The sequence below is a fragment of the Caretta caretta genome, chromosome 4 (genome assembly GCF_965140235.1).
Source record: "Caretta caretta isolate rCarCar2 chromosome 4, rCarCar1.hap1, whole genome shotgun sequence".
NCBI lineage: Eukaryota > Metazoa > Chordata > Testudines > Cheloniidae > Caretta > Caretta caretta.
The window spans coordinates 132569573-132697579 of NC_134209.1; the positions used below are offsets into that span (position 1 = coordinate 132569573).

The window sequence follows — 128007 nt, forward strand, 5'->3', positions numbered from 1 at the left end:
GTCCCAAACACGACATCTTATGGGCTTGCTTGGGTGGCTCTGAAAATCCTCTACTAGAATACTATAGTATTGTTTTTTTAAGAGGTACCTGATTTCTACTGCACTGCTCTTAGCCCTGGTCTCCGTCTTGACAAGGTTAAGTGCTGCTCTTGACCACTAGGGCTTTTCAGACCTTCACTGCCAGTCCACCTGCCTGCCTGTCAGACTCCCAATACTAATTCTTAATGTATTTCTAATTTGTGCCAAGAGCTTCTAGATACAACCTCTTCATAGTAAAAGTGTGACATGAAAGCCAAATGCAGCCCACAGGGTTCTACTGTCTCTGTTACAGAGAAACATGGGCCTGTGTACTACGCATCTATATGGTTCATTGCAAACTGGACCCTGTAGTCTCAGTGGGTTATGTCTCCCTACTAAAGATAAGAACAACCATAATCTACTACGTTTTGTACAAGTTACACTCCCTGCAGATTACCAACATAGTTCACAGATGGGTAAAACTGAATGGACCAGATGCTGGTCTTTTCTGAGGCTCTCACAATATAATATGGTACTGACCAAGAAAGAAATTACTCACACACTTACTAAATCTGCCTTCTGATCTCCCCTTCCCTGTTGCCTATCCCTCAAAGAATTTGTCACTTACTATTTTAATAAAATGCTTATATTGAATATATACACATATGCAGCAGAATAACAGACTAAAATTCTTCCTGGACTCTCTTTATGCAGCACCAGAGTAGAAGCAAATATTTTTTGAAGTTACAGTAAGAAACTAATTAGATCTCCCTTAAACTTTTATTAAAATGTAAGCTTGCTTAGCAGTTAGGCTCTTCTAAGATTTCACACAGCTTTAATAAAAAGTGTATTGTATTACAATTCGCAATATCCATTAGTTATGTTTCCCTTTGAGACATGTTCTGTCCATTCAAAGAAAGTCCAGATAAGGTTGTTTTAGTTATCTATGAAATCCTGAACATCAACAACCCAAGACTTAAAAGAATACAGTGCTGCCAAAGCTCCATCTTTCTAAAGAAATGCACTAGTGAGGTCATCAACATGTGATCATTACAGATTGCATGGCATTTTTTGTTAACCCCAGTTACTTGAGCTGACATTTGGCCAGGATGTCATATTCTGCCTACTTAACTACAACTTCAGCTCAGTATGGTATTCTTCCTTGTTCCTTACCCTAATCTGTTGCGTAGCATTGCGGGGTGAGGTTAAAGTGATGCTGTGTTGCAATCCACTCTGACTACATTTCAGCTGTGTATGCAATGACCTGTTTGTGGAACAGATTGTGTCGCAACTAGCAATCCTTCTGGATGAAAGGTGCTGTATAAATGCAAGACTATAGTATTATCTGGCAATTCACTTCCTGCTATGGCCATTTCAGCAAAGGGTAAAGAGGGTTTCCATGGACCAACGAACTGCTTATTTTACTGTACTGCATCCATTTCATGACCTGACAAAACAATGTAAATCAGGGATAAGTCAATAATAGTACAGCCCACCAAACTATATTAAGTCTTACAGAGAAAAGCATAAGCATTTGCCCAAGCTATTTGCTGAGGAGGATTCCCAGGGCCAGAGTGTCAAAGGTATTTAGGTGCCTAAAGATGTAGATAGATACTAGTGGGGATTTCAAACCTACCTAAGCAAGTTAGGTGCCTACATGCTTTAGAAAAGCCCACTAGATATCTATTTGCATTTTAAGGCAGCTAAATTCCTTTACAAATCTTGGCTCCAGTACCAAAGCTCTACAATTTAGTTGAGAGAAATTTCTTCTTTCACCTGAAGGGACACACATGACAATGAATGCCACATCACTGCTTTAAAACAATGCCATAAAAGCCACTGAAGTAGTTATGTTTGAAAGTATCCTACTTGTGTAAGACCAGCAAAATCGAAGAGGTATCACACAGAGTACACATAAATGTGTGTGAAACATATCTATACTAGAGATAGACCAAATATTGGTTAGACTTCCTGATCTGTCTGACTACCATTCTGCCCACAATACTTCACCTGATGACAGGTAGCCACAGCCAGTTTTCTCTGACTTCATCCCTAGAGGCACTGCTCCATAAATTACCACTTTCGGCTTGTGTTGTTACTGTGGTGGTGGCACTACCAAGAGTAACAACATCTTCCAGGGATCAGCAGACATCATGCTGTTTTACTCTTTGGAGAGTAGGTCACCTGTATGATGAGATCCTGCAAGCCCTACAGAAGTCACTGAGTGTGTGAAGAATGTAGGATCAAGGCCAAAACTTTTCACTTCTCCCAGGACAAATCAGAATGCCAAATTTGTCAGAAAAAGGGATTTACTGGTTTTTGGTATTTTGGCCACAGCTCTGAATTGAATCACAAACTGCAGTCTAGATCTCTCTCTTCTTCCCCCCTCTTTCTGTTAAGGGTATGTGTGTGTGTACCCCTATAAATGTGTGTGATAGAAGCACTGCTATATTTAACAATGGTCTGGTCATGGAATTATAGCGTGGCCTTTAAAATTTGTCTTGGTCTGGCACTGGGACCAAGATATTAGTCTGGAAACTAACTTTTTATTGTAATGCAACTTGTTGAAAGAGCTGTTTGGCCTTTACAGAAGTCTAAAAGATAAACACTTCCCATTTTTGTATGCTCCTGTGCTGTAGCTCAGGAAACCTTCTTAAAGTAAGCTTGTGTAGGTCCATAACATAGATGAGGCCTGTGTGATAGTTTAAAAATAAAACTAACAACCACCCATTTCTTTAACATAGCCAAGATATTGAGATTTGAACAGCTACTGCTCATCCCAGTACAAGATTTCTCAATATAGGAAAGTCCATATAAACATATTAAAGGGACACCAGCCAGCCCAAATTTAGCCCAGAATATATGTTTTGTTAAAAACCAGCGTTTATCAACTGAAAGGCCAACAGAAATGTTTTTGTGATTTATATATATTTCCAATTGAAACAGATTTTTCTTTTCAATAAGTTTACACTGCCATGTTGCATCTGCATCTAAATTGTACCCCGTCACACTTGTGCCTGAGATCCTGACACTGAAATCAGATAGAAAAGCAGACTGATCGCATACAAAAGTGAAAAATGGTAGTCTACTTTTCATTATCCAAGCTATCTGAAAGACAAAAAGGAAACAAAGATCACGACTACTGAAAAGTAAATAAGAGGTTTAAAAATTTAATTTTTCATGCAGCCCTATAGGGTGCTATTATAATCCGCAGTACGGAGATGTATCTTTCTGGATGGATGGACAATTTTCTTTAGTAATGTTACTATATATAATCTATAAAAACACAGAGAGACATAAATTTTAACCTGACTGTCTCTCTAACATTGTAACTCAACATTTAAAGGCAGCAGCAGCTGAAGAATTTGTGGGCTCCAAAGTTGTGTGCCCCTTCTGCCCCCAAATAACCATGTTGCAATGTCCAGTGTTCAAAGAGAGTAATTTGTGTGGAGGAGGAGCATGTAGGGTAATGCGGCCTTTACAAAGGCACATCTTTCCCTGGGTAGGTACATTCACTATGATGGACTGTGGTACCTCTGAAAGACCATGCATGTATTGGCTCATCAGAAATATCTGAATGAACTGGCGATAAGAGTCATTCATCCATGGCTAGGTCAGTGTAGTCAAAATGAGAGCGATGAACTCTATCCAAAGCAGGGAAATGCCACCATCCTTCCCCTTCAAATTGTCTGCAGCGGGTAGCCTCATGCTGTGTCATGATATTGCAATGATTACAATCCCAATCCTGCATCAGGATTCACTAATGCAAATTCTGTCTGTGTGCAGAGTTCTGCAGTAGCAGATCCCAGTGCAGACTCAGGGCTTTGGGGGGGTTGATGTTGAATCAGTACATGACAGCACTGCCCTGTGCTGTTGTGACACAGTATTGCCATTTATTAAGGTAATGTTGCAAGGTGTAAATACCAGCTTAGTATATCATGACAGAAGCTCCCCATTGGCATGACTGCTGCTATATACGTGACAGGGAAGATCAGGCTCCTCAAGTCCAAACATTGGCCTTCCGTGACACTAGTAATTATTACAAGTATTTTAATACCAGCCCTGTATCAAAAAGCCACCTTTTCAAAAAAACAGTGACTAACTACAAAGTGATGCAGTAAAACATAAAAAAAACTTTTCAGTAAATCAGGTAAATAATATGCATTTTAAACATTAAATACAAATATTTACATAACTAAGGGCTCGATCCTGCAAGCCCTCTCTATGGAAAACTCTGATCAACTCCACTGGCAGTCCCATGCATGGCGGGAGAGGAAAGCTTATAGGATTGGGTGCTAACTGAAACAGGTCCCAAGAAGCAGTAAGAGTCCAGGATATCATAGTTCTTTTCAATACAAATTTACAAAATACATTATAACTGTCCATTCAGCAAAAAATAAAACATTTTTAAAATTGGGTGAACACATATTTATAAAATAGACCATCACGGTCCCTAAAGAGGTAGCACATTGATATGTACTTATACTTCCCATCCTACGATTCTATAATTCTATGTGAAAGATGACAGTAGCTATTGTCAGCTCTCATATGCTTATTTATTTGCTTAAGAGGCCTGGAGCATTTTTAATGCTAATTGTTAAACGTAAAAAAAAAGAAATGTTGCCTTCAAATAGACACAAGGGATTGAAATCAGTGAGTAAAATTCATTTCAGTCCAAAAATTTCACTCATTGATGTTAGTTACTGCATGGATCTACAAGCAGAACTGGTTCCTAAGATTCTGATTTAAAATGATATTGTCAAAGTATTTTTCAGTAGAGTATTTTTTTAATTAACTTGCTTCTGCTAATCCTTGGAAATTCAAAACTGATATGTTACTCCTTGCCAACATTTTGTTTTCTCTAGAATACAAACACTCTGGTTTGTTAGTCTAGGTTCTCTGGCATAGACTTAAATACAAATAATAGCATTTTGTCTCTGGACAAAAACACAAACCACAAAATATTACGTAGACTTACAAATTGATGCAATAAAGAATAGGCCAAGTTTCTGAAGCATACAGTGTCAATTTAACTATGCTAAAGCAAGACATCTCAGAAATCTAGCTAAAACTGTATTTCTATAGTACATCCCATTGTGCCTATGCATTGTAGGGTGTCAAAAGACAGTGTGATCTTACATAGCATTGGTTCTGCAATATTTAGGCATAGCATGGAATGAGTAAGTGGCAGTTTTAGTTTTAACTCTAATGGACTGATTTTGATCCTGGCTTCCATTTTTGAGGCACAGTTTTGGAGATACAAATGCAGGCCCAGATTTTCAAAAGTGACTATTAATTTGGGGTACCTTGATTTTGGACAGCTCAGCTTGAAAAAACAGGAACCAGTTCAAGGTGTTGACCACCCAAAACTTTAGTCAAAGTCAGTGGGAGGTTCAGGTACTCAATACCTCTGAAAATAAAGCTCAAGCCTTCTGAAGTTGGGTACCCAAAAACCAAAGCACCTAAAAATAGTGGATTTTGGAAATGTTGGCCTCAATTCTCTGATTTGCAGGCACAACTAGACAGTCATGAATATGGCCCAACACTGCAAACACTTACACATATGCATAACTTGATGCACAGGAGTAGACCATTAACTTCAATAGGACTACACACCTATATAAAGTTAAGCATGTGCATAAGTGAGCCTGTATTTGGACAAAATTATGCCAGTAGAAAAAGGTTTTAAATTCTGAATTTTCTTTCTTTGGAATTTAAGTAAGATCCTTAACAATATCTGAATATGTTTTTTGTGTTTTTTATGTACTCACGTGTATGTATACAAATATGTCTATTTGCACAGATCAATACTGTATGCATACACACCCACCCACAAACATACATCCTTATTTGCACACATTCAAAGTTCTTTAAATACAATGCCTCTGATCAGTAATCATTAGGCTATGGCACCACATTCTTCCAGGATTATTGAGTTATAGAAAAAGAAAACAGTAACTTACATATACTGTATATGGAAAAAAAAGAGAACGTCTGGACATTACACTCAAAGCTTAAAACACACACCATGCTACCAGTTTTCCAATTAGGAATTAGAATATTGGAATGAGTCTGGTATAAATATGATAAACAAGGGCAGCTTTTGTAAGAGGATATTTTAAATAATAAATATGTGAATCATTTGAAATTTAAATTAGTACCAAGTTAGTGAGCAAAAAGTTCTTTCCCAAACAGATCACTCCTGGGATCCTTTCTTCTTGGGTCCAAGTTCCTGCAGGCGTTCCTCACGGCACTGAGCGTGCTGAGTTCCCACTTTGTGGGCTGTCTCTGTGGCTGCTATGTCAATCTGTGCATATTTGGTTGATCCGCCCCCTGAAAAAAAACACAAATACAACTATAATATCATGCATTTCTGGGAAAGGCTGATCGAGAGGTTAACTCACTAGCCTGGGCTGTGAAAGGCCTGGGTTCAATTCCTGTCTACCACAGACTTCCTCTGTGATGTTGGGTAAGTAAGTTAGAGACGGATTTTTAAAACGTTTTAGATGTCACTTGACTGAGGGGAGCAATGCCTCACCCCAGGCAGCCGGCCACCTAGTGGAATTTTCAATCCTGCGTTGGGTGACTCCACGTAACCTAAGCTCCATGTAGCTGTCCCCTGTGCATGGAGACAGCTAAGCCCCTAAGAAAGGGATTTTTCAGAGCCAACAAGCTGAGTAGGGAGCCGGCTCAGCTAACCAAAATTGAAATGGCAGCGAGAGGAGAGGAGCTGTGACGTTTTGGGGCTTCACCCAGACCAGAAAGGGGTCGTGTCACTGCCTGCCTTGTAACCATGTGCTGTGCAGCTATGATTCAGTTCCCTGACACCAGCATCCTGTTCACATCACAGTGGCCTCCCCCTGGCTTCCACCAGCCTAGTTGCAGGGCAACACCAACAGCCCTTCCAGTCCCACATCTCCCCAAAACCGTCTTCCCCCCAGTGTCCAGCCTCTATCCCAGGATACTCACAGAAGTTATTAGGTTTACTGCCTCCAAAGAGACACAGAGCACACACCAGCCTGTTAGTTTAGACTTCACCCTTCAGTTTAAACACACAGCACTGAGATGGTTTTATAATAAAACAAGAATAAGTTTATTATTAACTAACAGATATTTAAGTGATAATATATAAGAATCGAAAACAAACATGGTTACAAACAAAACATGTTTCTGGTGGCTAACACTTAATTTCAGCCAAGGTGGATTTGATTCAGACAGGTGGATAGAGCCCTCTTTAATGTTTTTAATGAAGTAAATACTAATGGAAACTGCGTGATCATGGGAGACTTTAACTTCCCAGATATAGACTGGAGGACGAGTGCTAGTAATAATAATAGGGCTCAGATTTTCCTCAATGCGATAGCTGATGGATTCCTTCATCAAGTAGTTGCTGAACCGACTAGAGGGAATGCCATTTTAGATTTGATTTTGGCGAGTAGTGAGGACCTCATAGAAGAAATGGTTGTAGGGGACAATCTTGGTTCAAGTGATCATGAGCTAATTCAGTTCAAACTGAATGGAAGGACAAACAAAAATAAATCTGTGACTAGGGTTTTTGATTTCAAATGGGCTGACTTTCAAAAATTAAGGAAATTAGTTAGGGAAGTGGATTGGACTGAAGAATTCATGGATCTAAAGGCAGAGGAGGCCTGGGATTACTTTAAGTCAAAGCTGCAGAAGCTATTGGAAGCCTGAATCCCAAGAAAGGGGAAAAAATTCATAGGCAGGAGTTGTAGACCAAGCTGGATGAGCAAGCATCTCAGAGAGGTGATTAAGAAAAAGCAGAAAGCATACAGGGAGTGGAAGACGGGAGGGATCACCAAGGAAAGCTACCTTATTGAGGTCAGAACACGTAGGGATAAAATGAGACAGGCTAAAAGTCAAGTAGAGTTGGACCTTGCAAAGGGAATTAAAACCAATAGTAAAAGGTTCTATAGCCATATAAATAAGAAGAAAACAAAGAAAGAAGAAGTGGGACCGCTAAACACTGAGGATGGAGTGGAGATTAAGGATAATCTAGGCATGGCCCAATATCTAAACAAATACTTTGCCTCAGTCTTTAATAAGGCTAATGAGGATCTTAGGGATAATGGTAGCATGACAAATGGGAATGAGGCTATGGAGGTAGATATTACCACATTTGAGGTAGAAGCGAAACTCGAACAGTTTAATGGGACTAAATCGGGGGGCCCAGATAATCTTCATCCAAGAATATTAAAGGAATTGGCACATGAAATTGCAAGCCCATTAGCAAGAATTTCTAATGAATCTGTAAACTCAGGGGTTGTACCGTATGATTGGAGAATTGCTAACACAGTTCCTATTTTTAAGAAAGGGAAAAAAAGTGATCCAGGTAACTACAGGCCTGTTAGTTTGACATCTGTAGTATGCAAGGTCTTGGAAAAAATTTTGAAGGAAAAAGTAGTTAAGTACATTGAGGTCAATGGTAAATGGGACAAAATAGAACATGGTTTTACAAAAGGTAGATCGTGTCAAACCAACCTGATCTCCTTTTTTGGGAAAGTAACAGATTTTTTAGACAAAGGAAACGCAGTGGATCTAATTTACCTAGATTTCAGTAAGGCGTTTGATATGGTGCCACATGGGGAATTGTTAGTTAAATTGGAAAAGATGGGGATCAATATGAACATTGAAAGGTGGATAAGGAATTGGTTAACAGGGAGACTACAGCGGGTCATACTGAAAGGTGAACTGTCAGGCTGGAGGGAGGTTACCAGTGGAGTTCCTCAGGGATCGGTTTTGGGACCAATCTTATTTAATCTTTTTATTACTGACCTTGGCACAAAAAGTGGGAGTGTGCTAATAAAGTTTGCGGATGATACAAAGCTGGGAGGTATTGCCAATTTAGAGAGAGACTGGGATCTCATACAGGAAGATCTGGATGACCTTGTAAACTGGAGTAATAGTAATAGGATGAAATTTAATAATGAGAAGTGTAAGGTCATGCATTTAGGGATTAATAACAAGAATTTTAGTTATAAGCTGGGGACGCATCAATTAGAAGTAACGGAGGAGGAGAAGGACCTTGGAGTATTGGTTGATCACAGGATGACTATGAGCCGCCAATGTGATATGGCCGTGAAAAAAGCTGATGCAGTCTTGGGATGCATTAGGCGAGGTATTTCCAGTAGAGATAAGGAGGTTTTAGTACCATTATACAAGGCACTGGTGAGACCTCATCTAGAATACTGTGTGCAGTTCTGGTCTCCCATGTTTAAGAAGGATGAATTCAAACTGGAACAGGTACAGAGAAGGGCTACTAGGATGATCCGAGGAATGGAAAACTTGTCTTGTGAAAGGAGACTCAAGGAGCTTGGCTTGTTTAGCCTACCCAAAAGAAGGTTGAGGGGAGATATGATTGCTCTCTATAAATATATCAGAGGGATAAATACCAGAGGGGGAGAGGAATTATTTAAGTTCAGTACCAATGTGGACACAAGAACAAATGGATATAAACTGGCCACCAGGAAGTTTAGACTTTAAATTAGACGAAGGTTTCTAACCATCAGAGGAGTGAAGTTTTGGAATAGCCTTCCAAGGGAAGCAGTGGGGGCAAAAGACCTATCTAGCTTTAAGATTAAACTCAATAAATTTATGGAGGAGATGGTATGATAGGATAATACGATTTTGGCAATTAATTGATCTTTAAATATTCATGGTAAATAGGCCCAATGGCCTGTGATGGGATGTTAGATGGGGTGGGATCTTAGTTACTACAGAGAATTCTTTCCTGGGTATCTGGTGGTGAATCTTGCCCATATGCTCAAGGTTTAGCTGATCACCATATTTGGGGTCAGGAAGGAATTTTCCTCCAGGGCAGATTGGAAGAGGCCCTGGAGGTTTTTCGCCTTCCTCTGTAGCTTGGGGCACAGGTCACTTGCTGGAGGATTCTCTGCTCCTTGAAGTTTTTAAACCATGATTTGAGGACTTCAATAGCTCAGACATAGGTGAGAGATTTATCAGAGGAGTGGGTGAGATTCTGTGGCCTGCATTGTGCAGGAGGTCAGACTAGATGATCATAATGGTCCCTTCTGACCTTAATATATATGAATCTATGATTTAAATTACTAGTCAGGAAGACTCGATTTAATCATGGATTTCTACATAAAAGTGCATTCTTATTGGTTGTTATAACCTTAATACATATTCTTCACAACTCAGAGATAGATGTAGGTTTCATTTTTAGAAGGTACACACTATACATTTTTAAAGTGATTTATTTTGAAAACTTCTCAGATTGGTTTTACAGCTATATCAAAAAATGAATGATTGTTTGGTTATTTCATTTACCAAAGGTAATTGAAGCACATATTTATGAAGTCATTGGGAGGTGAACTATCTCCAATTGAACAGATTTATCATTAATATTTGGAGAGTTTTCTTGCCATGCTGTATTAGGAGGAGATCACAACCAGACAGACATTTAAATTGTTTTATTTAACTAAAACAACAACATTATGTATTCTGGATTTTTTTCTTCAACAGCAAACATATAATATTTTAACAAAACAAGCATAAAAATTTTTGAATTTAGTTAAACATTCAAGTTTTTTAAAATCAGGTTTGTTTTAGTTAAAATTGTTTTTAACTAAAATAGTTAAATGAAATAATTTTTTAAAAACATTAAATCGACTATGTCAGCCAGGTCAATGTGAGAAACTTAAAATATTGGCTTCTGCAGCTAACTCAGTTGTCTTCACCTTCATTTTCCTGGTGGTTCATAATCTGGAAAAGAAAAACAAGCTTTCCTGCTTTTTCAGGTCCCAAACCATTTCTCAATTTGGAATGAATTAGTCCAAAGGAAGAAAATATTCTTCCTACACTGGCAGAAGAAGCTACTGCTGTTAAAAGTGAGATTATCACTTCAACAGTCTCTTAATCCAAGTGCTTCAGTGACTTCCACCAGTTCACTAGTATGACTTTCTTTAAAACATCATCAGCAAACATATTTCTTGAATGGTTCACCCTTAGCTCTGAAGTTTTTTATAGTTGGCATTATGGAGGGGTGATTGCTGGATGTCCATGTCACAGCCGACTCCTCCTCTTCAGCAGTTAAGGTTTGACCCTGGTATTGAGAATATTTGCAAAAAATGAACTGGAGATAGTGCTTGTCCCATTCATTTTTTTAAAGCTTTTAACTCTGTCATTGCATATTTCTCTTTTTAAGATCTCTCTCAGTTCCTTCCAAATTTCAACAGCATCAGCAATAAAACAGCGATTTCCCTGCATTTTGTTCAAGGCTACAGAAATATGCTTCAGGGTACTCAGCACTTGTTCAACATTTCTCTTAAGCCCAATGGTGAGAACTTTGGCTGTGACAGTGCCATCTATTTTTTCACGATTTTGTTCACAAACTGTCATCAGATTAGGCCAGTTCTTGATATAGAGCTCAAAACAGTCCGCTCCTGAGTTCCATCGCACGTCTTGTGGGAGAGTTATCTTGGTTCCTCCCACTTTTTTCAGAGCAGCTGCTGCGAAATGGTTGTTACGGAAGTATTTTACAATTTCAACAACATTAGCTTTTATTTCTTGAACACTGAAGTCTTTGGCTAGGAGGTGTAGCAAATGAGCACTGCAACCATATGTTATTAGCTTGGGACTGGTCTTAATGACTGAACCATGTTAATGAAGTGTGGGTTCTCAATCATATGGAAAGGACAGTTTGTTGCATAAACAAACCAGGCAATTTTTTCATCAATTACCTCTTTTTGTAATCTGCTGGTTCTTATCACAAACTTATTTATTGTTGTTTCTGGATAATGGAGGCTTTTTCTTCTTTTTGCTACAGGTGATATACTGTGGCTATGTGACATACATGATGTGACTGAAACACTATCATTGGCAGATAACTTTGAAACTATAGAAAATGATGGTGATCTTGAAGGTGGATAGTCTTCAGAATCCTGTATGTTGAGGATGGATTCTCCTAAACAAAATAAGTCAATGCAGTTATTTAATTATTATTACCATACTGCTCATTTAGTATTACTCATTGCATACATTGATACTCAGTACTGCTTTAAATGTGAAATTGTAAAAGGAGGAAGATCTGCCTTTTTCAGCTATTTATTTTTTATCACAACTGCGTCTAAAATGATAGTACCATAGAGTAACAACTATATTTTTTGCTCAAACATGAGAATTCAAGAATAGTCCAGAAGGAAGACAGGCAGTCCTTAAGAAAGAAATATTAAATAAAGAAGTTTACCAACCTGAAGATCCTACATGTTCAGACATGTTCCTTTCATCATCTTCAACACAGCTTCCTCCTGAGAAGGAACACTTCTCATGATGTTGTTTCATTCATGCAACCAGGCCTTGCATTTCTTTGTTGCACTTTTTGTATTTTGGATGCATGCCTGTCTTACCTACAGGTAGAGGAACTTCATTAAAATATTCCCAAACTGGGTTTCTTTTATGGACTGCTGCCATTATAGGTTTTCCCTTCTAGTGAGAGAATGGTATGGTAGATCTCAAATCAATGAAGGCTACACTCGGAAAGACCTCAAGACTTCTGGAATATGCTGCTCAAATAGTTTCACTTTTGTTTCTACTGCCTGTCCCTCCCTTCTCACATTTATCTCCAGACTTCTTCTCCTTGTCCAGATCTATTCTGCCCCAACAATCTTCTACTCACTGAACTTTTTGAAACTTTGCACTTTTAGAGAGAGGTAAGGTACACAAATTTGCAGAGGGACAATAGGGTTGAGGTCTGTTATTTCTCACCTCTATATATTTTATTTATTTATTTATTTATTTTAAAACATTTTTGCTGTTAACAAGCATGTTATCCGTGGGAACACAAATCCACAGTTTGAGAACTGCAAAACTAAGCATCTCTGATGGTATCTTCCAGACTGAGCATTGAGTCCCATTGGGTAGATAGAAAGATTAACCTAAATAATCTATACAGAAGCTCCTGGAACCCCATAAGATTGGGTCCCTAATCCATGAACTATTGGAACTCATTTACAAATCTTTTCTTAAACATTACATGAATATATGGTCTCATACTATAGAATTAGAATTTATAATCCCTATTCCATGATGAGATATTTTTAATTAAGATACATTATAGCTCAAAGCTATCTTTAGATAGGTTTTTTTCCTCAAAAAGCATTTTATAAAAAAAATCCTATTTAAATTTAAAAAATCTGATTTTTTTTTAAATCATTGATTTTTATCCACCCTGATTTCATCCAGTGACAATCTTTGTCTATGTAGGTTTCTCACCTATAGTCAGTTTCAGCTGGATCCAAGACGATCCATTTTTCATCAGCTCAAAGGGCACTGCTCCCCCTTTGGCCCCTAGGTGACGGATACCAAAATGGCATTGTGTTTCTGCTTATATTTTCTAAAATCTATTGTGTCTGTTTCAAGAGCAGAGTGTAGGCTCCATCCCATATCATGAACATTAAGTGGTCTTCCCCTCCCAGCACAAGTTTAGCTTGATGGCTTTGTTTACCTTATATGTAGATATACTTTTCATTGTCCCCTGAGGTATTACGTGGCTCAGTTTACATTGGAGACACAGGAAAAGAGGCAAAACAACATTCCTTTGTCTGGGACAGGCTGGGTTTATGCCCTGTTTGCAAAACACCTTTTAACACTGTATTTCCAGCACACATCTTTAATTCTTTATGCATCACCCATACATACATCACACAATAATCTTAACGACTAGAGTGTTACCGGTTTGCATACGATACCTTACCTGATACCTTTTAGATATAGATTATGACAACACTGTTGGGGCAATGAGTGTGTCAGGCCTGTTGTGAGTTATGGAATGGTGTGCCCTCTGCCAGTTGGCACAGAGGGGCTCCCTGACTCACGGAGGCTTAGATGGCTAAGTAAGTAGAGAGCAAGAACAGCTGTATAGTCTGGTGGTTAGGGCACTCATCTGGGAGGAACGACACCAGGGTCCAGTCCTTGCTTCAATGAATATTTTATTTATACGAAGCTGAACAGCATCAACAGGAGAGACTGAGAAAGAGCCACTTGTGAATACCCAATAGCCTCGTCGTTAGGTAGGAGACTGTCTTTAAGCCACTGCTCTAAATCAGACAGAGTGGGGATTTGGACCTGGGTCTCCCACATCCCAGGTGAGAGCTCTAGCATTGGGCACAAAGGGGAGTCACCTCACCTTTGTTTACTTCCAAGAATGGGTTGATCTGACTTTAGGTACCTAACTTCAGGGGAGGGCTCATAGTTGAGAGTCCCAAGTGGACAGAGACATCTCCCGGAGTTTGGTTCTTAACTAGCTTTCTGGGGTGGGGCTTTAGGTAATGCCCCTCTCCTCAGCATTTCTTACTGGCTACTTTAGGCTGCTCCCCACTCAGAGTGCTGGCTTCTGTGAATCTCATTCTTAGGCACTGAACTCTCACCATTCATTGTAAATGGAGCCTGGGCACATAACTCAGGGCTGAGATATCCACTGTGTGGCAGGGTAGTTAAATGATGCAAAGCCAGATTCTGAAAGGTATTTAGGTGCCTAGCACCCATTGATTTCAATGGGAGTTAAATACCTTTGAGGATTTGGGCCTAAGTCCTTTTGTAGATCTAGACCTCTGTGCCTCATTCCCCCCCCCCCCCAAATGGCAGTATTAGCACCTCACAGTTCTGTTGTGAAGACAACTACATTAATGATTGTGAGGTGCTCAGATACTATACAGTGATAGGGGCCAGATTAGTACCTTAGATAGGCATGGAGAAACAGTGGTAACACTTAAAAGTTATAAACCCGTTTAATCAAAACTAGATTTAAAAAACACATACAGAAAATTGCTTAAAATTTCAATACTTGAAGATCTTATAGGGAAAATTGTCGGTCCTGAGTAGAAGGAATTAAATGCAAAATTCTCACTGGAATTTATCTGAATGGGGAATTAATCTTCCATATCTCCATGTATGGTGTTTATGATTTATTCTCAGGTGCCAAAGGGTTAATCCTGTAAGGGGCTGAGTAGCCCAGAGCCATATTAAGGTATATGGTCCTCTGATCTAGCAAAGCACTTAAGCACATGTTTACTTTTAAGCATGTGAGTAATCCCACTGGTCAATGGGACTATACATGTGCTTAGAATTAAGCACATACTCAGGTGCTTTGCTGGATATTAGAATTCGTAAAAGTACAGAGAAAGGGAACAAAAATGATTAGGGGTATGGAAGAACTTCCATATGAGAAGCGATTAAAATGACTGGGTCTGTTAAGCTTAGAAAAGAGACAACTGAGGTTATAAAATCATGAATGGTGTGGAGAAAATAAATAGGGAAGTGTTATTTACCCCTTCACCTAATACAATAACCAGAGGTCGCATAATGAAATATATAGGCAGCAGGTTTAAAACAAATATAAGCAAGTACTTCTTCACACAACACACAATTAACCTGTGGAACTCATTGTCAGGGGATGCTATGAAGACAAAAAGTATAATTGGGTTCAAAAAAAGAATGAGGTAAGTTCATGGAGGATAGGTCCATCAACAGCTATTAGCAAAGATGGTCAGAGATGCAGCCCCATGCTCTGGGTGTCCCTAAACATCTGATTGCCAGAAGCTGCGACTGGATAACAGGGGATGGATCACTCAATAAATTGCCTTGTTCTCTTCATTCCCTCTGAAACATCTGGCACAGGCCACTGTCTGAAGACAGGATACTGTGCTAGATGGACCATTTGTCTGACCTACTGTGGGTATTCTTATGGATCATACCAGAGTATTCAGCATCTTGCAGAACTAAGTCCTATAGGTCCATGCCTCAGGCCCCAGTTCCTGGAGTCATGAAATTATATCAGGTTCTTAACTTTTGTTTATTTAAAAAGGCAAGTCTCTAAACCTCATAGACATGAAGAAAACCTTGAAACTATGAATCAAGTACAGGCAATTAAATGATATCTGCCTGAGTCTGCAGACAACCTGAAACATTTGCTCTGAAAGGGCTGAAGTCCCATTCATCTTAATGGCACCCTAATGCCAAGACCCACTACTCTGGGAGGCCCTACCAACATCGCTGCAGCAGAGGAATCTGTGCCTGGCAGGAGAGGAGTGCAGTGGACCTGAGCTACCTAAATTAGGCCAGGACAGTGCTAGATACCAGAGCAGCCCAGAATCAGGTAGGCACAAAAGCTCAGTAGGGCCTTTTTGGGGCTTGCATCTCTGAGAAGCACCAACACCAGTTTCTAGATGAAAGTCTGTGGAGGCCCTGTGTGGCCTGGTTTGGCACGTTGAGGAGGTATTCTGACAGGGTTAACTTTTTTCTGATTTATGAATTTCATGGGTGCGGCCTTTTTTGCCTGCCAGAGACATCTAAATCCATAGGTGATGAGCCCCTGCAGCCCTACAGAGCTGCGGGTGCTCAGTGCATCTCAAAATAAGGCTATTTTTATGTAGGTGCCTAAATATGGGCTTAGTTGTTTAACTTTATACACCTACATTTGAAAAATGTGGTTAGGCCCAGATCCACAAAGGTATTTAGCTGCTAATTTCCATTTAAATCAATGGTGGTTAATACCTTTGTGGATCTGGCCTATGTGACTCACTTTCCACATCTGTATAATGGAGAGGATAACCCTGACCTAACCCCCAAAGGGCTTTTGACAATTGCATGCTATATAAGTCCTAAAAAATTATATAAAAGGCAAGGACAACCCTGCAAGGGCTGGAGACATAGCAGCCTCCAGAGCCTGAGCTTAGCAGGACAGTCCCTAATAAAATGTTTCTAAATGTTGACAGTTGCGGGCAGACCCCAGCAGAAGCAGCTGGCGGCCAAGAGTACAGGACCTCCCTCTGGATGCACACACAGTTTACATTTGTTATCATTTAGTAGTAGTAATAGCCCACTTAAAGGCCCTTACCTCTTATGCCTGTGCTAGGTTCTTGAAGCTCCAGTTCCATGTAGTGGAGCTGTTTCTTCGATGTAGGAGTGACAGGAATATTAACATAGATTGTTGTCTCACTGTGCGGTCGATCAGACACAGGTAGATCTGTTGAATAACCTACTGCCCCTCCTAAAAAAATTAACATAGTACAATTATGACTGAAGTTCATAACTACTAATAATCCATTTAATAAAAGCAAACATTTCCTTCAAAAGTTCTATATGGAAATGCTCAGTAGAAAAAAGACACAAGGGATCTGCACCCTAAAGCATTCATGTACGTAACTGTGGACCTGATCAGGCTGGAGCTGAGGAGAATCTTGAACTGTTCATATATATGTTATGTTGGAAGGTTGGAGAAAACTCTTTGAAGCTGGTTAGTGTAGCTAACCACTGCACTTCATTTAGAATAAATGTAACAAACAAACAAGCTCCTTCATGGAACCAAACAGCTAAAACAGTAGAAGCCACATCCAAAGCACAGGTACATGACCCACCTGGAGTAGAAGCTGAACTAGGTGGCCCAAGGGGTTCTATAGAGAGTGATACTTTACCACCAATGCAACAGCAGAAAAGCACAGAGAAGGAGCACAGAAGCCCCAGACACAGCCAGAGAAACACTGGTAGCGTAACCCTGAGAAAAAAAGCTAAAGGGAGAGCTTTAGGGTAAACGACTGGCTAAAAGAGCCTTACAACTGTGAGCAAAGAAACTGTCTCCTGTTATGGATTTCTACTGTGTTCAGTAAACTGGACTTATTACATTATTTGTAAATAAACGCGAGTGCATCAAAGAAATACCTGACTCCATCACCATTTTCTCCTACTAACAAAACCAAACCACTTGATCCGGAAAATTGGCTAACCACTTGGGTCAAAAAGTGATAACAATATATATGAAGAGAAGAAAACAGCAAAGAAATTCTAGAAAGTGGGGTAGATGGTCAGAGCAACGTGAAAGGAAGATGATTTTGGTAGCAGCTTTCTGAATTAACTGGAGGTGGAAGATGAGGGGGCTAAGGAATAGGAGTTTCACGTAGCCAGGGTGGGAGATATATGTTGGACATGAACAGACCATGAGGAACATTTGAATTCTGAAGATACTGTGGGAGAAGAATTGGCAAGATTTGGCAATTGCCTGGATGTGAGAGGAGAAAGAAAGAAGAATTAGAGATTCTGCAACCAAGACTGCAAGCTATGGAGACAGGAAGAATGGTGTAGTCAACAATCACACAGAAAGGGGGAAGATGGGATGGTTTTCAGGGTGCGGAGGGGGAAAGGCATGAATGATATGATTTACTGAGACTTCTGGGCAGTATTTTGGCATAAACTTTTCTCTTGCTGTTACCATGTTTCTGATCCCTTTGCAGACATTGTGGTGTAATGAAAATTGTGTTAAAATTGTGATTTATCACATTACATTCTCAGACATTTTCCTGGTGCTGCTTGCAGGCAGGGGGTTCTGTAGTGGAGCATATGATCAGAGTCAGTCTTCCAACAGATAGCCTACAGTAAGGAAGGATGAACTGTGCTTCTCTGTTTTAGAGAGCAGCATGCTTTGCTGCTCTCTGTTTTGGGGTTCTTGTATGTTATCATTCTGAATGATAAGAAAGTATATGTTGCAACATTCCAGCAAGAGTACTTTATGTTTTTATCTAACTTCTCTGTTTGTATGCCATGAAATATAACAGACACCATCCTCAGCATGTGTCTATACTACAAACATTACAGTGGAACAGCCACAGCTATGCTGCTCTAGTGTAGACACTTACAAAAGTGATGGAAAGGGTTTTTCCATCACTATAGTAAAACCACCCTCCTCAAAGGTGATAGCTAGGTAGAAAGAAGGATTCTTCTTTAAAGTGTAGACATATTTAAGTGAATTTACTACCTTCTGATAGGTTTCAGAGTAGCAGCCGTGTTAGTCTGTATTCGCAAAAGAAAAGGAGTACTTGTGGCACCTTAGAGACTAACAAATTTATTTGAGCATAAGCTTTCGTGAGCTACAGCTCACTTCATCGGATGCATACAGTGGAAAATACAGTGGGGAGATTTATATACATAGAGAACATGAAACAATGGGTGTTACCATACGCACTGTAACGAGAGTGATCACTTAAGGTGAACTATTACCAGCAGGAGAGCAGGGGGGAAAAAACCTTTTGTAGTGATAATCAAAGTGGGCTATTTCCAGTAGTTGACAAGAATGCCTGAGGAACAGTGGGGAGGTGGAGGGAGGGGGAAATAAACAAGGGGAAATAGTTTTACTTTGTGTAATGACTGTGACAAAATTCCTGCTCTACCTTGGTGAGTCTTGCGCTTATTTGTGGATTTGCTCTCCTTGGAGCTTCACGGCAGCCCTCAGCTTGGCCGTTTTTCTGAACCCACAGTCCAGGTTGACTCCTCCTGTGTCTGACCAGGAGTTGGGAGGATTTGGGGGAACCTGGGCCCACCCTCTACTCCAGGTCCCAGCCCAGTATGCCAACATTTTGCCCAGTATGCCAACATTTTAAGTCAGCCATAAAAATGTTGGCATACTGTGGGGCCATGTGGGTACCCATAGCAGTGCCGCTGATTTGAAGGTATACATTGACCCCAAATGTGAAATAGTTATGGGTAAGGACAAAGTCACAAAGCTCAGCCACCAGGTTTACCGTGACATTATCGGGGATACTGTTCCTGACGGCTTGTAGTCCATCTTTGTGTGGAATGTTGGTGTAGAGGGCTTCTGCATCCATAGTGGCTAGGATGGTGTTTTCAGGAAGATCACTGATGGATTGTAGTTTCCTCAGGAAGTCAGTGGTGTCTCGAAGATAGCTGGGAGTGCTGATAGCGTAGGGCCTGAGGAGGGAGTCTACATAGCCAGACAATTCTGCTGTCAGGGTGCCAATGCCTGAGATGATGGGGCATCCAGGATTTCCAGTTTTATGGATTTTGGGTAGCAGATAGAATACCCCAGGTTGGGGTTCCATGGGTGTGTCTGTGTGGATTTGTTCTTGTGCCAGTCCTTGCTTACAGACAGCCCCCCAACCTGAAGCAAATACTCACCAGCAACCACAAACCACACAACAGAACCACTAACCCAGGAACCTATCCTTGCAACAAAGCCCGTTGCCAACTGTGTCTACATATCTATTCAGGGGACACCATCGCAGGGCCTAATCACATCAGCCACACTATCAGAGGCTCGTTCACCTGCACATCTACCAATGTGATATATGCCATCATGTGCCAGCAATGCCCCTCTGCCATGTACATTGGCCAAACTGGACAGTCTCTATGTAAAAGAATAAATGGACACAAATCAGATGTCAAGAATTATAACATTCAAAAACCAGTTGGAGAACACTTCAATCTCTTTGGTCATTCCATTACAAACCTAAAAGTTGCAATTCTTCAACTAAACAACTTCAAAAACAGACTCCAATGAGAGACTGCTGAATTGGAATTAATTTGCAAACTGGATACAATTAACTTCAGCTTGAACAGAGACTGGGAGTGGATGTGTCATTACACAAAGTAAAACTATTTCCCCTTGTTTATTTCCCCGCACCCCACCCCCCACTGTTCCTCAGACATTCTTGTCAACTGCTGGAAATGGCCCACCTTGATTATCACTACAAAAGGTCCCCACCCCCTCACTGCGCCGCTCTCCTGCTGGTAATAGCTCATCTTAAGTGATCACTCTCATTACAGTGTGTATGGTAACACCCATTGTTTTATGTTCTCTATGTATGTAAATCTCCCCACTGTATTTTCCACTGAATGCATCCGATGAAGTGAGCTGTAGCTCACGAAAGCTTATGCTCAAATAAATTTGTTAGTCTCTAAGGTGCCACAAGTCCTCCTTTTCTTCTACCTTCTGATGTAATTGGTTGCCGTTCTGTTTACTCACCAGGTTCTTCAGGGCCAGTAGAAGTTCCAAGTTCTGCAGGTGGTGCCATGAACCCAAAACCACCTTTAGGACCTAGAACATTGAAAAATTTCCAACATATTTGGTCACACTGTAGCTAGTAAATTGGATGGTGACGATAATGTATACAATTGCTTTCTTTTAGTTTTTAGACACAATCTAAATAACAATGCTAAAAACCAATTGAAGAGCTAAATACAGGCCAAGTAGAAGACATTCATATTTTCTAATGAGAACAACTGCAAGGAATAAACATTAACACAGTTTTAAAACTTCTCAACTGAGAGCTGTTGGCGTAAATGTGCATTTTACCATAAACTGCAGTAGGAGTAATATCGAGCCTTGAGTGTAGGTTTCAGTGAGGGGTGGGAGGTTGATCTTGGGACCTCCTGGAAGGCCCTGATTAAAGTTCCATCACCAGAATGGCGGGATGATTTTCCCGACTGGGATGGAGTTCGCCTCTTCCCTGGAAATTGCTTAAGCCATCCCTCCCAGAGATGATTCTGCTTGCTGACAGGAAATTTGTCATCTTTGGAATGGACCACGTTGCACCACATCACAAGTGTTTACAAAACATACCCCAGGGAGAATACCCCCAGCTCCCTCTACAGAATCACACACCATCCCAATCAAAATTATGTAAAAGGAAGGCAATACTATACTATCAATATACTTGCATTAGGTTTTCATCTACAAATATTCCAGCTTAATGTGCTTGTTTGCCCTTGTTTGTCTCCTCCCTCCTTTGTTTTTACGGTGACGTATATTTTAAAAGGCCCTCACCGCCAGTATATAGGATTTATCACAGGCTAAGGTGGAAAATGTTTGTGGGAGCCCCTTGTTAAAATATTGGCAGCATTTCACTGACATGAATAGGATTAGTGCCTGTGCTTTGGCACACATCCCACCTGTCACTCCCTTTTCTAAACTTATCCCATCTGTCAATGCCATTTCTAACAAAATATTAATTCATCTACAAATTGAATGGAAAAATAAGCCATAAGACAGAGGAAAATATCACTATTAAATATCACTTTTTAAAATATTTTATTTTATGGGAAAAGTTACACACTTATGTACACACCAACCCCTTTTAACTCACTATACTTACCAGCTTGCAGAGTGTGCCCTTTGGGTATTTTCAGAGATCCAGAAGCTGCCATGACAGAAGAAGCACCTGTTTTTAAAGAGAAATCTGCACATTAATACAAACTATCCTTCGTTAGGATTAGCTGTCTGTTGTGCCCACGCATTCACAGCCAATGTTTCCAAATAAATTACCCTGGAAAAAGAAATCATTGGTAAGAAACAAAAGATTGCTTTTGTCATTGGAAGTCTTTGTTCCAATAGCTCCCTTTTTCAGTTCATTGAAATCCTCATCTTGTAATTGTTGTTATATAAATTAATTCTTCTGTGTTGTTTCTTTGGAACAAAGAATCCCCCCAAAAAGTTTCCACTGGCCAGAAGCTGCCATCCCTACTCACCCAATCAATGGGCCTATTCACAGAGTAAGGTACTACTACCTAGTGTGGGTAAGAGGGACAGAATCACCCCCAAAGTTTCAGTTGTGAATTGCTGCTGCTGCAACCCTAACTGTGGTTTTGGAATAGTTTAGCCACAAAACTTGGTGCTGTAATTAATGTCTCATCAGACCTGATCCAAAACAATCGAATTGTAGGCATGATGCAATGAATAAGCAACAAATAGAGTGGGGAAGGGCCAGGCTTTGACTTCAGTGGGTTTGGATCCAGCCCTCGCTTGCGCCGATGAAACATTGTTCAGAGCTTTACTGTCTGATTTAATCACAGGAGTCTGAGATAACATGAAAAGTAGATTATCCAGACCATCTCTCCATCAATCCAGAATTGCTCAGTATGGTACAGATGTAGAAATATACATCAGATTTATACCATTTCCAAGTTATATAACCTGTTAAGACTGTTATTATGACATCTATTTAGGCAATTTAGAACAGAGTCACTTTTCATTGTGGGCACCATTACTCATGATGAGTTGCACTTACACAAATAATCCCAGTGGGGCTCGTTGTGTGTGTAAGTGCTACTCAATTTAAGTAAGGGTGGGGGACTATGCCCTTTATTGTCTTTTTTTAATACCACACTACTGGTGACAGAACAGCTGCGCTGTGTGCTGTTTGGCAGAAGGAGACTGCATTTGGTACCTGGTGTAGAATTACCATCACCTCCTAAAATTATGAAGATTCCTTGAAGAGGTGAGTGACTGAGTTTCAGAGACACAGTTTAAAAATAGCCAAGCATATCTTACCCTCACCTTGAAGAAATTATATAAAATAAACAGGCTCTCAATATTGAACTGTCAAACAAAGCTGAATAACCAAGGAATCATGCTAAATCGAAGCAACACAAAGATGATTTAAGTCAAATATGAATACAGATTAGAGGGTGGTAAACAAATACTTCACAAGTACACAGCTGGACAAAAATCTCAGCATTACAGTACTTGTGCACACAAAAGTATGTACTCTATAACCAGAGGACACAACACACATTTTAAAAAGTATCTAATACTGAGGAACTGGATTTAAAAACAAAAACAAAAACAAAAAAAACCCCTCAAATGGGGCCAGTTTATAGAGCTCTTATACACCCCGGTGAGCACTTATTCACTCAGGCACATTGGTTTCGTTGGAAATACTCACATGAGTAAATGTTCCTTAGAGTGAAAAAGTGTTTCACAATCTGGCCTCCTGGTAATGACCAGCTATGTTTTCATTGTGATTGGTTTTCTTTTTCCTCCTCTAGCTTCCCAGAGGCTATAATGTGCCCCTCTGTGCGTCTTTGAGACGTAATAAACTTTATGCAAATGACAGTTTCAACTTTTTAGGAGAGACAGACACAGATGTTTCTTAACTGCATTGTAATAAGTTTCATTTTCCTGTTCATCACAAAACTGAGCTGAGTGAGTTTAATCAGGAACTCAGTGCAATTCAATAGGATTCATCCAGCAGGGCAGGTGGACTTTTAAGCAACATTCTGAGTTGTGGAAGAAGAGAATCTGCCCTGACATTTGTAAAATAAAAAACCAAAGAGAGAAAATAAACAATTAAAATTAAATATTTGAATCCATTTATGGTCAGGTTGATGTTACCCACTGGACATAATCTGGTGACTGACGTACTTATGTTGTGGAATTTCATGTGAAGTCTTTTCATGTGGCTTTGAACTCCATATTACATCTACTTGTGCTAATGGAGAACATTAAAATAAATACATTGTCTGTTGAGACAGGATGTGATGTCCTCCTGCTTCTTTAGAACCACACATATGGTATGTCCTGTTCTTTGTTACGGACACAAGCATACATAATGCAGCAAATGAGAGGAGCTGGCTGATAAGGTAAATTTTCAAAAATTTGAAGCACCCATCTCCATGACAGGCATTCTCTTTCCCTCTCCAAGCTCTTCTGCCAAGCGACTTCATATGATGTGTTTTTGGGGGGTTTTTACAGTTCTTGGTGATGTCCATTTTTAGCATGGCTGACTCTGCCATGCCCTGTGTTCAAATGCATTAACTCATTTATAAAACTGTTTACATTTTACTTCTCATGCTAAGAGGAAAAAAATGTTCAATATGGAGCAAAGAATTGGTACCCTTCCAAGGCATTTTTCTTGTGAAAATCAAGTCCACATACATTCTATCCATAGAATTGCACTCACATAGCTCCTGCAGCTATGACAAAAAGAATCAACACTTGAAATGGCCAGCTGACCTGCTTGTAGCTTCATGTCAGTAGTCAGTCCTTTATGCCGACTCTTCAATGGTCAGAATGTTTTGCTATGTATGCAGTTAAGTAGATAATGCGTAAAAATCTCATAAAAACAAAATGAGAGATTATGGAGGTTCAAGTACAAACATTATAAACTGAGCCTTACGAGTTAAATTTTCAAACTTTGCCACCTATGTGATGGCCACTAATAGGAATGTGCACATGTTAAACAAGCGCTTACGTGCACAAGCTCCTTGTTTGCATTCACAACGTTGGCAACAAGGTCTGAATGTCTAGACTGCCTGATTGTCTGGAAAAGTCATTACCTACAGAAAAGGAAAATAGTTTAAGTTCTGCGATAAAGTTGTGTTACTTGCTTCATTAAAACTAGATGAGGCACCTAAATCTGCTCAGCACATCACTTAATTAGATGCAAATTCTTTCATCTCTTTCTTTGAAGAGAGATGTTATCTTACATAATAGAGTATCCAAAGCATTGTGCCATTGTGACTGTTTGACGATGGGGGAAACTTTGGGCGTGTTTGTTTTTATCGAAACATATCAGAAGACTTGCTGGTGCTGTAATTCATTTATAAGATCTCCCCTGCATGTATCTTTCTGCTATTTTAAAGTGATTTCACACCTTATTTATGTGACAAATAGTGTTTAACTATGGTGCACAAATCCGCGGACATCTACAAACATTTCTACTGTTTCTGAAGAGATCTTGCCATACTCTGAAATATTCCCCGTCTTTATAATGGGGAATTTCTACAGATAGGATAGAATCTTTCAAAACCGTACACATTTTTAAGGGCACCCCATAGTCATGATATTGTCTAAACTGTGTGACAGGGTCAGGCCAGATGGCTACAGAAGCGTGATAGAAGGCATATATATTAGTCCCAGATTAAGTAGATCCTTTTTCCCTGGGTTAGGTGACAGGGGCAGTTCCAGAACAAGCAGGAACTTGCTGGAACCAGTTTTGGCAGGCAGGCTAATTACGACACCTGGAGCCAATTAAGAAGAAGCTGCTAGAATCAATTAGGACAGGCTGGCTGGGCTGGAACGCGGAGTAGAGGGCGGCCCCGGGTTCCCCCCAAACCTCCCAACTCCTGATCAGACACAGGAGGAGCTGACCTGGATTGTGGGTTCCACCAAAGGGGAGGTCTCTGGGCTGTTCCCCAACCTACATGGTGGATCAGCAGAGACTGCGTGGGTGGTTATTCTCTTTTTCCCCATGCTGGCCAGTGATGAGGTTATCTGAGTGAACGTCAGATATGAGCCATGAGAGTGGCCTAACTGAGGGCTGCCGTGAATCTCTGAGGCAAGCAAATCCGCCAATAAGCGCAGGACCCACCAAGGTAGAGGACGAACTTTGTCACAACAGTTTATGATTCTTTGTGGCGCCAGGAAGAGCCAGGCAGGGGTCCCTATGACATATAAAGAATATAAAATTCCCCATGCTGATTAACCCTCTCAGGTCCAGTCCTTCTGTCCTTAAAGGTTGGAAGGTGCCAAGGCTGGCATTTTCAGTTTCCTATCTCGGGTGCCTCTCCTTATGGGCACTGTTTGACAGATGTATTTTCAAACGTGTATTAGATGTGTCTGCTGTAAACATGTTGATGCACCCCAAGTCCAGGATCTGTGTAGGCCAAAGATGAAGGTCATGAGAATGGATTTCCTTAAAGGAAAAACCCTGGCACCCACACCATGCTGGCACACAAGAGTCTGCATCTGTGTTCACCACAGAGTTGAGATCTGCAGGCTCCCTGCTTCTCAGCGCTAGGGGAGCTGGGGCAGGCGAGGAATAGAAGCAGGAGAATACTAGAGCATCTTATTTGTGTAGTCACAGCTCCATCACCCTTTGACTCCCATGGAGCAGGGACTAGGACCCATGGGCTCTACTTCCACTCTGAAGAGGAAATAGCAGCCACTGAGTGATTCTGCAAGTGCCCATAGTGTTATAGGAAGAATTCCTTCCCTTCTTGCCCCAGCACAGATCCCATTATTCAGATGTGCACTCAGGCCAAGATTTAGCCCTTAAATAAAATATATAAACTGATTAAAATTCTGTACCAGTTTATCTACACTTTTTCTGAGCTCATTTCCTTTTTTCTAAAGGAATTTTAATTGTGTGCTCATAAGATTCAGTACAGTCAAGCAAGAGTAAGTCATATGACAGAAGACTATTTATTATTAGTCAATTTCTCATCATAAAAACTCTGCTATATTAAAATCTCTATCACCGCCAAGGATGACATATTAACTGTGGACAATGTTCAAAATATAATCCTTTTTTGGTCCAATAAAATATTACAATCTACTTTATCTTTCCCCCACCTCAAGGACTGATGATAAATTTCCTGCCATGCTTTCATGAATTATAAATTACCTTCAGCCTTGTCAGTGGCCACCAAGTCACCATGGCGCGGATTCTTCTCTTGCAGTGATCTAAGTCAGGAATAACCCCCCTGAAATCAATGAAGGTACAACAGTAACTAGCTTCAGGAGAGGGGAACGAGGCTGAACAGTTCTGCAGTAAAAGAGATGTGCTCCTAAAAAGCCTCTTCTTCTTCTTCTTCTTCATAAGAGCTAAATTACCAGATAGTTTGGTTTAATTTCAGCACCCATTCCCTCTCTGTTATATATATCACTTTAAGCTGTCTTGGGTTTCTCTCTTCCGTTCTTTATCTACATAACAACAATTTAACCAAGATACCATGTTCATAATTAGCATCCTGACATTTCAGTGCATTCCATTCCATGGCACTGTTTTGCCTATATTCCTTTATTCATCCTCCAGAACATTTCCAAGTCAAGCTTTATGCAGCTTTTGTATAACAAGCAAAGAAGTTGTCACGTGGAGAAAGCTCTGTTGTGATGCAGATGATACCTAACATTTGAAAGATAAAAAAAAGGAACTGCATGCACAAGAAATGAAAAGTTTTAATGATGATGACGCCTAATTATATTCAGGTTCACTGCTTTAGGGGGGGATTATCTGCTACGATTCTAATTAAGGTCCTGATTTTGCACAGGCAATTAAAAAATGAAGGCAAAATTCTGTCTGACTCCTGTGAGTGCAAAAAGTGGTGGTAGAAACTGTGAGGCCACCACAACTTTGTCCCAATACATAGGTCCTGTGCAAGGCTAGAGTCACCAATGGTGCTAGTTGTTGCAAAGGATGGGGAGGTGGAGGGAATATTGGCCTATCCTTTTCAAGCACTTGCCAGCAGAGCTTCCCCTAATCAGAAGGGACTTCCTTCTTCAAAGCTGGTTCTGTGGTGGTACTACTGGCTCCTGAAGGCATCGTGCTTACTTGAGCACACATACCTACAGGGAACAGCTCCATTCCAGCTCCTCCCATAGATACTATCACAATGCCATAATGGAGCTCAGGATATCTTAGTCCTGCAAATCCAGCAGAACCAAGTTTTCCAGGGAGTCTACTTCCATCTCACTCTGTTCAGCCTTGCTGAAGTTTTTAAGACAGATACAACACATGATTTTAAAACAGAATTAAATTATTAATTTCACCAGGTTATTTTGCACTTAGTAGCAGTTCTTGAAAAACATTTAAACAAAAGTGTTATTCACTGACATATTTGTGAACACTTTTTCCACAGCATGTTTGAGTTGATATTAGAATTAAACACATTTCTTTTAAGCTGAGAAATATTTAACCTATTGTGTTCATGCCACTGGTAGCTGAACATGTAACTTCAGTTGTTCATTCAAAACTGAAGTGATTAGCAAGAGAAATGTTTTATAGAGCACATAGAATGTCATGGCACTGCAAAGATGTCTTTGCATTTGTGCAAGGTATTTATGTGCATAGTTCAGGCAATTGTTTATGTAAATTGAGGATTAAGATGCACAGAGAAATAGGCATGTGAGTAATTGGGTTGCTGCATGTTCAGGTAACAGAATTGTGCATGCAGTTACACGCACAAATTATACACGTGAATGTGTACAGCTTGCACCATGGCTTTTCGTGTGCATGGCCTATTTGGCCAATTCATTAGATCAGTTACCTCAAATTAAGTGATTTTTCTCAAAACTCCTGGTCAGAGACGGTCTTTAGTTTGGCACCAGCAAATGAAAGGCAGGGGATGAAAACGGAGATAAAAAAATATAAGTAATAAAGAAATGTGGGCAAGCTCTAATGGGGCTCCCTAAGCCTGATACAATTCTTTGAAATACGATTGGAGAACAACGTGACCTGGATTAAAGATGAAGGAAGCAAGATATCAGGATAGTATTACTTTCCGAAGCATTGCAACACAAATTAGGTTCAGTTACATTTGATGAGTCTGCAAATACAAAGACAATACTTTAAAAGGAAGCATCTGAGAATGATAAAGATGAGACACTGAGAAAGAAGTTGTGTGGGTTTCTTATACAGAATTTAAAAAGAAATTCCAAAGATGCAGTTATAAAAAAGTAGAAGAGATGAAGATATCACAAAGGAGGCTAAGAAAATAAAAGTTAGATGAAGGAATAATTAAAAAAAAAAAGATTGTTTTGGACTTTTATAGAAGTGTTCTTACCTTCCTTTGCCACTCTTGCATTTTCTGATCTTTATCACACATTCTATATCTTGCCCACTAGTTGCGTTCAAATCCCCACTTTTCTTTATCCTGCTGATTTCTTCTTCTTTCTGTCAGATGGTGAATTACATTGATCCATTTTCAATTAATATTCTTGCCATGTATTTTTGCTTGTGTCAATGACTTTCAAATCTTCTCACCCTTTAAAGAAAAGATCTATTTTCTCACTAAGTGGATATTTAATTGTAAATTTTAAGAGAGCTTTGCCTCTGTTTCCCATTTTCCTTGTGTTCAGATGGATAACAGGGAGAAGATTGTAAATTTTCAAAGAAATTTTTCTTAGTGGCACATTTATAATAATGTTGTGTGACTCTCTTTCTCTGCTGCAAAAAAATATTATAATCCCAACTAGGTTTTTCTTTATGCATACTTTTTTTTAAAATTATGGCAGAATTCTTCATCTCACGAACATCTTGATCTTCTGGACTACATCAGTGGGTTTATATAATGTACTGTTAGATTTGCTTTGCTTAGATGAGCAAACATTTCCTGTAGATATAGCCATTATACTCTCATTATGATTACATTTCCTTTGCTAAAAGATAACACGTTGAAATATACTCAGATGCAAAACCACAGCATGCTCTTCCTTTTGCCAGCTTCATTACATGCATTTATATTATTATGATCCCATTAATAATTCCACTATTGTTTTTGTTCTGTTGAAGTTGTCATTTGACTTTTAAATTACTTGGAGCTAGATTGTTACACCATTACTCATGTTAAGTAATACTCTTAGGGCTTGTCTCCACTTACCAGGGGATTGATGCATGACGATCGATCCACCAGGGTGTCGATTTAGCGGGTCTAGTGAAGACACGCTAAATCGACTGCTGATCACTCTCCCGTTGACTTTGCTACTCCACCGGCACGAGAAGGGTAAGGTAAGTCGACAGGAGGGTTTCCCCTGTCTACCTAGTGCAATGTAGACACCACTAAGGTATGTCGACTCCAGCTACGTTATTCACATAGCTGGAGTTTTGTAACTTAAGTCGACTTAGCCCTGTAGTGTAGACCTGCCCTTAGTATCCCTATTCATCTCAGTGTGACTACTCAAGGAGTAAGGCACTACTAACAAGAGTAACAATCCAGCCCTTTGTATTATATCCTCCTGCAATGCATTAGAATTATTCCATTACTTCTGAGTATCATCACTGTAAGAAAATGCTTATTTGCTTAAGTAAAATGTTCTAGTGCGTAATATATAAAAAAGCCAAAAAGTATGATGTATTTTTTCAAGAAGGGTGGCCTCCCTTTTTGCTGACCCAGCATACTCCCAGGAAATCTGCACATTAATTGTGAGCACAAATCTGTGTGCGTGTACCTCTACCTACTTGACAGCAGGCACAAATCAGGCAATTAGAGATACAAATACTCGCCAGATGAAGATATACCCCAGATAAAAAGTGCAAGTTGCCACAATCAAGTGATCCTTTTCAAAGCTGAAATTTACACCTACATCTTGTGCTCCTGCAAAGTATTGAAGGTGCAAATACTGGTAGTTAGACAACTACTTCCTCTGCACACAAAATCATGGAGTAAGTAGTCTATGTGCTATTATTTGAACCTATAGTTTTGCAAGTTGAAATAATGGCGACCCAAATATTGCAGCTAAAAATTGCAACTACAAATAAGAGGCCTTGCTGAATTTTAATCCTTAATTAGTTTAAACTTCATTTGTTCTATTTTATACACATTTCCATCATAAAGCAGACCTCTAATTTGTTTAGGATAACATTACTAAATATTAGAAGGAAAGAGGACAAAATTAGAAGCAGTCATCCAAATTCTGCTTTCTGTTACACCTGTATAAATCTGGAGTAACTCCACTGACTGTACTGCAGTAACAGAGGACAAGAGTTGCCATAAGGTTCTAAATGAAGTTTCTCCTCCTTACACAATGCAAATCATCCTAATAACAAATGATCTTCATTAGAAGACTTTCTGGTGTTTGATTTGTTCATTCCAGAATCAATCTATTCATGATATCATAAAATCCAGCTGTTAAAGAAGTAGGATAGATGGTTTAAAATGAAAAACAAATATGTAAACACAATTTTGTTTTGTTTTTTATGTATATCAGAAGCAGGAAACCTGGGACAAAATCAGTGGGTCCATGGGGCTACCAGGAAGTAAAGGGAGCAGTTAAGGAAGATAAGGATGTTGCAGAGTTGCTATACAACTTCTTTGCAACTGTCTTCACCAAAGACAATGTGGGGGTGCTACATACCCCAGATTGACTGTACTCTTTTCAGATAATAAAAATGAAATCTTATCAGAGACCAAGACGATTCATAGATTCCAAGGCCAAAAGAGAATATTATGATCATCTACTCTGACCTACATAACACAAGCCATAGAACGTCCCCAAAATTAATCCCTAAAACATGTATTTTAGAAAAACATCCAATCTTGATTTGAAAATACTTAGTGATGGAGAATCCACCACCACCCTTGGTAAATTGTTCCAATGGTTAATTATCTCACCTTTAAAAATTTACGCCTTATTTCCAGTCTGAATTTGTATAGCTTCATCTTCCAGCCATTAGATCGTGTTATACCTTTCTCTGAAAGAGAAGGTGCTGGAACAATATGGTAAATTAGACAGAGACCTTAGGGAGAGTAAGATATTTTACTGACAGACATAGTTTCCATGCAAAAGTATATAACACGTTGTCGTTACCTAAGTAACCTGAGGTCATAGTTAATCTTGTAAGCCAGATTTGTAGCTTCTTTTCCAGCTTTTGTGAATCAGTGTAGTTCCACAATGGAGCTGCACTGATTTAAACTAGCTGAGGTTCTGGCCCTATGCATCTGAATGTTATTTAGAGGACCTGGATGTGTACATTATGAATGGTTCTATGTGCGCAGCGAAAGGAAGCTTGTTGTGGAGGTGAAGAGTCTTCGACTGCCTGGAAATATGAATGGGCTTGAGTGGAAGTCATGTGAGCTGAGTTTACTCTGGATGCTACTTAGCCTTAACCATTCACCCCGACCTTATTGATTGTATTGGTAGGAAATGCACTTGAGCAACCTTACCTCTAAATTAAATACTTTTTTCAAGTTTGTGAACCCATGTCTTGTGTTGAACAGCAGTTGAAGACACTACAGATTTTTAATATATTTTACAAAAATGTAAATCATACAGACTGCACTAGAATAGCCAACCGCAGGGGGAATCCTTTTCCACAAAGAAACTCAGTCCCGAATGTAGTGTCCTTACATGGTCAACAATCCCGCAGACTGCAAGATTTGGCCTTCAATTTGCACCCCCACACACACACCCTTTTTGGCAAATTGGGATTACAAATAGTAATATTTAGCAAACCAAACAACTAAATGGGCTCCTACCTGGGAGAGCTGGTAAGACTCCAGACTGTAAAACTGCTGTTCCCTAAACAAAACAGAAAGGGTTAGAATGAAATCTCTCTTTACATGTAACAAAGGTTATACAAAAGTACAATCAACATTGTGAAGGAGTCTTTAGTTACGCAAAAAAGCCTTTTTAAGATCCGGAACAGCAACAAAAATACCCTGGAAAAAATGTATAAACAATACCTATATGAAATGTCTACAATATACTTTTAAGGGTCACTAACTTTACTTTGACTGCTTTGAAACATACAAAAACAGCTACTCTGAAACTCAGCACTGATTATGAATTAATTATTCATTAATGGCTATTAGCCAGGACGGGTAAGGAATGGTGTCCCTAGACTCTGTTTGTCAGAGGGTGGAGATGGATAGCGGGAGAGAGATCACTTGATCATTACCTGTTAGGTTCACTCCCTCTGGGGCACCTGGCACTGGCCACTGTCAGTAGACAGAATACTGGGCTGGATGGACCTTTGGCCTGACCCAGTATGGCCATTCTTATGTTATGTTCTTATGTAATTATGAATTAAGTGAGAAAAAAGCAGCTCAACTCTCTAATTCAAGATTAGATAAAATCAGAGTAACAGGTTTAATGTAAGGCTGTATGTGTGCTTGAGTCTCTCCATATGCAATATAATAGATCACATTCACCTCGCCACAAGCAGAGTTAGACTTCCAAAAAAATCTGAAATAATTTTTCTCAATCAGTAGAAAACAAAATAAAACTGTCCACATTAATTATTAGCTACATCGAAATTCAAGTCACATGGAATTCCTGCAGGAAACATGCACAAAGAAAATGTGTTATTTTAAAATCTAAAAACCATGATGCGATATGCCACTGGGTGACAGTGTAGTGTGGCACCAAACACTGATGACTCGGGAAAACTGTGTGGGATGATTCATTATCTGTGAGAAAAATCTAAGCACTGTGGCAGATGTACAGCTCAAGTTTTTACTAGTAATCAATCTGTTAGGCGATCTTCAAAAGGCTGTTATTTTTACTCTAGCATCCCTATATCTTTTCCAATGCCTATATAATGTCAGACTTTGCTTATGCTTTTTTAGGTTGATAACACATTAATTCAGGGACAAACTCATGCAATAAAAATCTTTCAATTTATTTACTTCCTTCAAGTTCTTATTCTCAACTGCCTACCTCTGTTCAGAAGTTATATACATAAATTCAGTAAAAAATAAATAAATACAGTATTAGGGACCTGGTCCAACTCCCATTAAAGTAAATGGAAAGACTCCCATCTATTTGGATGGGAGTGGGATTGGGCCCTAAAGATAAGAAGAAAGAATATTGGTTCAGGGAATGAAGAGAAGGTTCCTTATCTTGTGTGGTAATTGAGGTTCTTCGAGATGGGTTGTCCCTGTGGATGCTCCACTTTAGGGTTTCTAGACACCTATAGTGGAGCACCCACAAGGATGCTCCTCCAAGAAGAACTAGACAGTAGAAAGAATTCTGCTCAAGCTCTTTTAATGTTAAACAACAAGATACAAGTATTTAGATTTGCAATGTAAAACCACCTCTACCTGTGGGAAGAGCACACAGGAGACAATTTCAGGCGTTGACTGACTCCACTACAGTCATGAAATCTAAAGCTTCAATATTTACTTGTGTAATCCTGCTTGCTATATTTTTTAACATTTGGGAGATTGATGATGAGCAATTGTTTACACTGGAAGGAAAGAAAACACCCTATAAAAAGAAGCAGAGCCAAGATTTCATTTCTGAAGGATAAATCTAGCAGCATTTCAGAAAAAGAAAAGAGCATTTGATCAAATTAAACTCAAGTGTTCCTGTTCATTTCTATAGTTACTGAGTGCCAATCTACAAGTGGATGCATTTCAGTGGTGAGTAAAATGTTTTTTTGCATATGTAAAGTCTGAAAAGTGTTTTGAGTTCCTTTGGGAGGAAAGTTGCTATTATAAGGGGAGTTGATCTATTATATCAACAATTATAAGGGGCGTTGACATATTTCGGTTGCCTAACTTTTTCATTATAATAGATTCTTGCAACGATTTTTGAGAAGCTATATCATCTCCATTTTAATTCTGCAGAGGTGACTCCCTGAGGCTAGAGAAGTGTCTTTTTTTTTCTTTTGTCCCATGGCAACTCAGGGTTGCTAGGTTATAATACGTTCACAATCACCACAGCTCTCATTTGTGTTCCTCAGGAAAATTCTGGAAAACTGAACGTGAATATTCTAACGCTAGGCCCATGCTACCACAAGAACAGTAGCTGCCAGTTAATTTAATTAATCCAGTACCTCAAGTGACAGATTACAGTGCTGTAGATTTAGGGTTCACACCCTGCTAATGATGAAGGGTTGTGTACATATACTAATTTGTTTTTACCTTTTTCCTTTAAAAACCCCCTACATAATTACATACACAAAACCCGTGTTCAAAGAACATTTTATTTAGCTTGCAAAGTCAAGCACTCAAAAGTGAGAAAAAGCTAGATTTAAGTTTGTCAGTGCAACTTTAATTTTTCCCCATTGTGCATATGAATTATGATATCAAGAAGGGTGAAGTTTTTAACACCTATTTTGCTTCAGCCTTCATTAAAGTTTAATCATGATCAGATACTTAACACAGTTAATATTAACAATAAGAGAATGGAACACAAGCCGGAATAGAGAAAGATAAAGACTATTTAGATAAGTTAGATATATTCAGGTTGGCAGGGTCTGATGAAATTCACCCTAAAGTATTTAAGGAACTAGCTGAAGCAATCTCCAAACTATTAGTGATTATGTTTCATAACTCATGGAGGATGGGGGAAGTCCCAAAGGACTGGAGAAGGGCAAACATAGCACATATCTTTAAAAGGGCGAACAAAGGGGACCTAGGGAATTATAGACCAGTCAACCTAACTTCAATACCTGGAAAGATACTGGAACAAATTACTAAACAATTAATTGGTAAGCACTTAGAGGATAACAGGGTAATATGTAATAGCCAACATGGATTTGTCAAGAACTAAATCATGCTTAACCAACGAGATTTCCTTCTTTGACAGGGATACTGGCCTAGTGGATAAGGTGAAAGCTGAAGACATTATATGCCTTGATTTTAATGAGGCTTTTGTCACAGTCCTACAACATTCCCATAAGCAAACTGCAGAAATGTGGTCTAGATTAAATTACTATTAAGTGGGTTCATAACTGTAACAGGGTGCTGGCCAGGAGGTCCTGAGCCAGGCCTCTGTTAGCCCAGCTCCAATTAAGAAGTATTAATTGGGGCTGGCTGAGTATGCCATGCCTAATTGCTAGAAGAGAAGCACCTGCGGGCCTTATTAGCCAGGGGGCTATATAAAGCTGGCAGGCAGGAAGGAAGTGAAGGGGGGGGGGGAGAGAGAGAGAGAGAGAGAGAGAAAAAAAAAAAAAAAAAAAAAAAAAAGGGAAGAGCTTCCAAAGGCTGTGCATCCCTGCTGGCTGGAGAAGTTAGCTAGCTAGCTGTCCCGCAGGTTGCTGGTTTGGAGCAGACTGTAAATAGAAGGTGGTGGGAGCTGACAGTGAAAATAAAAAGCACGGGTGATTCCACTCAGAAGGGGTCTCTGGCTGATTTGTTGCGAGGGAAAGCAAACGCCTCGTTACAATAACTGACTGAAAGACTGTACTCAAAGAGTAGTTATCAATGGTTCTCTGCCACAAGACTGTACTCAAAGAGTAGTTATCAATGGTTCTCTGGGAGGGTGTATCGAGTGGGGTCCCGCAAGAGTATGTCCTGGGTCCAGTAGTATTCAATATTTTCATTAGCGAGAGATTATGCTTATAAAATTTGTGGATAATGCCAAAATGGGGTGGTTGCAAGCACTTTAGAGGACAGGATTAGAAGTCAAAACAACCTGGACAAATTGGAGAATTGATCTGAAATCAACAAGATGAAATCCAATAAAGATAAGTGTAAAGTACTACACTTAAGACAGAACAATCAAATTTACAAATACAAGATGGGGAATAACTGGCTAGGCAGTAGTTTTAGTTTTTCAGTTTTATATTGTCGGATGTATAAAAGAAGTGTCATTTATAAGATATGGGAGGTAACTGTCCCACTCTACTCAGCATTGGTGAGGGCTCAGCTGGAATACTGTGTCCTCGTTTTGGGTGCTACACTTTAAGAAAGATGTGGGCAAATTGGAGAGAAGCCAGAGTAAATCAACAAAAATGAGAAAAGCTTTAGAAAAACTGACGTATGAGGAAAGTAAAAAATTGGACATGTGTAGCCTTGAGAAAAGACGACTGGGGGGGGGGAGGCGGGGAGAGAGACCTAATAACAGTCTTAAAATATGTTAAGGGATATTTTAAAGAGGATGGTGATCAATTGCTCACCATGTCCACTGAAGGTAGGATAAAACGTAATCAGCTTATCAGCAGCAAGGGAGATTTAGGTTAGATATTAGAAAAAACTTTCTAACAATAAGGATAGTTAGTGCTGGAATAGGCTTCCAAGGAAGATTGTGGAATCCCCATCCTGAGAGGTTTTTAAGAACAGGTTAAGTCAAGGACCCTTCCTGCCCTGCGTTAAAATGAGACAGCCCCTTCCTCATTCAGCATACAGGATGGATGTGTAAAGGGCCAGAATTAAATAGCAACCTGTAGAGTGTTCTTTTAACTGTTTTGTCAAAGTACAGTCATATAAATAGATAGCAAGATATTACAGGTCCTGAGTGAGAGGTAGGACGCCGGTATGGTGGTAGTAAACTGAAAGTATTCTAATATTCTGAATAGTTTACTATTAATGTATTCAGTTTTTCTTACTTGAAGTTATCATCTGAAAAGTGGCTTTGGCACCTTCTAACTCAACAGCTCTGCTCCCTGTATGTATTTAAAGTCATAACTACTCACTTAACTGACAAAAATAAGATTTTGCTCCTTTTTAGTCCTGTCAGCACTGCAGAAGCTTAACACCTACAGGAGAATGAGTAGGATTCTTTGTTGGCTCATGCACCATCCATAGAATTGTTAATTAAATTTCATTTGCAGAATTGTTAGGGTTGCTGATGTGAGAGCTAGAAAGAATTCAGCTTGATTTTCAGATGTAAGGATGAGCTTGCATTCCTAGCAGTTCAGAAAACCACCTTTATACTTGTAAACTGAGCTAATTTGATATGGAAATAATTAAAAGCCTCAGATCATCCCTTTTTACCTTTTTGTACAGTGCCTAGCACAATGGGGCTGCGAGGTGCTATTACAATACAAATACTGAATAAAATAATAATAATAATAATAATAATGAAAACATTCAGTTACCATGAGGAGTGTGTTGCAAATGGGCAGACAGATTAGATAGACAGGAAAAATTATACAGAGAAAATCAAATAAATACGATTTTTAGATATATAATTAAAGTAGAATATTTAGATTACAATAGGTAGATATAAAGATAGAAATGGTTAATTAGAAAAGATTAGGTAAAATTAGATAAGATTTTAGATATACAGTTAAATTAGATTAGCTAGATTTGAATATCTGGACCAGATTAAGATAGATAAGATTAGATACTAGGTGGAATAAGATATAATGAGATACAACTAGACAGGTAAAAAAATTATAGAATTGGTAGACTGAATAACTAGATAATCACTGAAAAACAGCCAACATTGAACTCCATTATGACATTTTTACTGAGTAACTTTGCAGAAAAGTGCCATACTCAAACAGAATTGCATTGTCCATCCTTTTATGCAATATGCCATATTTTGCTGTTTCTACATCTTTTGGCCATAGCCTACAATCCTTATTTAGGGAAAAAATTCCACTCAGTCACTATGACTTTTGCCACAGTAATGACAACATTGTCAGACCCGTAAGTAGTATACAAAAGTTGGCGGGGCGGGGGTGTAAGGAAACAAAAAAAGGGTTCTGTCTGTCTGCACCATTTTCAGATTATTGCATAAATTTACAAATGTAACACAACATTCTCAAATACAAAATGAAAAATATAAAGAGGTGCATAGTATAGATCTGTAAATTATAATTGAGTCAAAGCAGCAAGAAGATAATTTACCTAACTTAAATTATGTGTATCTTTGTTATGTATGGTATGAAGCGTGGACAAAGTTTATGCATAAATCCAACCATTCTGCTATGACTCATGAAATAATTTAGGTGAAGCAGCTTTCTAATGCAGGCTTTTTTATCTATGACCCAGGAGCTGGGTATTGAAATAATGTAATGCATGGACTTAGTTCAAACAACCTCACCATTACAACACCCACAGTAAACGGATATGTACCATTTGCGTATTGCACATCATGAACTTCATGTCCAAGGCTATTTTAACCCTGGTAGGGATCTGGTTGCTGTCAGATGACATTCATTTTTGATGTTCTACTTTCAAATATCTTGGGTAGGGTTCAATGATAGATGTCAGAAGGACCTACTAGGTGGATACACTGGATCATTATTCGCAGATTAGCTCGGTTACCCCCGACTAAGCGTAACCTAACTGTGGCATGCATTTCCATGTTTGCAAATCAGGACCATGGCACAAGATTTTTTATGGCCCAAAAAAGGATGCTTTTAAATGTGCCTATTCCATAGCAGCGCGTTCATCCAGTTTATATTAAGATGGTATTTGTCCACTTTAAATCCTATTAAACTACTGATTTACTTAACCAGATTTCACTTAAAACTATAAGCCAGTCAGGAACACTGTCACATGTAGAATGTGCAGCTTTTCCTTTCTTAACAGGCCTACAACCTCATTTCCAAACTACTGAAATATTAATATACAACAATTGATCTCATCACATGTATCACTTCATACAGCCCCGATCCTGCACTGCTAAAGTTAATGGGAGCTTTGTCTTTCACTTCAGTAGATGCAGGATAAGGCTCAACAGCCCAGGTTCTCTACTCCACCAAATAAAATGGCACACAGCAAGCTTAAACCAACTGGATATTTGTACTGGAGAATTTCCCTGCATAGGGAAATTTCTGACAGCTTTAGACTGATGTAGGTGGCATCGCCACTTCCTAGGCCAGTTGTCCCCCACCTCCTCAGTATAATAAGGGGAGAAGGGAACCTGTTTGGGGCTGGGTGGGCGGTGGCTGTGCCAGGAATGTGGTGAAGCCAGGTTCCACTATGCCTGATCCCCGGTGATAAAAGCTCAGAAATTAGAATAGATTCCCTGTTGCTTTAACTTCCACCTGGGCCAAGCAGCCAGGGATAAGGGAGCCACAACAATCTCTCTGCAGCCACCACACCCCACTACATGTCCATGCTATTACTGGATGAATTGGAACCAGAGTTCCTAATTCAGGGCCATATGCACAGGAACACAGAACTGACACACTGGGTCACACGAATGTTCATATAATGTGGTATCCTAACTCTGACAGTGGCTAGCCCCACATGCTTCAGTGACGATGCAAAAATAACCTGTGTACAAGGAAAGTTTCTTTATAGCCCCTCCCCCACAATAGTTCTCTGTTGGCATAAGCCTTGCTACATGAGGATTTATATTCCAGATAGGCTCTCATATTATGTGCAAAATGAAGAAATTTATAGCAACTGACATGAAAAACTGATCTTGAAAGCTACCAGATAGAAGATTGTGATTGCTCAGTAGGATGGCACCCAGTCTTGTCTGGAAAACAAGAATTCCATTTTGTGAAAAATGTTGAGGTTTTTGGCATTAGGTTCCACATTGGGACAAAGTTGAAACCTTTCTATATTTAAAAAAAAACAGGAAGAGCCAACTTCAAAATAGCCAATAGCTTAGTGGTTAGGGCACTCATCTGGGATATGAGAGAACCATACTCCCAAGTCCCTCCTCTGCCTGACTGAGACTAGGGACTTACACGTTGGGCCAGTGAATATTTAATTAGTTATACATAGTAGAACAGCTCCACCAGGAGAGATTGAGCCAGCCGGAGACTGGCTCTGTAGCTGGATGGTTAGGACACTCACAATGCGAGAGACCCACGGTCAAGTCCCTTGCCTACATCAGGCAGATCAGAGACTTGAACCTGGCTTTCCCGCATCCTGGTGGTAAATTCCCAACCAGCTCTAGTCAGAGATTAATTCTGCTTGGTGCGAAGAATTTCATACATAAATACAAGGTGGAAAGTATTGATGAGTGCAATGGTACCCAATCCACCATTAATTAGTACTGCTGCACAGGTTACGCCTTACTTAGGCACAGATTGGCAATAGAACTGTTGCATGGTCCAACATCAGGCCTGCAGGAGGATAGACAATGTATTTTTTAACCCTAGCCCCCCAAAAACATGGTAGTGATTAAATGGAGTACAAAAACCAAAAGTATATTTTCAAGGTGCTAAAATGAAATCATTTAAAACATGGCTGATTAAAAACAGGAAAACTACCCTTCCAATAAGTGAATCAGCTTCTGCTGGTCATAGTAATCAAATGTCTCCAACATCACCTGTATAGGAACCAAATGTCAGCTCCCTGATACTTTTAGCATTTCTGAGACCCCTCAGCCACGATGACTTAAGTAATTAACTGTGCACAACTTTGGATAAGCAAGCCATTCTTTCTGTTCATCCTGCTTTGATGATTTTCAATGGCTCCATTATTCTGAGACTAGTGACAGTGTACTTTGTTTCTACCGTTGTACAACTTTTAAGTATAAACTACTTTTGACTAAGTAGACAGATGACGCTTTCCCAGAGTCTGGATTCTCTGACTGGAACAAGGCTTGAGACAAATTTCTGAGACACCAAGCTTTTCCGTATCACCACCAAGCAGTTGATAGTCTTCAAAATATCACAAAAAACGTTGGTGATATGCTAAGTGTTCAGAACTCTCAAAAGAAACTAGACAACCCTAAAAAAATACTAAGTATCATACATTATCTTGGCATACAAGGACTTGCACTCCAGGGCCATTACACTGATCAAGCTGAAAATACACCCTTACGTGGACAGCTTGACTGCAGCTATGTTCAACTGTTTTGTCTGCAGGCAGAATGTAATCCTGATATTTCAAAGTGGTTTAAAAAAAGAGTCAAGATAAATTCACAAATGTAGTTATTCAAAATGAGATAGTGGAAACCATGAGTCTTAAATCCAGGAGGGAGATTTCTGAGAAATTTCCTGGAAAGTGGTCTACAATTATGGTAGTTGAAACAACGGAATTCTCCAACAAAGAGCAAGTGGTTTTATGGATATTATATGTGGATGATGACATGAACGTTGATGAAGAGTTCACCGGATTGTACAATATAACCTGTACATCTGCAGAGGTATATGTGTCAATAATTAAAGATACACTACTGTGTCTAAATCAGAGGCTCAGCAACTATCATGGACGTTATCAGGGTGCTGCTAATATGGCAGGCTTAGTAACAGGCGTATCAATTAGACTGCAAGAGCTACATAACTCATTGCTATGGACATGCTTTGAATTTGGCATGCTGGGACTTTTTAAAAATAATACTATCCTAATAGATACTCTTGAAACTATTTACAAAAATCACAAAATGTAATTTAAAATCACCCAAATGAAATATTACATTTCAGGACATTAAATATGAAGTGTTAAGTACATTGCCAAGCATCAATATCCTCTGTCCAAAAAAATGGACTTTCTCTGCAGAAGCACTGGCTTCAATTTCTGAGAACTACCTTTCACTTTGTGCATCTCCGAAGGTTGCAAAGCATGCTACTAAAGATCCTGAATGAGCACTCAAACTGATGGTGTAACAACTCAAATGGAAAGTTGAACTTCCTTTTTGGTATTGAACTAGCTTGAAACGTTCTAAATGTGCTAGATATGTCCAAAACTCTGCAAGTGTCAGACATTTCAGCAACAGAAGGCCAATCTTTTATGAAAATGACACTTAATTTACTTTAGTCCATCCAATCAGATGAAAGCTAGAATTTATTTTGGCAGCAAATCCCCCAGAAAAGTTTCAAGTTGGAGAGGGTCAGCACAGAAGAGAAAAGTTTCCAAGAAACTGCAAACAGGCACAGATGAACCCAGTGCAGCAAAGGAATGTTGTATGTACATCTGCTTCAAAGTAATTGATTTTACAATGTCCATTAGTCAATCAATATTTGAATAGAAAGGCTACCAAAATATTCAAAATTTTGAAACTCTCATAACTCCAAACATCATTTTTGCAAGTTCAAGGCCTGCTTCAGGTGAATGGTTTCAATTTCATCTATGATTTTCTGATTACTCAGCTTCATCTGTTGCAAGCCAACTGTCAGCTTACAGAAAGATCACTGAAGTCAGTTCATAAATATCTCAGTTCACTAAGCCAAATCAAATGTCAGCTGTTTTCTGAAGTGATGATGTGGATGAATATCATTTTGGTGATACCAGCAACCAACACTGTGAGTGAGTGTAGTTTCAGTGCTCTCTGCTATGCTAAAACATAGCTTTGATCCACAATGGGACAATCACACCTCCAATGCTGTATGATTTTACATATACACACAGATAAAATTTTACATGTAGGCAAGGAAAAAAGCTACAGCTTGCAGATGTTGCAGAGGAATTCATTTCAGGAAACCTAGGATAAAGATCATTTGGAACATTTTTTTGAATATATAAGTCGTTATTTTTGTTCATGTTCAAAAAAATGAGTAATTTTTGTACCATGACTAAATTTGTCCACTTTTAATAAAGTGAGATAAACAAGCTTCTGTTCCAAACTCAGTATTTCCTTTATTTACTTATGCAATCTCTAAATTTCTGGGGAGGCTACTACTCTCCCCTGGCCCCGATTTGTCTATGCAATGAGTAGCTAGTGCATCTGTATGGCGGCAGATCCACTGGCCTCACTGTGCAGCTATCCAGAGAGTCACACTGGTGCTGGAGAAGCGGTACACCTGAAATCATGTCTGCCTTCCCTCCCCTGCCCAATCTGTGTACATTACATATAATAGGTTGCTCTAGTGACACAAAATGGCAGTTCCATTGTGGGCACGGAAGGCCTCACACACCGGCAGCAGGTAGGATTTGACACCGAGCAAATCACCGCAGCAGTAGTACACATAGCGTTCTCTTTCAACCATGATGATTGTGAGCATTGTATTCCTGAGGAGAAGGATGGGATAGCTGGTGTCTTTTCACGGTGTCCCCATCTGGAGAGGATTATGGGGTGCCACAGTCATATGAGAAGCACTATTTGTGCTGCCACGCTTTTTGGACGCTTAGCCCCAATTTTGTATTGTTATGATACTTTTAGGGCTCTGTACCAGCAAGTGATTTTCAGGTGGAGGTGAAGGCATGCTGTGTCATGGTTTCCATGTTAACATGTAGCTCTTATATTTACAGTATGTATGGTATCGTAACACTCAGTCCCGCTTTCTCCATTGGTTACATCAACAGGACGGATTAAAATTAAATGTCACTTATCTTTGGCATTGGCAGCGCAATATTTGTTTATATGGATAGTGGACCATATCCCTCATCCTGTCTGAACTGTGCTCACTGCAAGACTAGGGGAGGTGGGGTGTAATGGTAACCTTTAACCTCCTTTGCATTCCTGCAATGCTACGGCTGGCAGGGGTTGAAACAGTCTCAGACATAAATTGGAGCAGCCTATAGGCTGCTCTAGCTTATGTGCATCTTTCCATAGCCTCATGGGGACCATCCAACAGCCAGGGATCACAGAGCACAGGGACACTCTAGTCGTTCCCCCTTTCTGCTGGATTCACTACAGTATGTCACATGTGGATTCCCTCTCAGAGGGGCAGATCTGCCAGCTTCACAGCTGGTTTGTGCCACTGGAGATGCCTATTACAGGAACAAAGTGGGGAGGCTGAGCCCTCCCACCACAATTGCCTGAGCAATCATAAATCTGGAATTTCCTAACCTTGACATAGCAACCTAAATAACCGTCTTTTAATACTGTCTTAAATGTAATTATACATCACATATACAGATGTGGTAACAATGGAAACTGCTGTGCAGTCTCATCTATAGTGAATACCCACAATATACTTGGCCTAAAACCTCTGTCAGTCAGGTTGGCATACACCTGTCCCCAGCCAAGTAATCAGGCTCACCATGCATCCATTCTTAGACAACCAATCAGGCGCATGTGCACTTGGCTCCAACCAGTCAGGCTGGCCCCACACAGTCAATGAAGTCTGAATGATTCCAGCCCCAGTCAATCGTAAAGGTTCTGTTATACCAGCAATAACAGCTAAAAAATTGTTCAAGCACCTTGCCACCTGACAGAGTGTCTGTTAGGCACCCACACTCCCTACACAATGCAGGGAGCAAGCTAGGAGACGACAAATGGGATACACAAAAGCCAGCGCACTGAGCAGGAAGCCACCAAAACTAGCCAATAGGAAGTGCCAAGGAGACAGATATGGCCTAAGCCCCAATCCTCAAAGGGAGTTAGGTGCCTAACTCTGAGCTAAAGGAGGTATCTCCTTCTGCTCAGGATTCACAGCCATGAACCCACTACTAGACTTAAGAACCTTAGCGCTCCTTGCAAGAAAACGAGGCGGTGGTAGTGGGGCAGTTTCCCCTTTTACCCAATAGGGTAGTGGTTAGAGCACTCAACCAGAATGTGGAAGACCTGCATTCAAGTCCCTGTTCTAATGACCATAGATTTTTATACAAAGTGGAACAACTTCAACAGGAGAGATTGAGAGAGACCCACTCCAGAATACCCACTAGCCCAGTGGCTAGGGCAGTCACCCAAGAGTGGGATAGCTTGGTTCAAATCCCCGCTCCACATTAGCCAGAGGGAGAATTTGAACCTGGGTCTCTCATATCTGGTGAGAGGATGTAAGAGGATCACAGCAGCATCAGCAGCAGTATTCTGTGTGAGGCCAATTCGCCTATTGAATTGGGCCCCAGAGGCAAGATCTTTGGGAGAAATGCCTAGTCTGAAGATTCCACTGGGGTTCAGGCAAGAGCTAGGTGCCCAAACATCAGGACTTAAGCGCTATGCATATACCCAGTAGCAGAAATTTAGGTGTCTAGGGGACTTTACCAGTGGAATTTTAGGTATCTAGGGAATTCAGTTACCTGCAATGTTATGTGGGAGCTGAGTGAGGGGTTTGAGGATCTAAATTGTGGATTTAGGTGCCTAAATTCTTTTGTGGATCTAGCTCCAAATGTCCCATAAAATTATTTATTTTCCACTGACGTTTATAGCATGCCCTGTAACTGATACTGTAGTGCGGGGACAAGAGTAGAAAATCAAAACAACCTTCGATGAAAATTAAACAATATGCAAATGAGATAATGCATATTCATAATAAATGAAAACTGGGACATTTTGTTATTTGCATAAAGGCCCCAGATTTATGGACCTACAGATTTAAATGGGCATGTACCTCCATAGTGATAACAGTCACAAGGCAAACTGCATTTATCATGCACTGTTAACTGCCTCAGCTTCATTCTGCCTACCAGTCCACCTCACCTGGGAATATTTTCATAGAATCATAGGACTGGAAGGAACCTCAACAGGTCATCTAGTCCAGTCCCATGCACTCATGGCAGGACAAGTATTATCTAGACCAGTGGTTCTCAAAGCCGGTCTGCCACTTGTTCAGGGAAAGCCCCTGGCGGGCCGGGCCAGTTTGTTTACCCGCCGCGTCCACAGGGCGGCCACCACATCCCTCAGCCCGCACCGCTTCCCGCAGCCCCCTTTGGCCTGGAGCAGTGAACCGCGGCCAGTGGGAGCCGCGATCAGCCGAACCTCTGGACACGGCTGATAAACAAACCGGCCCGGCCCCCCAGGGGCTTTCCCTGAATAAGCAGCAGACCGGCTTTGAGAACCACTGATCTAGACTATCCCTGGCAGGTGTTTGTCTAACCTGCTCTTAAAAATCTCCAATGATGGAGATTCCACAACCTCCCTAGGCAATTTATTCCAGTACTTAACTCCCCTGACAGTTAGGAAGTTTTTCCTAATGTCCAACCTAAACCACCTTGACTTATTTTTTTAAACTCTGCCTTCTGCTGAGTTACCAGCCAAAGCACGGTCCTGTCTTCCCATTGATAGTTACACCTGACTGTGGCATTGGCAAGCTGTCTCTGCTCCCTACTCTTGAGTGTTGCTCTCTGGCTCCATCTTCCGGGTTTCCAGCCCACATATGGCGTTTGTCAAAGTCTGCAGATTGTAACCCCAGCCTGATAGGTTTGCAGGCAGACAGGAGTTAGCAAGGGGCCATTTTGTTCCTTACATTCCAAACATCAGGGTGCCTTCAATCACCATTAAAACAAAAACTCCACAAAAATGGTTCCTTCTTTCTTCCAAATGTGGAATTCCACTCCAGAATTACTCAGTAAAGATTCTAGAATAGGCAATAATCAGTGCTGTCTCAATGACAAATTTAAGGTTTAATATATCATGACTCCTCGAGACTAGACAAAGAGGATCAAATCCTCAACTGGTATAAACTGATGTAGCTGCATTTATTTTTATTTCAATTGAGCTATGCTGATTTACTCCACCAAAGGATCTGGACAGACGTTTTAAACCAATGGAAAGAGACAATTCCTCTGCTAACTAATAGAACATACAGCATTTTTTCCAGCCCTGATAGATGCTCCAATATCAGACTGTAAAGCATTTTTATACATAGAATGGCTATTCTGGAGATATTTTAAAATATTACTTTCAATTTTTCTCGCATCCTGAATCCTGTTCAAATGCACTCATGATAATTAGGCATCTGATATTAGAAACGGAGAGATGCAAATAACACTTCCAATAATATATTTTAAAATTGTCTAAACATATCCCAGACAGATGACCAAAGCTCACTGTAGGGTGTAAGAAAAAAATAATACTTTTAGATTGTCTTATTTGAGACATAGAATGTGACCTTCTAAATGTCATCTATGTGACTGTGCATCAGAGAAATTTTATCTGATAATAAAAGATTGCATTGTAATACATATGCAAAAAGGGGAAGTTATTAGTATGCATTCATCCTGATTTATAAGTGCACAGCAGTACAACCTTAGCATTGCATTAATTATTGCCACTTTCACGGGTAATAAGAATTCATGGAAAGAGGTTTGTTTGTTGTTTAAATAATTAATAGACCATGCATACCCATTTCCTGTTATTACTTCATAAAATAACTAAAGGAAAAGCATAACCCAGGCTGTCTATCATCTCCTGAGCCACACAAAAAGACAAGATTTGCTATGAATCATTTCTTTTTTAGAAGTGATTAAGCCCTTTTGACTAGAGATACATGAATAGTAAAATCAATGTAAACTGTCCAGAATACAAATTTGTAGCCCATCTGTCTTGGTACAAAATTCAGAAAGATGGGGCAGTTGAAGAATCAATACACAAGACAACACTTGTAGCCCTTCACACACATGAAAATAGATAGTTTCAAAATAAATCCAGTTATGATGACTGGACAAAATAGCAAGTTCTTCTACATTTGTCCAAATAAATTGTGATTAGTAATGATACTAAATTCTCAACAGAGCATGGCAGCCATTTGAATATATAGGTCTCATCAGAGCCAATGGAAACTCTTGAATAGAAAGGCAAACAGCCATATACTGTCATTTCCAGCAGGAGGTAATGTCACACTACTGCAGGAATGATAGATGATTTAAAAATAAAAAGCCACTCAACAGTCCCATACTTACTGCATCAGACTTTTCTATTGCATTAAAGCTGCTAATTCACACTCATTCTATACTGAGCGAAGCTCACCTCAAGCAAAGAACTCATAGAAGGCCTCTGCACCATTCAAGACCAGCTCATCCTCAAAATAGGGCTGAAATGCGACCCAGCTAGTACCTTATGCAAACCCTCTGAACAGGGGTGATACACTGTGTGCATCTAACAAACTGCGGGTCTGACCCTGCCCTTCTTTACTCTGAATTCAATGGCAGCTGAGGTTCCACAGGACTTCACAGGCATCATTTAGCATGTCACAGGATCAACTCCGTTATTTGTTCAAATTCATAAGCATGTGCCTAATGGTGCCACACAGATTCACGGTGAGTAGCACCTTAGTATTCAACTAGGCCAGTGAAGCAATCAGACTGTGCAGAGTGAGGTACTATTCGATGTGTGTAATGGTGGAGTAACTAAGCCCCAATTTAAATAACAAATAATTTTCTATGTAGAAAACCATGACGTAGTTTCAAGGCTTAAAGACAGCCAACATAAATATAGTGCTAAGTTATAAAGTTCTATAGTTATAAAAAAGTTGGCTATCAGTAACTTTGAAAATTCAGTAATTATCCGTGGAATTATTCTTTATACTCTTGTAATACTGTAATGAACAGGAATGACTTTTAGAAACAAAACAGTTTTTTTTGACCCGATAGATATTAACAAGGCTTTTATGTGAGCACTGTGTACACTGATTGTGTAAAATTCACAGCAGGTTAGACATCATGCATAGGGTCCAGTGACTCACTTAAATCCTTCATGTAGGGCTTCAGTGGGGCATTTGTCCTTTCACAATGAAAAGGAATGAATTTCAGCCAACAGTCATAGCAGAAATTCGGAGGGAATTTCATTGTAAAGTAGTTTTTGTGCATGCATGGCAATAGGCTATTAACTTATCACAATTATTTGTACTTGTTCTAAAACATCAATAACCTAAAAGCAATTCAAGCAATTATAAAAAACTAAAACAAGATATTTTCCACTGCATGCTAAGTTATTGCCTGCAATAAAACTTTACTGATGAGTGATAGGACCCTGCAAAGCTGGGAAACCCCTGAAAATAACAAACACCGCCGCTTAATTATAGCGGCATGGCTACTGGGCACTTCTACAATAACAAACACACAGTAAAGCCAGAGGGGATCAAATGTGGAATTGCTACAAAAGCTGGTAGAGACACAGGTCTGGCATCATGCTACAACTAAAAGAACCTCTGTGTCTGGAGTGCGAACACAGCAGCAAAACTAACAATAGTTTCTGGGGTTTACAGTACGCTGTGATTACAACTTTGAAATTTGCAGCTAAGGACTATATTAGTGAGGATCTGCTCCTTGTTCTTTTCCCATTGACACTGTTCCTACAAAGTGACAGATAAAATTCTGCTTTCATGAACCAGCACTTAAAATATACTTGGGCCAGGTCGTCAGACAATGGAGCTGTGCCAGTTCATATCAGATGAGGATCTGACTCCTTCCTTCAAGCCCATTCCACATAAGGACAGAAAGTAAAAATCTTGTTATAACCTGAGTTTCTTTCACCACACAAACAGAGGAACACAAGGGGCCATAACAAAACACATGAGCAAGCCAAATCAAATAAAAATGGAAACCTTTCATGAAAAACACCTTTGTATCCATTTTCTCTCCTTTCTAACTGCTGGATGTTGCCCCTTGTTTAAAGCTGAGGTTAGTCAACTTCTCCAGAAAAAAACAACAGGTAAGGAATTTTTCTCCTGTGATCACTGAATGTGTTAAAATAATTAACTAAAATATTTTTTCTCTTCACTATATTAATTTTGCTGTTCATGACTTCTCCCCCATTCTTACTTTTACTTCTGTCCATTTCCCATTCACAGTTCCATCATGAACGGGAAACGGCCAGAAGAAAGAAAGAATGGGCGAGAAGTCATGAGCAGCAAAATTTAATATAGTGAAGACAAAAATTATTTTCAGCTCATTTGCAGCCCATCACTGAAGTTAGAAATTGGCACCAGCAATAAAACTTAATCACAAAACCTGGAGCACCTTGCAGTACTTTGATACTGACCCAGATACAGGGTCTGTCTTGCATGTTGCCTCTGCTTATGAAGAGTAGTGTTACAAATTATTAATTACTATTATTATCAGGATTTCTATAGCAATCATCACCCGAATACCCACACGCTCTGCAACAACCCTTACTCTCACTTCAACTGGAGGAATTTTGCACAGTGCTGCACAAAATTCAGATATGCTATTTGGGGAATTTTTGGGTGGCACAGAGCAGCTAGAGTATCCCGTGCATAGGGGATAGCTGGGAAAGAACGAACCTGGCAGGACTCTTTTATGCCCAGCTGATTCCATGCTGCTGGAACAGTACCTTGAATTCATTGGCAGCTGGCTCCTCTAATTTACACTAAGGACCAGGACCCAAATGCCCCAGGATCAAGGGAGTATAAAAGGCTCTAAAGCCACTTTTCTACCTACCCTCTGGACTTGTGTGTGCATGCTTCAACCATACCAGAGAATTGAGGCCTCCTTTTTCAGTGCTCTTCCTGCCCCTAATTTGTGCTACTGCTTCTCCTTTGCACGTTTCTGATCTGGAGCCAAAGAAGAGAATATTTCCTGCACCCTATGCATTTGTAAACTCAGAAAACATCCTGTCCTAAACAACAGTTCAATTGGGTGAAATTATTACTATTATATGGATTAAAGTGGCACCGACAACATATCTATATAATAAAATGTCCCAAAGAGCTCACAATCTAAGAACTGTTTTTTAATCCCACATAGTATTGTTACATACATTGATGGCTAAATCGAAAATTCCACAGGAGCAGATGCTGCAGAGTAGATGGAAGAGCAAAGGCTGCTCTAAGTTACCTTCCCTGCTCCACAATACCAGGCCTAGTTGGAGGCCAAATTGATCCCCAGAGTGAGTTAGAGCAGCTTAAACCCCAAGCTCCTTCAACTTGCACCAGCTTGTGATGGCGACCAACGAGCCATGAGACCGGCCAGAGCACAGTGAGTTCCTGTCATATCCCCTGCTATCTACAACATGCTCCCATACCATGAGGGAGTGGGGTGCGACAGGCGGGACTGGAACAGAAATCAGCTATGCTGACTTTACATCAGGCAAGAATTCCCTCAGGCTGGGGGAATCCTCAACTCCTCATCTAAAGCAGCTTTCAGGTAGTTTTGTGCTGCCATGGGCCTGACCCCAGCCTTTGAAATAACTTACATATGAGCTAGCTCACAAAGAAAATCCAGCAATGACTTAATTATTGGCTTGCAAGGGGACTGGCCAACTAACAGAAATACCCTGCTAAGGCTCCTCAGCAGATTTTTGAATAGCTATAGAAGCACCGCAAGTTTAACTGCTCTTAAGCATCTCACCATGGGCCAGATCTTGGAATCTTGACTCAGCCCTTTCTCTGGCAAAACTGCTGTTGACTTCAGAGAGAGTTTGCCTGAGAGAGGAATGAGTGAAGGGCTAGCATTTGTATAGTACTTTACACAGTCAAAATGCTATACAAACATCTATTCAATCCTGCCAATAGTTCCAGGAAGGAGGTAAATATTATCATGCCTGTACTACCAGACGGGCAAAATGAGGCATCGTTGACTTCCCTAAGGCCACAGAAGAAGAGAGGTAGAGCCAGGCTTAGAACTCAGGATGTCCTAAAATCTAGTCCCACTCTCAAACCGCTAGGTCCTTTCTCTCTCACACTTCCTGTGTTTTCTTTCTAGAATACGGAGGGAACAGACTCCATGATGTCCAACTTTACCATCATAATTTGCTGCGCAAGATGTGCCTGAAAAGTGAGAATGGCTAGTTTTATGGCATTGCATTGAAGAAAATTCATGTCCTCGTATCTCTCCTAATCACGCTATATGCTCTGTGCTGACCTCTGCAAGGAGCAAACAGCCAAGCTGTTGAAATTTGTTGCTATTACTCTGGATGGGAGAAGGTAGAAGCAGCAGTGGATTGAGTCCTTACTCACTCTGCTGTGTAGAGTCTGAAGAATCACTTGAAGCTTTTCCCAAGATGCCTTCCATACAGTTCCAGTATTCCAATGGGAACATTTGTAGCAATGTGCAGAATGATCCAAGAACCATTTTTTGCAGGAAAAAAAAACTTTAATCATGTTAGTCTTAGAGCCTGCATGGCAGATGCCTGTTGATTTTCCATCCACACTAGAATGACTGATGGTTTTCTGAAACTGCCCTCATCCTATTCTGAACATATAACTCCTAGATATATTTTCTGAGTTGATATCAACTGGCACTCTGTAAAGTTGATGACAAAAATCATACTTCTATAATGCATCTACTGGCCACTCTGTAGCTATGTCTGTCACCTTCTTGAGAGCTAGCTCTGAAAAGCATATAGTCCATATAAGGATATAGGTGTGCTCCTGGATTAACAGACTTCCTAGATCAGCATGGTCAAAGTCATCATTGCAAACTTGTCCATATTGTCAACTTTAAGTGATTACATGGAAAAGGTTTTTGGTAAAAGACTCTAGGTCCATTCAGTATCCATTTTCTCTCACCTTCAGGTCCTATCTGTCCATAGTGGATTATTGCCAAGCCTCCAGACATTTCATGCATATCACTCATATCCTACTGTCATTTACAGAGTCCTTTTCTGACTCATGCAGTTACTTTGGCACTGCTGGCTAATAAATAATAATTCTTACATACCTTCTTTTAATCACAAGATCTTTGCAAATATGGCTTAAATGAGCTTCACAAGAGCCTTGTGAGGTAGGTGAACATTATACCCATTTTTCAGATGGACAAACCAAGGAAAAGAGACGTTCTTAAATTACTTGTTTATGGCCATAGAGCAACTCAAAGGTACATCTGGCTAAGGAACTAAGGAATCCTAATCCCAGCCTTCTGCTTTAATAACTAGGGCACAATGCATGCCTCTGGGTTCTGCCAGAATTTGTCATCCCTAGAACAGCCCATATTCCACAGTATATCCTTCTCATAAGAGGAGTCTCTTCTATTATCTTTTCTTTGACTGAATGGGTAAAAGGAATACTTTCTTCTGCCGTGTGATGCTGGAGTGGTGATTCTTCTTTCTGTATCTTAAAAGAAGGAAGGTATAGGATGTTGTTCTTTTTGGCAAATTCCGCCACTTCATTGTATAGTGTTCCAACTGATAATTCTTCTAGTGAGGAACGGGTTTGATTCAGAAGAAAAATGCTTTCTTTTCCTTTTTCCTGTCTTAGCCATAGTCCCAGTGTTCTGATTGTACTCTTTACCATCAATTCAGAAGACAACCATTTTTCCTGATTCTCTGTCAAGATTCCTCCTCCGTCTCCTCTAAAACAGCTAATTCTTTCTCTCTCCGGAGAAGCTCTTGCTCCCAGATGAGAAAGGGGAGGGTAGTCAGCTCTTGTAATTTTTGCTCTTATATATCGTATATCGTTCAGCTTCTTTTTCTTTCACAAGTACAAGGGTTTTTCTCATTTACTCATTCTGACTGGGTAAAATGGATCAATATCCAAACTATCAATATCCTATTCAGCTTATCAACAGACAAATGCTTTAGCAAAAGTGTCTGCTTAGGCCATGTGGATAAATAATGATGAGCTGTCCACCCAGCACTCTAAGCAATTATTTCACTACAGGGAATTAATATACTAAAATCATCCTCAGTTGTTATCATTCTTGAGGTGTTTGATACCATTTCACTTACCAGTTCTCTTATGCCAGCCAGTTCCTTTCCAAATGTAGATCTTTGGGCAATCTAGTATTTTAGGGCCTGATCCTCAGAGGTGCTGAGCTCCTATAGTTCTTATTTATAATAACCAGTTTGGATTAAGATCTCTACTCTGATGAAAAGTGTGATGGGGTCTTTCATGACAGATGGTCAGTTTATCTAATTTACATCTCATCTGAAAGATACAATAAACGGGCCCTAGTTATGCCAACGATGGTGATCAAATCAGGAACCTTCAGCACTTAATGCATGAGCCTCTACTCTCAAATTGAAGGAATAATCCCACTCGCTGAAAGCAGCAGCAGACACAAAAAACTTCTTATATACACCAGCCATTAGAGGGAAACAAAAATCCTACCCCCCCATCCTCCTCCCCACACACACAGTGTGGGTTAAAATAGCACCTCCAGTATCATGGTTGTGGTACTGACTCAGGGAAATGCCATCCATTTATGTCACCAACATAATTTCCTACAGCATCTGTGTGTTCTTTGAATGTCTCCCATCCAAGATGGGACCCTTTTAGTAGGGCTCCAAACCAGTGTCTCAGTCTCCCTGTGCTTTTCTAGAGAAACCTTTGGTCAACCATTAAAATTGCAGGTGCTCCGCATCTCTCAAAGACTACAGGGAACCTCACCAAAACATTTTCTAGCAACTCATGTGGAAGCTGGGCCTCATCTTCCTTGTTGGGGAATTGGGAGCCACGCATTATAGTATTCGCAGGGAAGACCTCCAAGGAGCACTATCATAGAATCATAGAATATCAGGGTTGGAAGGGACCCCAGAAGGTCATCTAGTCCAACCCCCTGCTTGAAGCAGGACCAATTCCCAGTTAAATCATCCCAGCCAGGGCTTTGTCAAGCCTGACCTTAAAAACCTCTAAGGAAGGAGATTCTACCACCTCCCTAGGTAACGCATTCCAGTATTTCACCACCCTCTTAGTGAAAAAGTTTTTCCTAATATCCAATCTAAACCTCCCCCACTGCAACTTGAGACCATTACTCCTCGTTCTGTCATCTGCTACCATTGAGAACAGTCTAGAGCCATCCTCTTTGGAACCCCCTTTCAGGTAGTTGAAAGCAGCTATCAAATCCCCCCTCATTCTTCTCTTCTGCAGGCTAAACAATCCCAGCTCCCTCAGCCTCTCCTCATAAGTCATGTGTTCCAGACCCCTAATCATTTTTGTTGCCCTTCGCTGAACTCTCTCCAATTTATCCACATCCTTCTTGTAGTGTGGGGCCCAAAACTGGACACAGTACTCCAGATGAGGCCTCACCAATGTCGAATAGAGGGGAACGATCACGTCCCTCGATCTGCTCGCTATGCCCCTACTTATACATCCCAAAAGGCCATTGGCCTTCTTGGCAACAAGGGCACACTGCTGACTCATATCCAGCTTCTCGTCCACTGTCACCCCTAGGTCCTTTTCCGCAGAACTGCTGCCTAGCCATTCGGTCCCTAGTCTGTAGCTGTGCATTGGGTTCTTCCGTCCTAAGTGCAGGACCCTGCACTTATCCTTATTGAACCTCATCAGATTTCTTTTGGCCCAATCCTCCAATTTGTCTAGGTCCTTCTGTATCCTATCCCTCTCCTCCAGCGTATCTACCACTCCTCCCAGTTTAGTATCATCTGCAAATTTGCTGAGAGTGCAATCCACACCATCCTCCAGATCATTTATGAAGATATTGAACAAAACCGGCCCCAGGACCGACCCTTGGGACACTCCACTTGATACCGGCTGCCAACTAGACATGGAGCCATTGATCACTACCCGTTGAGCCCGACAATCTAGCCAGCTTTCTACCCACCTTATAGTGCATTCATCCAGCCCATACTTCCTTAACTTGCTGACAAGAATACTGTGGGAGACCGTGTCAAAAGCTTATACTTATACTATAAGGTCCTGTAGGAAATGATGCTGATGATACAAGTAGAAGACTCTCTTTCTCTTTGAGTCAGTAATAAACCAATAGAGCTAGGGAACCCTGTATCACTGGAAGTACTGTCTGTGGAATGAGATATAAAAAGGTCATCATCACTTGCCATTAAGGATCCCATGGCACTTTTTATAAGAGTAAGGATGTTAACCCTGGGGTCTTGTCCAAATTCCAGCTCCAATTATTGCATTCTGGCCACCTATTTTACAGAATATCTCCCTAACAGCTTCATTTGGGAAAGTATTCTTCCCTTCCAGGCTTAGACTGGTATACTGCTGCTGTATGCCGTTTTCAGTTGATGCAAACTGCTTCAGAAGTGGCTGCAATTCAGTGGTGAGTGAAGTGATCCTCAGATTCCTTCTCTGTTTCAGGGGGATGTTATGAGGTAATTATTTAAGGTGCCCTGAGTTCATGCAAAGGATAATTGCTATTGTCACTGCCTCTGTAGAAGCTTTGTTGCCTAAGGCTACATACGCAGTACCACTTATGTCAGTATAAGTTATGTCGCTCAAGGGTCTGAATCAGCCACGCCCCGGAGCAACACAAGTTACAATGACCTAAGTGCAAGTGTGGACAGCACTAGGTCGGTGGGAGAGCTTCTCCTGCTGACATAGCTACCGCCGCTTGCGGGGCCTGGAATAGGTAAGTCAATGGAAGAGCTCTCTCCCATCAGCTTAGAGCTTCTGCACTCGAAGCACTAGAGTGGTGCAGCTGCATGCTCTGTAGTGTAGCCGTAGCCGTAGCAAATAAACTGATGCAGGTGAAACGCCACGCTGGGATACCCTTGCTCATCTTCCACCATGAGTAGCCACATTTAAGTCAATGGGAAGCAAAGTACTACTCATTGTGAGTAAAGGTATCACAGTCTGGCCCTAACTAAGAGCACCAAATGAGATGTAATTGAAGAGAATACTATTAATAGAAATGGATAGAAATAGCCTGAAAACTGTTCTGATTTATGCCAAATGCCAATGGCATCAAAGTCCATTCTCATAGTGAGTCAGTCAAATGTAATGGATCCCCAGACATACCTCTTCTTTGCACAATTAAATATTATTTATTGTTGGGCTGTTATTTATTTGTATATGAGTGTGACAGTCTCTCCTTTTATAATTAGGTTACAACATGTTGCACAATAATCAGTGGGTTGTTTTTTTTTATTTGGAACTTTTGGATTTGTCTGTGTTATCAGGTATTTTAAAGCATTTGGGCTTGAAGGCTTCTTCACTGCAGCTCTGTGAAAGAAATGGTATCAAGTCAAGTTTGGCCCAATGCATTAAAGTGTTTCTAACAGAAAAAGGAACTACGTAAGACAAAGCCCACAATTTATTATGGGCCTTGTTCACTCCCATTGAAGTCAATGTCAAATCGGTCATTGATTTCAGTGGTGCAGCATCAGCGCCTATTTGTAAATGAAAAATGAGAGCAGATAAGTGGGAACACTCAGGAACTGCCTACAGCTCTGATCATGGAAGAAGAAGAGGAAGGTGTGGAGCTTTAAAAATTGAACAGTCTTTCCAGGCAGTTTAGAATTGCCCTGGAGTTTTAAAGGTAAAAATAGTAGAATATTTTTGTTGAGGTTCAATGGAGATGTTCAAAGATGGAAAAAAGGGTTAGAAAGAGTGTTGTCTGATGGTTAGACCCGGGAAATGGGAGACAGAGCTGCTTTGCTGCTGTCTCGCTGATCTGATCTAGTCAGGTCCTCTCTGTGTCTGTTTCAATATCTTTAAAATGGGTTAATTTTTTTAAGCACTTAAAATCCTCAAATGAAAAGAAAAAGTATAGAAATGCAAAGCATTCATAGCAGTATTAATCAGCAGGTGATTTACATATAGAAATAACTTCTCAGAATTGTTAAGCCTCAGAACACACTGACTTACACGCAAGGGACAGTAAGACTTTTTTTTTTTAGTAGAGATTTTCTAGTACTAGCTGACTGAAAGGCAAAAAAATCTGTTTAGAACAAAGCTTACCTATTGTCATTTAGAAGAAAATGTGTATACGTGCTGATAAGAATTAAAAGTATCATATTTGTTATGTGAGCTGAGTTACACAAACCTCTGAACAAACAGAGTTTAAATATTGATAAGTGTATTTGCCAATGACATGTCGTCCTATGTTGTCCTTTATATTTGGAAATTAGAAGAGACCAAAGACATTACAAGGCACAAATGAACAGTTCTGTCTTACGTGAGATGGGAGTGTGATGACACTAGTAGAAAAATGGATGTGTATACTGATACTGTACATTATAAACAGATGTGGAAGGATTAGATTTATCAGTAAACACCGATTTCACCGTAAAAACCAATGATTAAAAATATTTCCATTGATAATAATCAAAATTTACAGATAGGCAATGTAAGAAAAATGTTGCTTAAGAACTTATTTGAGTTTCATTTAAGATATTTACTGTCACATGTCATATTTTGACATGTGATGTTGACAATTTGTGTTTTGAAGGTTATAAAGACTTAACTTTCTGAATCTCAGTCTACTGTCATTAAATAATTATCTGATCCCCCCATTATTTCCCACAACTCTGAAAATGTAAATAGATAAATATTGAAAAAATGCTTAAAATTTTGCACAACTGTAAACATTAAAATGGAGAATAAAAAATGCTTAAACATAATCAATATTAATCATCAACATTATTTTTAAAAAATCTAGCTTTGCCAGCCTAATTATAAAGCACCTCTATGATTTCTTTAGCATCTTTTTTTTTCCACTAATGAAAACTTCAGTGTTAAAATAAAAAAACTGAAAAACTTCCCTTTACAGATGTAACAATGAAATTGTCTGTGGCCATCCCATTACACAAAGTTACATCCTACAGACATTCTTCTTTCACACCCATTTTATAGGCTTTTATCCCCAATGACATAGGATTCAGGAGGCCTGGGTTCAAGCCTCTTCTCTATCACAAGCTTCCTGTGTGACACTGGGTAAGTTATTTAGGACTAGATCCACAAAGGGACTTGGGCACTGCAATGTCAAACTTTTAGGTGCCTGATGCTCAGTGAAATCCTCAGCCAGGCACCCAGGTTCACTTTACAGTGCATGGACAGAGTTAGATGCCTCAGAATGGGATTCACAACAGCCAGCAAGCTGAGCAAGGTAACTACCTAAGCTAGCCAGTAGGAAATGCCAAGGAGAGGAGTGGGTAGGCACTTAAGTTCAGGCCTGAGGGAGGTGCCTGACTCTGCTCAGTCACAGCCTGTGAACCCACCCCTGGATCCACCTAAGGGCCTAAGACAGGCTAGCTCTTTCTCACAAAAAATCAGAGATACCCACCCATTGTTATCACCAATAGCCCACCAGATAGGGGCACTCACCTGGGATGTAGGAGATGTGTTTTCAAATCCCTGCTCTGCCTGATCTGAACCAGGAACTTGAAACTGGGTCTCCTATATCCCAGGTGAGTGCTCCAACCACCATGCTAGAGAGTCAGACTCTCCCTTTTGCTCTCTGGCCCAATGAATATTTAACTATTTACAAATTTCCAACAGGAGAGACTGAGAGCGCTCCACCCCAGAATACCCCAAAGCCTGGGAGTTAGGTGTTGCACCATCAACGTACCATTTGTGAATCTAGCCCTCTGTGCCCCAGCTCCCCATCTGTAAAATGGGATAACACCCATTTCCCTGCCTCACAGGGGTGTTGTGCAGAAGGTTGTGAGGCATTCAGATACTATGGTAATGGGAGCTATACAAGTACCATAGATGGATGAATTCAGTAGAGTCATTCCTGATTTGTACCATTGTAAGTGAATTGGGACCCTCATCTCCACAGAGGTAGTGGTATTCCAGATGATCAAGCAATCAAACTGGCTGAATATATGCTGGTATTTCATAACAGACCCATAGAAAAACAATGCTTTTTATTTTTATGCTGACTGAGTCACAACAAGTTAACTAGCAAAACCTTAGTCTAATCCTATACTCTTCATGCACAAAAAAACTCCCATTGAAATCAATGGTTTCAGAGTAACAGCCGTGTTAGTCTGTATTCGCAAAAAGAAAAGGAGTACTTGTGGCACCTTAGAGACTAACCAATCTATTTGAGCATAAGCTTTCGTGAGCTACAGCTCACTTCATCGGATGCATACTGTGGAAACTGCAGCAGACTTTATATACACACAGAGATCATGAAACAATACCTCCTCCCACCCCACTGTCCTGCTGGTAATAGCTTATCTAAAGTGATCATCAAGTTGGGCCATTTCCAGCACAAATCCAGGTTTTCTCACCCTCCACCCCCCCACACACACAAACTCACTCTCCTGCTGGTAATAGCCCATCCAAAGTGACAACTCTCTACACAATGTGTATGATAATCAAGGTGGGCCATTTCCTGCACAAATCCAGGTTCTCTCACCCCCTCACCCCCCTCCAAAAAACACACACACAAACTCACTATCCTGCTGGTAATAGCTCATCCAAAGTGACCACTCTCCCTACAATGTGCATGGTAATCAAGGTGGGCCATGTCCAGCACAAATCCAGGCTCTCTCACCCCCCCCCCTTTTCCCGGGGACACACACACACACCGATGAAGTGAGCTGTAGCTCACGAAAGCTCATGCTCAAATAAATTGGTTAGTCTCTAAGGTGCCACAAGTACTCCTTTTCTTTTTATTGAAATCAATGAGAGTTTGGGGTAAGCCAGGAATATAAGATCGGGGCCACCATTTCCACAGTTAGGCACATTTCTTGCTACCTTCACTGATGTTGGTACACAAACTGAGTTTGTGTGTGTGTCCCCGGGAAAAGGGGGGGGGGGTGAGAAAGACTGGATTTGTGCTGGGCATGGCCCACCTTGATTACCATGCACATTGTAGGGAGAGTGGTCACTTTGGATGAGCTATTACCAGCAGGAGAGTGAGTTTGTGTGTGTATGGGAGTGGGGGGGTGAGAAAACCTGGATTTGTGCTGGAAATGGCCCACCTTGATTATCATGCACATTGTAGGGAGAGTGGTCACTTTGGATGAGCTATTACCAGCAGGAGAGTGAGTTTGTGTGTGTGTTTTTTGGAGGGGGGTGAGGGGGTGAGAGAACCTGGATTTGTGCAGGAAATGGCCCACCTTGATTATCATGCACATTGTGTAGAGAGTTGTCACTTTGGATGGGCTATTACCAGCAGGAGAGTGAGTTTGTGTGTGTGTGGGGGGGGAGTGGAGGGTGAGAAAACCTGGATTTGTGCTGGAAATGGCCCAACTTGATGATCACTTTAGATAAGCTATTACCAGCAGGACAGTGGGGTGGGAGGAGGTATTGTTTCATGATCTCTGTGTGTATATAAAGTCTGCTGCAGTTTCCACGGTATGCATCCGATGAAGTGAGCTGTAGCTCACGAAAGCTCATGCTCAAATAAATTGGTTAGTCTCTAAGGTGCCACAAGTACTCCTTTTGTTTTTATTGAAATCAATGAGAGTTTGGGGTAAGCCAGGAATATAAGATCGGGGCCACCATTTCCACAGTTAGGCACATTTCTTGCTACCTTCACTGATGTTGGTACACCACAAGGAAGTCAATAAAAACAGCCATATTCATTTCATATCCATTCAAAATGCAAGAGGATGACAGTTGGGGCAGGGAAAACCGTATCTGCCAGATGGAAAAGGACAAAATCAGTTGGAAAAGACAGTTTTATTTCCAGGCTTCTATGAAATTTTACAAACAATGGAGGAGTTTAAAAAAACCCAACACCAACACTCTATAAAAATCTTGACGTTATTTCCTAAACTATGGCATCAAATGAAGTTACAGAAAAAAAAATTTTGTACAGTGAAGTGCTATTCCCCATTCTAATAGTGACTAGGCAGTCGGAAACGGAATGAACATGGCCCAGTAATAAATCTATAAACCTTAATAAAAACAATCCAAGATTCTGAGCCTAAAATATGCCTGATGTATATACTATACAAGGATCTCAGCTAAAATATTTATCTGCATAACTGAAAATACCTATATGAAAATACAGTGGCAAAGGCACACACAATGCAGTTTATAATTAAGGGAATCTTGCGCACACTGGGGCAATGTACCACAGAATACAAAAGAGCTTGGACATTTACTTCCTAATCTTAAACCTCAGCTGCTAATATATTTCTAGTTCCTTTATGTTTTATTTCAATGTACAATAGATTTGCTCAGTGGTTATATTCTTCACCTTGAGTGAAACAGGAAAGCGTTACTGCCATATTTTCCGTCTGAGCATGGAAGATTCCCAGTTTACAAGCCAAATGTTGATGTCCTGCATTCTGGTCATCATCCTTCTAGTCACTAGTGGAGTGGATGAGCCTTCTCGATTTTGCTCCTTAACTAGCTACTGGAGTCACTCTTGATTAGAAAAGGCAAATATTACCCTCCACATCCAGCATTCTCCATCTTCTATCCCAGACCCATTTCAGTCCCTTGATACACAGCTCTCTGACACACAGGTGTCTACACCCCTGCACCATAACCCCAAATCCGGCCTCCCTTACTGGTTCTGTTGCCAGAGGACACCGCACACCTGTACTTGCTCCAGTCTTGACATTTTTACTCCCTTCTTTCTTGGTCAAATTACCATTGAAATAAACTTTTGCCTGAGTAAGGACTACAAGATTTGCAAAAGTTCACTAACAAGGATGAACATGAAAAACTGCTGCTGTACTTCATTACTGTTATGGACTATACTGTTCTCTCCATCTCATTTACTTAGACTAAATATCAGGAATTTAAAAACATCAACACAATTTAATTAAGAGTTTATCTGAAATTGCAAAAGCATGCAAAACATTGGCCCAATAAAGGCTTTCTGAACATCTTCAAATAGATGTGGAGAACTGATGTCAAGTAATCCATGATTCAATTCAGCTTGCTCCTAGTGGTATCCCAAATGTATCCTATTCACAGCATGTAGAATAGGAAATATTTAATTACAGAATATGGGTTTGTGCCTGCACCATTTTACGTGTAAAGAAGGCATGGACAGGGTCCAGTAGTCGTTTCTAAAATAACTAATCTTGCTATAATGGTTTTGATTACTTTTAACAAAAACACAATTGTTATTTGTATAATTCAGTAAAGCATATTTTCAGAGTTCTTTAAGATGGGCAGGGAAGAGAAGCAAAAGTATTTATCCTGTACTAAAACAAGTTCAAGGGAGGGCAGCATTTCTCATGTCACTGTTTATTTTCTAGATTACCGTCCATTCTGCATAAGACCTTTTCCAACATTTCCCTACTGTTAGAATGGCTGAAAGTACAGTGGCCTCACAGTTTTCCTCCTACATGGTGTCTGGTCTAATGCATTTAGAATCAATCGTCCAGTCAGGGAGCGGACTGGAAAAGGGGGGAGTAGTGACTTCAGTCCTTTACAGTTTTGAAGACGTAGAGTGCCAATACCATCCTCTAGTGCCCAGAGACTTTAAAATAGACTGCACTACAAGCACATAGAGCGCTGCAGGACAAGAAAAGGCCAACAGCCCAACAAGCTTATTAACTTCTTCTGAATTTGAAAACCTGTTCTCTCCCACATACTCATTTAAAATTATACACTTAAATTACCTTATTTAACAACTGTTTCTCTAAGTGAGATAATTTTGCCTGATTTCTCAGTTTATACTTCAGTTCCTAATTTTTTACATTCTCTCTCTCTCTCTCTCTTTCCCAGGTTTTCTGTGCCTCACCAACATGAACACAGCTTTATCTAGTTCCAGTTTAGCAACCACGATAAAAACACCACAAAAAAATCTTCTAAAAAACCGGTAAAAGGAAATATTTTCTTCACATAATGCATTAATAGCATGTGGGACTCATTACCAAGATATCACTGAGGCCAAGAATTTAATAGGATTCAAAAAGGGATTAGACATTTATATGGATAACAAGAATATCCAGAATCATAATAGTAAATATTTTAAAATAAACAAAAGTGTGCAAACCCTCATGCTTCAGTTCTTAAGTCAGCCTCTAACTATTGATGGTTAGGAAGAACTTTTCCTGAGAGCTGGCTCTCCCATAACCAGCTACTTCTGGGTTTCTTGCACCTTCTCTGAAGCATCTGACACAGGCCACTCTTAGTGTCATGATACAGATGGACCCACTAGTCTGATCCAATATAGTAGCTCTTATGTTCTCCTTCACCAGTCAGAAGCGCCACCATTCTGGCTTCCCCATGCACACAAGGTGCTCACATACTACAGTCATGAGCACAAACCAACTATCTGTCAAAATAAATATGCATTTTTAAAAAATGGCTATCCTAGCATATCATCCATTCTTTTCAGCCTCCCTTCACTCTACTCAAGGAATACAAACAGCAAGACATCCTCATTTGCACTAAATTAATTATCACGGGACAAACTCAACCCTCCGATGTGCCTGTGACATTTCTACTGAAGTCAATGGGAGTCACTCATGTGTATCCAAGGAAAGAATCTGGTCCACTGAAAGACAATGCTTGATGGTCTATATGTTTCAATGTTTTCCTGTTCCAGACATGGTTTTTAAGGAGGGGAGAGGTTGCCATCTACTGAATCTTTCAACATACCCATAAAACAGCACAAATGTCATTATCCCAAAAAGAAATAGGCTGCAATTCACAACTATTCTTACATCCTTACATCATTTAAATTAATGGTGTTAAATATGGTACTTAAGTCTTTGTTAGCATCTGCTCAGTATTAGGTATTTACCTTTAGTCCACCACAGATCGGACAAGCTGAAAAGAGAGCTCTTGCCATCCCAGGGTGGGGGCTATATATTTCACAGGGGTCAGCTGGGACTCCACTAGGTGGTGCCAGCTCACTACTTTTGGAGTCTAACACCTGTCCTTGTGGTTTTACATCTGACCACCTCGAAACAAAATCCACATATGTCTCATCACTTGAGTCTTTGGTGCTTTCTGGGAGTAAGGATGCATGCCTCCCCCTGTCTTGGCTCTGCTCAGGTGCCATCCGTGTTTCCGACTGTGGTACCAGCACCTTAGGGTCACTAATGCCTTGAGGTGCTGGGTCCTGGTCCTTTGGTTGGGTGGAATCCGCACTCTTGTGTTGTACATCTATAGCAGCTGCCTGTAATAAACTCCTGGGTGTGTCATAAATATGTCTGACAGGGCTAGGAACCTGATATTCTGAGCCCAAGCTCCTCTGGGGTTCACTGTGCAGGCAAGTACATAAATTCTGATCTGAAGGAAGGTTCAATGGCAGGCTAAGCAATGATCCAAACTCATCACCATGGCAAATATCCAGACTCCCAGCATAGGAAGAGAAACTTCCAGAGTAAGAAGAGTGACTACCAGTAGCTATCCCACTGTCAGAAGAACTCTGACGACCTATTTCCTGTAGCTGTCTAGACCGAAGAGGCTTAGGAGGTGGTTTGGTGGTGCCACGTGCCCCTTCTGCAAGCGTTTTTTCTTCCCCAAAATGAATGCCCTTTGCAGGTACCAGTCCATGACTCTCTTGAGAAGTGCTGGCCGAAGACTGTTCAGGCCAAATTGTTAACCTACTCCCAACACTAGCGTCCGAGTGGCTGGTATCTGAAGACGAACTTGACAGGCTTCTATCATCTCCTGGAATAAAAGAAACTAGATCAACCCATGTTCAAAATATAATTAAACTAAAAGCAAGGAAAGGACAAATAAGCAGAGAGGACCATGGAATTCTATCTGTCTCAGGGGAGGGCTGGTTCTGCCATATTAACAGAGTGCATCTTACAATTTGTACCCCTGGAAAAAGATTCAAGAACAACCTGGTGCCCTTAGTGTAAATGTATTGTATCTCTGAAAATATATCACATTCTATGCTAAAATTGAAGATTATGTGCCTGCATCTCCTCTCTGGTGTAGACCAGGAATAGCTGAAGTGAAGCCAATTACATAACACTGGGGTAAAATATACATCAGCATATATTCTACTCCAGTGTTATTTCACTGGCTTCAGTTCAGCTATTCCTAACCTACACCAGAGAGGAGAAGTAGGCCAAATGACCTCAAAATATCTGAGGATGTTCCAAAATATAAACTTTTAATTCTAAATTGCCACGAGCTGTATATTAGATTTCAACATTTGTATTTGATTTGAAGCTGTTGAATGAGTTTCTGTTTCATAGAAATCCCTGAAATGTAGAGCAAGAAGGCACCTCAAGAGGTCATCTAGTCCATCCCCCAAGCCAAGGCTGGTTTGATGCTTTTTATCTCTTACCAATGAATTTTAATTGAACAATTGCAAAGTCAACATTTTTAAAGGCATCAGATATAAAAATCAATTGTTCAGCTCGAGATTATCTTTTAGCTGATAGACCCGAAACTAAACTCTACCACGTTCCAAAGAAAAACAAAACTGTACATCACGTGAGCAGATGAAAATGTAACCGATATGGCTATGATGACAGTTTTGTATCCATAATATATACACATATCCCACCATGATACTTTTATGCATGGATTGAAAAACTATTTTTCCCCACTAGTAGCTGTAGCAAGAGTATTTGCACAGAAGGTCATACATACCTGAAGCACTCACTGGAAGTGGAAAACTAAGAAAAGGCTATGAATTGTCATGGTAAGGACAGCCAGGCATTTTCATCCCAATTAAAGGTATTATGGTATAGAAAGTGATTTTCTGCCCTTTTACTTAAGAATGGAAATTAATGGGTAGACAATGGGTCATTTTGTTAGTATTAATTTTAGACTTGGTGGAACAGATTCTTAGCTGGTGTAAATAGGTATACCTCTGCTGAAATCATTGGTGCTGTGTCCATTTGCATCACTCAATGCTCTGAGCATGAATCAAATTCTATTCTCAGTTACAATGGTAACCTCATTGGACTCTGTGGTGTCACTTTGGATTTGCACGGATGCAAAGGAAATCAAAATATAGCCCCCTAAATCTAACCTTTTTTTCCCCGCTACGTTCATTGACTCGTGACTGTTGTTTTTCATGTTCTTTGGCTCCAGATGGGAAGATCTAGTTTTATTACCAGAAGGTATATAATAAGTAAAAATCAGAACAATAAATCCAGAGCATAGCACAAGAAATACACCCTGGAATGTGTGAATCTATTTACAAAGAAGATTTTTACTGAGGACAAAGCAAGTTATAATGGTTATTGGCTTTTAAAAATATTTGGAAGTAAATGTATATTTAGAAACACTAAGCACCAAATTATGCCTCCACATGTAAATGTCTTTAAGACTGACATGCATACACGCGCCCAAAGACACAGAAAAAGGAAGGGTTTAATGTCAAAGGACAGGAAACCAAGGTTCTGTTCCTCACCGTGCCAGAGATTTGCTGTGTGACTTATGCAAATCACTTCATGCCATAGGCCTTAATTCAGCAAGGTACTTAATCACGTATCTGACTTCAACGAGACTGCTCACTTCAATGTGACTACTCACATGCTTAAAGTTATGCACATGCTTACGTACCTTCCTGACTTGGGGCTCTGGAGCCTGATCCAAAACCCACTGAAGACAACAGAAATAGTCCCACGGACTTCAGTGGACTTTTGATCATGCCCTTAAAGCAAAGGGAGCTAAGAAAGTGACCTTGTCCAATACATTTGGAAGACTCAATATTTTAAAAAGCTATGGTTTTCTTATGTCAAAAGCCTCAAGAAAAAGACCGTTGAAATAAAATCCAGACTTGTATCATAGCTTGATCGTAGGCATTTCTTACCTCCACTGCCCTGGCGACTTGAATGGGATAGTAGGCTCAGACGCTTTTCTAATTGCAAAGCTTCGTGGGCCACTCTCTCCTCCATGTAGGCTGGATTTGCGCTTGGATCTTTAAGAAAGGAACAAATGGGTAAGTTTTTGAAAAAGGCAGTGAAACTACTGAGAGAAAAACAACGAAATGTTATACTGCAGCTTCTACCGTAGGGATTTAGCAAACCTTGTCATGTGTTTGCATAGGCTACCTTCCTAAGTAACATCTCACTGACAAACTTTTTATCTTGTTATTTCCCCTCTCCAAAAGGTCATAGGATATGGGACAAGTGACCTTTAGGCCTGACCTGGAGAGGCACTGAGCAATCAGTGGGAGTTCTGTGTGCCCAGTACCTTTCAGGATCTAACCTAAAGTCAGCAAAAGTAGTAACTAGGGGACTGATCCTGAAAGGTACTACACTGGAATCAAGGGCAGTTGAGTGCCCAGATGAGAACCTAGATCTGGGGGATTAAGAAGAGAGTATGTGACCTTTAAAATTAAGGGTGAAATCCTGACCTCACTGAAGTCAATGGGAGTTTTGCCATTAACTTCAGTGGGGGCTGGGTTTTCACTCAGAGTTTCTGGTGTGGATTTATAAACTAATTCAAAGACAGTAATATTTTTGCTACCATACAAGTTAGAATAATAGAAATACGAGGTTGGAAGGGACTTCAAGAGGTCATCTGGGCCAGCTATTTAAAAGGATACCCAGCATACGTGTTTTTTTAAAACCTTGTAAAAATTAGACAGAGAAAAGGTCAATTAGACCTTGCCTATAAAGGACTATTGCTTATATGCTTATAGTATATTTTCTACTGGTTTAGCCAGTCTAGCTCAATGAAATGTCACAATGAGAGAGGATCCCACCACCTCCTGTGGTGGGGGAGAAGGTATTGAACACTTCACAAACTTGAGTGTACACCTTCCTCGGAAAACATGCCATTCTTCTCTGTATCGCTTCATTTTCCAGCCACGCATGATAAAACCAGATGTTGGTAGCAATCATTATTATATTCTTGAGAATAATTTGACAAGATTACTGTAAACATCTTAAAAATGTACGGCATGTTTAACAGCTGCAGTGTATATGGGCTGCTAACTCATTCTCATAGAAGTTTCAGTTGGTCTCATAATTACACAGGAAAAGAAGCAAATGTGAGATACAATACAGATTAGCTTTGGCACAGCTGCAGTTACCACATTCCTGCTCACACTGATAGTCACAGCATCTGTAACAAATATATACGGAATCATTTAACAAGAGAGGAAGGATAAATAGAGAAATACATTGCTGTTCATGGGCTGGTTGAGATTATGAACAATTTCTAACTGTGGAAACCAAGATTTCCATGTTTTTACATTGTGTTTCTCCATTCTCAAAGACTTGGGCTTGGTTCATTCCTACAGTGCAGATGCATCAATGGAGACATTCACAACCATGTGACAGCTATTACTGGCCACCTTTGGAGACAGTAGGCTTAGCAATTCAGCCAGGGTTGTATAGGACCAGCCAAAGACATCCAGGAGATCATAGAGACGTACGACTGGAAGGGACCTGGAGAGATCGTCTAGTCCAGTCCCCTGCACTCATGGCAGGATCAAGTATTATCTTCTAGACCATCCTTGACAAGTGTTTGTTTAACCTGCTCTTAAAAATCTCCAGTGATGGAGATTCCACAACCACCCTGGGCTATTTATTCCAGTGTTTAATCACCATGACAGGAAGTTTTTCCTAATGTCTAACCTAAACCACCCCTGTTGCAATTGAAGTCCATTGCTTCTTGTCCTATCCTCAGAGGTTAAGGAGAACAATTTTTATTCCCCTCCTTGTAACAACCTTTTAAGTACTTGAATGAGCTCAATCAAAATATCTCACAGATCCCTTGCCCTGACCCTCACCACTGACTTTCTGGGCTGCATCAGCTGGCCCTAAGCCCTTTAGTGGAGAAGAGGTTACTGTCACGGCACACTCTTTAGCTTTCCTCCCCATCTAGGTGGGCTTTTCATTTCTGCAGATCAGTAGCTTGGTTCCCACTGACAGAATGAATTGGGTATACTAGGTATTAGTTATAGATACTTATATTGAACATTAAAGCTGCTCTGCAAGGGACAGGGCTTAAAGTGATCTCAAAGAAATGCTGGGTCTATCAATGATCATGACTGGAACAAAGTCAGCGTCACTCCCATTTCACAACTCCAGGCCATCCTGAGGTCCACTGACTTTATAACCCTCTTTGCTAGTGACATGTCTCAGAGGCATCGCCAAAGACTTTTTTTTTTTTTTGGAGGCTGGGTCTGTGACCCCACCCTTATCCCCCTGCAACCCAACCCATTTTAGGCATTGATTAGGACCAAATCCTGCACATCCTTACTTAAGCAAAACTCCAGTTGCATACAGTGGGAACCTTGCTAGTGTAAATTGCAAGATTTCTCCATCAGTCCTCATGGCTCAACTCAGACATATCTAAACGAGGAGTTGGCTCTTTGTATACCAGGTTGCAAATTGCTGCTTGTATCTGTCCACGACCTGAGGGTGCAGAGCTGTTAGCTGTAATGCCCCTCCATTTTGGCATGCTCTTCATGCTGTGGTTTCTTCTGCTGTCTCTATTCACGTGCTCTCACATCCAAAAGGGGATGTAGTTCAGCAGAGATAAGTTTTACAAAGCACTTCAAGTGCAAGACTGGTATAGTGAGTGAGTGAACAAAACCAGACTGAATCTATATGAAAGAACCGATTAAGATGGGCTAGGAGGAAACGTGGGTTAAAGTGCATTAAGGCTTCTGATCTCTGGAGAATTGTTTGTTTGTTTTTTTAAAAATACTGGTTTAGGTCACAAGTCAAAACGGGTTGGTGGTGTCATCCTACACCCCATTTGTGCACAATACAAAACCACTAAACAATGTGTAATAACTTGCCATGACAGGCAGTCTCTGCTCCAGAGAATCCCAGGACAGCGATAGGATGACCGGTCTGGACATAGCTGTCTGAGGAAGTTTTTACAGCATCTTCCCACGCAACATCTTATTAGAGCTCTAGCCAGAGAATCATTTCACGAACACTATCTCTCTCTCTCTCTCTCTCTCTCCCCCCCCCCACCCAGGTTGTCCATACACCTGAGCCCATAGTATCTAAGCACTTAGATTCATGCAAACATTCAAATTAAGAAAAATACTTCATCATTTCCAAACAGAAATGGATCCCCTTGTGTAAAGAAAGCTGCGCATCAGCTGCTGAAATCTTCCCCTGGCCCTACTTTCCTGGTCAATTAGCAGGGGGTTATGTGAAGGTTGAATTGACTGAGATACCTATGATGGAGGGATTTTATTTTTATCATGAGCGTTGGTGGGTATTCATTAGAACCAGCTGAGCAGTCCATTGTGGGATATTTTGAATACTTTCATACTGTGACATTTTATTCATGTATTTAAAAGCTCCAAGACCATGGAATGAGCACTATGTAGAATCACAGAAATGTAGGATTGCCAGGGACCTCGAGAGGTCATCTAGTCCAGCTCCCTACACTGAGGTGGAACCAAGTAAACCTAGACCATCCTTGAGAGGTGTTTGTCCAACCTGGTCTTAAAAACCTCCAAAGATGGGGATTCCACAAACTCCCTTGGAAGCCTATTCCAGGATTCAATTTGTGATCCACTATAACCCCCAGATCCTTTTCAGCTGTATTACTACCGAGACAGTTTCTGCCCGTTTTGCATTTGATTTTTCCTTCCTAACTTCAGTACTTTGCACTTGTCTCTACTGAATTTTTTATTTTGTTCATTTCAGACTAATTCTCCAATTTATCAAGGTTGTTTCGACTTCTAACCCTCTCTCCAAAGTGTTTGCAATGCCTCACAACTTGGTGTCATCTGCAAATGTTATAAGCATACTCTCCACTCCATTATCCAAGCCATTAATGAAAATATTGTGGAGTACTGGACCCAGGACTGACTCCTGCTGGACCCTACCAGCTATGGGAACCATTGATAACTACTCTTTGACTGTGGCCTTTCAAGCAGATGTGCACACCCTTTATAGTAATTTTATTTAGACCACATTTCCCTAGTTTGTTTAGGAGAAGGTCATGTGGGACATGTCAAAAGCCTTAATAAAATCAATTATTTTAAAATTAGTCATTTATTTTGATCCATAAAAGATGAATCCGTAACTTTTTGAGATGTCCTTGCATTATAGGTGCCATAAAAATGTATTACTGTGTTATGTTACATTGTTTTACAAAAATCAGTCAAGGATGGAGCAGCAGCCTTAATCTCTGCATTTCCTTCCTTTGCATGTGTCAGTCAGATCCTTGCTGTTACAAGTGTAGGGTGATCTTACACCTGGTTCAGCCCCTTTACACCATGTAAAAAGGGACAGAGAGTGTAAATGGGACCTAAGAAGCTCCATGTCTGATTGAAGGAGGATTCCCTCAGCACAGGCACCGTGGACAACAGCCATAAAGCTAACAACCATAAGCCCATGCACATCATCACTCACGAGCCCTGACACAGTAAGTGTACCAAGGGCATGCTGAAATGGGGCCGTAACACTGCAGACATTCCAGTTATAGGGCAGCCTGGGGATGCTGCTGCAATTTAAAATGCTGCAGGATCAAGCTCTTTGACTGTAACATCTTCATGGCTGGGGTTGTGTCTTTAATGCTCACATGTTGCTCCATCAACAAATACTATATGGAATAATAATTAATAATAAATGTGAACTATCACATTTTTTCCTTCTAAATTTTATTTTGGATTGATGTATAATGGGTTAATTATTATAGAGATGTGTGTATTTGTTTGAATGATCCATTCCAAAGCATCACAGTGGTTATTCAAATGTAGAACAAGTTTCATATACACCAGATTTCTTAAAGTATGTATATTAGAAAAGAAAGCATGGATCAGGAAAATACTTTTGTACCAAAAGTTCATTATATTTTCTACACAACTGAACTATACTTTTCAAAACTGAATACCTAAACTACCCATGCAAATCCTGCATTTGAGCAAACAAGTATGCACCTAAACATATAATGGCCACGTTTGCGTAGCTATGTGCCCACTTATGCATGCAATTAAGGCCACCACCTTTGGAAATTGGATGTTTTTTAATTAGACAAATTATCACTATTGTGAATAAAAACAAGACAATATGCTAGTTTTCCAATTTATACTTTCCCCTGTGCCCCTACAGTTTCTTAGGGTTAATATTTAATAATGACAGAGCACCATTTAGCAAAGATGCTCTGTGAACTTTGCACATAAAAGGCTACGAGAGGTGTACATCATCATTTCCTCCTATCCATAGACATACTGGAAGGAAGCTTGGGGAAGCTGACTTGCTGCTTCCCCAGTCTATACCTATTCTGTGGATAGTGGAAAATTCAATCTGACTCCTTTCACTGCACTAAATTCTCTCTCTCTTCGCAAAAACGCCTTTGTTACATTAAGCAAACATTACGGACCCTTTTCCTTCTTGAGGCTGTCACAGAGGCATGTCTCTAAGTTCCAAGTAGTCAGAGAGGGGTGGTCAAAGGCAAAAATCCAAAATCCATCAGCAAATTGTGGAAAGAAATTCTAGTTCATACTTAAACTTCTAAACCAACCAAATTACGCCATTCAGAAGATTTCATAAATAAAGCCCCAAGAAAGAATGTATTAACATGACTTTGCATTAATTAATGTAAATGTAAATAATATTAATAACTTGAGTATTTCTGAGTATAATCCACTACAAGGAAGTTTAGATCTAGTTAGCTAAAGTGCAGGGCTGATTTATCTATTTAACATATTCCTTTCAACAGACTGGGTGGATTTTGATACTCTTGCCAGATACAGTATGCAGCTGCTGGCAACTGACCTTTTCAAGTAATACAGTACATTCTGTGTAATAGAATACTTGATAAGGAAAACTAGTCTGCACATGAATCTCCAGCACTACACAGAAGTTAGGATAGGTTGTGTCATTTTAACACACGTCTTAAACTTTTGAATGGCACCTGATAAACACAAGTCTGAAATGCAGTTGCATGCAAAGATATGCCTCTTACAATAATACAAGCTAGTCAGGTCACCTTTTTTTAATTTGCTTTCCATATGTCCACATACAGTCATCCGTATATTGTTCTGCCATTCACTGCTGATTACAGCCATGTACATTTTCCAATCTACTATGACAATATTACATGTATCTGTAAAGCATTCAAAATTCATAGGTGGGAGAATAAATTTTAAAACCATATATTGGCTGCGGCTGACGATGAGGCCGTAGAAAAATCTATAGATGCATTTTTTGGAACATTAGATGGATATATTAGCTGAAGTGTTGATGTGGGAGGTGAAGATATAAGAATGGTAGATCACAATTTGATTTCTGTACAGGAATGATGACAGTGGAAAGCTAGGAAAATCAGGGAAAAGACAGAAAAACGGCCCACAGATGCTTAGGCATCCAGAGTGATTGATATAGTATAAATCCTGAAACAACAGATAGAGAACAGAGGGAAGTATACATACTTATCTATATCCACAGAGGATTTTTTATACCAAAGTACAATTACGCCCAAGTTTTGGGAGATAGCAGGCCACTAAAAATATCAAAAAAGTGCCCTGCAGAAAAAAGTTCATAAAGACCCTTTACGGATCCCTAACTAGCGCAATCCAGTGTAGCCCTATTGGCTTCAATGGGACTACACCATTTACACCATGTGAAGGTCTGGCCCTTTTAATTAAAGGGGGAGTTTGGCAGCAGGATGAGCTGCAATGGCAGTGTCTGAATCGATTAGTCAACAAAGCGACAATTTTCTATAACCACATTCAATCTTCAGGGGGAAAAAAAAGAAAAAATTGAGAGCGTTTCTGTCACCGTCCTCCCATTCTGACACGTTTCAAGTGCCTCAAGAGATCTATGTCCTTTTGTTTCCCTCTGTCTGCCCAACATCTTTATCAGCAGGAATATGGCCAGCTCTAAGAATAATGTTTATTAGTGAACCACTGCTGCAGAGCATACAGGAGGAGCTGACATTCCCTAGTGCTCTGTGTGGGTCGGTGGGGGAGTTTAACAGCAAGAACAACAGACAACGCATCACACTGTCTCTTGTCAGTTTTGATCATTTCACTGGTGGTTTTTATATTATAATTCTTTGATTTGTATTAGCTTAATGAAAAAAGTACCCCATTGTTCACAGATATATATGCTTTGCAATCCTCAGTTCTGGCTGCCTGCATAAGGAGTAGCCAATTCTGATGCTTCAGTAGAAGACAAAACAGCCAAATAAGCTGTAAACGCACCCAAATCAATTCTGCAATGCTATGACATGGGTAAAATACTTCTCCCAGTTCTCATAAGCTCCTGTCTGTCATTAGAGACCCTGATTATTCCTGCTTTCTCGTTTTGCTTCTAGTTCACGTCTTGTAGCTGCACATTTTATTCTCTCAAAGAAGAGTATGAACTACACTGTAGACAACAGACAACGGTAGCTGCTGTTCTGTACTTTCTAGACAATAAAAAACTAGTGGGGAAAACTACTATTTACTCAACCTATTGGATTACCTCTTTCAAATCTGTTCCAATATGGGTCTCGTATGTATTCCTCGCACACCGAAAACTCCCATTAAAGCCAAAGGGAGATTTGGGCATGCAACTAATGCAGAACTGGCTCCTAGACATGTAAATCCTAATATACTGTACAAAGCCAACACAGGGCCAAATTCTGCTCCCTGTTACACTAATATAAATCTAAAAAACTCCCCTGAAGTTAGTGTCACTCCAGTGGAGCAGGTTATGATCAATCTGGACTAACAGAGGGCGGCACCATTTGTCTCAAAATTTATTATAGGCAGCACAGGGAGTGGCACTTTCCATTATAAGAACCAGTTTTCAGTTGCTGATAACTTTGCCCAACTTAAACAATTCAGGGTGGAATTTACCATTCCAGAAGTTTGCCTCAATTTGGAACTTAATGATTATCAGTAATTTGTTTGGATTATTTTGTAAAGTTTCAGATAAAATGGTTAAGCTGTTTCCAAGAATGAGATCAGGGGAAAAGAGGTTGCTTCGCCCGTGTTAAAAAAAAATTCTTACAACCACTTTGTTGAGAAGCTATAGCTGTCTTATCAGTTATCAGCCTCTGAAAATACAGCAGTTCACACGTGCTCAGTAGCGACTTGTTAGAGTTTGACAGCTAAATTCTCTGAAGACTCCATCTACACTGAGCATAGTTGACCCAGGCCTTCCTGCAGTTGCTGTTCCAGGCAGCTAGGGACTGCTCTGACACCAGGCACAGGAATCGAGAACAGGGAAATCATCTTTCTTGTACTCTTAGTGCTCCCCAAGGCAACATGGTGGAGGAGGAGGAAACAGCCTAACTGGAATGCAGAGGGGTATGAGAAGCAACATGAGGCATAGGAAGAGGTGCAGGGTTAGGGAACAGGGGCTGGAGCTCAAGGGTGAGAAAGGGTTAGAAACTGGAGCCAGGAAAGGTGGCCAGAAAATAGGGTCATCATAGTTCTACATGATGGAATTTTTGTTTATAACTTTTTTTTTTTTTTTTAAAAAGGAAATTATATAAAAAAAATATGTCAAAAGAATATGAAATTTGCAAAAGTCAAGCACTCAAAAGTTAGAATTAAGGTTTTTTTCTTTAGTAGTCATAATTCTTTATCGAAGTGAACCTCTTTTGGAGACCAAATAAGTTTGTATGTAATTAAATAATTTGTTTTTGCCTGTCCATAATAAAAGTCTTTATGTAAATTACAATTTTCTGAGTATACCCTAACTGACAAAATTATAAATCTGAACATCCCAACCACTTTTATACATGTCAAAAAGACTTAATTATGAATTAATTGTTTGGCATTTTTAAATGAATTAATGTTTACATTATAAATGCAAAAAACAGCATATAAAATTAGTGAGCTGTTATGAGCCTGATTTGCCTTTCTCTCACTGGTTTTATTTACAGTAGCATAGAAGCATTGATTTCAAGGAAGCAAAAGATTAATCAAGTGCTGTATACAATATGCATCTAATTTTAAAGTGGTAGGACTGAGAGGTTTTTTCTATCTTTCCAAAAATTTCACATCCAAACTACAGGAGAACCTCAGAGTTACGAACACCTCTGGAATGGAGCTTGTTTGTAACTCTGAAATATTCGCAAAAAGAAAAGGAGTACTTGTGGCACGTTAGAGACTAACCAATTTATTTGAGCATAAGCTTTCGTGAGCTACAGCTCACTTCATCGGAAGCTTATGCTCAAATAAATTGGTTAGTCTCTAAGGTGCCACAAGTACTCCTTTTCTTTTTGCGAATATAGACTAACACGGCTGCTACTCTGAAATCTGAAATGTTCGTAACCCTGAAAAAAATGTTATGACTTTCAAAAGTTTACAACATTGACTTAATACAGCTTTGAAACTTGACTATGCAGAAGAAAAATGCTGTGTGTGTCTCTCTCTCTGCTGCTGCCTGATTGCGTACATCTGGTTCCAAATGAGGTGTGTGGTAACTCATGTTTGCAACTCTGAGGTTCTACTGTAAATCTTTTATATCACATTTCAACACAAGAGATCGGTTTGTTTGCATGTTTACAGCAATGATAAAAATCCTGTAAAATTATTCTTATCATGAAAGCCATTAAATACCCCTAACTATGGACGTACAAACATTTGCTAAAAATGTGAAAGCCCCCTCCTCCACCATTTTAAAAGTTTCCTCCTTCACCACAGACACTGCACAGCTATTGTTCTACAAGATCATCTTCCACCTTCCTGCCCTGCTTGACATACTCCTTCTAACTGCGTATTACATTTCCTCACCTACTAAAACCAAAAGGTGATAGACCTCCCGCAAGATCACATCTAATTTCTCTCTGAACATTACAGTGCATGCAGCATATACCACAAAACAGAAAAAGGAATTTAATCCTTACTCACCAGAGAAGAGCCTGAACTGCAAGAGTGAGATCAGGATGAACGGGCCTGGTCCAAAGCACTAGAAGTTCATTGGGAGTTTTTCCAATGATTTCAGTGGGCTTTGGAATGGGCTTGAGAGGTCATCTAGCCCCAAAATTAGTATTCTAGGGGTTTGGCTCAGCAAAATTTTCAATATTACAACCAGCAGCCTGATTTAGATATGGATCTAGGTTCAAACTGGGACTATTCAAACCGCAGATTTGGTTTGGGCCCATCCCTATTCAGAATATTATATTTTGGTGCAGTTAGATAAGACCAGGCAAAGGCCAGCAGCAGCAGAAATATGAATGAGCTAGAGCAGCAAGGGAATCTGGGACATTCAACTGCTAAATCTGTAATGTGACATTTCAGAATGAAAATCACTTTGCACTGTCCATGCCCATCAAGTGTCTGCAAGCTGTAATTCCAATCTGAGCAATAAGTGCTAGACATGGCAAGTTCCTACTTTGCACGGTTACTCTATACTTCCTATATTAACCTGGTAGGACTGGACGCAACCCAAAAGGGCCTTTCGTCGGGGAGATGCCACGAACGATACAGTCGAACAGAAAGCTGATCTGCTCTCCTTCGGCACAAGAAAGGAAAAAAACACCAGCCCCTGAAAGAAAGCACAACATTAATACAGACTTTTCATCTGCACGCATAACAGAAACAAAGATTAAACATTTATATGTGATGATCAAAAGAATGTTGTGTGCTGTCATGAAAGAAATCAGTGAGATATATTCTGAGCAAAAAAATAAAAGGAACAAATTTAATGGCAACACATTTTGATCCGAGAAACTGTAAGCAGCAGACTCAATCATTTCTACCTTCTCAGTTAGCTTTCTGAGAGTCATGCAACCAAAAACAAATTAAACCAAGGCAAAATACAAGCGGTGGAAAACAACAGCTGCCTGTTTCTTATATTCTTATTTATACATCAACTTTCTCAGGTCAGAGCTGCATCAGTCATCTGCTTTAGAATTTAGGAGATTTGTTTACATATCAAGTATTTACTGTAGAAATCTAAGTCCTAGTTAGAGATGGGGCTGAGCAGTAAATTTCAGACCTGAACCTCTCCCAAGTTTAGGATTGTTTGGATTTGGAACATAGGAATTGCCATGCTGGATCAGAACCAAGATCCATCTAGTCCAGTATCATATCTCCAATAGTGACCAGTACCAGCTACTTCAGAGGAAAGTGAAAGGACCCCACAGTAGGCAAATGTGGGATAATCTGCTCCCCCACATTAGGTCTCAACCTGACCTCTAATAGTTAGAGATGGCTTAAGTACTGAAGCACGGAGGTTAAACCTCCCTTCTTAAATTTTTGCTAGCATTAAGGTTTGATTAAACTGAACTGAGACAGGCCTGAGTCTTGAAGCTCAGGTATGAATTTTCCCATAGTTTAAGGGGTGCTTTTTAAAGTTATATACACAACACCTACATATTGTGATGATTGGTGAGCTATGAATACCGATAGATAAACAGATCTGTCCACCGTTCTTCAGGCCCAAAACTGACCACAATCAAAGTGCAACTAAAATGCCTGTAACTGCTGGTGGTTCAAGAGCAGAAATTGGAAGAGACTCAGTATGTGTTGAGTCAGCCATGAAGGAGCAGGCTGCAATGTGGTCTGCTCAAATGTTTGGGCTGCAACCTGCCCCTGCACTTGTTGCTGTTTAGAATTCCACTGTGTGAGATCTATAAATACACAGAAGACTTGTGGCTTTAATGAAACAATGTTTTCATTTTAAAAAGTTCAGAAAACAATAAAAAGGTACAGGACATTTCTTTACTGATTATGGTTGAATCCAGTGAAGTCAATGACAAACTCCCATTGGGCCAAATTCTCTTTTCAGTGACGCCAGTGTATAGCCAAAGTAACTCCACTGAAATTAGTTAAGTTACTCCACATTCAGCCCATCTTAATTAAGAGCAGAACCTGACCTATTATTTTCAAACGGATCAGGACTTGGTCCTCAAAGAGTTATTTTTCTGCACAGTATTATAAGCTAAGAATTCTTTTACCCATTTTCCTGTGTACCCAAACAACTAGTATCAGTTCTGTGTGCCTATTATTAACAGAATGTAAGGTGATCCCATGAGTTGTCATCAGATCTTTACCCTTCATTCTGTTCTCGTATTTTGCTTTCCATTCATTAAGAATAGCACTCAGCAAACTTAGAATGAGAATCATAAATAAGTAAATAAATAAGCAAGCTTTGAGCTGCGTGTTGTGCAGAGGCTAGATAGCTCAGGGATTGCAGATGCCATACAGAATCCTTTACTTCTAGGTTGCCAGTATAAATCCAACTCAGGTCAGACATAACCAAAAAATTATCTTCTGTTGCTGTTTTTTTGCTGATCTCAGTCCAGTTCCCACTGGACAAGTGCCCACATTAGAAAAGGCTCTGCCATGACTGACAACCTCAGCAGAGACAACAATGACTGAACGGGCATCAAGACTGAACTTATTGTATGCACCACCATGAAGTGTTCCTGCAAGTTGGATTTGAGACACACTAGAAGGGCAATGTGTGGAAGTTTGTGCCCTGCAGTATGGATAAACAGAAGATTTCAGCCATTATCCTCCCTGTGACACAGGCCCGTAATCTGGGCATAATCTTTGACTCGGCCCTCTTGACACCCTTCCAGCCTGTATGTAAATCCTGTCACCTCTTGCCACAGAACATGCTCTTGTCCAAGCCCTCATCATCTCATACCACAGCTACTGTCATTTCCTTCGTTCTGGCCTTGCCTCCTCCTTCCTTGCCCCACTCAAGTCCGTTCAAAACACTGCTGCTAGAATCATCTTCCTGACTTGTTGCTCTGGGATGCCACCCCTGATAGTGCCCCTCCATGGGCTCCCACTTCCCCATCACAATAAACAAAACACCTCTGTACTCATCTTCAAGGCCCTTCACCTTTTAGTGCCATCCTGTCTATGAGATCTAGTACATAAGAACATAAGTAAGTATTCTATGGCAACGTCATCCTCCATCTTTGTTCAACAGCAGCCTTTAATAGCTGTTAGTGCACATCTCACTTAAGCACTTTTGTGTTTTCACCCATGCTGCGCTTTAGATATGGGATCTTAAATAAAGATTTCATTGTCTCTTTAAGGCACTGGCCTCTATGTGGGTTATGCAGAGTCATACCGGGGGGATGTATTGTGCTTCAGGGTGGAGGGGAAGCTCACCTTCAGGGGTTGCATTCTCCCCCTTGCATGCTAGTCCTGCTGTGTGCAAGCTTTGGGTGGGATTCAGGTGAGAATACTCCTTGCTTCCAAGGTCCTGTAGTGGCACCAAATCTTGTATAAAGGGTGTCAAATAAGGTGTCTAAGACAAGGTTATGTTTTGCTGGTTATGATTATGCTATCTATAAATACAAAAATGATCCATGCATAAAGTTATAAGTATTGGCTCTATACCAGGGGTGGGCAAACTTTTTGGCCCGAGGGCCACATTGGGGTTGTGCAACTGTATGGAGGGCAGGGTGTGCGTCCCCAAACAGCCTGGCCCCTGTTTCTGCCCCCCCCCCCACTTCCCACCCCCTGACTGCCCCCCTCAGAACCTCCAACACCTATCCAACCCCCCTGCTCCATGTCCCCTGACAGCCCCCCTGGGACTTCCACCCCCTATTCAACCCCCCTCTGCTCCTTGTCCCCTGACCACCCCCGCCCGGGATGCCCCACCCCTAACTACCCCCTGGGATCCCACCCCCTTATATAGCCCCCCCTGCTCCCTGTCCCCTGACTGCCCTCCAGACCCCTATCCACACCCCTGCCCCATGACAGGCCCCCTGGGACTTCCACTCCCAACCCTCCCTGTTCCCCATCCCCTGACCGCCCCCCCCAAGTACCTCCTCCCCATCCAACCGCCCCCTGCTCCCTGACTGCCCCCCCAGGACTCCCTGCTCCCTTACACAACCCCCCCGCTCCCTACCCTCTTACCAGCAGCAGGAGCTCGCAACCGCGCCACCCAGCCAGAGCCAGCCATGATCCCCATGCTGCCCAGTAGGAGCGGTGGGCCAGAGCACTGCCTGCACGGCAATGTGGCTGTGGGGGAAGGTGGACAGTGGGGGAGGGGCCAGGGACTAGCCACCCAAGCCGGGAGCTCAGGGGCCGGACAGGACGGTCCCGCGGGCCGAATGTGGCCACGGGCCGTAGTTTGCCCACATCTGCTCTATACTGTCTGTAGTTCAAACTTGTGCTATGCTTCTGGGTGACACCCCAGACAAGTTGGTGTCAGCTCTGCCTAGCCTGCTTGATGGCCCATTAAGGACCATCAGCTATACAACTGACCCATTGAGAGAAGGCAAACACGCCTTGTGACTCAGCAAGGTATACAGGGACATGCCTACGGACAGAACTCTGAAGTTTTTCCAGGCCATGTGATGGATAGCTTGTCTGTGGGACAAAGAAAGAAAGACCACATGGCAAGAGAATATAAAAAGCTGCTGCAGCTCCTCCATCTTGTCTTCAATCCTCCTTCATACCTCGGGAGGAACTTTGCTACACTGAAGCTTTGAACAAAGGACTGATGACCCATCCCAGGTGTGGATGTTTGTACTCCAGAGACTTGATTTGAACCTGCAATTTATTGTATCGTTGCAAGCCTGAACCAAGAACTTTGCCATTACTGTATGTAATTGATTCCTGTCAAGGTTCCTTCCCCACTCTGAATGCTAGGGTACAGATGTGGGGACCTGCATGAAAAACCTCCTAAGCTTATCTTTACCAGCTTAGGTCAAAACTTCCCCAAGGTACAAAATATTCCACCCTTTGTCCTTGGATTGGCCGCTACCACCACCAAACAAATACTGGTTACTGGGGAAGAGCTGTTTGGAAACGTCTTTCCCCCCAAAATACTTCCCAAAACCTTGCACCCCACTTCCTGGACAAGGTTGGGTAAAAAGCCTCACCAATTTGCCTAGGTGACTACAGACCCAGACCCTTGGATCTTAAGAACAATGAACAATCCTCCCAACACTTGCACCTCCCGTTCCTGGGAAATGTTGGATAAAAAGCCTCACCAATTTGCATAGACCCAAACCCTTGGATCTGAGAACAATGAAAAAGCATTCAGTTTTCTTACAAGAAGACTTTTAAAAGAAATAGAAGTAAATAGAAGGAAAGAAATCACCTCTGTAAAATCAGGATGGTAGATACCTTACAGGGTAATTAGATTCAAAACATAGAGAATCCCTCTAGGCAAAAACTTAAGTTACAAAAAGGATACACAGACAGAAATAGTTATTCTATTCAGCACAATTCTTTTCTCAGCCATTTAAAGAAATCATAATCTAACACGTACCTAGCTAGATTACTTACTAAAAGTTCTAAGACTCCATTCCTGGTCTATCCCCGGCAAAAGCAGCATATAGACAGACAGAGACCCTTTGTTTCTCTCCCTCCTCCCAGCTTTTGAAAGTATCTTGTCTCCTCATTGGTCATTTTGGTCAGGTGCCAGCGAGGTTACCTTTAGCTTCTTAACCCTTTACAGGTGAGAGGAGCTTTCCCCTGGCCAGGAGGGATTTCAAAGGGGTTTACCCTTCCCTTTATATTTATGACAATTCCATTTAACCAATTCTAGCTCTCTTCTATATCTTTTTCCATTTATGAATAAACCTTTAGATTTTAGATTCTAAAGGATTGGCAACAACGTGATTTGTGGATAAGATCTGATTTGTATATTGACCTGGATCTGGGGCTTGGTCCTTTGGGATCGAGAGAACCTTTTTTCTTTCACTGGGGTATTGGTTTTCATAATCATTTGTCCCCGTAACGAGTGGCACTGGTGGTGATACTGGGAAACTGGAGCATCTAAGGGAATTGCTTGTGTGACTTGTGGTTAGACAGTGGGGTAAAACCAAAGTCCTCTCTGTCTATCTGGTTTGGTTTGCCTTAGAGGTGGAAAAATCCCAGCCTTGGGCTGTAACTGCCAGGCTTTAAGCAATTTGTCCTGAATTGTCACTCTCAGTTGGGTCCCGCCAGAACCAGCATCATTACAAGGGGGTCAGACAATTATTTAATGATGGTAGATGTTGAGATTCAAAAAGTCAAAGCTTTATAACCGTTAAAACACAAATGGCCAACATCACACATCAAAATATACAAAGTCAATAACCTTAAATCAAACTCTAGGAAGTTCTCAAGCAGCACTTTTCTTACTTTGCTGATCTATAAATTTCTATTATTTTTGAGGGAAATATTTTAGTTGGTTTGTGTATGTACAATTAAATCGATGTTACCAACATTTACCAATCGAAATCTAATCCTTTCAAGCCTAATTATTTACAAATACATCACCTCCAAACAGGCAATTTCTCAAGATACAAAAAATTTTGCAGGGTCAAACTTATTAACACTTTGCTAGAATATGAAATTAAATAATAATAATGTGGTCAGTTTGTCAAAAAGATGAAAAATGCCCAAGAAGTCTAACTTACAGAGCAGCCTAAATTCTGAGTAAGTGAACACTTCACTGCTATTCATCATTAGGCTCTCGCATGTCTCAGGCACCTTAGTCATGCCTTAGGTTAAATAAATATTAACACACTAACCTTGTATAAATAACATGAAGGTTGATATGCAGACTAAAGATGTGAAGGCAGGCCAAAGTCAAAGCTGATTTACTCTGTGCTACTCAGTGGCATAACAAGATTGCCAGTGATGGGCATAGTCTGATTGTAGATTCAGTTTATCTTAAGCACCTCACCGGAGGTTGATTCAGGTGGCACTCAATTTGAAAAGAGGCCACATCCTTTTGGGCTTTGCCACACTGATGAACCTCAACAAATTTTATTTGTTTAGTGATCCCATTGCATGTCTCTGACTGCATGTATACAGATACAGAATCAGACATCAAAATCAGTCAGGGGAGACTAAAACACACTCTTGTCATGTCTGCTGAAAGGTGCTAATGCCTGCCCTCAAGAGTGTTGGATACTAGGTAAATCACTGAATAAAATAAAGGGGCATGCCTAAGAGCAGACACAACTGAGACTCTTTTGTAGTAAAAAAGCTGGACACAAAGTAGGGGGTTGATGCAGGAAGCCAGAGAACAAGCCTGTCTGAGGGAAAGAGTGGTGGTAATGGGTCACTAATTAGATTCCAAAAGCAGGGGCTAGGTATTGGTTCCAAGCTGTGAGAGTGAGCAGAATCAGTGTGACCCTAAAATAAAGCAGAGCTGGAGGGACAGCCATGCAGGGGACATGAAGTCCCTTCCTATCCTACACTTCTATGATTTTATGATTTCTTGGGCACAAGGCTGGAGTGTCTGTCTTGGGATTTCTACAGAAGCCCGGGTGATGTAAGTTCCTACTGCAGTTCAGGAAAACACATCTCTGACGTGTATATTTCTGTAGCTAAAACAGAAGAGATCAAGGATTACTCTAACTCTGTGCCACCGATTTCTCATCCTAACGCAATCACCGCAAAATGGTCCAGAATACTGGCTTTCCATTTGGCCAAAGGAGCAAACAACAAGAACTACAGAGGGTGAAATTCACCACTCCGCTTACAGAACCCCAGTAAAAAGGCTACAGGTGGGTAATGTACCAGGGGTTAGAGACTAAACTAATCCCACAATCTGAAGACACAATTTGAGTTAATGGGGCGAAACAGTGTCCACTGTCACTCCACACTCACCTGGCCAGGCTTCTGTGCATGGATCCTTGTAAGTGTGGATAAAACACTCCCCGTCTTCCTCACCCTCTGCAAGGTTATCAGATGCTTTAGTGGAGGTTCCTACTGCCTACCCACCAAATACTCCTTCCACTGCCATGCAGGAGTACAACAGGGCTTCCATGACATGGAGGGCCTTCTGAAAGGGGGAGAACTTCCACCAATTGCATAAAATCGGACTCAACAACCTAAAACTTAATTTAAAAATAAATCAATTCCTACCTGTGCTCCTGAGGGCTCTGATACAACAGCTACTAAATAGCCTTTTGACTTTACTAGAAGTGAAAGCAATGAATTCAGAGACCCAGTGAGAGAAAAACAGAAAGGCAATCATGTTGGCTTCTGCAGCAAAATAAATATTGATCTATTTAGGTTCTCTTATGTGCCCTTTCACAATACTGTTTGATCCCCTCCCTTAAGAATAAGTGACAACAGTGATCTCTGTCTCTTGCTTTACCAATTAAAGCTAGATTGACAATAGAGAAAATAGTAGTTTATGAGTCCTGGTAAGATGCTACATGGTGGATGGATGGACTTGCAGTGTGTTTTTCTAAATGTTAAATATGTATATGCAGGTGACTACTACTTATTTATTTCTGGTGTGTTAAATTTCTAATTGAGAAGTTCTCTGCTACTAGAAATTATACAGCTCAGTCGTCCGTTGGAACAGAGTTCACTGCACAAGCATTTGGAAGCTCAGGAATATGTGGTATGCATCACTGTAATACCATGCAGCTGTTTACTAGATTGAAGAGCTCTCTCTTCATGGGTAAGGGACTTAGTGGAAAGCAGCCTGCAGCCAATCATGCAAGACTGAAACACTAAGCCAGTCGTTAGTGACAGTTGGCAGTATGATACTGTACAATCAGTCCCCAAATGTTAAAGAGAAAGTACGATCGGGAAACCGGTGGTGAAACTAAATAATATCTTACTGAACTTTGCTTAGTGTTTTTTTAATTCTACACACAAAAGCCCACAGAAGTTGTTCTGTAATCGTACTGTGGAATGGTATGCACCAGCAAACTATTTACATGGAACCACACAACAAGTAAGACTCTGTGTGTCTGTCTGTGTAGGAGGAAGGTTCATAAGATTTCAGTGAATTTACTACACATGAAAGGTGCCATGTAGACAATCCTGGAGACCGAAGTCCACAGAAAAAGTACCACACTGCAGCAATGCAAGTTTCTTCATGCTTTCCCATCAATGTGCCTTAATCCTGACCTTGAAGGACCCCCTGTAGAGATGAGATAGCTCATTCAGGCCGTGTCCTCTCTTTTGAAACTGCATCCATTCAGAATAGGATAGTCAGCTTAACCCAGCTCACATATCCTAGACTTGCACAAAACCTCCAGGGCCCAGTCTGCAAAGGGCTAGCCATGGTAAAATGCCTGCAAGTTGGCATGGAGACTCTACACTAACCAGAACTGCCCAGAAAAGTCTTTAGCCATTACACACAATCTATGCCTCAATGATCCCCTCCTTATCATCTGTCTTCAAGAAAAGGTCTAGTGACCTCCCCATGCGGGGCTCCTCTAGTTAAATGGCCCCTTCTGCTCTCCCTTGAGCTTTATGGGGGTGCCAGCAGGCTTTTCAAGGGGCACCCACTGTAGTGGAGAAGATAGGAAGCACCCACTTCCCTTCCCCAAAATGTCAGTAAGATAACGGAAAACACTCCTGCTCCCATTGCCAGCCAGCTGCACACACCCTAGCACAGTAGCTGGCATCCTCTTAAGGGTTCTCCTCCTAGGAGATGCACTTGTGGGGAAGGTAGGGCGGCTTCAGACCTGGTTCAGGAACATTTTCCTCAGTCTTGGGCTGAAGTACACAAATGTAATAGAACCTGAGCCCATGTTGAATCTTAGTGGCTTTTTGCGCATACTACATGAATTTTTCACAGCGCCCTCTAAATCAAAAAATCTCTCGTAAAGGGTAACAATTTGTGGTCACTACAAATCTACACTATATTTGAACTAGTCATTACCAAACATGTGAGCAATTCCTTCCCTAGATAATTCTTTCAACGTATTTTGAGCCAAAACACATTTACAAAAAAATGTTGTGTGTTTGAACTTCAGCTATGGATGCATATTGTGCATGCAGTACCCCTGGCCTGAACGTACACTTGTTTGCAGCTACTGGAAACAGAACAAGAAAGTACTTTCTACTCTCCGGAACTGTAGTACAAAAATAGTGCTATTAAGGGTAAACAAATCAGAAATTAAGGAAAACTGGAGTTGGGTAGATGTTTTGTTTTGCAACTTTAAGAATAATCAGTTAGTCCCATGGAAATGCTGTTTAATTTAAAATATATTGGCAGCATATTCTTGAATATTGTCCCACCTATCTGAACTGGGCTTGTAAATCTTCTTCATGCTGGCAATTTAGTTGTGCTAAAGTGGGCTGGGTTCAAACTCCCACCTGAATCAATAATTATCATCAAAGTACACTTGTTTTAGGTTCTTCTATAGCACCTGCCAGCACAAGTTATTAGTGCCTTACCATATCAATTTATCTTCACAAGGGGAAATTATTAGGAGGAAGAAAGGCACAGAGAGTCTGTGGTAATATTCAGACCCTCTGTGTCTCAGGTCTGATGGTAACATCCAGAAATGAACTGTGTTCTCCTGAAAACCTGATGGTCCAGTGCTTTAACCGCAAGACCAACTCCTCCTCCTAATAATGAATATGTTATTGTGGAATCTATTAATAAAACCTTAAACTCACTCTTCCTCCCCAGTCAGAACTATAATCTGAGGGAACAAAAATGGATTAACAAAAAGCAAGACTACATTAGAAGACTCTACATAACACAGAGCACCATTGTTACGATGACCTAACAATTAATATTAGAATGTAGGACTTATCATAGTAACCCAAACAAAAGCACACTTCCCAATACTCTTCTTAAGGTGAGTTTATGGAGGTTTTGGAGAACATAGGCAGCCAACTTGTGTAAATATACACTTTCAGCTCTTTTTGTAACCAGATTTCTTGTTCTATAAAATTAATATGTCCCTTTAACTGGTTGTCTTCATTAACTAGCCCAGTTTTGATAGTACAGGACAGTAAAAAAGAATAAGGGATGAGGAGATGGAGAGTTAAATATATGCATGAGGATGGTCTCTTCTGTGCCACCATTTTTTCCTACAACAATCAATTAGAGTAACATTCTACGTAGGTAGCGATTCAGAAAAGCATCCCTGCTTGGGACAGCACTTAAGCACATTCTTAACTCAGACTTAAAATTAAGCATATGCTTAAATGCTGTTGTGTGTAGGGATGTTCTTAAGTGCTGTCCTGAACCAGGGTCTCACTGGGTATGTCTACTCTGGAATTAGACACCCACGGCTAACTTGGGCTCACAGGGCTCAGGCTAAAGGACTGTTTAATTGCAGCATAAACATTTGGGCTCAAGCTGTAGCCCGAGCTCTGGGACCCTCCCCTCCCACAGAGTCCCAGAGCCTGGGCTCTAGCCCAAGCCCAAATGTCTACACTGCAATTAAACAGCCCCTTAGTCCAAGCCTCACAAGCCCAAGGTTTTTAATTGCAATATAGACATACTGTTGATAATGTTTTGAATGTTGCTAATGGCAGATAATAGAAATATGGCATTTATTTATTTATTTTATTTACAATGGCAGATTTTTTTTTGTGCAACTTATGACAAATGAATGCACAAGTTCTTGCTCTTTAATAGCACATGTACGACTTGCAGACCATGGCACATCTTTCAGTGGGAATTGTGGGCATTCGGGACCTGGATATATCAGCTACACACTCTTGATAATAGATCAGTGTCCCCCCGCCCTGCCCAGCAAAAACACCAAAATAAAAATATATGTAAATATTACTTTTAAAAATAAAAATGAAAAAAGTCTACAGGGTTCTTCTTAGCCTGGTCTCCCACTGATTTTCCAACATATTCAGTAAACATGGATACTGCTCATGGCGGACTCTGCATCAGATGACATACTGCACATTCAGTTACACCAATAAAACTCATACTAGATTAAGGCTAAAACATACTTTGTGGGTTTTTTTTAACATGGATTACAGAGCCATAGCAACACTAACATTCACAACACCAGACATTGATAAATAGTTGACGACCATCCAGAACTCAGACACTTCACCTGCACAGACTTAACCATGTGTTTAAAGACCATTTTAATCAACATCATATCAAGAAGTACAGCATATCTTCCTGGGTCTGTGAAAATGCCCCTTTCAATAGGGGACAGCAGGCCTATTTCTTTTCTCACTGATAACAGTTTTACGCTAACTTCAGTGGCAATACTTCTGATTTACCCTGTGTAAGTCGGGAAAATCAAGCCCTTTATGTATCCTAGGACACTCACGTGGCTAAAGGTATAAACACCAATCGTTAAACTAAAAGTTTATTTACTATGTGATAGACCCTCAGTAATAAGCACTTTGCTAACTGTGCAAAAAATTAGTGGCCTACACCTTTCTTTTGAAAGACTCAAGAGATGATGTAGCAAATTCTATATTGCTGAAATGTCATTCTTGAAAAATAAACTACAATGCGTTTACTTCTACTGTATGAAGTATACACATAAAACTAAACTCCAATTGACAAAAAAGAATACATTACATTTTGAGATGCTTTATATCCTTAAGTTATCATTTTTGTTTATTTTGTTCATTAATTTTCACCATTTTAGTGAGTCTGTATTTTATTGAATAAAGCAATAGTGCATGAAATATATATAGCACAGATTCTTGATTAATAACATCTCATTAATAAGAAATGTCTGAGCATCTCCTATATATCCTTAGTAATATACTATGACATTAATATATACTTCATTATTCACTACAAACAAACCCACAATATTTGCTAGTTCCTACACAATATATTTAATAAAGTGGACAATACAAAACTTGTAAGGTCTATACACACTTACACAGTCATGTTTCAACATCAACATATTAAATAACATCACAAAGATCAATCACTCTGACTCTGTCCTTTTCTATCAGTACATCACACTGAGAAAATACATAGAACTCTTAAATAATGTACCCTGGGACTATATTCCTTTTCAAATTGTAACTAAAGATTATTAATACACTATAGATAATAAACAGTATATATCCATTTCCATTACAGAACATAAGGGGGAAAGGTTAAGGCTGGCTTGGTACTACAGATCAGGTACTGGAGTGGATTGTGTGGTACTAGGAATTGGCTGGTCCAATTATCTATTCATTTCTAGTCTTTCTAACGTTTAGGGGAATATTTCTTACAGGTATATAATTTTTGTAAAGAAAGTTTAATTTAGGGGTAGTGAGGGGGTATAGCTGGACTCCGCTGAAACACATTTTCACCCTTTACTCTTTTATAACGGTTTGTGAATAATCAGTTTCAGTTCACTTTATGAGAGCATGTGTATGGGCCAAATCCCACCCTGAGGTGTCTAGGTGCCAAAATTCCCCAGACAGCAGAACCCAAGCAGTTCCACTGCCAGAGGTGGGAGGGTGAAGATTTGGAGAAGCCATACAAGAGGTGCATACCCTCTACATGGCATAGATCTCAGCTCCATGGGGCCTCTTTGTGGAGAAGTGTGCAGAGCGCATTCGGAGGCAGACACAGTTGAGCCAAGCATGGGACCAAGCCAGAAAATCTACAACTACCTTACAGTCCTTTGCCTTCACCCCATAGATGGGGCCACAGAGCCTAATACTGTTATCCGGGTGGAAAAGCCTCTATAGGATATCGATGCTGCCACTCTGTGGCCTTTGGGTGTGAATTTCTCCCCACCCTCTCTGGGGAGCTCATCAGTGACCAGTCAAGTCCTCGTGCTGAACATCAATGACTGGATTGTCCCCTAACTCAGTGGTTCTCAACCAGGGGTCCGGGGCTCCCTGGAGGGCCATGAGCAGGTTTCAGAGGGTCTACCAAGCAGGGCTGGCATTCGACTTGCTGTGGCCCAGGGCAGAAAGCTGAAGCCCCAACACAAGAGGCTGAAGCCTGGGGCCCCATGCCCCACCGCCAGGGGCTGAATCTGAAGAGTGAGCAACTTAACTTCATGGGGCCCCCTGTGGTGTGGGGCCACAAGCAGTTGTCCTCTTTGCTACCTCCTAAACACTGGTTCTGGCTTTTATATGCAGAAAAATGGTTGTTGGGGCACAGCTGGGCTGTGGAATTTTTAAAGCATGTTGGGGGGGCCTCAGAAAGAGAAAGGTTGAGAACCCCTACCCTAACTGAAGGGACATTCACTATTCCTTACAGAGCTGCACTCTGGGAACACTTCATGTCCTTGTATGTCCTCTTGTAGCAGCAATGTTACACAATGAGGTGGTTTGACCGCAGGAGTAAACAGCACCATGGCATAAATTTACTGGCCAGCTATGAGACAACCAGCACAAATGCCTTCCCCAAAGTACTCAACTCCTTGCATTTCCCAGATTTCTTGGCTTAGTCAGGCAGCCAATGAAGAAACATCCTTCCAGAGCAGGATGGCTGCTAAGTAAGCATTTTCATTTTGGTCTTCACTTACCCCTAACATTTCTACTGTCAAGAAAGAAAACTACAAATGGAATTGCATTCAGTCATTCTCTTCTCATGTACACTAAGTAGCAGTAAATCTCTCTGCTTTACACCCATGGTAATAACATTCTCCTCTTCTCAGCTAAGCAAAGCACCAAACAAATCAACCTTTTAAACAATGCAGATTTCAGATACATTTTTAGTGGTTACTGGAGACTCTCTGTGGGAAAGGGAGGGGAAGGCACCAAAGAGAAGTGCTGAGGTTTTGTTAGTTACAGGCATGTGAGGCCTGGACTTCATATTAGTTTTCTATTGGCCAGTAAGGTACAAAAACTGCCATTTTCACTTTTGAGAAATTTCAGGAAAATATTCGTTTTTTTCCAGTGAAATTTGCAGAAAACAAAACACTCTGAAGCCAACATGTTCCAATAGCAACATCCCACAAACCACAGAACTGCTCATCAAGACAACATTTAAAGCCCCCATTGCTCAGAGAGGGAAGGAGAATGTCTTCTCCTGAGGCATCTGTTTGAAGAGTCAGGGGGGAAAATTGAAGCCAAAGCATCACATCACTTTTGTACCATTTATCTAGTACAAATCACAGCATTTCTTATCTCCAAGAGAGCCTTAGTTCTAAGTGAATACAGTACTCCATTCAAACAGTGAAATGATATACTCTCTCTTTTGAGGTGCTTATGTTAATAAAGATTAATACCTGATTTAATCTACCAATCTGTTACTAAATTTATTTAAAGGTTGCTTGGCATTTCCATGATAATTCCCTGCAGTGTGGGGATGAGAAGCTAAATATTGCAGCTGTTTCATATTTCATCAGTTCAAAACTTGGTACTCTGTACAAATGGTCAGGAAACAGCAACAGCTTCTAAAGGACTTTTCACTCCATTTTAGATGCTTGTGCAGAAACTCTACACAGTAAACTGCTCCATTCAAAACCTAAATACATTTAGCATTTTCAACAAGTAACTAAGGGCCACATTTTCTAACGCAAACTCTGAAATTACTCCTGCAGTGCAGCATACACGTATGTTTAAACACACAACCATCAATTGCATATGAACAGTTTTTTGCACATGCAAATCAAGTAGCTGCACCTCTGATTTCATGACCTGAAAGTGAAAATGGATATGCACATAACTGACAAGCACAGTTCCAAAGTTTGCTTTTGAAAATATGATGCTAAAGGACTATTTGGATTTGGCATCCTGCAAAATTATATTAGAGTGATTGATGTAATTTTGATCAACTGATAGATTTGAATGGATAGATTGATATGATAGTTTAGTAAAATAAATAATACACTGAGACTTGGTTCCAGTAGTGGATTAATGCACAGGCTCACAGGGCCCATGTTCCAGGGCCCCGGCAAATTTGAGGGCTCCTGCAGGAGCACCAGAACCTGGGTAGAAGTAGGGGAGGGGCCGCCAGCAACAGAATCGTGTCCCCTCCCCCTGCTCCTCCTCGTCCCCCTGAGGCCCTGCCCCCTGTCCAGGCTGGAGCCTGACCATGGTAAGAACCGCCCAGGGAGCATGGGCCACTGTGAGGAGCCCCTGGCCTGTGTCTCCACCACCCAGGGCAGCTGGAGGGTCCAGGGCTCCCTACAGAGTGGCCCAGGCTCCCTGGGTGGCTCTTACCACAGCCCAGCTCTGCCGGTCTCCAGCTCGGCCAGGAGGCAGGGCCTCAGGGAGGAGGAGCAGGGGCAGGGGCAGGGCCCCGTAGCGAGGGGGGCTAAGGGCCACCTCAGGCCCCACACTGGGAAGAGGCTGGCGCCACTAGCAGGGGCTACACTTCACAGTGCGGGGAGCTGATCACCTTATCTCCCCCCACTGCGAAGCACCCTGCCACTGCTGCTGCGAGCCTGCACAAAGCTACTACACCCATGTCAAAAAATGGGTGGGTGGGCATGGCCCCTCTGACTCCCCTGCCCCCCTGCCCTGCCCAGTTCTGGTGCCCCAAGACCCCCCATAGTGTGGGGAGCCCCAATGTTCTTTGTGCCCAGGGCCCTAATAAATCTTAATCTGCTTTTGATTGGTTCCGAAGACATTTCTCTGAAATACCCAGAATCACTAAGTTGTGTAATAACTAACCTATATAACCACAGGATTTTATTTTCATTATCCTTGTCCTCCCTCCCCCTTTCCTTCTTTTGTTTCTTACATGCCTTTGTTTTTTCTCATCTCAAATTAGACTATAAAACTCTTCAAGGCAAGGACTGTCTCTTACTTATTGTCTGCAAAAACAGAACCTTGATTCTGGTTGTATTGAGTCCTAGAGGAAACAACTATCCTCTACTACAATACAAATGATAATATAATCTTAGTTTAATAGATTTAAGGCCAGAAGGGATCATCTAGTCTGATCCATAGCACAGGCCGTAGAATTTCATTCAGTTATTCTTGAACTGAGAGCAAAAAGTTGTGTTTGACTGAAGTATACCTTTCAGAAAGGCATCCAGCAATATTCACGCAACATCCATCACACCGATACTATTTTTGTCTGCATAACAGTGCTCAGTCCTGCAGCTTCTTGCATACATGAGTAGTCCCACTGAAGTCAATGGGACTACTCATACAAGAAGAGCTTCAGGATTAGGTCCCTAACTTGCACATTAATCAGACTGGTATTTATTTATCTGCAAATAGATTTTAAAAAACTAGAATGACAGTTTCCATTTGTACTTACAGAAGCCGCACCTGGTGCCCCCTTCAAAGATGAATCCATTAGGGACCGCTCCATATCGGCGCAAATCTGAGAGCTTCCACTGCCCCATGACCGTGGGTGGAAGGTCTTTTACGAGGACTAGAATGTCATTGCAGAAGTGAAGAGTAGCCGGTCCACTCTCCAGCTTAGTGCCAGGTGCTACAGCAACATGAAACCTATGAACTATTCGTGGGCAAAAAAAAAAAAAAATACAAATAAACCAATTAATTATGGTAGCAAGCAGGAAAAAAAACAAGCATGTTTGTAACAGAAACCAGTTTATTTAATAGTATTGTGTAGACTGAGTCCTAGCTACTATGCCATTTGGATCTACTATTATCAGATAAGGAACTCAGAGCATTTTTTTCCCCTCTAATAGTTCTGGGTAGCACCCAGATATCTTGGCAATGGCAGTATGGTTGCCAACCCTACAAGATTGGTCTGGCGTCTCCAGAAATTAAAGATTATGTCGTGTGATTAAATCTCCAGGAATAAGTCCAACCAAAACTGGCAACCCTAAATGGCAGTCATGGATCACTTGCACAGATATTAGGCCAATTTAGCTTTTGGAGCAATGCATTTAGGCTGTGAGCCATAGTTCAGCAACATGACTGATTAGAGACAGCTTTTCCCAAACATCCTTAAAGGGTGATGTGTTCCTCAGTGGTCTCGTTTCCTACCCCTGTTGCCTTCCCCAAATGATTCACCTCATGTTTAACCATCAGGACTCAAGGACAAATATATTCATCCCCAGATAACTGCATTCCAATAGGGAGTAGAATCCTCCAGACATCTTGGCCACACCCTACCTCAATTCCATTGAGAAAAGGAGTACTTGTGGCACCTTAGAGACTAACAAATTTATTTGAGCATAAGCTTTCGTGAGCTACAGCTCACTTCATTAGATGCAGTCCATTCCATTCCATTCCACTGATTGCTCAACTCTTTGCTGAACCTCTCCCCACCTCCTTTACCCTCCTTCTTCAAAATGAACCCTCCTCCTCCGCCATGTCAGGCCTCCATAGGCGCTTGCGTTGCTGCTGAAATTGGAGGGTGTGAATGGAGGGCCTCACTTTGACATTTCCTGCTCTCACCCTCCAGCCTGCTCTTTAGAAAGAAGCCACTGAGTGTTGACCCCTCTCTCTGGCTGTTCTGAGTTGCTCTGACGTTTCCTAGGCTGAAGGCAGGACTAGGAGCTGACTGATCAGGAGGATACCCCAAGAACTAGATAGGGGTTCACTTTAGGCACGGGGTTCTACCCATCCTATTCTCACAACAGTCACAGACTCTCCTCCCCACATGTACTATCCATGTGGTTCAGTAGACAGGGCAGCAGGCTAGGTTCTATTCCCAGCTATGCCACTGACTCACTCTGCCACCTTTGACAAGTCATCCCCAATCTTAGTGCCTTGGTTTTCCTACATGTAAAATGGGGATAATGACGCTTACCCACTTTTGTGAAGCGCTTCGGGATCTATGGATGAAAGGTGCTGAGTACTGTTGTTATTGCTGTATCCCAGGAAGTTAGTGGATTCTCAGGTGACAGATACCTCGAAACTGACCAACTTCCTAAGGATTACCTTGATCTAAAGTATTACTACATATTTAAAATATTAAAATATTTAAAATTTCCTCTGCATCAGAGGTGCACACTAAGCCCAAAAACTGCCTACTCATCACTAAAATCCACAGGGAAAGCACTAAAGAACCAATTCTTATAACTATTCTTCCCTTCTCCTTGACTAGATTTTCTCACCTTTAAAATGTCAGGAAATTTAACAGCATCTGATCTTTGCTTCTCATATAAGTATTCTGCTGTGTTCTTCAATAAATTACCATCTAGCTGCCAGACAACTCCTCATCTATACCTGCATTTGATAATTTCCCTAAGGTCCTAGCAGAATTAGCCAGAAAGTAATTCAAGAGAAATGTAAAAGGAAGCCAGAGAGAGAACTCACCATAGCTCTACTTATGGCGTGGCTCCAAAACACTGCTGGGGAACAAATCTGTGTTCAGGTGATATTGCTTGTCTGCTGTGTGATTATTACCACTTATTTAGAAAAATCCAATACACTACCAAAGTGAAACCAAATCATCGCTGATTATAGAATGTTCCTTATTCAGTCTTACATCAACTTAGACATCACTCGGACGTTACTTCTGTTTGTACAAGATGGAGCTTTGTAAGTAGCCCTAGTTTAGAGGCTACCAGACTATGAGATTAGTGGTTCTGTTCCACCACATCTAAATGATGAACAGGGTAACTAATGGTTGCAAGCTCCAATTGCTGCATAAATAAAAAATCGACAGCTAGAGTTCCAGAATCACCCCTAAAATGTGCCAAGTCAACACCTAGATTTAAACACACCCAAATTTGAGGAAAGTTTAGATCTGGATAGAAACTTTGTGGTATAGGCCCAACTCTGATGTAGCTGTAGAAAGCAGCAGTCTTTCCTTCCTGAAATGTAACTTTTACAGTGTAGTCCCCAAACCTCCACTCCCACTCTACACAGGAATACAGGCATTGTCACCCTGACAGCAGGATTGTCTGGCTATGTAGATTCCCTCCTCAGGCCCTACGCTACTAGCACTCCTAGCTATCTTCGAGACACCACTGACTTCCTGAGGAAACTACAATCCATCGGTGATCTTCCTGAAAACACCATCCTGGCCACTACGGATGCAGAAGCCCTCTACATCAACATTCCACTCAAAGATGGACTATAGGCCATCAGGAACAGTATCCCCGATAATCTCATGGCAAACCTGGTGGCTGAACTTTGTGACTTTGTCCTCACCCATAACTATTTCACATTTGGGGACAATGTATACCTTCAAATCAGCGGCACTGCTATGGGTACCCGCATGGCCCCACAGCATGCCAACATTTTTATTGCTGACTTAGAACAACGCTTCCTCAGCTCTCGTCCCCTAATGCCCCTACTCTACTTGCGCTACACTGATGACATCTTCATCATCTGGACCCATGGAAAAGAAGCCCTTGAGGAATTCCACCAGGATTTCAACAATTTCCAAACCACCATCAATCTCAGCCGGGACCAGTCCACACAAGAGATCCACTTCCTGGACACTACGGTGCTAATAAGCAATGGTCACATAAACACCACCCTAAACCGGCAACCTACTGACCGCTATTCCTATCTACATGCCTCCAGCTAGACCATACCACACGATCCATTGTCTACAGCCAAACTCTACGATACAACCGCATTTGCTCCAACCCCTCAGACAGAGACAAACGCCTACAAGATCTCTATCAAGCGTTCTTACAACTACAATACCCACCTACTGAAGTGAAGAAACAGATTGACAGAGCCAGAAGAGTATCCAGAAGTTATCTACTACAGGACAGGCCCAACAAAGAAAATAACAGAACACCACTAGCCATCACCTTCAGCCCCCAACTAAAACCTCTCCAATGCATCATCAAGGATCTACAACCTATCCTGAAGGACGACCCATCGCTCTCACAAATCTTGGGAGACAGGCCAGTCCTTGCCTACAGACAGCCCCCCAACCTGAAGCAAATACACACCAGCAACCACACACCACACAACAGAACCACTAACCCAGGAACCTATCCTTGCAACAAAGCCCGTTGCCAACTGTGTCCACATATATATTCAGGGGACACCATCATAGGGCCTAATCACATCAGCCACACTATCAGAGGCTCGTTCACCTGCACATCTATCAATGTGATATATGCCATCATGTGCCAGCAATGCCCCTCTGCCATGTACATTGGTCAAACTGGACTTTCTCTACGTAAAAGAATAAATGGACACAAATCAGATGTCAAGAATTATAACATTCAAAACCAGTTGGAGAACACTTCAATCTCTCTGGTCACTCGATTACAGACCTAAAAGTGGCAATTCTTCAACAAAAAACTTCAAAAACAGACTCTAGCGAGAGACTGCTGAATTGGAATTAATTTGCAAATTGGATACAATTAACTTAGGCTTGAATAAAGACTGGGAGTGGATGTGTCATTACACAAAGTAAAACTATTTCCCCATGGTTATTTCCCCCCTTCCCTCCCCTGCTACTGTTCCTCAGATGTTCTTGTCAACTGCTGGAAATGGCCCATCTTGATTATCACTACAAAAGGTTTTCCCCTCCCCTGCTCGCCTGCTGGTAATAGCTCACCTTACCTGATCACTCTTGTTACAGTGTGTATGGTAACACCCATTGTTTCATGTTCTCTGTGTATATAAATCTCCCCACAGTATTTTCCACTGCATGCATCTGATGAAGTAAGTTGTACCTCACGAAAGCTTATGCTCAAATAAATTGGTTAGTCTCTAAGGTGTCACAAGTACTCCTTTTCTTTTTGCGAATACAGACTAACACGGCTGTTACTCTGAAATCTCTCATTTCCCTCAGTTTTATAGTTAGCTCCCTTAATTCCACTGGATCCTCTAACCCTGCCTCTCTTGCCTCTCTCTCCCACCATCATCTCACTAGCTCCCTCTGTATCTACTCCCTCTGCAGAACACTTCTGGAGGAAACTCTCCACTCCAAGTTCACCCACTCCTCATTCTGTTCTGCCATCTTCCTTGAAAAATAGCTCCAGTCCTCCTCCCTAATGGTATCCCATACCTACAACCACCAATGCTCATTTGCCACCTTTTACTGCCCCCTCAAGTCCTTAACCACCATCCTTAAATTCATAGATTCCAAGGCCAGAAGGGACCCTGGTGATCATGTAGTTTGACCTCCTGCATAACACAGGCCATACTACCTCCCCCTCAGCCCAGGAGCTCGTTGACTTCAAGGAGAAAATTGTCAGGTTCTCTTGTAAGTTTCCTCCATCCCCTCCTAATATCCTTTTCTCCTTTACCTCAGTCAGACTCAGGTATCTTGCTCACTGTCTATTTCCAAACCGCCCACCCCTCCCCGTTTTGCCCCATGGCATACAAACACATTTTACTGTCCCCATCCTCAAAGAACCAAACCTCAAACAACTACTGTCCCATTTCCCTGGTTTCCTTCACATCTAAACTGAATGGACTGTGTACACCCACTACCTTAACTCCCTCTCCTCTAAATCCCTCCTGAATTGCCTCCTGTCTTGCTTCTGCACTCCACTGAAACTGTTCTCCCCAAGGCCTCCAAAGAGCTCTTCCTGACCAAGTTTTACGTACTCCATTCTGTCCTTTCAATAAGCCCTGTCCTTGCTCTGCCAACTGTGCCAACCTTCATGCCTCTCCAGTTCTTTCCCCAACTCCTATCTCCATGCCTTCCACACTGCCCCCTATGCCTGAAACAACTTCTCTATCCTGATACAGCAGGTTCCCCCTACACCTCATTCAGCTCACTTCTACCACACACACACACCCCATGCACACAAACTTATACTACACGTTTTCCCCACCCCAACACTGCATTAGAATGAAATCAGGAAAACAAAACAAACCCTGCCAAGCTTGCACCCTCCTCCACAATTCTCAGTGCATCTAGAGTTATCTGCATCTGTCTTTTAGACCATAAGCTTCCGAGGCAAGGGTGTCTTTGTATAGTGACACGCCCATCGTCAACACTTAACAGGTGATAAATTATACATAAATAATAATGATCATCAGTAATAATAAATGTATGGTCCTAATGCTTTACCAAACACTAAAAGCCAATTACCCTGGATTATCCCCATATAATAAATTGTCGGCCACTACAACGCATTTCAGAGCTACAGATCTGAAAATGAAGGACATAGTAGATTAAAGTTAAACGTACAGGTGAGAATGGCATCTTTACTATGAGATTCTCCCATTACATGTATTTGAGAGGGGATGTTCAGCAGCACTGCTCATTATCTAGTCTATCAGACAGAACTGGGAGTGGGTATTAATTCCTGGGTTCTAATCATGGCTCTAACACTCATAGTTTTTGTCCTCCCTGAGCACAAGGATTTGTCATGAATCCATGTGCTATAGACACAATTAAAAGCTAAAGTTGACAAACCTCTGACTTGGATAGCTAGGACTAGAGCCCTGGCCCCTCAGCTCCACAAAACACAAGCCTTTAATACCTGAGCCAAAGAAGATAGTAGAAGCACGTTGCAGTTATTACCTTACCCTCTCTGTGGCACACCTCTAGTGGGCAGTACACACACGTTACACACTGCATGTGACAGCTGACCTGGAGCGCACAAGGAAGTGAAGGCTGTTGGCTCCAAGGCCAGTGACAATCTGGGCCCTTTCAACTAAGGGTTTTGTTTGCATTCTTTCCAAAAGAGAAGACTGTGACAAGACAAAGGTTACCTTCCCCCAAACTGTAGCGAATCCGTACATCCCATGCATACATAGTTTCCTTGTTGTCAAATCCCAGCATCACGACTTGAGATAGACAGATGATAGCAAGTGTGTGATTTAAGCCCTCATAGGAGAGCCCAGGATCCAGGCCACAGATGTCTTCTAAGGTCACACTGCTCCTCTCCTTATGTCCTTTGGCTCGCTCAGATTTATCCTTGTACACCAACATGACTAAACAATCTGAAAGAAGCAGAGCTGTCAGAGAACCTGACGCGTAACGGAACACAATTCTCAGTACTCGACTTGAGAAAACACATTTGCCAACTGTGCCATAGGCTGGCTCAATTCAGTTTTCACTCCGTGGAAACTACTAAAAAAAATTGTAAAAAGTGAATATTTTCCAGGCTGTTTTTAAGGTGACTTAAGACAGACAGAGAAGAATATTTCTTGCAGATGACTGTCTCTCTCCAGAATTCTGCCCTTCAGCTTAATTTCCTGTCAAAACTATGCTTAAATCGTGATTTTTAAAGTTATAATCTTACTTTTATAACGATAAACAAGATCAAGGGTAAAGAATCTCTTCTGGATAATGCCAATAATGGATCAGGTAGAGAATCACTTAAAGCTATGCCCTCTCATTTTTACCTAGCATTCACACTCATATTTCCTTTCTTAGAATTCACTGTGTTCTGAAGTGCAGGATTTGATGTAGGGCCCAAATCCTGCAATTCCCTGTGTGCAAATGGACTGCTGAGCCTGGGCAGAGCCCCACTGACTTCAGGGGGCACCATGCAGGCACATCAGCTCACTCTTGCACAAGAAGTTGCAGGCTTTGGGCTTAAATTGTATAAATCAACATTTGATGCTTTATGTTCAATTTCTTTTTATTCATGGTGTCTGTGTGAGCCCCCGTAGGATGTGTCCAGGACTTGTATTATTTGTTTAAGATTTGACATTTGTGTTTTTATTTTGATGCTATTATACTGTTGGTGCTCTTTTGATAACAGTAATTGTTACACTTTTTACATTATGTTTTAAAATCTAGTCTCACTGTAAGTTCCATCATTATGACGCTCTTCCTTATCTCAGGCTTATGCGGGTGCAACAGACTGTACACCCCTGTATTCACCCCTTGCGCACTACTGTAATAATCTTTGTACAAAGTATGCCTTGTGGGGTATCATTTGAAAACTTAATTTGCTGGTCATTATGGTCCTGGTAAAATACATCTAGCAACATTGTATGTAAATTACAAAATTCCACTTTATGGTATTACTAAAACATATTCCAAGTCTGGGTAGTGGTCAAACCAGTTCCTCAGAGACAAAAGGCAAGCTGATGCCTCAGGCCAGGTGATAACAAGGTCAATGGGCCATTACTTACTAAATGGTCATTCTTTGGCAGGAAAGGGGGCATGAGCGAAAAATGTTCCCATCCACACAAACTTTTTGTCTCCTGAATCTCAGCTGCAGATGCTTCTCAAAGGAGGAAGAGAACTATAAAAAGAAAGGGGAAGACATCCAAAGAGCACCCCTCTCTCTGTCCATTGAGTCACTGCACCAGAAGGAACAAAGGAAGTAGCTGTTAAACAGCAGAAGGGGTCCTGGCCTAACAAGTTTGGCCAGTAAGACTGTTGAGAGCATGTGGCGCGGAAAACATTTACTTCGAATTTAACATTGCTTGTTAAATGAGACATGAGTTGTGTTTTATCTTTGTTTTGCTTGTAAGCGTTTCTGATTTGTATGCCTCATTAATTGTAGTGACTTAAAATTCATCTCTTTGTTGTTTTATCTAAACCAGAGTGTTTGCATTGAAGAGTTTGGGAAACTCCACTTGGGATAACAGGATTTGTTCACATCATTTCTATTAATAAAATGATGGTCTATTAATAAAATGATGAGCATGTCCAGGAGAGGACTGGGCAATACAAGACGTACATTTCTGGGGAAATATCTGGGACTGGGAGTCTGCTGCAGTATACTTCAGGCTGGTAAAAACCTGGGCGCAACTGTCAGTAAAGTGCATGTAAAAAGAAAAGGAATACTTGTGGCACCTTAGAGACTAACCAATTTATTTGAGCATAAGCTTTCGTGAGCTACAGCTCACTTCATCAGATGCATTCAGTGGAAAATACAGTGAGGAGATTTATATACACACAGAACATGAAAAAATGGGTGTTTATCATGCACACTGTAAGGAGAGTGATCACTTAAGATGAGCTATTGCCAGCACGAAGGGGGGGAGAAAACCCTTTGTAGTGATAATCAAGGTGGGCCATTTTCAGCAGTTAGCAAGAACGTCTGAGGAACAGTGGGGAGGGGAGGGAAATAAACAAGGGGAAATAGTTTTACTTTGTGTAATGACTCAACCACGCCCAGTCTCTATTCAAGCCTAAGTTAATTGTATCCAATTTGCAAATTTTAATTCCAATTCAGCAGTCTCTCACTAGAGTCTGTTTTTGAAGTCTTTTTGTTGAAGAATAGCCACTTTTAGGTCAGAAATCGAGTGACCAGAGAGATTGAAGTGTTCTCCAACTGGTTTTGAATGTTATAATTCTTAACATCTGATTTGTGTCCATTTATTCTTTTACGTAGAGAAAGTCCAGTTTGACCAATGTACATGGCAGAGGGGCATTGCTGGCACATGATGGCATATATCACATTGATAGATGTGCAGGTGAACGAGCCTCTGATAGTGTGGCTGATGTGATTAGGCCCTATGATGGTGTCCCCTGAATATATATGTGGACACAGTTGGCAACGGGCTTTGTTGCAAGGATAGGTTCCTGGGTTAGTGGTTCTGTTGTGTGGTGTGTGGTTGCTGGTGAGTATTTGCTTCAGGTTGGGGGGCTGTCTGTAGGCAAGGACTGGCCTGTTTCCCAAGATTTGTGAGAGTGATGGGTCGTCCTTCAGGATAGGTAGTAGATCCTTGATGATGTGTTGGAGAGGTTTTAGTTGGGGGCTGAAGGTGATGGCTAGTGGCGTTCTGTTATTTTCTTTGTTGGGCCTGTCCTGTAGTAGGTAACTTCTGGGTACTCTTCTGGCTCTGTCAATCTGTTTCTTCACTTCAGTAGGTGGGTACTGTAGTTGTAAGAACGCTTGATAGAGATCTTGTAGGTGTTTGTCTCTGTCTGAGGGGTTGGAGCAAATGCGGTTGTATCGTAGAGTTTGGCTGTAGACAATGGATCGTGTGGTATGGTCTAGGTGAAAGCTGGAGGCATGTAGATAGCAATAGCGGTCAGTAGGTTGCCGGTTTAGGGTGGTGTTTATGTGACCATCGCTTATTAGCACCGTAGTGTCCAGGAAGTGGATCTCTTGTGTGGACTGGTCCAGGCTGAGATTGATGGTGGGATGGAAATTGTTGAAATCCTGGTGGAATTCCTCAAGGGCTTCTTTTCCATGGGTCCAGATGATGAAGATGTCATCAGTGTAGCGCAAGTAGAGTAGGGGCATTAGGGGACGAGAGCTGAGGAAGCGTTGTTCTAAGTCAGCAATAAAAATGTTGGCATGCTGTGGGGCCATGTGGGTACCCATAACAGTGCCGCTGATTTGAAGGTATACATTGTCCCCAAATGTAAAATAGTTATGGGTAAGGACAAAGTCACAAAGTACAGCCACCAGGTTTGTCGTGACATTATCGGGGATAGCGTTCCTGACGGCTTGTAGTCCATCTTTGTGTGGAATGTTGGTGTAGAGGGCTTCTACATCCATAGTGGCCAGGATGGTGTTATCAGGAAGATCACCGATGGATTGAAGTTTCCTCAGAAAGTCAGTGGTGTCTCGAAGATAGCTGGGAGTGCTGGTAGAGTAGGGCCTGAGGAGGGAGTCTACATAGCCAGACAATCCTGCTGTCAGGGTGCCAATGCCTGAGATGATGGGGCGCCCAGGATTTCCAGGTTTATGGATCTTGGGTAGCAGATAGTATACCCCAGGTCGGGGTTCCAGGGATGTGTCTGTGCGGATTTGTTCTTGTGCTTTTTCAGGGAGTTTCTTGAGCAAATGCTGTAGTTTCTTTTGGTAACCCTCATTGGGATCGGAGGGTAATGGCTTGTAGAAAGTGGTGCTGGAGAGCTGCCGAGCAGCCTCTTGTTCATATTCCGACCTATTCATGATGACAACAGCACCTCCTTTGTCAGCCTTTTTGATTATGATGTCAGAGTTGTTTCTGAGGCTGTGGATGGCATTGTGTTCTGCACAGCTGAGGTTATGGGGCAAGTGATGCTGCTTTTCCACAATTTCATCCCGTGCACGTCGGCGGAAGCACTCTATGTAGAAGTCCAGTCTGTTGTTCACTCTCCTTACAGTGTGCATGATAAACACCCATTTTTTTGTGTTCCGTGTGTATATAAATCTCCTCACTGTATTTTCCAGTGAATGCATCCGATGAAGTGAGCTGTAGCTCATGAAAGCTTAGGCTCAAATAAATTGGTTAGTCTCTAAGGTGCCACAAGTACTCCTTTTCTTTTTGCGAATACAGATTAACATGGCTGCTACTCTGAAAAGTGCATGTAAGTCATTCCCAGCTATGGATGAGCAGTCCAGAAGTGGAGGCAACACCAGAAAGCAGTGTAAAAGACACCACAGGTTAGAGAGCACAGGTGATACAGCTACTCACCAGTCTAGATTATACCCTGGGTATGGCAATGGCATAGCGTCAGGACAATGGGATGGCCAGCTATGACTGGAGCTGGAACAGGCACAAGCAGGGTCAGGAGCACTGCATCAGAGCTACCAGGCAGCAGGGAGTATCCCTGACAATTTAGTGACATTGAGTGTCTGCTTTCATTAGGAGCCTAGCTAGCTATCTTGGGGTCACCTGATTAGACTCCTGCTTGTGGATTCGCTGGATCCCTAGGACTCCCAAGTAATTACCTCAGATGACTCATCAGACTCAGGCTCATGATGACTCATCACACAAAGGCATCAACTCCTTGCAGGGCTAACCACTGCTGTAATTTATAATGTGCAAGTGGGCAGTTACACTTGCTTGCAGCCCCACAGACATCAAGGGGGCTTTTTATAGGCACATCAGCCCATCTATGCATTGTAAAGTGCAGGTCCAGGGCCTAACTCAACTGAATTTCATGACCCTAGGATTAACGCACATTAACGTACGCATTTTGTATGCATTATAGACATGCATATGGTTTTCCATGTGCTTCATGTCATAGCCAGCAATTTCCTTAATTTCCTAAAATTAAGGTATTAAATATTAAAAGAGCTAGTGTTGACATCAGTAGTAAAAGTACTGTTGTCTCATATTAAGTCATCTTTGTGATACTCTAAATTTAATGAAAAACATGTTTTTAACTTGATAGTGTAAAAATCCCTACAACATTCCTTATCTATGTTACAAATAACACCACTGTTGTCAACTCCATGCAGTCAAAATTCATGAATTAGGCCTCCAATCATGAGATTTTAAATATAATAAATGTGGGATTATTTTTGTTTGCTTTCTGGTTTCTGAAATGTTAGGCTTCACTTGAATAACACTTCCAAGCTTTTTCTCCACAACCATGAAATATACTTTAAAAAAGAAAAAGAAAATGAAAAAGAAAAGAGAAAGAATGAGTTGTTTTAGAGTAGCAGCCGTGTTAGTCTGTATTCGCAAAAAGAAAAGGAGTACTTGTGGCACCTTAGAGACTAACAAATTTATTTGAGCATAAGCTTTCGTGAGCTACAGCTCACTTCATCGGATGCATTTGTTAGTCTCTAAGGTGCCACAAGTACTCCTTTATTAAAGGATGAGTTGTAATCATATGATTCCAGGACCTAAGGGTTCAAGAAAAACACCCAATATGATCAATCTCACAATAAAAACCAAAAGTGAGCAAGACTGTAACACCATAGTTGATGAAAATGAAAAGGATTCTTTTTTTAAAAAAATTTACTTTTCCCTACTTATGAGATTCAATTTGTCACTCCCCCGTTTCTCAGACTAAATTTCCATTGACTTCATTAGGAACGTTGCCTGAGTGAGGGCTGCAAGGTTAGGACCATATCATTCATTTATTATTTGCATTTATTTCAGTTTGGACAGTGAAAACGGATGAGCCAGTAGTAACCATTTTGTTCATGGTCAGCGTCACTGTTTTTGAGTTCTAGCAGAACACTGCAATGTTTGAATTATAAACACTTCAGGGGGATATTTCTTTGTTTAAAAAAAATCTAGTGGATCTTCTTAATATCATAGAAACATTTGTTTTGGTTTTAAATTTTGTAAATTCTTCAGGTTTACAAAATGTAAAATTGGCAGCAGTTTGTCCCAACACTCTCTGGGGTGGAAATGGAAACAAACCCCAATCCTGCAATCCGATTCTCCTGGGCAGACTCCTAAACCTGCATGCAGTCCTGTTGACCCCCATAAGACACTAGTTCCAGGGTTAAAAGTGTCCAGGATTTGTCTGTGCTATCAGATTGCAAGATGGGGGCCACTGTTATTAAGAAGTATTATAGTTGCCATGTTGTCAACTTCCATTATTTTAATCATAATTCTTGTGGTATTTGGAGACAGCTCATGAAGACAATGACTATGTGAGACACTCAGCTTTTTTTCTTAAGTACATTTCTACCTAGAGCTGGCGGGACACACAAACACACACACACACACACACACTATTGTCCCAACCTGTGAAAAATTTTGAGATTTTAAAAAGTTTCCCATTGTGCAAAGAAACAAAAGCAAGATCTTTCTCAGATTTTTGTGAAGCACGAGAGAGAGAGAGAGGGTATGTCTACACTGCATCGGGGCAAGAGCCTCCCCATCTGGTTCCACAGACTCATGCTAGCAGGTCTCACACTACCATGCGAAAATAGCTGGGCAGATGTTGCGGCCTAGACAGGAGCTCAGACTCTGAAGCTGGGCAGGGCCTCCAGATCCTGAGCTGAAAATGCCATCATGACTAAACAGAGTAAAAGAGACAGTGAGAGACAAAAAGACATCTTTTAAAATTGGAAGTCAAAGCCTTCTGGGGAAAACAGAAAGGAGAATAAATTCTGGCAAGTCAAATGCAGAAGGATAATTAAGCAGCCCAAAAAGAAATTTGAAGAACAATTAGCAAAAGACACAAAATGTAACACCAAAAAAATGGTAAGTACATGAGAAGCAGGAAGCCTGCCAAGCAATCAGTGGGGCTACTGAATGATCAAGTTGCTAAAGCAGCACTCAAGGAAGACAGGGTTGTTACAGAGAAGCTAAATGAATTCTTTGCATCAGATTCCCACACCTCCCTCAGCCATTCTTTTCAGGTGACAAATTGAGGACCTGTCCCAGGTTGAGTTGTCAACAGAGGACATTTGGGAACAAACTGATAAAGTGAACAGCAATAAATCACCAGGACCACAGAATCATAGACTATCAGGGATAGAAGGGACCTCAGGAGGTCATCTAGTCCAACCCTCTGCTCGAAGCAGGACCAATCCCCATCCCAGCCAGGGATTTGTCAAGCCTGACCTTAAAAACTTCAAAGGAAGGAGATTCCACCACCTCCCTAGGTAACGCATTCCAGTGTTTCACCACCCACCTATGAAAAAGTTTTTCCTAATATCCAACCTGAACCTCCCCCACTGTAACTTGAGACCATTACTCCTCATTCTCTCATCTGCTACCACTGAGAACAGTCTAGATCCATCCTCTTTGGAACTCCATTTCAGGTAGTTGAAAGCAGCTATCAAATCCCCCCTCATTCTTCTCTTCCGCAGACTAAACAATCCCAGTACCCTCAGCCTCTCCTCATAAGTCATGTGCTCCAGACCCCTGATCATTTTTGTTGCCCTCCGCTGGATGTTTTTCAATTTTTCCACATCCTTCTTGTAGTGTGGGACCCAAAACTGGACACAGTACTCCAGATGAGGCCTCACCAATGTCGAATAGAGGGGAACAATCACGTCCCTCGATCTGCTGGCAATGCCCCAACTTATACAGCCCAAAATGCCATTGGCCTTCTTGGCAACAAGGGCACACTGTTGACTCATATCCAGCTTCCCATCCACTGTAACCCCTAGGTCCTTTTCTGCAGAACTCTTGCCTAGCCACTCGGTCCCTAGTCTGTAGCAGTGCATGAGATTCTTCCGTCCTAAGTGCAGGACTCTGCACTTGTCCTTGTTGAACCTCATCAGATTTCTTTTGGCCCAATCCTCTAATTTGTCAAGGGTCCTCTGTATCCTATCCCTACCCTCCAGAGTATCTACCTCTCCTTCCAGTTTAGTGTCATCTGCAAACTTGCTGAGGATGCAATCCACGCCATTCTCCAGATCATTAATGAAGATACTGAACAAAACCAGTCCCAGGACCGACCCTTGGGGCACTCCACTTGATACCGGCTGCCAACTAGACATGGAGCCATTGATCACTACCCGTTGAGCCCGACAATCTAGCCAGCTTTCTATCCACCTTGTAGTCCATTCATCTAGCCCATACTTTTTTAACTTGCTGGCAAGAATACTGTGGGAGACCATTGCAAAAGCTTTGCTAAAGTCAAGGAACAACATGTCCACTGCTTTCCCCTCATCAACAGAGCCAGTATCTCATCATAGAAGGCAATTAGATTAGTCAGGCATGACTTGCCCTTGGTGAATCCATGCTGACTGTTCCTGATCACTTTCCTCTCCTCTAAGTGCTTCAGAATTGGTTCCTTGAGGACCTGCTCCATGATTTTTCCAGGGACCGAGGTGAGGCTGACTGGCCTGTAGTTCCCCGGATCCTCCTCCTTCCCTTTTTTAAAGATGGGCACAACATTAGCCTTTTTCCAGTCATCCGGGACCTCCCCCGATCGCCGTGAGTTTTCAAAGATAATGGCCAATGGCTCTGCAATCACATACACCAACTCCTTTAGCACTCTCGAATGCAGCGCAATCCGGCCCCATGGACTTGGGCTCATCCAGCTTTTCTAAATAGTCCCGAACCACTTCTTTCTTCACAGAGGGCTGGTCACCTCCTCCCCATGCTGTGCTGCCCAGTGCAGCAGTCTGGGAACTGACCCTCTTTTTCCACATCATCTGTCAACTAGGTTGCCTACCCCATTCAGTAAGGGGCCCACACTTTCCTTGACTTTCTTCTTGTTGCTAACATACCTGAAGAAACCCTTCTTGTTACTCTTAACATCTCTTGCTAGCTGCAACTCCAGGTGTGATTTGGCCTTCCTGATTTCACTCCTGCATGCCCGAGCAATATTTTTATACTCTTCCCTGGTCATTTGTCCAATCTTCCACTTCTTGTAAGCTTCTTTTTTGTGTTTAAGATCAGCAAGGATTTCACTGTTAAGCCAAGCTGGTCACCTGCCATATTTACAATTCTTTCTACACATCGGGATGGTTTGTCCCCGTAACCTCAATAAGGATTCTTTAAAATACAGCCAGCTCTCCTGGAATCCTTTCCCCCCTCATGTTATTCTCCCAGGGGATCCTGCCCATCAGTTCCCTGAGGGAGTCAAAGTCTGCTTTTCTGAAGTCCAGGGTCCGTATTCTGCTGCTCTCCTTTCTTCCTTGTGTCAGGATCCTGAACTCGACCATCTCATGGTCACTGCCTCCCAGGTTCCCATCCACTTTTGCTTCCCTTACTAATTCTTCCCGGTTTGTGAGCAGCAGGTCAAGAAGAGCTCTGCCCCTAGTTGGTTCCTCCAGCACTTGCACCAGGAAATTGTCCCCTATACTTTCCATCACCCTTGTAGCTCACACTTCTAAACTTAATCCAGAGACTCTCAGGTTTTTCTGCAGTTTCATACCGGAGCTCTGAGCAGTCATACTGCTCTCTTACATACAATGCAACTCCCTCAACTTTTCTGCCCTGCCTGTCCTTCCTGAACAGTTTATATCCATCCATGACAGTACTCCAATCATGTGAGGTATCCCACCAAGTCTCTGTTATTCCAATCACATCATAATTCCTTGACTGTGCCAGGACTTCCAGTTCTCCCTGCTTGTTTCCCAGGCTTCTTGCATTTGTTTATAGGCACTTGAGATAACTTGCTGTTTGTCCTGCTTTCTTAGTATGAGGGAGGAGCCTCCCCTTTTGCGCTCTCCTGCTTGTGCTTCCTCCCAGTATCCCACATCCCCACTTACCTCTGGGCTTTGGTCTCCTTCCCCCGGTGAACCTAGTTTAAAGCCCTCCTCACTAGGTTAGCCAGCCTGCTTGCAAAGATGCTCTTCTCTCTCTTCGTTAGGTGGAGCCCATCTCTGCCAAGCACTCCTCCTTCTTGGAACACCATCCCATGATCAAAGAATCCAAAGCCTTCACTCCAACACCATCTGTGTAGCCATTCGTTGACTTCCACAATTCGACAGTATTTACGCAGGCCTTTTCCTTCCACAGGGAGGATGGACGAGAACACCACTTGCACCTCAAACTCCTTTATCCTTCTTCCCAGAGCCACGTAGTCTGCAGTGATCTGCTCAAGGTCATTCTTGGCAGTGTCATTGGTGCCCATCTGGAGAAGCAGGAAGGGATAGCGATCCGAGGGCTTGATGAGTCTCGGCAGTCTCTCTGTCACATCGTGAATCGTGAATACCATTGTGACCAGATGGTATTCAGCCAAGAGTTCTGCAGTTTCATATTTGAGTTCCTTCAGAACTTCTAACTATGACATGTAACTTATCACTTAAATCAGCCTCTGTACCAGATGACTAGAGGATAGCTAATGTAACGCCAATTTTTTAAAAAGCCTCCAGAGGCTATACTGGCAATTACAGGCCAGTAAGCCTTAACTTCAATACCAGGCAAATTGGTTGAAACAAATAGTAAAGAACAGCATGATAAGAGACATAGATGAACACAGTATGTTGGGGAAGAGTCAACACTGCTCTAGTAAAGGAAATCATGCCTCACCAACATACTAGAATTCTTTGAGGGGTTCATAAATATGTGAACCAGCGTGGTCCGTTTGATGGAGTGTACTTGGACTTTCAGAAAGCCTTTGGCAAGGTCCCTCACCAAAGCTCTTAAAGTAAGCAGTCATGGGACAAGGAAGGAAGGTTCTCTCATGGATCCATAACTGATTAAAAGATAGGAATAAAGGGTCAGTTTTCACAGTGGAGAGAGGTGAATAGTGGAGTCACCCAAGGATCTGTACTAGGACCTGTGCGAGTCAAAAATGATCTGGAAAAAATGATAAACAGTGAGGGGGCAAGGTTTGCAAACAATAATAAGTTACTAAAGATAGTTAACTTCAAAGCAGACTGTGAAGAGTTACAAAGGGATTTCACAAAACTGGGCGAGTGGGCAACAAAATGGCACTTGAAATTCAATATTGAAAAGTGCAAAGTAATGCACACTGGAAAACATAATCCCAACTATACATACAAAATGATAGGGTCTAAATTAGCTGTTACCACTAAAGAAAGAGATCTTGGAGTCACCATAGATAGTTTGCTCATCCGCTCAGTGTGCGCTGGCAATCAAAAAAAGCTAACGGAACGTTAGGTACCATTTGGAAAGGGATTGATAATAAGACAGCAAATATCATAGTGCCACCATATAAATCCACTGTAAGCCCACACCCTGAATACCGTGTGTAGGTCTCGTCATCCTGTCTCAAAAAAGATATTAGAATTGGCAAAAGTACAGAAAAGGCAACAAAAATGATATGGAGTATGAAACAGCTTCCACATAAGCAGAGATTAAGAAGACAAACCGTTCAGCTTGGAAAAGGGACAACTGAGGGAAGATATGATAGAGGTTTATAAAATCATGAATGGTGTGGAGAAAGTGAACAAGTGTTTTTTTTACCCCTTCATATAACACACAAAACGGGGTCCCCAATATAATTAATAGGCAGGAAGTTTAAAATAAATAAAGGAAGTACTTCTTCACACAACACACAGTCAACCTGGAACTCATTGCCAGGGGATGTTGTGAAGGCCAAAAGTGTAATTGGGTTAAAAAAAAATTAGATAAATTCATGGAGGATAGGTCCATCAATGACTATTAGCCAAAATCAGCAGGGATGTAATCCCATGCTCTGGGTGTCCCTAAACCTCTGATTGCTAGAAGCTGGGACTGGACGACAGGGGTAGGTAGATCATTCTATAAATTGTCCTGTTCTGTTCAACACCTCTGAAGCACCTGGCACTGGTCACTGTCGGAAGACAGGATACCGGACTAGATTTACATTGGTCTGACCTCGTATGGCTGTTCTTATGTTCATTAGAACATATCGAACCATAAATGAAATTCTTACAGTAGTTGACAGCTTAGTCAAATACGAAACAGTGTGGTCTACACTGCCAAATTGTTAATCTCAGCTCAGGTTTCCTAGCTGAACGCTTCACAGTAGCTACTATTGCATAATCATTGTGTGTCCCACCTTTGGTTTTCAATGTTTGGTTTTGTGACCTTTTGTTTTAACCTCTTCCTAAAGATGTTTTAATAGACAACATCTATACAACAAAATGAAACATCACAATCTCAGGGTTTCACTGGGGGAGTGCATTTCACAAACGTATCAGGACCCATAAGGAAGATTAGTGCAATTTACCACCTCCTTTCTCCTTGATACAGAAATGCACCCCAGCCCCATCTACAGGGTGCAGATTCCCTTCCCAGCATGCTGTGCTGTCTCTTAAGTGAAATAAATAGATAATCTCAAGCAGGGATCATTAGCTTTAACTTCCATAGCTCACACTTACTTCCAAGCGAAACAACAGGAGCTGCATGTGCTCGTTTTTTATGAATGTTAGGTGTGGCGCTCTGACGCCTGGCAAGTTGCCGTTATAGGGCTCAATTGGGCAAAGAATGGGCGTCCCTCCAAAGAGGTGAAAAACAGCTGAAAAAACTGCATTGTACATTAACTAACAGAAAGCCTCACAGACATTTTGGATTGCATTCTTGCACCTGTTAGCAGAAACAGCTGCAAATGCGAAGCTGAAGAGCTTTACCGTAGAACTGTTTAAAGAAATGAAAACTAAAAACACATCAAAGCAAGAGCACCCTGGTTTATGGGCATTCAACAATCATGGTCGATTTTAAATAATAAAAATAATACATTTTAAAGTGTAGAATAAGCATTCATGTTTTATTGATCTGCCACTTTCTGAAGAATCTAGTTTCCTACTTTGAGTACCTAAAGTCAGGAATCTAAATTCATATTCGGAAGCCTGAACATTAGCTTTATGAACAACAAACTTTGGGTGCTAAATAGAGACGTAATCAGCATGTAAATATTAATAAAAACAAGAATTTAGATTACTTAAACAATGATACATGTACCTAACTTTAGGCATGCTCATGTGAAAAACGGACCCTAAAGAAGATAAGATATAAACTAAAGTCCAAAGCCAACCAATAGTTCATAGTGATTCCAAAATCAGCTTTCAGGTGATGCAGGCTCACATACATATGCACAAGACAAAACATGACTTTGCAGTCCATGTGACACTGAAAAATATTTCCAGACTTGAAAATATAACAACACAGTTCTGTGGGAGCCTTCAACTACATGATTTTCAAACTGCCCCAATAAGTTCACTAACAATTCAGGAACCACCCCTTCCACCAGGGGAAAAAGGCCACCTCGGAAGTGGTCAGATATTACAAGAGAGGAGGCCCAGATCAGATGGATCGAACAACCCAGCTGCTGTTGAACAGGGAACAGAAAGGCTCCACCCGAGTTGGAGCCAAGGGGGTAGCAAGCAGCCCCGAACAGATGAGATGTGGGAACTTGAAAAGAGAGAGTCCCGCGCCGCTGCACCAGCTTGGAGCCGGCAGTGACCCCCAAGAGGTTAAAGCGAGCCAGCCAGCCAGCCAGCCAGCCCTCGAGGGGAGGAACCACGAAGCCCGCCAGGTCCCCGCGCTAACCCGTTGCCTTTCCCCTTCTCTCTTTCAGTTCCACTTTGGGGCGCCCTCCATATCCTCTCTTGCTATTTCTAGCTGCTCGGCGCCCTGCCAAGTGACTGGCTGCTAGAAAAGGAGGGAAGAAGGAGAAACCAGCCCAGCCCCGTGTCTGGGGTGCGGGGTTTAATCTCCACACACCCGGCCCCCGGCGGGGCGCGCTCCCAGGTCTGGCTCTTCTGCCAGGAGCCCGGGGGAGGGTGATTTGTCTCCCCAGAGGAGCTGCCCACTCCCCCGCCCACAGCCCGCGGCGGCACCTACCTGCTACCGGGGAGGGTTTGCGCAGCACCAGCCACCTATTCTTCCACTGCGGAGAAACAAGGAGACATCAGCGTTAGCCCGCGGCCAGCTCTCCCCTCCCCCGCCAGCCAAGCAGCCCCCGGGGCTCGGCGCCCTGCCGGGGTGGGGAGAGAGGGGGCAGTCCCTGGGGGCGGGGGGTAGGAGTAGGGCCCCCCCCCTGCAAAGCGGGAAGGCTGCAAAGCGGGGACCTTTTTTCCATCTCTCAATTTGACATGACCCTCCACCACCACGGAATCCGTCATCTTCAGTCATGATTCCGGAGCCAGACAGCTGCTCCCGGCGCGGCGCGGCGCGGCGCGGCGCTCGCTCGCTCGCTCCCGGGGCCGGGGCCGCGGGGTCACTTTCAAAATAGCTTTATTAGCTCGCCGCTGCACGCGGACAGCCCGGGGGCTGGGGGGGGGGCGCCAGCCGCAGCCCCGCGCTCCCTGCGGCGGCACGGCCGAGCCAGTGCACCCCCCCCCGCCCCCTCTTGCCTCAGGGGGGCTGGCTGCGCTCTGGCCGGGCCGGACTCAAGGGCTCGGACCGGTGCTTAGACACGTTTTGAAAGATCCCCCTTGTCCCGAGCATCGGGGGGTAGCCGTGTTAGCCTGTTCCCACGAAAACAAGGAGGCGGCCGGTGGCACCTTTAAGACTAACAGATTTTCGTGGGTAAAAAAAAACAAAAAAACACTTTTTTCACCTCTGAAGAAGTGGGGTGAGGAGGGGGGTTACCCACAAAAGCTTATGCCCAAATAAATCTGCTAGTCTTAAAGGTGCCACCGGCCTCCTTTCCCTTAGCGCAGGGGTGGCCGGCCTGTGGCTCCGGAGCCACATGTGGCCCTTCAGACGTTAACATGCGGCTCCCTGCATAGGCACCGACTCCGGGGCTGGAGCGACAGGCGCCAACTTTCCAATGTGCCAGGGGGGCACTCACTGCTCAACCCCTGGCTCTGCCCCAGGCCCTGCCCCCACTCCACCCCTTCCTGCCCCCTCCTCTGAGCCTGCCATGCCCTCGCTCCTCCCCCTTCCCCAGAGTTTCCTGCACACCACAAAACAGCTGATCGGGAGGGAGGGGAGGTGCTGATCCGTGGGTAGGAGGCCCTGGGAATGGAGCGGAGTGGGGCGGGGGAATGCTGACGTATTACTGTGGCTCTTTCGCAATGTACATTGGTAAATTTTGGCTCCTTCTCAGGCTCAGCTTGGCCACCCCTGCCCTAGCGTTGTGAGCAGGGGGCAAATACGCAGCTTGCCACAGCCCTGAACTTTGGGAGAGGCGCTTGGCTGTTTAATGGGCCAGGGTGAAACACTAGATTGCCACCTACCCTAAGGCAACTTAACCGCTGTTCCATGGGATGAAGCGGTGCACCAGTCCCAACACCCCACAGGAACCCTGAGAACTGGGTTTGGACCTTGAGCTAACCCAGCGTTGAGCTCTGGGCATCGCATCAAGCACTCGCATAGTCCCGTGAAAGGCCAGCGGGAGTCCTCATGTGTTCAGCATTGTGCACAGGCATAATGGGCTGGGCTGGGCTGGGCTGGGTCGGGTCAAAACCAGGGCGCTGAACTCTGCCGTGGAGAGTCATCGCTACTTTTCATAGGCAGGAAGATCAGCCTAACGGACAAGAATCAGGATTAAGACATAAATACTTACTTCATTATCCTAATGAGCATGAGCAATGCTCCCTACTGCCACTCTAGCTCCATCCCCTTAGATTAGAACTTGGGCACGTTCATTCTGTTAGAAACCGAAACATTTTGTGGTTCATCTCAACCCAGAGGTGAATTTTCCCAGTAAGTCTGAGCAAACTAGCTACGCCGTGCCCATTGAGGTACAGGCACTACATAATTGCTGTACATGTTTATTATTTATACTGGAGCAGATTTCCCAAGGCACAAAAGGCAGTTGAGCACCAGCTCCCATTTAAAACGAAGGTGAGTTAAGCAGTTGCGTCTCCGAACTCCCTCACAGTGCCCAACAGTGTGTTAGGTACCTTAAATTCAGACTAAGACAGGTCTGCCCCTGGAAGAGTTTACAGTGCCAAGCCTCCCTCTTGCAATCCAGTGCACAGATCCATTATAATCAGTGGGGCACTGCACAGGTGCAAGGATCCACAGCTCATCGAGATCCGTTGCAGGACAGAGGGCTATATGAACAAAAGGTAAATTCAGAATAGGTAAATTATACCAAACAAAGAGAAGCTCTCCTCTCCCTTGGAGGAATATACAGCCCAGTGTGCTATAGCTTGACTCCTTACAAGAGGAATTATCTGCCACCAGATTAGTGGAAAACAATAAACACAGAATCATAGAATATCAGGGTTGGAAGGGACCTCAGGAGGTCATCTAGTCCAACCCCCTGCTCAAAGCAGGACCAATCCCCAACTAAATCATCCCAGCCAGGGCTTTGTCAAGCCTGACCTTAAAACTTCAAAGGAATTAGATTCCACCACCTCCCTAGGTAACGCATTCCAGTGCTTCACCACACTCCTGTCAAGGTTCCTTCCCCACTCTGAACTCTAGGGTACAGATGTGGGGACCTGCATGAAAACCTCCTAAACTTACTTTTACCAGCTTAGGTTAAAACTTCCCCAAGGTACAAATTAATTTTATCCTTTGTCCTTGGAATATCCACTGCCACCACCAAACTCTAACTGAGTTTACAGGGAAACGTAGTTTGGACACGTCTTTCCCCCCAAAATCCTCCCAACCCTTGCACCCCACTTCCTGGGAAAGGTTTGGTAAAAATCCTCACCAATTTGCATAGGTGACCACAGACCCAAACCCTTGGATCTGAGAACAATGAAAAAGAATTCAGTTTTCTTACAAGAAGACTTTTAATAGAAATAGAAGTAAATAGAAGTAAAGGAATCACCTCTGTAAAATCAGGATGGTAGATACCTTACAGGGTAATTAGATTCAAAACATAGAGAATCCCTCTAGGCAAAACCTTAAGTTACAAAAAGGACACACAGACAGAGATAGTCATTCTACTCAGCACAATTCTTTTCTCAGCCATTTAAAGAAATCATAATCTAACACATACCTAGCTAGATTACTTACTAAAAGTTCTAAGACTCCATTCCTGGTCTATCCCCGGCAAAAGCAGCATATAGACAGACAGAGACCCTTTGTTTCTCTCCCTCCTCCCAGCTTTTGAAAGTATCTTGTCTCCTCATTGGTCATTTTGGTCAGGTGCCAGCAAGGTTACCTTTAGCTTCTTAACCCTTTACAGGTGAGAGGATTTTTCCTCTGGCCAGGAGGGATTTTAAAGGGGTTTACCCTTCCCTTTATATTTATGACACCTCCTATGTCATCTGCTACCACTGAGAACAGTCTAAATCCATCCTCTTTGGAACTCCATTTCAGGTAGTTGAAAGCAGCTATCAAATCCCCCCTCATTCTTCTCTTCCGCAGACTAAACAATCCCAGTTCCCTCAGCCTCTCCTCATAAGTCATATGCTCCAGACCCCTGATCATTTTTGTTGCCCTCCGCTGGATGTTTTTCAATTTTTCCACATCCTTCTTGTAGTGTGGGACCCAAAACTGGACACAGTACTCCAGATGAGGCCTCACCAATGTCGAATAGAGGGGAACAATCACATCCCTCGATCTGCTGGCAATGCCCCAACTTATACAGCCCAAAATGCCATTGGCCTTCTTGGCAACAAGGGCACACTGTTGACTCATATCCAGCTTCTCATCCACTGTAACCCCTAGGTCCTTTTCTGCAGAACTCTTGCCTAGCCACTCGGTCCCTAGTCTGTAGCAGTGCATGGGATTCTTCCGTCCTAAGTGCAGGACTCTGCACTTGTCCTTGTTGAACCTCATCAGATTTCTTTTGGCCCAATCCTCTAATTTGTCAAGCATCCTCTGTATCCTATCCCTACCCTCCAGAGTATCTACCTCTCCTTCCAGTTTAGTGTCATCTGTAAACTTGCTGAGGATGCAATCCACGCCATTCTCCAGATCATTAATGAAGTTATTGAACAAAACCAGTCCCAGGACCGACCCTTGGGGCACTCCACTTGATACCGGCTGCCAACTAGACATGGAGCCATTGATCACTACCCGTTGAGCCCGACAATCTAGCCAGCTTTCTATCCACCTTCTAGTCCATTCATCTAGCCCATACTTCTTTAACTTGCTGGCAAGAATACTGTGGGAGACCATTGCAAAAGCTTTGCTAAAGTCAAGGAACAACATGTCCACTGCTTTCCCCTCATCAACAGAGCCAGTATCTCATCATAGAAGGCAATTAGATTAGTCAGGCATGACTTGCCCTTGGTGAATCCATGCTGACTGTTCCTGATCACTTTCCTCTCCTCTAAGTGCTTCAGAATTGGTTCCTTGAGGACCTGCTCCATGATTTTTCCAGGGACCGAGGTGAGGCTGACTGGCCTGTAGTTCCCCGGATCCTCCTCCTTCCCTTTTTTAAAGATGGGCACAACATTAGCCTTTTTCCAGTCATCCGGGACCTCCCCCGATCGCCGTGAGTTTTCAAAGATAATGGCCAATGGCTCTGCAATCACATACACCAACTCCTTTAGCACTCTCGAATGCAGCGCAATCCGGCCCCATGGACTTGTGCTCATCCAGCTTTTCTAAATAGTCCCGAACCACTTCTTTCTTCACAGAGGGCTGGTCATCTCCTCCCCATGCTGTGCTGCCCAGTGCAGCAGTCTGGGAGCTGACCCTCTTTTTCCACATCGTCTGTCAACTAGGTTGCCTATCCCATTCAGTAAGGGGCCCACACTTTCCTTGACTTTCTTCTTGTTGCTAACATACCTGAAGAAACCCTTCTTGTTACTCTTAACATCTCTTGCTAGCTGCAACTCCAGGTGTGATTTGGCCTTCCTGATTTCACTCCTGCATGCCCGAGCAATATTTTTATATTCTTCCCTGGTCATTTGTCCAATCTTCCACTTCTTGTAAGCTTCTTTTTTGTGTTTAAGATCAGCAAGGATTTCACTGTTAAGCCAAGCTGGTCACCTGCCATATTTACAATTCTTTCTACACATCGGGATGGTTTGTCCCCATAACCTCAATAAGGATTCTTTAAAATACAGCCAGCTCTCCTGGAATCCTTTCCCCCCTCATGTTATTCTCCCAGGGGATCCTGCCCATCAGTTCCCTGAGGGAGTCAAAGTCTGCTTTTCTGAAGTCCAGGGTCCGTATTCTGCTGCTCTCCTTTCTTCCTTGTGTCAGGATCCTGAACTCGACCATCTCATGGTCACTGCCTCCCAGGTTCCCATCCACTTTTGCTTCCCCTACTAATTCTTCCCGGTTTGTGAGCAGCAGGTCAAGAAGAGCTCTGCCCCTAGTTGGTTCCTCCAGCACTTGCACCAGGAAATTGTCCCCTATACTTTCCATCACCCTTGTAGCTCACACTTCTAAACTTAATCCAGAGACTCTCAGGTTTTTCTGCAGTTTCATACCGGAGCTCTGAGCAGTCATACTTCTCTCTTACATACAATGCAACTCCCTCACATTTCTGCCCTGCCTGTCCTTCCTGAACAGTTTATATCCATCCATGACAGTACTCCAGTCATGTGAGTTATCCCACCAAGTCTCTGTTATTCCAATCACATCATAATTCCTTAACTGTGCCAGGACTTCCAGTTCTCCCTGCTTGTTTCCCAATGCTTCTTGCATTTGTGTATGGGCACTTAAGATAACTCGCTGATCGTCCCTCTTTCTCAGTATGAGGCAGGAGCCCTCCCCTTTTGCGCTCTCCTGCTTGTGCTTCCTCCCAGTATCCCACATCCCCACTTACCTCTGGGCTTTGGTCTCCTTCCCCCGGTGAACCTAGTTTAAAGCCCTCCTCACTAGGTTAGCCAGCCTGCTTGCGAAGATGCTCTTCCCTCTCTTTGTTAGGTGGAGCCTATCTCTGCCTAGCACTCCTCCTTCTTGGAACACCATCCCATGATCAAAGAATCCAAAGCCTTCTCTCCGATACCACCTGCATAGCCATTCATTAACTTCCACAATTCGACGGTCTCTACCCTGGCCTTTTCCTTCCACGGGGAGGATGGACGAGAACACCACTTGCACCTCAAACTCCTTTATCCTTCTTCCCAGAGCCACGTAGTCTGCAGTGATCTGCTCAAGGTCATTCTTGGCAGTGTCATTGGTGCCCACGTGGAGAAGCAGGAAGGAGTAGCGATCCGAGGGCTTGATGAGTCTCGGCAGTCTCTCTGTCACATCATGACAGGTTTCAGAGGAACAGCCGTGTTAGTCTGTATTCGCAAAAAGAAAAGGAGTACTTGTGGCACCTTAGAGACTAACCAATTTATTTGAGCATGAGCTTTCGTGAGCCACAGCTCACTTCATCAGATGTGTACCGTGGAAACTGCAGCAGACTTCACATCATGAATCCTAGCTCCTGGCAAGCAGCAGACTTCACTGTTTTCCCGGTCATGGCAGCAGATAGATGACTCAGTCCCCCTGAGAAGAGAGTCCCCGACCACCACCACCCGCCTCCTTCTCTTGAGCATGGTGGTCGTGGAACCCCTATCCCTAGGACAGTGCATTCCATCTCATGCCTTTCAAACTTCCCTCCATTATAAGATAATGCAAAATTTCTAAACTAGGAGGAGTGGTAGATTCGCTGGAGGGCAGGGATAGGATACAGAGGGACCTAGACAAATTGGAGGATTGGGCCAAAAGAAATCTGATGAGGTTCAATAAGGATAAGTGCAGGGTCCTGCACTTAGGACGGAAGAACCCAATGCACCGCTACAGATTAGGGACCAAATGGCTAGGCAGCAGTTCTGCGGAAAAGGACCTAGGGGTGACAGTGGACGAGAAGCTGGATATGAGTCAATAGTGTGCCCTTGTTGCCAGGAAGGCCAATGGCATTTTGAGATGCATAAGTAGGGGCATTGCCAGCAGATCGAGGGACGTGATCGTCCCCCTCTATTTGACATTGGTGAGGCCTCATCTGGAGTACTGTGTCCAGTTTTGGGCCCCACACTACAAGAAGGATGTGGATAAATTGGAGAGAGTCCAGCAAAGGGCAATAAAAATGATTAGGGGTCTGGAAGACATGACTTATGAGGAGAGGCTGAGGGAACTGGGATTGTTTAGTCTGCAGAAGAGAAGAATGAGGGGGGATTTGATAGCTGCTTTCAACTACCTGAGAGGTGGTTCCAGTGAGGATGGTTCTAGACTATTCTCAGTGGTAGAAGAGGACAGGACAAGGAGTAATGGTCTCAAGTTGCAGTGGGGGAGGTTTAGGTTGGATATTAGGAAAATTTTTTTCACTAGGAGGGTGGTGAAACACTGGAATGCGTTAGCTGTAGCTCATGAAAGCTCATGCTCAAATAAATTGGTTAGTCTCTAAGGTGCCACAAGTACTCCTTTTCTTTTTACCTAGGGAGGTGGTAGAATCTCCTTCCTTAGAAGTTTTTAAGGTCAGGCTTGACAAAGCCCTGGCTGGGATGATTTAATTGGGGATTGGTCCTGCTCTGAGCAGGGGGTTGGACTAGATGACCTCCTGAGGTCCCTTCCAACCCTGATATTCTATGATTCTATGATTCTAATGTAAAGGCTATCTCACAAAATACTTTCTGGAAACACCACTCAGGGCCGCCTTAATGATGGTATGAAACAAGATGCTGATGACTTGAGATTAATAAATATTCCTTTTTTTTCTTTTCAAACGGGACTGCCACAAGATAATGAAGTGAAACAGCCTCACTTAATTTTAACCTCTAGCTGACAGGATAAATAAAATAGGCTATGTATTTGATTGCCTTAGATGTACTTAATTAAACAATGAACTAATTCAAGTCTATCGTTCTAAAAATATTTCCTACCAGAGTCTTAATTTGGTGCTAACTAATTCCATCTTCTGAATTTCTTTGAGCTTCTGTAGCCACACCACAGTACACTTTTCTTACAATGGCATAATAGAATATTCTGGTTTTAGCTGGTATCATTAGATGCTTAAGTGTATTTATTTCCTTTGAATCAGTCACTTTGGATGAGCTGTCTCATGATACATAATAAAGGAGATTTTATTAAAATTGTGCATGAAGTGTGCTTTGTATTTTATTAGGGACTTGTTTCTGTCAACTGGCTTTTCACTTTAGCTCAATTTCTAGCTAAAATCATCTTTAATTTGAGCATAAATATAGGATGGGATTTCTCTCTCCAGTCAGATAATCCCTCATCTGTAAATATATGGGAATGGTGAAGTAACAATATGAGGTATAATTAAAATTTCCATCTAAACAAAGTTCTAAATTAGGCTTAGATCCTCAAAGGTACGTAGGCACCTAATTCCTTGATCAAGGGTATAAACCCAACAAAAATCTCAAGAGCACAGAGTGGGATGATGCCCCTTTGGGATGCGCTGTGAACAATATTCTCAACAGAATGAGAGTCTGGAGGCAGACCATTCTCAGTGGAGTCTTTTGTCTCTGGATTTTGTTTCTCCTGCTAATATTACAACATTCTAGTTTGTTGACCTCCAGGACACACTGCAGGGATTATCTATTCACCTTGGGGGCAGATCCACAGCTTGATTAAATGGTCAGAGCTCCAGTAAAGTTAATGGCACTATGGCAATTTTCACCAGCTGAGAAGAGCTGCTCCTCAGGCCTTTGTTTGAAAGGTAGGTTGAGTGGGTTAAGTTTCATTGACTTTTTGTCCATGCGGTTACTGTTATTGTACACTGATATAAATGGGCCCAGATGCCTCAGTGAGCGTTTTAAAAAAGAAATGATAAGATCAATAACTACAACAATAACAACAAAAAAGCTGTCATCAGCACCAAACTCCAAAACCCACAGCCAGCTGTTCCTTCACCCTCCCCAAACTGAGTGAAGATTGAATGGCTGCGTACATGTTGCCAGACATCCAAAAAAAATGTGTACAGCTCAGATGGATATTAATTTTAACGTGAAATTGAGTCCATAGAACAGATGCAGTACAGTACAGGGGGTGTTAAAATCTCCCACACTGTGTCCCTAGCGGATTTCAGCAAACCCTATTCCAGCAGTACTATCTCTGGAGATGAGTAGCAGTTTGCTTTCATGCTAGTTCAGTCCTTGTGGTCCACCAGCATGGTAATAGTGAGTCTCATTACATGGACACATTCTTTTCACACAGGCTACCAAGCCATCACCATACTGGAAATGATCAGAGATTGGATCTGTCCAAACCCCCAGACCCAAACAATTCTCTACTTCAGGCAGGTTTGAAAGTCACCCTTGTGCAAAAGTCAAGCACACCAGTATACGTTGCTGAAACTTAAACCTGGGGTTTGTACTAGCTTTCTGCACAGGATTTTCATCCTGCATCTTTTACCAGTCCCCTGAGCCATCAAGCTCCCATTGGTTTTAATTTATATGTTTAAAATAATAGAGTACCTACAAAAACAGACTTTTAATGTTATTATATTTTTATTCAATAATTCACATCACTTATCTTGTTTATTAACATTTGAATTTCTTTATACTTTTAGAAACTTATTTCTTCTTTTTTTATACAAAGTCTATCTTTGTAATTTTAAAAATCATTTGCTGGACCTAAAAAAAATCCCTGTGGTTTATGATACTGCCAGAACCATCAAATGGAATAAATTATTTTAATGGTATATAATATACTTGTATCCAATCACCATTTTAAAGTTTCAGATATTTAAAAACAATTTTTGAAAATATTTAATGGTATAGTAAAAACCTCTTAAAAACTCCCAATTCAGTATTTGAATAAGGTCATCTGAACTAAAATTCCAAGACTTCATGTAACTGACATGTCTGGAAGCTTCATTTCTAAAAAGCCATAATCTACAATTCTGATGACACAGGTCAGAGGATTATGGCTTTCTGATGTCAAATCAATGCAGTTTGACTTTTTGTTAGGATGATAGAGTATGCAATCATTGCCACCATCTGTGTTATTGACGGTTCCATTGGACCATGAATTCTTTGCTTCAGTCTTCAAGGCTGAGGATGTTAGGCAGATTCCCAAACCTGAGCAGTCTTTTGCAGGTGACAAATCTGAGGAATTGTCACAGATTGAAGTGGAATTAATTGAGAAACTTAACAGTAACAATTCACCAGGACCAGATGGCATTCACCCAAGAGTTCTGAAAGAACTCAAATGTGAAATTGTGGAACTATTAACTATGGTTTGTAACCTGTCCTTTAAACAGCTACTGTACCCAATGACTGGAAGATAGCTAATGTAACACCAAGATTTAAAAAGGGCTCTAGAGGTGATCCCGGCAATTACAGACCGGTAAGTCTAACGTCAGTACCGGGCAAATTAGTTGAAACAATAGTAAAGAATAAAATTATCAGACACATAGAAGAACATAAATTGTTGGGCAAAAGTCAACATGGTTTCTGTAAAGGGAAATCATGTCTTACTAATCTATTAGAGTTCTTTGAAAGGGTCAACAAACGTGGACAAAGGGAATCCAGTGGATATAGTGTACTTAGATTTCCAGAAAGCCTTTGACAAGGTCTCTCACCAAAGGCTCTTACGTAAATTAAGTTGTCATGGGATAAGAGGGAAGATCCTCCCATGGATTGAGAACTGGTTAAAAGACAGGGAACAAAGGGCAGGAATAAATGGTAAATTTTCAGAATGGGAAGGGGTAACTAGTGATGTTCCCCAAGGGTCAGTCCTAGGACCAATCGTATTCAACTTATTCATAAATGATCTGGAGAAAGGGGTAAATAGTGAGGTGGCGAAGTTTGTAGATGATACTAAACTGCTCAAGATAGTTAAGACCAAAACAGACTGTGAAGAACTTCAGAAAGATCTCACAAAACTAAGTGATTGGGCAACAAAATGGCAAATGAAATGTAATGTGGATAAATGTAAAGTAATGCACATTGGAAAAAAATAACCCCAACTATACATACAATATGATGAGGGCTAATTTAGCTACAACTAATCAGGAAAAGGAACTTGGAGCCATCGTGGATAGTTCTCTGAAGACACCCATGCAGTGTGCAATGGCAGTTAAAAAAGCAAACGGGATGTTAGGAATCATTAAAAAAGGGATAGAGAATAAGACAGAGAATATCTTATTAACCTTATATAAATCTTTGAATACTGTGTACAGGTGTGGTCTCCTCATCTAAAAAAAGATAGACTGGCATTAGAAAAGGTTCAGAGAAGGGCAACTAAAATGATTAGGGGTTTGGAACAGGTCCCATATGAGGAGAGATTAAAGAGTCTAGGACTTTTCAGCTTGGAAAAGAGACTAAGGGGGGATATGATAGAGGTATATAAAATTATGAGTGGTGTGGAGAAAGTGAATAAGGAAAAGTTATTTACTTGTTCCCGCAATATAAGAACTAGGGGCCACCAAATGCAATTAATGGGCAGCTGGTTTAAAACACATATAAGGAAGTTCTTCTTCACACAGTCCACAGTCGATCCGTGGAACTCCTTGCCTGAGGAGGTTCTGATGGCTAGGACTATAACAGGGTTTAAAAGAGAACTAGATAAATTAATGGAGGTTAAGTCCATTAATGGATATTAGCCAGGATGGGTAAGGAATGATGTCCTTAGACTCTGTCAGAGGGTGGAGATGGATGGCAGGAGAGAGATCACCTGATCATTACCTCTTAGGTTCACTCCCTCTGGGGCACCTGACATTGGCCACTGTCGGTAGACAGGATACTGGGCTGGATGGACCTTTGGTCTGACCCAGTATGGCCATTCTTATGTTCTTATGACGGTAATCTATATAACATGACATGTATCACTAAATCTCCAAGAAAAATTCTTTGTGATTCACTAGTACTTATCTGTTCTTTTTTATAATATATGGGATCCATATTTTTAAGGTCCAAAACGATTACAATATTATTAATACAATGTGAGACATTAAAACAAGAAAAAGCCAGAAGACTGTTAATCACTCTTCAATGGTTGTTGAAGTGATGTGTTTACACTACAACTCTCAGCATGAGCAGCAACTGGTGTGGTCTCAGAAAGGGCCTGGTCAATCATTCTGAAATGTTTTTTTTAATAGTAAATGTAGCACTTTTAGGAAGTGTTGGACTGGAAAATTAAGGCCCTGATTCAGCAAAGTACAGAAGTACGTTCCTAATTTTAGGCACATTCTTTCATGACACTAAACTGGGAGGAGTGGTAGATATGCTGGAGGGTAGGGATGGGGGATGGATACAGAGGGACCTAGACAAATTGGAGGATTGGGCCAAAAGAAATCTGATGAGGTTCAACAAGGACAAGTGCAGAGTCCTGCACTTAGGACGGAAGAATCCCATGCACCGCTACAGACTAGGGACCAAATGGCTAGGCAGCAGTTCTGCAGAAAAGGACCTAGGGGTGACAGTGGACGAGAAGCTGGATATGAGTCAACAGTGTGCCCTTGTTGCCAAGAAGGCCAATGGCATTTTGGGATGCATAAGCAGGGGCATTGCCAGCAGATCGAGGGACGTGATCATTCCCCTCTATTTGACATTGGTGAGGCCTCATCTGGAGTACTGTGTTCAGTTTTGGGCCCCACACTACAAGAAAGATGTGGAAAAATTGGAGAGAGTCCAGCGAAGGGCAACAAAACTTATTAGGGGTCTGGAACACATGACTTATGAGTAGAGGCTGAGGGAACTGGGATTGTTTAGTCTACAGAAGAGAAGAATGAGGGGGGATTTGATAGCTGCTTTTAACTACCTGAAAGGTGGATCCAAAGAGGATGGATATAGACTATTCTCAGTGATAGCAGATGACAGGACAGGGAGTAATGGTCTCAAGTTGCAGTGGGGGAGATTTAGGTTGGATATTAGGAAAAACTTTTTCATAGGAGGGTGGTGAAACACTTGAATGTGTTACCTAGGGAGGTGGTGGAATCCCCTTCCTTAGAAGTTTTTAAGGTCAGGCTTGACAAAGCCCTGGCTGGGATGATTTAGTTGGGGATTGGTCCTGCTCTGGGCAGGGGGTTAGACTAGATGACCTCCAGAGGTCCCTTCCAACTCTGATAGTCTATGATTCTATGATTCTTAAATCCACCCCTGTTCAGCAAAGGATGTCCTTAACTTTACGTACTTTACTTTACTGATTCATGGCTCAAGTCCTCTGTTTTTCCATGGAACTGATTTGGCACAAGCAGCTACAATGCACATTTTCCTGTAATGCTCTGCCAATGTGTCTCAACATTGACCTGCAAGGAACACCTGTAAAGCTGTGAGAGTATTTCAGTCTCCATGCTCATTCAGTTCTTGA

The 128007-nt window shown here is 41.6% G+C and overlaps 1 protein-coding gene across 2 annotated transcripts; it reads right to left on the minus strand.

The window, feature by feature from the left end:
- Positions 1–3163: 3163 nt before the first annotated feature.
- Positions 3164–115208, minus strand: DOK7 (docking protein 7). 2 transcript variants are annotated; one of them, XR_012668210.1, is made up of 13 exons: positions 115005–115208; positions 114778–114823; positions 100702–100932; positions 94397–94597; positions 77987–78106; positions 67507–67614; positions 64522–65396; positions 32539–32581; positions 21939–22004; positions 20810–20881; positions 16895–17047; positions 12252–12407; positions 10721–11965 (listed from the first exon to the last, which is right to left on the minus strand). XR_012668210.1 is itself a non-coding variant. In XM_048849030.2 (12 exons), exons 1-12 carry the CDS (start codon positions 115056–115058, stop codon positions 6215–6217), a joined length of 2106 nt encoding a protein of 701 aa, XP_048704987.2. In that variant the 5' UTR covers positions 115059–115208; the 3' UTR covers positions 3164–6214. The 2 variants fall into 2 exon arrangements, 1 of the variants encoding a protein (XP_048704987.2); XM_048849030.2 differs by lacking the exons at positions 10721–11965; positions 12252–12407 and adding an exon at positions 3164–6351.
- Positions 115209–128007: the final 12799 nt, after the last annotated feature.

What these genes read in the sequence shown, in the direction of transcription:
- DOK7 (XM_048849030.2), bottom strand. Translation starts at nt 115,058, where the DNA reads ATGACGGATTCCGTGGTGGTGGAGGGTCATGTCAAATTGAGAGATGGA. An exon ending in GTTGCGTCCAGTCCTACCAG is followed by an intron (nt 67,615 to 77,986) that starts GTTAATATAGGA and finishes CCTTTCTTAAAG; the next exon opens with ATCCAAGCGCAAATCCAGCC. An exon ending in CGATCTGTGGTGGACTAAAG is followed by an intron (nt 32,582 to 64,521) that starts GTAAATACCTAA and finishes TGTTTTGTTTAG; the next exon opens with GGAACAGCAGTTTTACAGTC.